The 144,179-nt window shown below is 40.9% G+C and overlaps 3 protein-coding genes across 3 annotated transcripts; all 3 read right to left on the reverse strand.

Moving 5' to 3' along the window:
- Positions 1 to 6,496: 6,496 nt before the first annotated feature.
- Positions 6,497 to 66,736, reverse strand: LOC141361644 (protein NLRC3-like). The gene is made up of 10 exons (XM_073863227.1): positions 66,634 to 66,736; positions 66,482 to 66,508; positions 66,328 to 66,392; positions 66,042 to 66,155; positions 63,193 to 63,288; positions 61,220 to 63,031; positions 47,736 to 47,909; positions 34,631 to 34,804; positions 17,111 to 17,284; positions 6,497 to 8,753 (listed from the first exon to the last, which is right to left on the reverse strand). Exons 3-10 carry the CDS (start codon positions 66,369 to 66,371, stop codon positions 8,633 to 8,635), a joined length of 2,709 nt encoding a protein of 902 aa, XP_073719328.1. The 5' UTR covers positions 66,372 to 66,392; positions 66,482 to 66,508; positions 66,634 to 66,736; the 3' UTR covers positions 6,497 to 8,632.
- On the reverse strand, positions 25,574 to 30,361 carry LOC141361413 (uncharacterized). Its single transcript, XM_073862559.1, has 3 exons — positions 29,894 to 30,361; positions 28,808 to 29,621; positions 25,574 to 25,887 (listed from the first exon to the last, which is right to left on the reverse strand). The coding sequence occupies exons 1-3, from the start codon at positions 30,359 to 30,361 to the stop codon at positions 25,625 to 25,627; spliced, it is 1,545 nt and encodes a 514-aa protein (XP_073718660.1). The 3' UTR covers positions 25,574 to 25,624.
- A 1,811-nt stretch (positions 66,737 to 68,547) lies between the features above and the next one.
- On the reverse strand, positions 68,548 to 111,563 carry LOC141361568 (NLR family CARD domain-containing protein 3-like). Its single transcript, XM_073863067.1, has 6 exons — positions 111,547 to 111,563; positions 109,586 to 111,391; positions 101,796 to 101,969; positions 95,267 to 95,440; positions 93,525 to 93,698; positions 68,548 to 69,658 (listed from the first exon to the last, which is right to left on the reverse strand). Exons 1-6 carry the CDS (start codon positions 111,561 to 111,563, stop codon positions 69,538 to 69,540), a joined length of 2,466 nt encoding a protein of 821 aa, XP_073719168.1. The 3' UTR covers positions 68,548 to 69,537.
- Between the last annotated feature and the right edge of the window lie 32,616 nt (positions 111,564 to 144,179).

The raw sequence follows: 144,179 nt of genomic DNA on the forward strand, positions 1-144,179 counted from the left end.
AGATTGTTCTAAAAATATGTTTTTAAGAAAAATAAATAATTTAATTAAGACATAATTAAAAGTGTATTCCTTGATTTTAGTTTTATTTATGGCAAACAAATCATTAACACAAACTCCCCTTTTAATTATGCTTTTTGTTATTAAATCTACAACCCCAAATCAGAAAAAGTTGGGACACTTTAATAATTTTGAGTAAAAAAGTAATGGAATAATTTACTAATCTCATAAACTTTTGTTTTACTCACAGTAGAATATAGATAACAAATCAAATGTTGAAAGTGGGATATTTTGAAATGTTATGCCAAAAATTGGCTCATTTTGGATTTTTTGAGAGCTACACATTCCAAAAAAAGTTGGTACAGGTAGCAATAAGAGGACGGAAAATTTAAATGTACATATAAGGAACAGTTTAAGGACTGATTTGCAACTTATTAGGTCAATTGGCAACATGATTGGCTATAAAAAAAGCCTTTCAGAGTGGCAGTGTCTGTCAGAAGTCAAGATGGGCAGACAATCACCAATTCCCCCAATGCTGCAGCGAAAAATAGTTTTCTGAATTTCTCAGAGAAAAATTGCAAAGAGTTTGAAGTTATTATCACCATGTCATTCGCCGTTGCCAGCTAAAACTCTATGGGGCGGTTTCCCGGACCAGGATTAGCTTAATCCATGTCTAGGCCTTAGTTTAATTAGGAAATATAACTAGTTTTAACAAACATGCCTAACTAAAAACATTACCTGTGTGCATTTTGAGGTAAAACCAGGGGCACTGATGTATTTTAAGATATGTAAGTGCAAGTTGTTTTCAGTTTGGATAGATCTTTAGTCTAATCCCTGTCCGGGAAACCGCCCCAAAAGGTCAAAAAGGAAGCCATATCTAAACATGATCCAGAAGCACAGGCGTTTTCCCTGGGCAAGGCTCATTTAAAATGGACTTTGGCAAAGTGAAAAACTGTTCTGTGGTCCAAAGAATAAAAATGTGAAGTTCTTTTTTGGAAAACTGGGACACCATTTCATGCGGACTAAATAGGACAATGACAACCCAAGTTGTTATTAGCGATCAGTTCAGAAGCCTGCATCTCTGATGGTATGAGGTTGCATGAGTGCGTGTGGCATGGGCAGCTTACACATCTGGAAAGGCACCATCAATGCTGAAAGGTTTATCCAAGTTCTAGATACATATGATCCCATTCAGACGTCGTCTCTTTCAGGGAAGACCTTGCATTTTCCAACATGACAATGCCAGACCACATACTGTACTGCATCAATTACAACATCATGGCTGCGTAGAAGAAGGATCTGAGTTCTGAAATGGCCAGCCTGCAGTCCAGATCTTTCACCCATAGAAAACATTTGGTGCATCATAAAGAGGAAGATGCGACAAAGACGACCTAAGACAGTTGAGCAACTAGAAGTCTGTATTAGAAAAGAATAGGACAACATTCCTATTCCTAAACATTGGTCCTCCTCCAGCTGTTCCTTATATGTACATTTTACTTTTCTGGCCTCTTATTGCTACCTGTCCCAACTTTTTTTGGAATGTGTAGCTCTCATGAAATCCAAAATGAGCCGATATTTGTTATTACATTTCAAAATGTATCACTTTCAACATTTGATTTGTTATCTATATTCTATTTTGAATAAAATATAAGTTTATGAGATTTGTAAATTATTCTGTTACTTTTTTACTCACAATTTCTACAGTGTCCCAACTTTTTCTGATTTGGGGTTGTATCAATCTCTAAAGTCTATAAACAAAAAGTAGACTGTCATGGTCCTGTCAGACATCCGTGCTAGATGTAGGTCTGAGTGCATCTGACAGGACCGTGGCAGTATCATGTTCTGTGTGGGGACATGTGGGATCACATTCTGTGTGTGGCTGCCACATGTCCCCGGTGTCTTGTGGCTGTCGTGATCTTGCCAGACCTTAGTGTAGATCAGGTCTATGTTCTGTGGGCAAGGTCAGGGCAGCAGTGTGTGTACGTGGGAACACGTGTGTTCACATCATATCTGTGTGACACGTGTTCCCAGTGTTTTGTGGCTGTCATGGTCTTGCCTGACCTTGGTTATTATCCAGAGGGCAGGACCAGGGCAGCATTGTTTTATGTGGGAATACGTGTTGTTTCACATCATGTATGTGTAACACGTGTTCCCAGTGTCTTGTCACTTTTACCCTACTCCCTTATGTAATCATGTCTTAAGTGATTAATTATGTTCACCTGTTCCCCATTGATGTGCTGTCTATTTAATGCCCTTGTGTTCTCTGTGTGGTGTGCGTGCGTTGTTTGATGTTTGTGAAAACTCAGTGTTCATGTGCTTCGTGTGTTTTGATTCCTGTTCTTGTACTCCCGTGTTCCTGTTTGTGTTTCATCACAGTTTTCAGTTTATCCTCTGTTTTACCCCCACGTGGGTGTTTCTGTTCTGTTGTTAATAAATACATAGTTATATTTTTGTACATCCTTGCGTTTGGGTTCGTCTTTTAGTTTTCCAGTATTCGGTGTAATTCCACCGTGACATAACGCACGCACCCAACAGAACCCAGCGAGATGTTTGCTGGCAGCCGCCTGGCGATACGGGGAAGGAGATCCCGCCCCGCATACGAGTCGGGGTACGAGTGTTATGACCCACTCGTATGCGGGCCCGAAGGTAATGCCAGGCGGCGCCCAACCGGACCTGCTGGATCCCGTCAGACACAGGCCAGCTTGAGGGCCATTAGGACCGGGGCTATCCGGCTGGAGGGATCGACTCCTGTCTCCTCGGTGTTGGAGACTACTTCCGGGGCCAGTCTCGGACCTGCTCTCCCTGCGTCGAGGGGGAGGAGGAGAAGGGCGAAGAGGGCCTCGGAACCGGTGCAGCCGGAGACCCGTCATCCGCCGGTGCAGCCGGAGACCCGTCATCCGCCGATGCAGCCGGAGAACCGTCATCCGCCGGTGCAGCCGGAGACACGTCGTCCGCCGGTGCAGCCGGAGACCCGTCGTCCGCCGGTGCAGCCGGAGACACGTCGTCCGCCGGTGCAGCCGGAGACACGTCGTCCGCCGGTGCAGCCGGAGACACGTCGTCCGCCGGTGCAGCCGGAGACACGTCGTCCGCCGGTGCAGCCGGAGACACGTCGTCCGCCGGTGCAGCCGGAGACACGTCGTCCGCCGGTGCAGCCGGAGACACGTCATCCGCCGGTGCAGCCGGAGACACGTCATCCGCCGGTGCAGCCGGAGACACGTCATCCGCCGGTGCAGCCGGAGACACGTCATCCGCCGGTGCAGCCGGAGACACGTCATCCGCCGGTGCAGCCGGAGACACGTCATCCGCCGGTGCAGCCGGGGACACGTCACCAGCCGGCGCAGCCGGGGACACGTCACCCGCCGGCGCAGCCGGGGACACGTCACGCGCCGGCGCAGCCAGAGACACGTCACCAGGCGGCTTCTCAGCCGCAGGACTTTAAGACTTTTGTTCCCCATGGACATTTTGTTTCCCCTGTTTTTGCCCCACCACCCCTTCATCATATATTGTTTTTGTTACATCACCCCAACCCGTTGGTCACGTATGTTTGTTTACCTCTGTTGTTCGTTGTAATGTTGTCGTGGTTGTCTTCTGTTGTGCAGTCTTTCGTTCCTCGTGTTTAATGTTTTTGTTTGTTTTTGTTTGTGACGTCTTGTATCCGTCTTTTAAGTGGGGGGTACTGTCATGGTCCTGTCAGACATCCGTGCTAGATGTAGGTCTGAGTGCATCTGACAGGACCGTGGCAGTATCATGTTCTGTGTGGGGACATGTGGGATCACATTCTGTGTGTGGCTGCCACATGTCCCCGGTGTCTTGTGGCTGTCGTGATCTTGCCAGACCTTAGTGTAGATCAGGTCTATGTTCTGTGGGCAAGGTCAGGGCAGCAGTGTGTGTACGTGGGAACACGTGTGTTCACATCATATCTGTGTGACACGTGTTCCCAGTGTTTTGTGGCTGTCATGGTCTTGCCTGACCTTGGTTATTATCCAGAGGGCAGGACCAGGGCAGCATTGTTTTATGTGGGAATGCGTGTTGTTTCACATCATGTATGTGTAACACGTGTTCCCAGTGTCTTGTCACTTTTACCCTACTCCCTTATGTAATCATGTCTTAAGTGATTAATTATGTTCACCTGTTCCCCATTGATGTGCTGTCTATTTAATGCCCTTGTGTTCTCTGTGTGGTGTGCGTGCGTTGTTTGATGTTTGTGAAAACTCAGTGTTCATGTGCTTCGTGTGTTTTGATTCCTGTTCTTGTACTCCCGTGTTCCTGTTTGTGTTTCATCACAGTTTTCAGTTTATCCTCTGTTTTACCCCCACGTGGGTGTTTCTGTTCTGTTGTTAATAAATACATAGTTATATTTTTGTACATCCTTGCGTTTGGGTTCGTCTTTTAGTTTTCCAGTATTCGGTGTAATTCCACCGTGACATAACGCACGCACCCAACAGAACCCAGCGAGATGTTTGCTGGCAGCCGCCTGGCGATACGGGGAAGGAGATCCCGCCCCGCATACGAGTCGGGGTACGAGTGTTATGACCCACTCGTATGCGGGCCCGAAGGTAATGCCAGGCGGCGCCCAACCGGACCTGCTGGATCCCGTCAGACACAGGCCAGCTTGAGGGCCATTAGGACCGGGGCTATCCGGCTGGAGGGATCGACTCCTGTCTCCTCAGTGTTGGAGACTACTTCCGGGGCCAGTCTCGGACCTGCTCTCCCTGCGTCGAGGGGGAGGAGGAGAAGGGCGAAGAGGGCCTCGGAACCGGCGCAGCCGGAGACCCGTCATCCGCCGGTGCAGCCGGAGACCCGTCATCCGCCGATGCAGCCGGAGAACCGTCGTCCGCCGGTGCAGCCGGAGACCCGTCGTCCGCCGGTGCAGCCGGAGACCCGTCGTCCGCCGGTGCAGCCGGAGACACGTCGTCCGCCGGTGCAGCCGGAGACACGTCGTCCGCCGGTGCAGCCGGAGACACGTCGTCCGCCGGTGCAGCCGGAGACACGTCGTCCGCCGGTGCAGCCGGAGACACGTCGTCCGCCGGTGCAGCCGGAGACACGTCATCCGCCGGTGCAGCCGGAGACACGTCATCCGCCGGTGCAGCCGGAGACACGTCATCCGCCGGTGCAGCCGGAGACACGTCATCCGCCGGTGCAGCCGGAGACACGTCATCCGCCGGTGCAGCCGGAGACACGTCATCCGCCGGTGCAGCCGGAGACACGTCATCCGCCGGTGCAGCCGGAGACACGTCATCCGCCGGTGCAGCCGGGGACACGTCACCAGCCGGCGCAGCCGGGGACACGTCACCCGCCGGCGCAGCCGGGGACACGTCACGCGCCGGCGCAGCCAGAGACACGTCACCAGGCGGCTTCTCAGCCGCAGGACTTTAAGACTTTTGTTCCCCATGGACATTTTGTTTCCCCTGTTTTTGCCCCACCACCCCTTCATCATATATTGTTTTTGTTACATCACCCCAACCCGTTGGTCACGTATGTTTGTTTACCTCTGTTGTTCGTTGTAATGTTGTCGTGGTTGTCTTCTGTTGTGCAGTCTTTCGTTCCTCGTGTTTAATGTTTTTGTTTGTTTTTGTTTGTGACGTCTTGTATCCGTCTTTTAAGTGGGGGGTACTGTCATGGTCCTGTCAGACATCCGTGCTAGATGTAGGTCTGAGTGCATCTGACAGGACCGTGGCAGTATCATGTTCTGTGTGGGGACATGTGGGATCACATTCTGTGTGTGGCTGCCACATGTCCCCGGTGTCTTGTGGCTGTCGTGATCTTGCCAGACCTTAGTGTAGATCAGGTCTATGTTCTGTGGGCAAGGTCAGGGCAGCAGTGTGTGTACGTGGGAACACGTGTGTTCACATCATATCTGTGTGACACGTGTTCCCAGTGTTTTGTGGCTGTCATGGTCTTGCCTGACCTTGGTTATTATCCAGAGGGCAGGACCAGGGCAGCATTGTTTTATGTGGGAATACGTGTTGTTTCACATCATGTATGTGTAACACGTGTTCCCAGTGTCTTGTCACTTTTACCCTACTCCCTTATGTAATCATGTCTTAAGTGATTAATTATGTTCACCTGTTCCCCATTGATGTGCTGTCTATTTAATGCCCTTGTGTTCTCTGTGTGGTGTGCGTGCGTTGTTTGATGTTTGTGAAAACTCAGTGTTCATGTGCTTCGTGTGTTTTGATTCCTGTTCTTGTACTCCCGTGTTCCTGTTTGTGTTTCATCACAGTTTTCAGTTTATCCTCTGTTTTACCCCCACGTGGGTGTTTCTGTTCTGTTGTTAATAAATACATAGTTATATTTTTGTACATCCTTGCGTTTGGGTTCGTCTTTTAGTTTTCCAGTATTCGGTGTAATTCCACCGTGACATAGACAGAATGGTAGTGTTATTAGTCAGAAGGATGAACGTTTTATGAACTTTTATAAGAAAACTGACCCGAGTGATCAACACCCCCCCCCCCTCCCCAGTTGTGAATCGTATTAGGCTTGTTCGACCAGTTTGAAACAAGCTCCAAACCAATGATTCAAACAAAAGAAGTAAATGTTTCGAAGCCTCATGAAGCGTGCCCATCACTAGAATAAACAGCAAGAGTTAATTATTGTAATATTTTAAGTAGAACAATGGTAATGCAAATGGAAATCAATTTGCCAACAAAATAAAGGGTAAAGACAGACCTAGTGTTACAGTCCATGTGTGAGGACTGACGAGGACAAAGGAAGCTTTCTTTAAAATAGACTTTAATATAAATACTCACAGGAAAACCCACAAAGTATCACACGGACATTAACAAGAACGGACCAGGAACAGAACCAAAGGCAGGGTCCAAACAAGGAGCAAATGGGATAATTAATAGAACACATGTGGAAACTAACTACAAAAAGGAAAACTAGGAGACAGAGGGCAAAACTCAAAGCATGATAAACATACAGACAGATGTGACAACTAAATATACTTATTAAAAAACAAATTGTGCCAGTTCTGTACAATTAACAAACATATTTTGCTGTGGTGATGTGAAAAAATACAAGATAAAGGATAGCAAAGATTAAACAAATATAGCTGAAATATATCATAACTAGATTATGACTTATAAAAGATCCCTAAATTAATGTTACAAAGCTTTTAATTATTATTATTTTACCTGTCCCCCAAGTCAAAAATACTGTAAATCTCATTTCATGGAGCTAAAGTTGGCAACCCTGTGTGACCCATAGTGCAAGTCTCTACTGTATATTAGGGGCTAATTTTTTTACTATACATTTGCTCTGGCCATCAGTATTTTGCATTATTAGTTATAACATCTCTGTTTTAACATAGAATGTAGGTGACTATAAACAATACCTTTTTATAAAAATCTGACAGATAAGCTAGATTGAAATTCACGTAAATGTAAGTAAATGCAGAACACATAAATGAATGTAGAAATAAAGACAGTCAAAACATTTTCATGACCAGTCTATAACGTTCATTTGTGGTGCAACATTATAAAATGCATAGTGGGGAGATCAGGGTGAAAATAAAATTTTCAGAAAAACTTAATTTTAAAAGATAATGTTTTAGAAAGAGATTGCTGTAGTCAATAACTCACAAGTGTGGTCTATAATACCATGTGGAATTTTGAACAAATGTAAAACAACTTCATTATAATTTCAGCTGGGACAAAAGTAACACACATTTGGGTCAACGGTAAAATAACAAATCAAACAAGATTTTTGTGTAACACTTGTTTTTAGTAACTATACATGACTATGACCTTGTTAATGTAACTGCAAACATATTTTGTAATTTATTATTTTTATTTCAGTTTTATCAAATGTTTTAAAAGCAACCAACAGTACAAACTTAAATTGTTGAGAATAATTTTTTTCAACAGTTTGAACACTGAAAATTAAATCAAATTAGAATAATATACATTTTCAACATACACAATAGTATTAGCAGTGGGACAAAAGTAACACACATGTGGGTCATCAGCAACATAACAAAACAAGATTTTTGTGTAACACTTGTTTTTAGTAACTATACATGACTATGACCTTATTAATATGCAGTGCAAACATATTTTGTAATTTTTTATTTCAGTTTTATCAAATGTTTTAAAAGCAACCAACAGTACAAACTTAAATTGTTGAGAATAAATAATTTTTTTCAACAGTTTGAACACTATGAAAATTAAATCAAATTAGAATAATACCAATTTTCAACATAAACAATAGTATTAGCTGCGGGACAAAAGTAACAAGCGTTAATTTTGTTCCAACAGGATCTACGCGCATTTAAACCTGATTAACTTTAACTTTGAAAAACTCTGAGAAGTCAAACTACAGGATGTGTTAGGGCACTAAATAACCTGTGGATTGATTAGAACTGTAACACAGAAAACGAGAAACACAACGCATTATAAGGAAAAATGAGAGCTTTAGGAATTTGCTTATCATGGTCGAAAACACCTTTCTGGATCCACACATGGAAAACAATATTTTGTTAGTATGTTTTTTCTTTAGATTTTTAAAAAAATATTTATATAAATGTTATGATTTAATTTTCAATTTATTCATTTTTATCAACTCACGAACCCCCCTGCAATTCCCCATGAACCACCAGGAATTTGTAAAATTCTAAAAATCAGAGATATATAGCTTAAGTTCTCAATTCAGTATTATTTCCTCTGAGGTCCAGTTGTGTCTGGTGTAATGGGTTTGATTTCAGAGCTGATTCCAAAACAGCGCAACCTTCATCTGTGATATTACAATTAGCAAATCTGTAGAGAAAAAACAAAATTCTTCAGTTCAGACACACAGCATCATTAATCAATCAGCACCCAGGATCCAGACTGTTTCTATAACTTATGACGATTATGACCAGTGTTGGGCATGTTACTTAAAAAAGTAATTAGTAACAGTTACTAGTGACTGCTCGCAATTAGTAACTTGAGTTAGTAACTGAATTAGATCATTATAAAAGTAATTACCAGGAAAAGTAACTTTGTGTATATATAAAATTTGAACTTTGATTCCCCCAGTATTAAATATGCTGCCACAAAATTAGTGGTTTATTTTTAGTGTCTATTTCATTCATTTAACATGTGATGATATGAGGTGCTTCATTAGATAAAAATGACTTGGCATTACTTTACTTTCTGGGCATAAGTTGACCGTTAAATAAACATTTTTGCCTTTCACCTCAACAAGGGAGAACTAGTGCTTATTAAACTTTTTGAGCTTGTTGTACTTGCCATCACTCTGTCATTGCACTAGTGCTTAGGGGGACGGCTACGCAAGGAACGGGCTGCCTGTGAGTGCTTTGGGACGGGGCCCACAGCAGCAGCACCCACTGCTTGTTGAGAAGAGAGAATGATACGTGCTTTCACGTCAGTCTTCAATAATGGCAGAAAAAGTCATTCGATTTGAAGAGTTTGGTTCCAAAACGCAATAAATGCCATTTTTGAAAAAAATTGAGTTAATGCCAAAATCGGTATTATATCAGGTCAGTATTTAAAAGTAAATTCTTAATTTTACACAAAATACAATATCCGCCATGTTATTCTGTCATCTTTTCTCCCTTTCTTCCCAAAACACAATAAACGGGGGCAGATAAATATAAGAATATTATTCTTCCATCTGCTCCTTTCTGATCATGGAAATGTAAAGGAAAATTCAAATGAATTGTATGTGCCTTGTATGTGCCATGCATTTTCATGAAAAGAATAAAAGAGAAAAAAAATAACGAACGCCACTCCTCCTTTTTTACAGAATGCAATAAATCCGCTCCACAAATTACAGCGCACATTCCACACAATGTAAACAAACAATGGTGGCGCCTTGACTACACAGAGTCCTAGTTTTCCTCATCTACTTTGTACTTTGTGGTCAACAAACAAACAAAAACGAAATAATACTTTAATAGCATTGATAAACCGTGATGGTTTTTTGTAACGGGAAAGAAACGTAAGCTATCAACATCTAATAATTTACGCGAGAGGCATTTGGGAGACGATCGCTTGTTTTGACGACAACATCTAGCTTCTCTCGTGCTAACACATTGACCCCAGGGGATCTTATGATAAACTTTCCATAATTTTACTCAAAGTCAACGAGAATCACAGCTGATCGCTGTGACAAATGTTAAGCAACGACGTTAAGTATATCCGCGCAGCAATGACAGTGACAAAGTAAGTGTTATGATTAATGCCATTAATGTTTATTTTTTTAATCAGTGTGTACAACTGTTCAACTAAATGAATATAAAATGGCAAAAATGAATGCACATTTATACATTGATTGAATAGATTTATAGAATTTTGAATAAAAACTTGGATTTATTGCATTTTGTGGAAAAAAGAATTAGTTTTTATAATAAATCTTTGAATCAAGTTATGATTTGATTTTTTTTTGTTTTTATAACCTAAAGAAGCTATGTGAAAGTTTGTAACAGAAAATAGTGGTTTTCATCTTGTCACTTTCTTGGTACAGAAAACACGTCTTTACCGAAATTTGTCAAAATGGATTTATTGCGTTTTTGAACCAAACTCTTTATTTGTCCTAGTCACTTTTTTAAATAAAGTCCCTAAAGGTGTCTGGAAAGCTGCTAAAGCAAGTTGGCAACACTGCTCGGACTGTGCATGTGCTTGTGTGTAAACAAACACAAGCACCACTCTGCCTCTGGTTGTCTAATAATGGAAATTAAGCCATAATCATTATCAGTTATGTGTCTCACCCCAACACACACCAGAGAAAAACTTTTTCAGGTCCTACTGTCTGAGAGACAGCCTACTTAGATGAAAATGGCTTCATTGAGACAATGAGGGAAACAGTGATTCGTTTGATTACGCGTTACTGAAAAAAGCAACAGCGTTAGTAACAGCATTAGGAGACCCCTTTAATACTCAGAAAAATGATTTCAGAGAGGCTGCCAGTAATACTGTATTTTAACAGATTTTTTTATAGTGTAACCTTTTTGGCCCCCAAAACATGATTTAATTTTATAATGATAGTTGCTCTGAGCACAACAAATATCAGAGGAAGTGGTATCCACTTTTAAGATAAGACAGAGCCAATGATAGCTTCGCGGGACCAATCAACTTCAAGAAAGTTGTAAAATGCCAATGAACTTGTATTTGCATCTGCTGGCGCTGCCCCACCACGCAAGTATAAAAGCAGACTGAGGCCATCTCCTACGTGCCGTGTCAGAAGCCAGCTGCTGGTGTACCCTTGAAACAGGGCTCCAGGCAGGCTGTAGCATGCATAGATGCCTCAACCCTGGATGGGGGGGTCATGTACAACGGGCGTCTCAGGAGTATGGAGGACACCCCAGCTATACTGGCACATCAACTGCCTCGAGTTGTGGGCTGTATATCTTGCACTTAATTGCTGACTTCAAGTCTGTTTAGCGGATTTGGAGACATTTCGGATGAGGTGCTGATCAACCAGACTCATTGGTGCCTGTTCTAGTCATTTATTCACGGATATAAGTAACAAAATTTAACAATGTATATATATGTCAGGATTTGCTGGTAAAGAACCCAAGCGCAGGCAGCTCTCAACAAAAATGAGTTTTAATATATAACAGAAAGCCCTCGAGGGAACAAACAAGACAAAACTTAACATGACCAACCATAACCAAAATACCAAACACACTGAAGACAATGAACGAGCACAAGACTGAAAACACCAGGACATTAAATAGGGAAACTAATCAAGGTAAACAGGTAAGAGGAGTAACTAATAATGAATCATTAATTAGATAACAAGGGGGCAGGGCCACACTCAAAACTGGGAAACACATAGCACACAATATTGAGGTCAACATAGCTCCCCCACAAGACATCATAATAGAAAGGTAGCTATGCCACGATCCTGTCACAATAAACAAGACACAAAAATACTTGAAAGCTGCCAGGATCGTGATACGTCATCCACCTGAACTGTGAAGTCCGCGGCTGTAACCAACAACCGCACATCTCTTCTACTCGCACAGACACTGTGCAAAGTCAGGGAGGACGAGGAGCACAGTTTACGAGGAGCACAAAACGACCTAAGAAAATAAGTGTCGTTTTTAGACCAAAAATAAAATTTTCAACATGGTTGAATTCTAAAACTAGTTGTTCAGATAGAAAGAGCTTGAAAAAAAAACTTTAAAATGACACCAAGACCATGGCTGGGTTTCCCGATAATGATTGAACTAAGCACTTAAGAGCGCTTTCTACGAGCTACTTAACGAACATTCGTTGTTCATTAACGTGCGATTCCCAAAGATGCACGTGAAACGATCGCTCGCAGCAGGGTTTTAAGTGCTACTTACGAGTCACTATCCGTTTGTCAAGTGCTGAAATGTCACCAATAGAATGACTCGAATTTGTAGTAAAAGCTTGTTTAGGCTAATGATCTTCAGCCGATGTGCACTAATATTTTTATAATATTTTTTATTATTGTTCAATGGCTTTTAAAATGTTTTAAAATTGTTCATAATGAAATATTATTTTCCATATTTAGTTAGGACTCGTCCCACTGCAAAATGCCGTCTGCATTTTATATTATAGTTTAGATTATTATTATTATTTATTATCTATGTTTATTTATTATTATGGATTATTGCATTGTACCATAAATATTTATTTGGTTTCTTTAATCAGATGCCATAACCTTCAAAACATTTTTTTTTACTGTAGCCTAGATGAATTATAGCAGCAATTCGTAGGAACCAATTATCAGAATGCAAGTACCAACTTTTAACAAAATAGAACCAAATACGTTATCCTTCTTTATTAATTTATGTTTCATTTAAATTTGATTTCTCATTTGAATTATAAATAAATTATATTATAGTAATTTAAACAAATAAACAAAGAAAACCACAATATATAAATATAGCCTACATGTAACACATTTCATTATCGTTATTGCAGGAGTGCAATTTGCTGGTTGTCCTGCAGGTGACCTTGTAACTCTGTTGTCTTACGATGCACTTATGAATGAACGATTACTTCAGGGCACTCTTAGATCTACGATTACTTTCAAGTGCTACTTAAGTTACGAAGCTTTTGGGAAACGACCCGTAATTTTAAGATGATTCATACGATCGTTTTTACGATCAACTTAGCCTTACTTTGCTTTTGGGAAACCCGGCCCATGTCTATGGGTTCAAGAATAACAAAATACTGGAACTTTGAAACTCAAAAGTCATCACTTTATTTTGTCCCATTGTTTTCCATTTTGTGCGTGGTAAAACTCCCGTGCGCATGGTTTAAATTCATTGAAATTTCGTTCACTTGTAGTTTAGCAATTAAACTAAATGTATAGTACAATTTCAAGAATGTTTTTACTCTGCACATCGCCTGAGGAAATCCGACGTTGCGTCGAGGGGAACCAAACTGACAGCCGCGAGGTGGAGATTGTCACTATAAAAGGGTATTGGAAAAAGCTTGTCTCTGACCTGCAGCTATTATTCTGGCTTGGTGGGATGTCAGCCAGCGAGTCCTCTGATTCTGACCTTGTTCTTTTACTACTCAGAGTCTAAAACCAGGAGGGCATATTAAGTCGGGATGCACGATCTTGATTTTTCATGGCCGGTTTTTATACCGGTTTTCTTAACAAGGAAATTGGCCGATTCCGATGCGGTTTCCGATTTTTTTTTTTATCAAGCAACAAACAAGAAAGAAAGAAAGTATACATAAACAATATATTTGGCATTTAACAGGCTAAACTTGGTTTGGCTATTGAAAACAATAACTGCAACCATCTTAAATTAACAGCAGTAACTGTGCAGTAGGCTACATTAAATACAAACATAAGTGGTTAAATGAGACCATGACATGGATGGTTAAGTGAGGGTTGAAGGTCTTGCCTGTTTTGCATTATCAACAGACTTTTTATACTTATTGTGTTCAATCAGGTGATGAACTTAAATGTCTGACCAAGTTTGTTGTGGTGAATGCAGGGCTCTCGGGTTTTATTTAAAAGTTTGGAGTGAGATAACATCTGTTAGTGGAGAGGCCCCTCTGCCCCACCAATTTCTCAAGTTTTTGCTAGCAGTTCATAGTTACCTATTATTCATAACTGACCAGCACAAATATAAATTATAACAATTGGTAAGTCTGATAAAAGACAAACAAATGTATCCAAATTAAATAAATTGCTCTACATATTAAAAAATACAAATGTATCAAAATTAAAATGAAATCTGTATTATATACAGTAGGATCGCAGCACTTGCCATCAGCGTGTATTTTAAGCTGTGTTTAAAGGGATACTTCACCGATTTAGCTTTCAGCTTTGTATCTGTAGAAACCCGGCAGTATTACTGAATGACCATGTTTCCCTCCATCATTTCCCCCTGAGAGGAGAGATATCAGCATTTTGGTTCTGCAAAAAAGTCCTCAGATGATGCAAAAATCGTCATATTACATCATCGGAGGACTTTTTTGCAGAACCAAAATGCAGATATCTCTCCTCTCAGGGGGAAATGATGGAGGGAAACATGGTCATTCAGTAATACTGCCGGGTTTCTACAGATACAAAGCTGAATGCTAAATCGGTGAAGTATCCCTTTAAGAGAGAGATAAGGTTACATGTTCAGTACTACATGGCAATAATAATGAAATACATCTCTGGTCCTTTCATTCATTTCATGAAGCCTCCACGTTATTTCAGGTAAGATAAAGCTTCTGATTGCAAAGCATTTGGAGGGTATAAATAAATCAATATTTTTAATAAATCAAGCATAATTTAACACGTTTTTGGTTATATTCAAGAAACCTGCGTTATTTACAGCATTTTTCGGATCTTGCTCTTCTAACTTTCACTCTGTGCGTGCACGTGCCACGCATCACGTGATTGACATCAGAGGAGCGCGAGAAAAACTCGAGACAGCTAAACTCGACAGATAACTTCCCTGCGCCTCGTCCGTTAATTGTATATAGCAGGAAAAGTTATCAGTCTCTTAGAAATACAAGGTGTGAGTGTTTAAACTGACTGAAATGCGTGTATCTCACAGTGAATGTGTGAGACTTGAGAGCCCTGTGAATGTACTGTTGTTTCTCCGCGATTAACTTGTCCTTTTAGACATTGCAGCTTGCAATCTTAATGTCCTGCGCACAGATTTCGAAATGCTTTTACACAAAACACATGTTTGCAAATGATAAAAATGTAGTCTGTGCACGCGGGTGCACTTCCGGAAAAATCGGCCGAAAAAATACAAAAACGGCTGGTTGCCTATCTGGTGGCCGGTCAACCTGTGCATCCCTAATATTAAGTGTTCATTGTATTTTCATTTTAACTGAGCAGCTATGGTTGCGCGGTTTACACACAAACACACACCTGAGTTGTTGACACTGACAGCAGAAAAAGCGATGCATGAGCTTTTAACTTGTAAAACTCATGGGTGTATGGGAAATGTAGTCTCTGCTCTCGGTGAGACGAATTAGGAAGCGTGCATTGTGAAAAGCGGCAGCACAGTCAAAAGATTAAATTAAACCTCTGATTTAAACAGATGTGCAAATGAGCATTCTGGTACGCTAAAATCACGTTCTGGGCACACAGAGAAGTGGTGGTATGCTCAACAGCTATATTTGGAAGTGGCAGTACTGAGTACCGGCGCGTACCGGCCCACTTAAAGAACTGCATGTATGGTCTCTGAATGTTCTAATTGGTTTAAACCAAGGTGTAGCTAACACCATCGCTTCAACCCAGGTGCAGTCCACGAGACACGATTATAATCTGAAATGTAACCTGTTTGTTGAGTATTGTTCCTCTCAGTGAGAGAACCCCTGAGAATGCTCGAGTAATGTTGCGCTTTCCTTCCCTCAGCATCGGTTGGAGAGGAGGCTGTCCCCCTCCACCATTAAAGTACACATTGCTGCTATCTTTGCTCATCATGCCTTGATAAACGGCAGGTCAGTAGGACAACACAACCTGTTCATTAGATTTCTGAGGGGAGTGCAGAGACTAGATCCACCGCGGCCTCCCTCTATCCCTCCATGAGACATGTCCATGGTGCTGAAAGCTCTCCAGGGCACTCCCTTTAAGCCTTTGCAGTATTAAGTTTCAATTAAGTATTAAGTTTCTTTTAAATGAAAACTCTGATCCTGGTTTCTGCCTCCGTAAAGAGGGTAGGGGACCTCCATGCATTTTTGGTCGACAAATCATGCCTTCAGTTTGTACCTGCTGTCTGTTACGGTGAACAGCAGAAAGGGAAAGCTGTCTCCAAGCAGAAGATGTCTCACTGGATAGTAGACACTTGCTTATCAAATGCAGGGCACACCATGCCCATTTAATTTGAGAGTGCACTCCACGAGAATTTTGCCATAAAGTGTTTAGTGCCATAAATCCTTTTACGAAAAATTTGGTACTCCTCCACCAACCTTCACTACAAAAATAACTTTCTTACTCATTTTTGCAGACTGCTTGTCATCAAGGAGTTTTTCTGAGCTAGGATGATACCTAGTTAAAAAAAGCCCTTTTAAGTGTTTTGGCAATAAACTTGAGGCAGAAGGTGGGTCTGTAACTGTCGCTGAAAGAAGAGTTCAAAGTGGATTTTTTGAGCAGAGGAGTGACACAGCTAAGTGTCACTGGGGTTGTTGTATTTCTTCACACATTTTAAAAAATATTTATTGAAAGCTACTTTTTAACAATATTATTTGCATAGTATTTATCATAATAGGCTGTATATTAATATATTGGGAGAAAGCTGTTATATGTGAAATCAGATAATGTGCACCCTTATACAGCCAAAACTGAATGATCCTTATTTCATAGAACATCTGCAACGATTCGACTGTGAGATTGGTAGTCGAATCAGGCTTCTCCTATCGAAGCATCAAATCTTCGACTATTCGGGGTCACCTCTAGACATCACAACATTTTTCTTATGCTTTTATTTCTGATTATTTTGTTTTACTTAGATGTTCCTTATAATTATTTAATTTTATGTTCTTTTTTACTTTCAGTAACAGCTGAAGTGTCTCTTAATTTTTTTTTGTGAAGAAAATATATCAAATGATATCAAATAAATTACTGAGATTAAATTAAAATACTATAAATCCATTACAGATGTTATGATCTCTATATAGTCTGGCTATTGTCTATATGTGATTTCTGTCTGAGCATCAGATCACAATCTTACTTCAGTATCTTCAGTTTACAGTCAGGATTCTTCAGTACATCAGAGATCAGCTTCACTCCTGCATCTCCAAGATTATTCATAGACAGATTCAGATGTGTCAGGTGTGAAGTGTTTGATCTCAGAGCTGTAGTCAAAGCAACACAACCTTCAGCTGTGATATAACAACTCCGCAACCTGTAGAGAACAGACACACACGTTTTTGTACACTCTTAGAACGGATGTGTTAAAAACGTTGATTCTGGGACAACACACTAAATGCGTTGTCCCAGAATCCACACATCTCTGTGTTATTATTGAAACAACACATTTCGTATTACTTTTACTGTAACACAACTTGTATTTTTCAAAATCAACACGAAATGACACAATGTGTTAAAATTACACATAATGGGCCCTATTTTAACGATCTGAAACGCAAGTGCGAAGCGCAAAGCGCAAGTGACTTTGTGGGCGGATCTTGGGCGCTGTTGCTATTTTCCCGGCGGGAGAAATAAGTCTTGCGCCAGGCGCAAATCAATAAGGGGATGGTCTGAAGTAGCTTCATTATTCATAGGTGTGGTTTGGGCATAACTTCAAATAAACCAATCAGAACGCTATCCAACATTCCCTTTAAACGCAAGGGCCCAAGTTCCATGGCGGGTTGCTATTATTATGACGGATTTACCAGGCGCACGCCAGGAGCGGTTCACAGCCGAGGAGACCGACGTTCTTGTAAGAGCAGTCAAAGACAGAGAAGTTGTTTTGTATGGGGATAGGAGAAACCCGCCCAAATCAGTGTAGGTTAAACAGACGTGAGAGGAAATAGCCATAATTGTCTCATCAGGTGGCATCCGCTACAATGATATCAGGAGACGGGGGAATCCCAAGCTTGCCAGCATACATCGGGCACGCCGTGTAACGGGAGGTGGATCTGCCTCTACACATGACCTGACGCCAGCAGAAGACATCGCTGCGTCCACCCTCACCGCTGAAAGGGTTTGGGGCTTTGAAATCGGACCCAAGAAACGCAAGCAAGGTCCAACCCCAAAGTACACAAATCAAGTTCATATACATTAAGGTTCCCTTTCAGTCGGTCACGACGACGTCACGTCGTGACCGACGAATTGGGAACCGCTTCGCGGTTGACCTATCTGCTTCGAGAAACCTTTAAAACGCCAATGAACTTGGCATGCAGATAATTGCATCTGCCGGCGCCGCCCCGCCGCACAGGTATTTAATGAGCGGCAGGTGCAGTTATCAAATCAGCTTTTTAGCTTTGAAAGCTGGCAGACTGACTGCTCACGAGAAGCTACTCTCTGCTCTTTGGAGAACTCTGCGTGTTTGATTTGGTTGGGCAAAGGCATTTCAGCGGAGGCTCGCGGGTGTTCCACCTCTCTTTTTAATTTTTTGACTTTTTTCTCACTCTTAGTTGAGTGTGTGCGTAGCCGTTCCCCTGTGTGCTTCATCAACATCAGCACATTAAAAGAGTGTTTCCTCTAAAAGAGTATTGCGGTGTAGTAAACTCCGGAAATCTTATCTCCATATAAACGGTGCTGAATCGGTTAGCTGGTTCGTCCAGTGACTCTCAGCACCCCCATCCACAGCCAGGGGTGCCGTAAGAGACGGGTGGCGCGTGTTCTACGCGCGCTCGTCCTCTTTCAGTCCTCACGAGGATTCTATGTCCCACGGGTTTGTGAGAGGCGGCCTCTGCCATGGCGTGATGCAGGTCCGCCAGGCTAAGACACTGAAGGATTTGCACAGGTGAGGTCACGGTCCGGCAACTAAAGAATCCTGTGTGGCTCTGACCTGGCGCTACGAGCGACTGGGTTCACCCCACAGGCCGCCGGACATGCTATGCCCACCCCCTGGTGGTCCAGGAACGCCATCTCTGGTTGTGTCTTGCGAGCATTAAGTAGGTCGTTAATAATCGTCCTAATGTTCCATTTTAGACCAGCCATTTCGGCGACGCGGCTGAGAGTATCCAACAATGATCGGCCGCTTTAGAGCAGACTGAGGCATCATGCCACGTCGGAGCCTAGCTGCCCCCTTTGTTACGTCAGTATATTGGTCTGCTTTTCGCCGAGGGCGTCCTGCTACGGCTTTTTTTGTTCCTTCATCCCGGCAGCTCTGAGGAACCTGTCGTAAGCAGTACACCCGCCCACTCAGCCCGCTACAGAGGTGGAAAATGAAACTTTGCGGCTCTGAGTCGGGCGATCTGAAGATGGAGAGGATCGCACTTCAGGAGATGGTGAAAGCATCATTGTCCCCCCCACCCCGGAGGAGGGCCGGGTGGGGAATCCTTAATTTCGTTTTGTGTTCCGCCGACTTCAATCGGCACCCACTAACCTCAAAGAGCGAATTCCTCTTCTTTCTCCAGATCACCGGAGGCATATAGGAGTTTCGAACGGGCTCAAAACCCTAAGTTCTCCTCTTCCTCATTCGCCAGCTGATGTATCGAGCGGGACATCTACAAAGGAGCCTTTGCTCAGCATCCATCAGCGGTTTCGGGTGAGTGTTTCATTACACATAACATCTCACAATGCGGCCAAAGAGCACGCGTCGTTGAGTTCCCCGTCTATGCTCGCCACGGGTACACATCGTGCCGTTAATTTCCTCTCGCTTGGTATCTGGGGGCCTGGGAAGAGCTTCCCAGCCTGTCGTGTTGGCTTTTACGCACGATCCGTCTCGGTTATACATTCAATTTGCCCGGCTACCTCCCAAATATTCAGGCTTCACCACGGTGAAGGCTGCCGATGCGCACGTACTGCGTGTGGAAGATTGCTGTCCTATTGCCGAAGGACGCGATCGAGCCACTCCCTCCAGCCGAGATAAAGTCGGGGCTTTACAGCCCTTACTTCATTGTACCCAAGAAGAGTGGCGGGTTGCGTCCGATCCTAGATCTGCGTACTGAATTGAGAATTCACAGAATTCACATTCACAGAATGCTGTTCAAAATGTTTACGCAGAGGAGCATATTTTAATGCATCCGCCCATAGGATTGGTTTGCAGCCTTCAACCTGAAGGACGCGTACTTTCATGTATCCATACTTCCCCGACACAGGCCGTTTCTCTGCTTTGTGTTTGAGGGGAGGGCATATCAGTACAAAGTCTCACCCTTCGGGCTTTCTCTCTCTCTCCCTGTGTCTTCACGAAAGTTGCGGAGGGCGCACTGCAGCCCCTGAGAGAAAGAGAGCGGTGTTTGCGTTTTGCCGTATTGGCTCATAATAGCTCAGTTTCGTCAGATGCTGTGCACACACATAGATTGTGTACTTAAACACCTCGCTCGTCTTGGTCTTCAGGTCAACTGGGGAAAAAGTAAACTTTGCCCCGTGCAGAGAATCTCTTTTCTCGGAATGTAACGGGATTTGGTCGATTTAACAACACGTCTCATAGAAGCGCGTGTTCAGTCAATTCTGACTTGCCTAAACATTTAAAGGCAGGGTTGCGGTTCCACTGAAATAATTTTAGAAACTTCTGGGGCATATGGCAGTAGCTGAGGCTGTGACACCGCTCGGGCTGCTCCATATGAGACCGCTTCAGTGTTGGCTTTATGACCGAGTCCCGAGGAGAGCGTGGCTCACCGGCTTTCACAATATTATAATTACATCGAGATTACACTTTCACCCCGTGGTCAGACCCAGCGTTTCTCAGGGTGCGGATGCCACTGAGATAGGTCTCCAGGCATGCTATTGTTGGCAAAGATGCCTCTACAATCGGGTGGGGAGCCACGTACGGCGGGCTCGTCGCTTCGGGGTCTGGTCGACATTCCAGCGACATTGGCATAAATTGCCTCAAGCTGTGCACTGTATATCTTGCGCTCGTCCGTTTCATCAACGTGATTTGATGCTTAAGATGTAGTGCGCACCGACAACACTGCGGCTGTAGCGTATATCTATCACCAAGGCGGTCTGCGCTCTCGTCACCTGTCACATCTCGCCCGTCATCTCCTCCTCTGGAGTAGAAGTATCTGAGGTCTCTTCATGCCATTCACATGCCGGGGTCGCTGAACACAGCGGCAGTCGCGCTCTCACGAGCAGCGCGCTCCGGCGAGTGGCGACTCCTCCCCCGGTCGGTTCAGCTGAATTGGAAATGTTTCGGCAGAGCGCAGTTAGATCTGTTTGCTTCTTCAGAGACAACCCATTGTTGCCTGTTTTATTCATTATCCGAAGGAACACTCGGCGTGGATGCACTGGCACACAGCTGGCCGCGGGGTTTCCCCCAGTAAGCTTTATTGCGCAGACACTGTGCAAAGTCAGGGAGGACAAGGAGCGCATTCTATTAGTTGCGCCGTACCGGACAACTAGGAATTGGTTTTACAGAGTTCACTCTCCTCGCGACAGTCCCTCCCTGGCTGACTCCCTGGCACATTATGGCACCCTCGCCGATCTGTGGAACCCCCATGTGTGGTCTTTGGACGGGGCGCGGAGGTTTTAGGTGGTTTACCCCAGGCGGTAGCTAACACCCTCGCTGCAGCACGAGCGCCGTCTATGAGACAGGCGTATACGCTGAAATGGAACCTGTTTGTTATTTGGTGTATCTCTCAGCGAGAGGACCCCTGAGAATGCTCGATCAGTATTGTGCTTTCATATCTCCAGCACCGCTTGGAGAAGAGGCTGTCACCATCTACTATTAAAGTAGATATCGCGGCAATATCACACACCCATAGACGGTAGATCTGTGGGTCAGCACGATCTGGTCATTAGGTTTTTAAGAGGGGCACGGAGGCTGAATCCTTCGCGCCTCCCTCTATTCCTCCGTGGGACTTGTCCATGGTGCTGAAAGCCCTTCAGCACTGCCCTTTCGAGCCTCTGCTGACGGTGAGCGTCAAGTTTCTCACTATGAAAACTTTGAGGCTCCTCGCATTGGCTTCTATTAAAAGGATAGGGGATCTTCATGCATTTTCGGTCAACGATTCGTGCCTTCAGTTCGGGCCGGCTGAATCCAGCGTTAAACTGAGACCCCGGCCGGGCTGCGTGACTAAAGTTCCCACCACTCCCTTGAGAGATCAGGTGGTGAACTTACAAGCGCTGCCTTCGGAAGCAGACCCAGCTATGGCTTTGTTATGTCCTGTACGTGCACTACATGTGTATGTGGATCGCACTCAAAGCTTTCGGACCTCAGAACAGCTCTTTGTCTGTTACGGTGGTCAGCAGAAAGGGAAAGCTGTCACTAAACAGAAGATGTCTCATTGGATTGTAGACACAATCGCCCTGGCTTATGAGAAACAGGGCATTCCTTGCCCTTTTGGTTTGAGAGCCCATTCAACCAGAAGCGTGGCTTCATCTTGGGCTTTGGCTCGTGGTTCCTCGCTTTCAGATATTTGTAGAGCTGCTGGCTGGGCGACACCTAATACGTTCACTAGATTCTACAGTGTTCGTGTTGAGCCGGTATCCTCTCGAGTTCTCTCGTCAGATCAGTGAGAACATCGAGGAACGCCTCCTGTGTCGGCTTGGAGCCTTTCTTTTTGGCTGCGCAAAAACCGCACCATTATGGAAGGCCATCGGGGCAAAAACGTTAAAAAAACAGTTTTTTGTCTTCTCCACCGCTTGGTGGCCGATGTTGCGGAGCATCGGCTGCCACCCTCTCACTAGATGTATCCTTGACTATCTGGGTGAGGCTAGCGCCCACATTGCGCCCCCTAGTGGTTTCTTTGTGAGTATTTCCACGGAAAGTTTCTGATTTACCATGTTTCCCTTAGCAGAGTTCGTTCCGTGCCTCTCTAGTGTTGCTAAGACAGTGGCGCTTTGGTAGGGATTCCCAATTCGTCGGTCACGACGTGACGTCGTAGTGACCGACTGAAAGGGAACGTCTCGGTTACATATGTAACCCTCGTTCCCTGAAGGAAGGGAACGGAGACGTCACGTCCCGTCGCCACAGTTTGCTGTTCCACTGCTGATATCGGCCGGACCCTTTCCTTCTGTCCAGCTTTCTCAGCAAAAAATAGCTGATTTGATAACTGCACCTGCCGCTCATTAAATACCTATGCGGCGGGGCGGCGCCGGCAGATGCAATTATCTGCATGCCAAGTTCATTGGCGTTTTAAAGGTTTCTCGAAGCATATAGGTCACCCGCGAAGCGGTTCCCAATTCGTCGGTCACGACGTGACGTCTCCGTTCCCTTCCTTCAGGGAACGAGGGCTACATATGTAACCGAGACGTTTCTTATGAAAACATTTTCATTATTATTTACATAAAATAAACGTAATACAGCCACACAACAAACTTATGAAAATATTTTAATCGTTATTTGCATGAGAATTTTTTAAACGCAGCGACACAATAAATAAAAACTATCACCACAATGCTCACCACTATGATTTCCCTTATCTCATGTGTTAATATTTTTTATTGTAACAATTTATGATTTGCAAAAATAACTATTGCATCTGTGTAGATTAGATAAGCAAAGTGTGTGCGCGTTGTGCACGCTATACATTATGGTCAAGCATGCGCCCTTAAAATAGCATAATGAACCACGCGCAACGCGCCACTGACTTTAGACTAGGTTTTTTTTGGTCAGTGGCGCAATTGTTTTTTGAAACTGCAAAATTGCATCAGAGATGGTTTGCGCCAGAACATGCCTCCTTTTTTGCGCTGAAGCGCCCAGGGAGCGCAAGTTCATTCCCTAGTTTGCCGACGTGCGTCTGTGGAGGGAAAAACCCGCTGTGCGTCGGTGCAAAATACGAATGATACATGCGTCACTGACAAAGTCAATTGCGCTGGGTGCAAGATAGGGCCCAATGTGTTAAAAGCTTTACACAAAAAGATGTGTAAAAATTAAACACATCTTTTCTAATAGTGTATTGTTTTGCAACATGATCTCACAAAGTTCCGTGGGATAGTCACGGAATTTTGTGCTCATTTTTCCGTGGCATTCTCACGGATCTCCGCATTTTTCCGTGGCCCTGCTACGGACTGTCTTTTTCCGTGGCATTCTCACGGATTGGTTACAATTTATACACCTTCTACAATACTCTTTATTACATCCTAAAAAAGACAAGATGTTTAAAAAGTAAGACATACAAAAATTCCTGAAAGACTATCACCAGTGAAATTGTTATGAAACATATTGTGATTTTTTTTATTTGCAAATTATTTAAGGTAAGTGGTGGTATGCAATTAAATTATTTAAATTTAGATACAGGCATTACGTTGAACTTACTCTATTTTTAGCTACCTTAGCACAATTAAAATGAGTTGATCTGGGTAAAAAATACTTAAATTTGTGGCATTAAAATGAATATGTGTTAATGCATTATTTTTGACAGCCTTAGTTTTTATAATACAGCAACAGCACACATTAGCAAGCTACTATAACCATAATTAACACTCAACTGAAACTGTAGCTGATTATGTCATAAACATTTCCAATATAAATGTTTTCAAATCAAGGCATTACAGTGTATAAAACTGATAAAAACAACACTTACTGATACATGTCAATGGGACAGTTCTCATCCTAAGCAAATGCTCTGCTCATCTGCACAATGGTAACCATTTAAAAACCCAACAACAAAACAGAAACTTTTTCAAATACATAAATAACAACATAATAAACATTAGTAAGTCCTCCTCTTTTCTTATCTTATAATAAAAAATGCATAAATAACCCGTTATTTTGATATTTACTCTTATTATTCGGTATCATGCAAAGCATGATGGGAACTGGAAATATCTGCCCGGTTTAAGCAATACTGCTGTAATAAAACACAAAATATTATATTACTGTCTCTGTACTCTCAGTACATGGATGATGCTGGCTGTGTTATTAATGTTTAGTAGTTTTTTATCTGGGAATAACAAACCTCTAATTGTTCCTGAAAGCTGTGTTATTAATCAATATAATCAAAACTATGTTAACCCCCTGGGGTCCAAAAACGCGGCGCCACGTTTTGACGTGTTTTTTCCTTATCATGGCAGAACCAACTTAAAATACTCCATCACTAATAATCATACACTTACGTGTTTGACGTCATTTGAAACGGTAAAGGATCTTCTTTAATATGTGTTCATTCACAATAACAACAGATCTTTGTGTTTTTGTCAAATAAAGAAAATAAACAGGGTGTGCATCCAGACATTTCTGTCTCCGCCAGCTGTCTCTCAAAACACGTTACAAAAATCAATTGAAACTCCACGAATACTCGTCACACAAGCATGATACACATATCCAAAGAAAGCCTGAAATGTCTACTTTTAAACAAGCTAAATAGAATCGAAAACAAATAATGCCTGTTTATGTAATCTGCATTGAAGTAAAGAGAGTACAGTTTTTCCTGGCTGACTTCATTATCTTTAATTTGGTCACGCCCACAGCTGTTGACATGGTAATGAAGACACGAGCTGTTCAACCATAACAAGCAAAGCGTAAAGTTTATCAGATTTAAAGACTTTTTACCGCATGTTTGGATTATAAACTTTATTCACACACGTGAGGAATATCTTCATTTATGTCTGGACATTGAGGAAGAGAAGCATTTTGTAATGACTTGTAAGAGACGGAAGCAAGCGCAGGTGTAAAATAGAACAATGTTTATTAAATATAAACAAAGAGAGAGTATTCAATGTCAATGCGGAAGTAATCCAGTCCGGTGTTGTTGATGGCAATGGTGACGATGACTACGGTGGAAGTTGGTGCTTTGAGTGCGACGTTGGTGGAGTGGTGAGCAGTGGTGAAATCCAGACTGACACGGAACATCCACACGAAGACGACGACGACAATACACATCCAAACTGAAACACGTAATCCAAAGCACAGGGAACAACCAAGCAACACGGAGACTGAGCAAACAATAGAATCTGGCAGGGAACAGAAAGTCAGGTGAGTATTTATGGAGATGATGTAATGATGAACAGCTGGAGCGAGACAATCAACACACAGGTGAAAGGGATCGCTCTAACGAGCACATGGCAGGGTCAGTAAACAACACACACACACAAACATGACACGGAGGAAAACAATGGATTTTCCTACCGTGACAGTACCCCCTCCCCTAGGAACGCCCCTCGGCGTTCCCAGCCTGCTTTACCTGTTGATTGAACTCATCAATAAGGCGGTGATCCAGTATGTCCCGAGCAGGAACCCACCTTCTCTCCTCCGGACCGTAACCTTCCCAATCCACCAAGTACTGAAATCCGCGTCCCCTCCGTCTGGAGTCCAGAATACGGTTAACCGAATATGTGGTCTCCCCATTAACGATACGAGGCGGAGGGGGAACCGGGGCAGGCGGATTAAGACGGGAAGAAATCACCGGTTTAATTTTGGAGACATGAAAGACGGGGTGAACCCTCCTGTACGCAGGAGGAAGGCTAAGACGCACTGTTACCGGATTAATGATTTTGGTAACAGAAAACGGGCCAATAAATTTGGGAGCAAGTTTATTCGAGACGGAACGCATCGGAATATTCTGGGTTGAAAGCCACACTCTTTGACCGACGACGTATCGGGGAGGCTTTGACCGGTGGCGATCGGCCTTGGCCTTGGTACGTGACCTTGCCTGGAGCAGAGCTCTGCGAGCTCTGGTCCAGGTGCGGTGGCACCTCTGGACTAGTGCGTTTGCGGAGGGAACCGACACCTCGGATTCAGTACTGACAAAATTAGATGGTTGGTACCCTAAACTACACTTAAATGGAGACATGCCCGTAGATGACACCGGCAGAGAATTGTGTGCGTACTCCACAATTGAGAGGTGCTGACACCAGGACGAAGGATTCTTGGAAACCAGACATCGCAACACCCTTTCGACGTCCTGATTGGCTCGCTCGGTTTGACCGTTGCTCTGGGGATGAAACCCGGACGAAAGACTAACAGTCGCCCCTAGCAATTTGCAGAACTCTCGCCAAAATTTGGACACAAACTGGGGACCCCTGTCAGAGACCACGTCTGTCGGGAGGCCATGTATTCGGAAGACGTGGTCAATGACAGCTACCGCTGTTTCCTTGGCTGATGGTAATTTGGGCAAGGGAATGAAATGGGTCGCCTTCGAGAACCGGTCCACTACGGTCAAAATCACCGTATTACCCTTAGAGGGTGGGAGGGCGGTAATAAAATCTAGCGATATGTGGGACCAGGGTCTCGAAGGGACAGACAGCGGTAAAAGTAACCCATCTGGAGGACGATTGGAAGTCTTACCAACGGCACAAACCGAACAAGCCAAGACGAAGTCGTGGACGTCACGAGCCATACCAGGCCACCAAAATCGTTGCTTGACTAGAAACCTAGTTCTACTAACCCCTGGGTGACAAGCAACACTGGAACCATGACCCCACTGGAGGACGTCTGACCGTAACCCTTCCGGCACAAATAAACGGTTCGGTGGGCAGCGAGCCGGGGGCGTTACCCCTTCTAAGGCTGTCAAAACCTTCGATTCGACCTCCCATCTGAGCGCAGAGATAATGATTTTCTCTGGTAAAATGGGCTCGGGAGTAGCAGTACGATCGGAACGCTCAAAAAGACGGGATAAAGCATCGGGTTTGATGTTTTTGGAACCCGGCCGGTAAGAAAGTGTAAAATCGAAACGACCGAAAAACAATGCCCACCGAGCCTGCCTGGACTTAAGTCTTTTGGCAGTTCTAATGTATTCGAGATTCTTATGGTCCGTCCATACAATGAAAGGTACACCCGACCCCTCAAGCCAGTGACGCCATTCTTCCAGTGCTAGCTTGACCGCCAACAACTCTCGATTGCCAATGTCATAATTAACTTCCGCAGGAGATAAACGATGGGAATAATACGCGCAAGGATGAACCCTTCCGTCTGAGGATGCGCGCTGGGACAACACTGCTCCTACCCCCACCTCTGACGCGTCGACCTCCACTATGAATTGACGTGAACGATCAGGGGTAACGAGAATGGGAGCTGAAACAAAGCAGCTTTTCAGTTTGGCAAACGCAGCCTCAGCTGCGTCTGACCACCTGAACTTCAAACCAGGGGAAGTCAAAGCGGTCAGAGGTGCGGCTAGTTGGCTGAAATTGCGAATGAAACGCCGGTAAAAATTGGCGAACCCCAGAAATCTCTGCAGGGCCTTGCGAGACTCTGGGGATGGCCAATCTACCACAGCCTTAACTTTCTCAGGATCCATGCGAACACCCTCAGTCGAAATGATGTGTCCTAAAAAAGAAACAGACTGTGCATGAAAAACGCATTTTTCCGCCTTGACAAAAAGCCCATTCTCTAACAACCGCAGAAGCACTCGTCGTACGTGTTGCAAATGTTCCTGGAGAGACGAAGAAAAAATCAATATGTCATCCAGGTAAACATATATGAACTGGTCTACCATGTCTCGCAACACGTCATTAACGAGTGCTTGGAAGACTGCCGGCGAGTTCGTGAGACCGAAAGGCATCACGCAGTACTCAAAATGGCCACGAGGGGTGTTAAACGCAGTCTTCCATTCATCCCTCTTCCTGATGCGAACCAAATGATATGCATTACGTAAGTCCAATTTAGTGAAAACGGACGCTCCCTGCAACCTCTCGAAAGCTGAAGACATCAACGGCAAAGGATAAGTATTCTTTACCGTGATGTTGTTCAACCCTCGGTAGTCAATACAAGGTCGCAAGGATCCGTCCTTCTTCCCCACAAAAAAGAACCCCGCCCCCGCTGGAGATGAGGAAGGGCGAATGAACCCCGTTGCCAGAGAATCAGAAATATATTTCTCCATGGCCTCCATCTCCAGAACGGACAGAGAGTATAACTTGCCCTTAGGCGGAAACGTACCTGGCAATAAGTCTATCGCACAGTCATAGGGACGATGAGGAGGAAGAGAATCAGCCCGCGACTTACTGAACACCTCCTTCAGGTCGTGGTACTCCGCGGGCACGGTAGACAAATCCACTGCTTTCCCCTGAAACACAGACTCAGACACAGAAACACAAGCAGAGACAAGACAGGACTTATGACACTCCTCGCTCCAGCTGGTAACAGAGCCCAGTTTCCAGTCAATTCTTGGGTTATGGGAATGAAGCCACGGATGACCAAGAACTATGGGGGAGAGAGCAGTGTCAGTAATAAAAAATGAAATAGTCTCTGTGTGGTTTCCGGAAGTGATGAGTGTGATAGGTGCTGTGGTGTACTTGATAGTGGGTAACTGATGTCCATTGAGGGCGAAGGGCGCAATCTGGTGGGTGAGTGCAGTGAAAGGTAACTTGAGCTTACGTGCTAGTGAGCTGTCGATGAAGTTGCCCTCCGCCCCCGAATCCAGAAGTGCGTGCCCTGAGTGTGACATAGTGGACCACCGTAGTCTCACCGGAAGGAGAGTGGATGTTGTAGAGGTCTTCTGTGCGGAGATCCTGCCCGATAGTAGCCTCTGTCTTACTATCGGGCTTGGTCTTTTACCGGGCACCTCTGGCATTGGTGACCCGACTCGCCACAGTACATACAAAGACCCCGGGATCTCCGCCGCTTCCTCTCCTCCCGGGGTAACCGAGCTCGACCCACCTGCATGGGTTCCGGATCTGAGAGACCACCGGCGGAAACTTCGATGAGTGGATCCGTGGACTCCGCTTGACGTAGGAACGGACCTTGAATCTTCCTTTTGGCAGCGGTGGAAAGGCGTGCGTCAACCCGGATCGCCAAGTCCACCAAACCGTTGAGCGACTTCGGTAATTCCGCCGTGATGATCTCTCGATGGATCCGATCCGCCAACCCATGCAGGAAATGATCCCACTGCGCTTCCTCGTTCCACCTGCACTCCGCCGCCAGGGTACGGAACTCGATGGCATAGTCCGAGACCGACCGCTCCCCCTGCTGGAGATCCGTGAGGAGCCGGGCGGCCTCCCTCCCGGCGACGGAGCGGTCGAAAACCCTCTTCATCTCCTCTGCGAGCGAGGCGAACGAGGAACAACAGCTGTCCTTGTTTTCCCATACCGCCGTCCCCCAGAGGGCAGCCTTGCCTTTGAGGAGCGAGAGCGTGAACGCTACCTTGGTCTCCTCGAGGAAGAATGTCCGGGGCTGTTGGGCGAAGTGTAAAGAACAATGAGAGAGAAAAGTACGGCAATAGTTTGGCTCACCGGCGTATTTCTCCGGGATCGGAAGTCTCGGTTCCTGGATGAAACTACCCCCTGGAGGTGAAGATGGTGTGGGTGGCATGGGTGGCGCAGTGGGAGGCATGATGTCCGGAGATCGCTGAGAGAGCTCGGAAACCTTCGCCACCATTGCCTGGACGGCCTTCCGCATGTCTTCGATGGTTTGATCCTGATGATCCATACGAGCCAGAGATCGCTGGAGAAACTCCTCCAACGCGGAGATCGGCTGACCACCTGCTGCTTCCATGTTGGCCAGATTCTTCTGTAATGACTTGTAAGAGACGGAAGCAAACGCAGGTGTAAAATAGAACAATGTTTATTAAATATAAACAAAGAGAGAGTATTCAATGTCAATGCGGAAGTAATCCAGTCCGGTGTTGTTGATGGCAATGGTGACGATGACTACGGTGGAAGTTGGTGTCTTGAGTGCGACGTTGGTGGAGTGGTGAGCAGTGGTGAAATCCAGACTGACACGGAACATCCACACGAAGACGACGACGACAATACACATCCAAACTGAAACACGTAATCCAAAGCACAGGGAACAACCAAGCAACACGGAGACTGAGCAAACAATAGAATCTGGCAGGGAACAGAAAGTCAGGTGAGTATTTATGGAGATGATGTAATGATGAACAGCTGGAGCGAGACAATCAACACACAGGTGAAAGGGATCGCTCTAACGAGCACATGGCAGGGTAAGTGAACAACACACACACAAACATGACACGGAGGAAAACAATGGATTTTCCTACCGTGACACATTTATCTTATACGTTACCTTAGAAGAACAATGGAGGACGCACTGCTGGATTAGAAGTAAGTAACGTCAACAGTTAATTTATACCATTTATATTTGCTATCATGTAACTTAATATGCTCATGGCTTGTGCAGTTCAGCCTACATAAGCAACCTCATCAGACTGCACGTTTTGGATTGAAAAACTTTCGCATTGTTTACAAACTGACGCGATCTCACGAAATGGCAGATTTCACTGTTGCATGCTGTAACAGTGTTAAACACAGTTATTCACTTATATCCTTCTTATATATATATATCCACTATAACTTTCAGTAAGCCTGAACTGCTGTATCTTTTAAGTGTGTGCTGTAATATGATTCCATGTTTACATGCTTATTTACAAACAAATCCGCGTGACCTCCCGTAATGGCGGATATCTTTTACATGTTTTACAGCGTTAGACACAGTTATTCACTTTCGTATCCTTCATGGCAACTTTGAGTAATGCTGCACTGCGGGATTTGCTGTAAAATTCCATATTGTTTACATGCAAGGCAATTCCATACATTGCGCTTTACACGCGACACCGTTTTTATGAGCGCCGCGTTACAAGGAGACGCGAGCTTGCGCACATGGACGCGCCATATGCAATGTGTTTTTAAAGTTCATACGCGCTTACAGAAACACGTTTAACACAGAAGCTAGACGATAAGTGGATGGGCATCTGAAAACAGTCATCTGAAAACAGCTTTTTATATAACTAATCGCTGCAGATGTTTATCTGAGATTTAGTTTATGTACAAGATAGTTTATATGAATGTAGTATCAGTGACATCAGTTATATATGTAAGGGTATTTCTGTGGACAACTTATGCTAACAGCTGTTTATAACTCTCTTAGAGGTCTGCATCTCTCTCATCAGTACAAAACTATGAAGTGGAAAAACACTTTTTGGACATAAAGTTATATGGTAACATGAGCCACATGAAGTTTACAGCTTTGTTGTGTATCAGTTTCTTAGTTTATACAAAGTTTTTGAATAGGGTATGTTTCCAAATAAACTGAAAATGTCCTACTGACCATCATTTCTATTTTGATTATATTGTTAATTTAATAAACCTCAAACAAACATGTATACATTTGTCCTCACATTCTTTACTGTAGTTCACTCTCAGATTCCTGCCTAAAGGCTCATTATGAAGCTCATTATGCAAGCCTTTGTTTGCTAGCTGTCAATCAATCCTTCTCGTCTAAACAAAAAGTGTCTTACAATTTTTAAATCAATACATTGTTTTATGTGAATAAGTAGGCATGGTGATTGTCATCATTTTAAAGAAAAAAATCTAGACTACTAGATTCTGTTTTAGGAAAGTCTTGTTAAAACATGTTTAGTATGGGTTTTGTGGACTTATATCAGTGACTTAAAAATGTTGCTTTTTTAAAAACCATGCATAAACCGTTTTCTCTCAAAAATACAAACATTTACATACATGTAGCTCATATAATATTTTAGCCCAGTTTGTACTGAACGCGGTGGTATGAGACACTTGCCATTATTATGTTTTAAAGCAACTGAAAAAAGACCAAAATGTAAGAACATGTCAGAATCTCTGACAGTGTCCCAAAATGGTCGGACCCCAGAGGGTTAATCTCTGTCCACCTGTTTTCCACCATTTCCACCTCAGGATGAGCAACTAGAAAACCCCAGCTCTTGTGAGACCTGAATGACTAACCCAGCCTCATTCTGCTAACCCAGCTTTAGACCGATCTAATATCCTACTTTGTATTTGATCTTGCTTTGTTAGGTTCTCTACAATACAGTTTGAATCCTATGTTCTGTAACAGCAGTATGAGGTATAGCTGCAATCAATTACACTGCATATCTATACCCATACCTGTTTTAAACATTTATCAACTGCTTATCATCTGCCACAAAACCAGACAAAACAGTTTTAATCTATTACAAAACTATACATTTGTTTCACAGTGGTAGCATTGCTTTAGCAGTGCAAAAGATCATGGGACGAACACCAGAACAAGAAATATTGTTAAAAATGTATGTATACCTTGTAATGCACTTGTAAGTCACTTTGAATAAAACTATCTGTCAAATGCATGAATGCAAATGCTTTTGTTGTAAATTTCATATATGTGATGGATCTTATAGTGAATGACCAAAAAACGTCATAATGCCAGTCTTTCTGTCATAGATGCAGTGTTGTTGTCTTATACTGTGACACACTATACCAGATAAAAGGGTTGAGTCTTGTGTCATGGTATATGAGTCACAATGACCAGGGCCGCATTAAGAGCTCACTGGGCCCCGGGGCTATGAGTTACTGCAGCCCCCCCCCACCCCACACACACACCACTTTAGGTCACCAACTACAAAGCGAACACATTTTTCTAAAACACTGCTGAAGTTGTTTTACATAAATATAATCCAGAATAATTCAGAATAACAGTTGCACGAAAAAAGTTGTTAGATTAACACTAACCTGTAAACATGGCTTGCTAATAGCGAATATAGGGGTGGGCGATGAGCTAAATGTTATATCATTATACGAGTCATTTTATCTAACAATAATGATATACTTCACAGTCAAGTTATATTGCTTTTAATAAGAATTTTATCATATGGAAAATTAATGCCACTAAAATTTCAGAATTCTTTTGACCAATTTCCATATCACAAAAAAATAATAGTCACTTAAGAAAAGAATCACAAGCTTACTGATGACAAGAGTAACAAAATAACAATAGAACAAAGACACATAAGAAATCGACCTACTTGAAAAACTTGAATAATATTGTGTAAAGTAATCAAATATACAGTACATATCTTTCACTATAAATTCAACATTCATTCTTACTTATTTTACAAAAGTGATTCAGTCAAGGGCAGTAAATTACTTTCGTAATTTTACGTTTGATTAACATTATTGACACAAATGGCGACAGCAGCTTTATTAGCAGCTTCTGTAAATTTAAGGGGCTAATCACGTCAAATGCGCTTTAAACGCTTGGAAGCGCAAGGTGTGACGCACTGCCTTTTAAAAAAAGAGCAGTGCGACGCGGCTTTTCATATTGCTAAGCGCAACCACCGAGTCAGCTGTCTTGTCAGTCAAATATTGACGCATGAGCGCTCTTTTGCTGTTAACTGTCATATTAGCAGAAACTTTAAAAAGAGGGCGCTTAATTGCTCTGACCTTGTTTGAGGGTGAGAGGTGCACAAACACGCAGGAGAGAGTGAGCGAGTGGAGTCCGGTTCTTCAAAGCAACTGTAAACTTCCCTCACCACAACGTAAGGCCCGCCTCTCCTCTCATTTGATTGGACAATGGAAAGACACGAATGACGTCGGGCACTTCTCCGCTCTCAGCGCTTCTTCAAAAGCGCGTGCTGCGGCTGGCGGCAAAAACCTAATTTGTAGGGGCCGTGGTAAGGCTTTGGCATCAGATGGCTAGTAGTAGTCAATCTGCTTCACACTGCCAATCACGGGCCCCCTCCTTGTTCAGCCCCCGGGGCTTTAGCCCCGCCTAGCCCTATTGTTAATGCGGCCCTGACAATGACACTCCACAGCAAACAGATCATGCCACAACTGGGCTAAAATTATGTAGTGTGAACCAGATATAAACATTCTTTCACCACCATCAACTTTTGTCACCTCTGATCAGGGTGTGAGGAGACCATATGCCCTTTTCAGTTTGCACAAAATCATGTGGAAGCATTATAGTGGAAGCAGGATCAAAGAAAATTTATTATTCAAATCTTACTTCAGTTTTTCCAGTTTACAGTCAGGATTCTTCAGTACATCAGAGATCAGCTTCACTCCTGAATCTCCAATATTATTATAAGACAGATCCAGATGTGTCAGGTGTGAAGGGTTTAATCTCAGAGCTGAAGTCAGAACAAGACAACCTTCAGCTGTGATATTACAGAAACTCAACCTGTAGAGAACAGACACACATTTCAGTCTAGAACACATACTGTAGATCAGCTCAATAAAAACTAATTTAGATAACTTTTCAAAAACCACATTTACAACACTTTGATACCAGAAAAATTGTCCAAAAAAATTGGAAGAGAGCCATTTGTGTGAAAACAAACACATTCCATAAATGTTCTGTAAAGAGGACCTAGAAACATTGCTGTAACATTTAAGGAAAGGCAAAAAACTATGCCGTCAGCTGCAAACCTGTCAAGTATCCCGTTTTGGCCGGGAAAGTCCTGTATTTTACCCTTCTTTCCCGCCGTCCTCCCGTATTAGTATTTTCCCTTAAATCTCCCGTATTTTATCCTTCGTAATTTCGCACGCAAAGGTTGTGATCTATAAAAAGATCCTAAAGATCCACTGATTCCGCTAATCCACTTCGTGTTTTCCCGCCCGCTCCGCAGCATCTCTGTGTGCACTCTCTGCCTGGGCGACAGTTTCTGAAGTTCGTTGCATTAACAGGTAGATTTATTACATTATATCAGTTGTTAAACCGCAGAATTACTCATTTGGAAGTTTGTTTATGTATTTGTAAAATGTAAAAGTGCTAACAACTTAGCAAGCAAACAACAACAAAATATCCACATTCTTACTATTATCGCTTAATGGATTTAATGTTCCTGATCAGATCTAAGTTAATATAAACACTAAATTTGCTGTTGTTGGCACACTTTGTATGCAAAAAATACAAAAAACACAAATGCCTTCACAAAATAAAGACAGAGAATGGAAAGCGAGGTTGCTTCTAAAGGCAGTTCAACATTTTTTGTCACACTTTAATTCTTGTTATTATATTTCCCATTATAATCACTTGTCTAAGTTGATGCTAGTAATATAACACATCATATTTATAATACTTTATTAAAACCATACTAATAGTACCACCCCCCTTAGTGCCCTTTTTGGTTTGGGACACTGCCCAATCTAGCATTTTCATTTTCTAAATGACTGTTCTCATTACAAAGAAAAGTGAATGGTTTATAAATAAATTTGGCATTAAGGTATAACGCAAAAGAAGTTAAATTAAGGCTTTTCAACCGAAGGCCAGTGGGTTTTGTACAGATGTAAATTTGTGTGCATAGTATGTACAGTATGAGTGTGACTTATGAAAAGTAGTTTTCACAGAGCTGTGTGTTTCACTAGTTTTCTTGCTATTAAATTAGTTTGTCTAGTTAATTTTAACACAATTTCAGCACACTAAGGTTTAAAAAATAATATCCGGCCCTCACATTGTGGTGTTATTTACCATCCGGCCCTCAGCCGAAAATGAGTTTGACACACCTGATATACAGTGGGGCAAAAAAGTATTTAGTCGGCTACCAATTGTTCAAGTTCTCACACTTGAAGAGATGGGAGAGGCCTGTGGTTTTTGTCGGGGGTGCACGTCAACTGTGAGAGACGGGATGAGAGAGGGATCCAGAAAATCACATTGTCTGATTTTTTGGGAATTTGTTTGTAGATTATGGTGAAAAATAAGTATTTGGTCAATAACAAAAGTTTATGTCAATACTTTGTTATATACCCTTTGTTGGCAATGACAGAGATCAAACGTTTTCTGTAAGTCTCCACAAGGTTTTTACACACTGTTGCTGGTAGTTTGGCCCATTCCTCCATGCAGATCTCCTCTAGAGCAGTGATGTTTTAGGGCTGTCGCTGGGCAACTCAGATTTTCAACTCCCTCCAAAGATTTTTGAGATCTGGAGACTGGCTAGGCCACTCCAGGACCTTGAAATTATTCTTACGAAACCACTCCTTCTTTGCCCGGGCGGTATGTTTGGGATCACTGCCATACTGAAAGACCCAGCCACGTTTCATCTTCAATGCCCTTGCTGACGAAAGGAGGTTTTGTGTCAAAATCTCACGATACATGGACCCATTCATTCTTTCCTTAACTCGGATCAGTCGTCCTGGTCCCTTTGCAGAAAAACAGCCCCAAAGCATGAGGTTTCCACCCCCATGCTTCACAGTAGGTATGGTGTCCTTTGGATGCAACTCAGCATCTTTCTCCTCCAAACACAAGAAGTTGAGTTTCTACCAAAAAGTTATGTTTTGGTTTCATCTGACCATATGACATTCTCCCACTCTTCTTCTGGATCATCCAAATGCTCTCTAGCAAACTTCAGACGGGTCCGGACATGTACTGGCTTAAGCAGGTGGACACATCTGGCACTGCAGGAATTGAGTCCCTGGCTGCATAGTGTGTTACTGATGGTAGCCTTTGTTACTTTGGTCCCAGCTCTCTGCAGGTCATTCACTAGGTCCCCCCGTGTGGTTCTAGGATTTTTGCTCACTATTCTTGTGATCATTTTGACCCCACAGGGTGAGATCTTGCGTGGAGCCTCAGATCGAGGGAGATTATCAGTGGTCTTGTATGTCTTCCATTTTCTAATAATTGCTCTCACAATTGATTTCTTCACACCAAGCTGCTTACCTATTGCAGATTCAGTCTTCCCAGCCTGGTGCAGATCTACAATTTTGTTTCTGGTGTCCTTTGACAGCTCTTTGGTCTTGGCCATAGTTGAGTTTGCATTCTGACTGTTTTAGGTTGTGGACAGGTGTCTTTTATACTGCTAACAAGTTCAAACAGGTGCCATTAATACAGGTAACAAGTGGAGGACAAAGGATCCTCTTAAAGAAAAAGTTACAGGTCTGTGAGAGAAAGAAATCTTGCTTTTTTGTTATTGACCAAATACTTATTTTCCACCATAAATTGCAAATAAATTCTTAAAAAATCCAACAATGTGATTTTCTGGATTTTTTCCCTCATTTTGTCTCTCATAGTTGAAGTGTACCTATGATGAAAATTACAGGCCTCTCTCATCTTTTTAAGTGGGAGAACTTGCACAATTGGTGGTTGACTAAATACTTTTTTGCCCCACTGTATACCATTTTTTGTTATTATTTAGGCTATAGCACCAGTCTTAAAATGTAAGGGATACTGAAGCTTGTTTGGGTTGGTAGGACTGCTCGCGGTGGGAGCTGGAAAATTTCCCTTATTTTCAAATCTAAAACTTGACAGGTATGGTCAGCTGCCTGCCGTAGTCAGGACTTGTGCGTGCCATCACAAGTTTTTATGGTTCAGCTCTTTGTATTTTCTATGTATTGTGACATCATGAGAGGGCGTGTTCTAGAGGGCAGATACATTGCCCTCAGATGGCTGAAGCAAGATGGCCGTCTGTTAAAGACTACTGCTGGGTCCCAATTTGCCTACTTATACTACGACCTAAAAGTATGTACTGTTTTTGTGAGGAAAATGTACGTACTTTTGAGTGTGTAGCAAAAGAGTATGCACGTTCTGGGACGTACTTCGATGACGTCATGCAAAGTGAACGACAACGTGGTTGCCTAGTTACGCACACCAAACGCAGGTCGTTTGTGAGGCGGCTGGTTATGATGTTCATGTGCAACAATGTGTGTAATGAAAGCTACTTATTTTAAAGTCAAAATAGTTAAAGTTTATAGTATAACTATTGTTTAACGTATTTTATGCTTATTTTATACTTATGTTTGCAAATCAGAAATACCGCGATGAAAATGAACCATGCTTTTACTATAGTAAAAGTTTAGTAACCATATTTCTTAATAAAGTTAACATTTGTACAGCCACAGTATTACTACAAATAAGTCAGTGTGGTCAAACTATGATTAGTGTAGTAAAAGGTGTTTTTTTCATAAGGGTTTATAGTAAGGTATAAATCTAAGACAGAAACATAAAAAGAAATACATAAAAAAGACACATGCATGACACAGTACTACAGCCATGGTACTTTATTTTCACAACATCAACCGAATATTACGAGACAATGAAAGATAACTTTAATTAGGGTTAAACATTTTAATTCTTACACTTAAAAGCTGATGGCGCATCTCCGCTGCTGCGTCTGGCTGCCATATTTACATCACCACAAAGCTCCTCCCTCCCGCACGCAATGGGTTGTGGGCAATATTAGCCGTTAGAGTGTGGATCGATCTGCACTTCGAAATCTAACCGGAAATAGTAGACCATCCGGGTATCTTTGGGATACTCATTTCAACATACTACGTTTTGGGACGTACTAATTCTAGTTTCGAATACTATTTAGGACGGATAGTATGCGAATTGGGACTCAGCATACAACTCCCAGACTGCCTGAGAGTACAGCTGCAGCTAATGAGGCCAGCAGCAGTCCCTAATAGGGGGTATGAGAAACTGTTGAGTGTGTGTTTGGCTTGGAGAAGGACATGTACCTTTTTGAATTAAGGAAGACTAAGTTACTTTATAGCTGAAGAGATTTAAGTTGTAAACCCTTTTTGTTAATTATTAAACACACCTGCATATTGAAGAGACCGTTGAAGTGGTGTTTTCTTGGAACTGACACAAGCTAAAAGATCCTTAACCTCTCATGCTGTCACATATGGTGGAGAATGCGGGCACTTGGATGACTGCAGATGTTCCAGAGTGATGTGGAGGACCTAACAAGCCTGTTTTCTAAGCTAAGTACACAGTCAATTGATTGTAAAATGGAAGAGTTACTGAAATCAATGATAGAGAGTAATAAAGTGCAGCAGCAAATTCAAGCTGGCTTGCTGGAGGATCAAAGGCGGGCCAATAACCTTAAAATTAAAGAACTGGAAATGAAGCAAGCCCAAGATGTTAGCAGAATACGGGCTAGTGACTTTATTCCTAAAATGGGAGAGTGTGATGATGTCGAAGCGTACTTGCATGCTTTTGAGACAACTGCCTTTAGAGAAAAATGGCCAAAAGATCAATGGGCAAAAATATTGGCACCGTTTTTGTCTGGAGAATCACAGAAGGCCTTCCTAGATCTAGACCCAACTTGGGCCAATAATTATGACTCCTTGAAGAAAGAAATGTTAAGTCGCAGTGGTCTTACCGAATTTGGGAGGGCCCAGAGGTACCATGCATGGTGCTTCAAGAAAGAACAGCCACCGCGTACACAGATGCATGAATTAATGCGTTTGGCTAAGAAATGGTTAGAGCCTGGTAGGCACTCGGCAACAGAAGTGGTCGATTCCTTGGTGATGGACAGATTTTTAAGAGCCCTACCCATTGTAGCTAAACGATTTGTTTGTCTGAATAACCCAAGTTCACCTCAAGAATTGATAGAAGAAGTTGAACGATACCAAGCCAGTGCAGAAATGCTGAACTCACGGTCTCCAACCAGTGCACAGCCCCAACAAAAGTTTTTCCAGAGAACCTCTACTCCCAGATGGCCTAGCCCACAGGGGAAAAGGTCCAGCCAACAAGATTTGCCAGTCGAAAGCCCATTGTATAAACCAAGAACCTGTTACAAGTGTGGGGAAGTAGGACACATTTCATGGCAATGCAACCAGACAGATGAGCCTATGCCGACGGCTGAGTCTTCAAGTGGCTTGAAAAATAACCTTTTTGCTGCCTTGTTGGGCAACTCTGTGTTCCAAGCAATGGCATGCCCTGTATCAGTAAATAGTCAAGACGTAGAGGCATTACTGGACTCTGGAAGCATGATTACACTGGTGCACCAGTCCTTGGTCAATCCAAAGCAAGTCTCATTAGAAAACCCAATTCCAGTTTCGTGTGTGCATGGTGACACTTGTACATATCCCACATCTGCAGTAACATTAGTCACGACTAGAGGGAAGTATGAAATTCGAGCTGGGGTGGTGGGATCCCTGCCGGTACAGGTATTAATTGGACGAGATTGTCCTGTGTTTCACATGTTGTGGCAAGATGTACAAGCAAGGAGAACAAGAGAAACACAGCGACCCAGGGGTAAAAACAGACAAAATATGTTAGATTATGCAAGTCAAAATGTCCAAACTCTAACACACCATTGCCTTCCAGTGCAGACACGGATGAATAGAGGAAACAACCTGGAAGAGACTGAGTCAGCCTCAGAACAAGCAGATGAGCCACCACCACAGCCCATCACTCAAAGCAGGGTACAGTTACAAACAGAACCCGAGGAGCTGGGGGCATCCCAAGAAAGTAAAAGTGGTCCAGAAGCGCCAGGGCACCAAATGTTAACAGGCCAGTATGGAACAGCACAACTGAATGACTGTACACTTGTTAATGCTTTGAAAAATGTGAAAGTTATTGATGGAATAGTTCAGAGTGATCTTCCAGTAGTGTACCCACATTTTGCGATTAAGAATGGGTTGCTCTACCAAATAAAAAAAGAAGGGGAGGAGACTATAGAGCAGTTGCTTGTGCCTCAAACCCATAGGGCCACAGTACTGCAACTAGCCCACACTCATCTGCTTGGGGCACATTTAGGGGTGGACAAAACCAAAGAAAGAGTGCTACAACGGTTCTTTTGGCCTGGTGTGCATAAGGAAGTAGAGAACTACTGTCGTAGTTGCCCAGAGTGTCAGCAGTCAGCTCCAAAACCTAATTTTCGTAGTCCCTTGATTCCTTTACCTATCATCGAAACCCCCTTTGAGAGGATTGGGATGGACATTGTGGGGCCTCTTCCGAGGAGCGGCAGGGGTCACCAATATATTTTGGTGATGGTAGACTATGCAACCCGTTACCCTGAAGCGGTGCCGTTAAGGAAAGCTACGTCAAAGCAAATTGCCAAAGAGTTATTCCTGATTAGTACTAGAGTGGGTATCCCAAAAGAAATTCTTACAGACCAGGGAACCCCATTCATGTCTCGTGTAATGAAAGAACTCTGCGCCCTCCTAAAGATAAAGCAAATAAGAACCTCTGTGTACCACCCACAGACAGACGGCCTTGTGGAACGTTTTAATAAGACCCTCAAGCAAATGCTTCGTAAAACCATTGACACAGATGGCAAAAACTGGGATCAACTCTTACCCTATCTGTTGTTCTCAATTAGAGAAGTACCACAAGCCTCTACAGGGTTCGCCCCTTTTGAACTTTTGTACCCATACAAGCCAAGAGGACTGCTGGATATAGCAAAAGAAGCATGGGAGGAACAGCCTTGCCCCCACAGGTCGTTCATTGAACATGTTGGGCAAATGAGAGACAGAATGGCAGCCATTTACCCTATTGTAAGAGAGCATATGGAGAAAGCGCAACGAGAACAACAAGCGATATATAACCGCCCAGCTCAGCCTAGAGAATTTCAGCCTGGAGACCGAGTGTTAGTGCTGGTGCCCACAGTAGAGTGTAAATTCCTAGCCACCTGGCAGGGCCCCTTTGAGGTCATAGAGAGGGTAGGGGAGGTCAATTACAGGGTTAAGCAAACAGGCAAAAGAAAGCCTGACCAAATATACCATGTCAACCTCTTGAAACGTTGGCACCCTAGAGAAGTGATGATGTGTTCTCTTTCCCCAAGCAAACCCAGTGACCCACCACGAGAAGAAGTCCGGGTGAGCCCAGATCTGAACCCACAACAAAAACAGGAAGTGTTGGAGCTAGTGGATCGTAACAAAGATGTCTTTTCCCCAGTTCCAGGCCATACTCAAATGATCCAGCATGAGATCCAGACTGTCCCGGGGAAAATTGTACAGCAGCGGCCTTACAGAATCCCAGAAGCCAGACGAGAAGCCATTAAGGAAGAAGTGAGGGAAATGCTTAGGTTAGGGGTCATTGAGGAGTCACAGAGTGCATGGTCGAGCCCTATTGTGATGGTCCCCAAGCCCGATGGCACAATAAGATTCTGTAACGATTTTAGGAAGTTAAATGAGATCTCAAAGTTTGATGCATACCCTATGCCCCACATTGATGAATTGATTGACAGGCTAGGGAAAGCACGCTTCATCTCAACACTAGATCTAACAAAAGGCTACTGGCAAGTTCCCTTGTCTTCAGATTCCAAAGAGAAGACTGCTTTTGCAACACCAGACGGACTATACCATTATACTCATTTACCCTTTGGTCTTCATGGGGCTCCAGCCACTTTCCAAAGGCTCATGAACCGTGTCCTTCAACCCCACCAGCAGTATGCAGCTGCTTATTTAGATGATGTGGTAATCCACAGCTCAGACTGGGAAAGCCATCTTGGAATGGTGCAGAAGGTACTGGATTCTCTCAGAGAGGCGGGCTTGACTGCAAACCCCAAAAAATGTAAAATTGCCTATGGTGAAACTGAATATCTGGGCTATACAATAGGCAGGGGTGTAGTACAACCTCAAGAAGCCAAAGTTGGAGCCATTCAGAACTGGCCTAGGCCACAAACCAAAAGACAGGTAAAGTCCTTCCTTGGCCTAGCTAATTATTATAGGAGATTTGTGCCTAACTTTTCAAGTCTGGTTGCACCCATTACAGAGCTAACCACTAACAGACACTCCAGAATGGTAAAGTGGAGCAAAGAGGCAGAGGAGGCTTTCTCGCAGTTAAAGAGGATGTTGTGCTCCAGACCGATTTTGAAATCCCCAGACTTCACAAAAGAATTCCTGGTGCAGACTGATGCCTCTGAGGTGGGTCTAGGAGCAGTCCTTTCTCAAACCCATGAAGGCGAGGAACATCCTGTGCTCTACATCAGTAGGAAACTGGCAAAGCATGAGAAAAATTATGCCACAATTGAGAAAGAGTGCTTAGCTATTAAATGGGCATTAGAGGCACTCAAGTACTATCTATTGGGGAGGAAATTTGTATTAATGACTGACCATGCACCATTACAATGGATGGCCCGGAATAAGGAGAGCAATGGCAGAATAACTAGATGGTTTTTAAGTCTGCAAGCCTTTAACTTCTCTGTTGTCCACAGGCCTGGACGATGCCATGGAAATGCTGATGCCCTCTCTCGCAAGGATGCCCTCTTCACAGTGGCCTGCCAACCAGGAGCCTCAGAGCAGTGGAGGGGGTATGTGACATCATGAGAGGGCGTGTTCTAGAGGGCAGATACATTGCCCTCAGATGGCTGAAGCAAGATGGCCGTCTGTTAAAGACTACAACTCCCAGACTGCCTGAGAGTACAGCTGCAGCTAATGAGGCCAGCAGCAGTCCCTAATAGGGGGTATGAGAAACTGTTGAGTGTGTGTTTGGCTTGGAGAAGGACATGTACCTTTGTGAATTAAGGAAGACTAAGTTACTTTATAGCTGAAGAGATTTAAGTTGTAAACCCTTTTTGTTAATTATTAAACACACCTGCATATTGAAGAGACCGTTGAAGTGGTGTTTTCTTGGAACTGACACAAGCTAAAAGATCCTTAACCTCTCATGCTGTCACAGTATTTTCTAAAATCTCTGTGTGAAAATGGCTAAACATCACTGCAATCAGTAAAAACAAGGCAAAGCAGCCAAAACTTGTAAAGAAGAAAGAACTTTGTCTATAGTAACCATTTTTTCAGTGAATGCCCTACTGAAAAATCCAGCTAAAACCAACATAAGCTGGAAGCTGGTTTTAGCTGGTTTTAGCTGGTTTAAGGTGGTTTACGCTGGTCCTCCCAGCCTGACAAAGCTGGTCATGCTGGTGGGCCAGCTGGTATTCCAGCATGACCAGCTAAGTCCAGCTTAAAATGTTACCAAAACACAGCTAGACCAGCTTGCTACACCAGCAAAACCAGCTTCCTACACCAGCAAAACCAGCTAAAACCAAGCTGGGGACCAGCTAAAACCAGCTCACCAGCTTATGCTGGTCTTAGCTGGATTTTTCAGTAGGGCGGTAACCCATACTTGAAATGTGACCTCTGCATTTAACCCATACAGTGAGTAGTGAACACACAAACACCCGGAGCAGTGAAACTATCACTGCAGCATACAGGGCACTGCAAAAAATGACTCTCTTACTTTACGTTGTCTTGTTTTTAATAGAAATATCTAAAAAAAATTAAATTAAGAGGCTTTTTTTATAAGCAAAATGACCCAAGAAAATAAGTCTAGTTTTTGGAAAACAAATACAATTTAAGTGAATTTGTGCTTAAAACAAGAAAAATATCTGCCAATGGGGTGAGAAAAATCAAGTTTTTATCTTAAACACTTAATGCAAGCAAAAATTTCTCACCCCATTGGCAGATATTTTTGCTTGTTTTAAGCACAACTTTAATTAAATTGTAAACAATTAAGCTACACCTGCCCCCGAGTGAGCAGTGAGGAAACTTGCTCTCAGATCTTCAGTCAGATCTTCTCAAGAGGAACATCAGTGACCACCAGACCCCCTCAACACCCCCCACCTGAACATAACCTATATAGTCCCTGAACTTCAAGAAGACCCATAAGCCCTTTTCACACAGATATTCCGTAAGATACATGCGACAGGCATCCTGGAATTTTCTGGGACCGTTTGATATTTTATTCATTCACACTAGCCGTGTTTGCACTATCGGGCTTCAAGCGGGCGTGCCAGTGCCTGCCGAGGCCTGTGGCGTTTGCATTGTCATTTCCGGGGCATGATCGTGCTTCACTGGTGCTTCGTTGGGGCTTAAGGCAATACAAATAACGATTGCAGAAGTGTCTTACATGGGTGTTTATTGTGTTTTTGTGTTATATTGTCATCTCTGTTGAATTTTTTAGTCAGCCCTTAGAAAAAGTAACCATGGTTTTATTATATTAGTCATAGCCATGTTTTCTGGTATTTTGGAGATTAATTTAACTTTTATATGAATGTAGCAAACTTTATATGTCGGTATACTTTTTTTTTTCTGTTTTACAGAAAAAATGCCAACGTAAAGCTTTCAATTTGTCATCCAGGAGTTTTTATTTTGTATATGAGAGATGACACAGCAACAGATGTAAGAGCAGGAGATGAAACGAAGATGATGATGATGAGATGACAGGAGCCATGGATGTTGAAATCCGTCCGGAGGAGATGTCTTTAAATACACCTGTCTGTGCACTGATATAAACTTCATATGTAAATAAAGTACCGCGCTATTATTACTACGACTGCTTGTCAGTTTATTGAAAATGATTGCTTAATAAGGATCACATCTGAAACACAGAAATGGTAAGATGCAACAAAATGGTAAATATAACCATCATTAACTTAACCACTGTAACATAGCTTTTTAAATACTTGTGTATATTCAGAGTTGATTCTTAACGAGTACATTTTCGAATGATTTCTCAAACGTTTTGATTTTTGAAATGCAAGTAAAGTGATTTTCAGTCCTATTCAGCTATTCGAGGCAGTTCTTTATAGACAAAAGTATTTATTGATTGACACATTATTGAAATAGCTATTAGACAGTTACCTTGTGTTTCATCTGATGCTTAACTATTAGCGTTTTCATGATTAAAGATATCACACCTCTTATAATGTGTAAGTATGTTTACATTGACATAGAACTATAATTACAAACTTAACTTTACATATTTAGACACACGTGCATATTTTAAAATAAGATTATTTTACATAAATGTAAAACTAGGACTCGTTATATTCTTTAAAATATTGTGTATATAGTATAATGGCACATTAGGTAGATGAATGCTTTATTTGTAATTATCCTACTTCATAAAGCTTATTGATCTGATATTGTCCCATCCCGAGATCGCTCGTGTGCAGCCAACATAAACTTCAAGAGTAACACCGCGGATGAAGCAAACATCTCTATCTTCTCATCTTGGCTTTCACCGTGCAAACAGCCGCCTCAGTTATGTTCTTTATGTTTGTTGTATGATGATGCGATCTCACTCCCTTCTCCTGTCAGATTGAAGTGACTTCCTCACAGTAAAACAGGCGGAGTTGTGTGACGTTACATCCAGGCAGGCGTATTAAGGGCGGGGTTTTCTGAAGCACTGCGGCGCTATTGGCTTGACAATGCAAACGCGTCGTGATTTTGGCTACACAGCTGGAGGTCTGAGGCTATTGGCTCTGTGAGGCCCGTTTGAAGCCCTGGCTCGCACAGGCCCAATAGTGCAAAAGCAGCTACTGACATGATCCCGGTCCCAGAAAGAAACGTGACCTGTTGAAAGTCCCGCCCTCTCTTCTATGCAGCGTCTGAAGTTTGCATATTATTTCTTATTTCTCTCTCCAGAAACCACTCGCGTGCATTTTTGTTTATAATAAGACTACAAAGGACCGCGTGAATGCACAGTTCTATTCTGGTGAATGATCTCAGCTTCAGAGTGGATATTTGACGAGCTCCCTGATCTCTGCTTTAATAAAGTTTTCAGACATTTCTCATCGTGATTGGTTGTATACATTTAAAACCCGCATTTTGAGGAGCTGAACGATATATCTTGTTGGGATGACGCGCGGGTATTTTCGTTTATTAAAGCTCAAATGAGCATGTGACGCGATATTCTTTTATGCTGCTGAATGATCTCCGTTTCAACGCAGTAAGTAACGAGCTAATTTACCTGATATCTGCTTCAGTCCAGTTTGCTGACATTTCTCGAAGTGAATGTTGTAAATCCCTCATTTTAAAGAGTTGAACCAACTTCATGTTGCCGAGTGCCGACACGCGCGTCCTCACTAAGTGCGTCATTGTTTATTCGTCTCATTTATCATTTCCTGATAACTGCTTCAATCTAGTTTGCAACATTTCTCGTGGTGAATGTTTATATGCATGTTATCTCTCATTGTAAGGAGCTGAACCATAACTTGTGTTTTGATGATGCGCGCGTCCTCACTTCGACACGCCCATTACGGCATTCTTGCGGCTTCTTGTTCACACAGAGGGTTACCCACGTATCTTATTAGGTCCTCTTTCCGGCAACGATCCCAGAAGATTAACGGAACGAGTTTTTGTTCACACAGACGCTTGTCTGGCAATTTTACGGGTATTTTCTGGGACCAAAGGTCTGTGTGAATGAGGTTATAAAGGCCCATCATATCCTCTTATTATTTACACACTTTCCACTGGACTTTTCTGTTTAAGTAATTGTTTTTCTATATAAATTGTCCTCATGTTCTAATGACTGACACCTATAACAATAATATAATTAGAAATAGGATATTAACAAGATATTTATCTGTCATTTTTATTTGCTGTTTTACTGATTCACTATTCATAGTGGGAGGATGGTCAATGATGAGTTTACACAATCTGACCTGAGTGACATCAGTTTACAGTTAGCATTCTCCAATCCATCAGAGATCAGTTTCACTCCCGAATCTCTCAGATTAATCTTAGACAGATTCAGATGTCTCAAGTGTGATGGGTTTGATCTCAAAGCTGACGACAGAGCAGCACAACCTTCATGTCTGATAGAACACTCACACAACCTATAGTAAGGTAAACAAAACATGGTTGCTTAACATAAAATTAAAATAAACAAATTACTGTTTTCATTGTTTTTTAATCATATAAACATATCAGTATAATAACGGCAATGTTGTAATTTCTGTTGTTAAACACAGACCCAGAACCTCAGACTGAACATCACTGAAGAGTTTTAAGTTATTGTTCATGACATCACATTGACTCCATCACAACAAAACCTTTTTAAACACAACAATAGATCAACAACCCCAAAAAATGTGATCTGAAATATTTTTATATATCGGATTATATTTGAACACATCAAAAACTGCTTAAAACTCTATCTGCTAAATAAAAAAGCTGGGCCCGTATTTACAAAACATTTTTTACCACTAAGGCTCCTAAACAACAAAAATTCTTCCTCTGTAAACCTTTTCACAAAACTGCTAAGAGCAACTTTTACTATGGAATAGGTAGAGGCCCCGGGGCTAAGAGGTTTTGTAGGCCCCCCTTCCCCTCGATTTATAGTCTCTTTTTTTAAGTGTATATCTAGGTAATCTACATCACAAAATGCATTAGTTTCTTTCGAGACATACAACAGTGAGTTTTCCCTCTTTGAGCCAGAAAACACCATAATATCATTATTAACATATCACTGAGCCTACTTGAGCATAAACACAAGACACTTTATTTAACAACCACACACAGCAACTTGTGATGATAATAAAACCAAAATGTGTGAAAGTTTATATGTTTATAAGCTTTATGTTTATATAGTTTTTGGAATATAATTTGCAGAAAATTGCCACTCACTAACTAAATGCTCACCACAGTTTTAAAAATATAATAAGTTAAAGTTAGTTTTAAAGTGAAAATGCATTAATGATAACAAAAGATAAGTCTTTATAGACAGAATCTTGTTAAATGCATTAATGATAACAAAAGATAAGTCTTTATAGACAGAATCTTGTTTTTTAATCAGTTGTTTATTTTGTAGGCTACTGAAGATATAGTATGCATTGTATTTAGTATTTATGCATACATAAGCATGTAAAAACGAGCAAGTATGAATATGCACAAGACAGACAGGGAACATGCCTGTATATAAGATCTTTAGATAATGAGATTATAATGGTGCTATCAGGGGATGATCATTTGAGATGGTTTTGTCGCTCTTTACTTTCTTAGACTTGCACCTTTACCGTTGCGTATCTTTCTCGTCTTTCTACCAACAGATGTGTGTACTGTGAGCTGACGTCACGTCAAACTACATCGCTCCAGCTGCGCACGCGTCACTGATATAAACTCGAGTAAACTTAAACTTTAAAACAACTAAGAGCATTATGTGCGGGAACTCCTTTCTTAATTTAGCGGTACAGTTTCTTGTGCACGGTGGGAGAGACTTCTGCATGCCAGAGACTCAGCTGAACGAGCACAGAGAGCGAACGAGCGAGCGCGCGCACGAAAGAGAGAGAGACCTGCACCTCACTAGTGCTTATTATGAAATTTCAGAAATTACTCTTTCATTTGTTGGTGGATTATTTCCCGTTTCTCTGTCACACTCAGTCTAACGTGCAGGAATGTCAAGTTGACAACGCGCACTTAATTACATTACGCGGAATAAAAAATATGTTACGTCTGACATTTTATTTCACGTTAAATTACAACGGACCAATCAGGCGCCATGTAACGTGCAATTAGAGTGATTGACAGAAAACCCGACAAGTTACAAAACAATATGACATTTTCAGCTCGTCATGAACGCGAACTTGGGAGGCCCCTGGGCTTCAGCCCAGGTAAGCCCGTGCATTAAGGTGGCCTTGGAGACAGGGCAGGGTTGACCTCTTTTCTATGTATGATGTTATCAAGATTACTATGACCTCAGTGATTGGCTGATAGGGGATGGTCTCTGTAAGTGATTTTGATTAAATCATAGAAATGAAGTAACATACAAATAAAGATTGTAAATTGTGGGCTAAGTATTCTAGCCTGGCTCCGCCCTCCTACGTTCTTCCGCTTAATTTTCATTTCGCTTTAGAACAACGTTTGGGACTGCTGTGTAGAGTTTCGTTTTCTCCGGCAAAAATCTGCAGGTCCAATCAGCGAACAGCGGGGAGTGGCTAAGAACGCAGACGTTGAGGTCGTGCGCCACTGAGTGACATACGTCACGACTAAACATTAGCGATTGGTTATGACAGATTCAGAGTGACTCTGCGCAGATCCAATAGTTTTAAACTTCAACAGAGGACCCTCCTTAACGGAAGTAATGCTTTGCAATGGAGCGTGGCCAGACTCTCTGTACAAATGAAATGAACGTACGAGAGTCTGGTTGCACCAGGCTATAAGTATTCATGATTAAAAGTAAATGTTCATCTTATTTGCATTTCATAAACAAGTCAGTAATGCCTACATGCTTAAAAATCAGGCAGCAAGTGCGATCAGCTTGGAGTGGACTCAACCACCACCACCGCAGCTTCAGCCCTGCATGCCATGGCATTGCTGCATGTCCACCAGGCCCAGTCTCTGAGTGATCTGCACGAGGGAGGTCACGATTTGGCGGCCTTTACTGAACTTCGTGCAGCTACCAACTTGGCGCTTCGTGCGACCAAGGTCAACGTACGTGCCGTCAGTCGTGCTATGTCCACCTTGGTCAGTCTCAGTCTGCCCCTTGCCGAGGGCGCCCTGCAGCGGTTTTCTCTGTTTCTCCCCAGGGCTTTTCTTCAAAGAAGTGAGGAACTGGTCGCCAGCAGCCCGCCCCACCCGCTTCCAAGGGTGGAAAACGTAAATTCGAAGCGGCCCTGAAACAGGTGACCTGGAGATGGAGGGGATCACTCTTCGGGAGATGGTGAAGGCATCCTTGGTTTCATTTTGTTTCTCCACCCACTCTGTCACTAATTCCTCCTTCACCCCCAGGTCTTCAGGAGAGTTCAGAAGATTCAAGCAGGCTCATAACCTTTCCTCATCCTCCGGCTCTTCAAAGGAGTGCACTATAGTGATGCTGAAGCTGATTCAATCTCCACAGCGCGTGTGTGATACACTGGGCGGGTCTTGACGCTGAGGATGACTGGGTAAGAATTCGCTCTATTAATCTTGGTTTATTTCTAATATAACAACATTGTTTTGCTTTAGAATAACCTCAAGGGGCTTTTTCCTAAGCGGTAACAAAAATATCTTCACATTTGACTAAAGGAAACTGAAAATACTCAACAAAACCGAATCCACAGACGCGGTGCATCAACACAACTAAACCGGCTGATGTCATTTACCTGTTTAACTCCTCTTTTTTGTCTTATTTTCTTCTACGATCACACGTTTGTTAAAAGTCTTGCATTGATAATTCTCACGACAGGTTTTCTAAACACCTCGATGGAGTTTTTCTAAGACATGCACTCCTAAATCGCATTTTAAGTGGAGTTATAACAGTGCTTTGTCAAGGCTCTGATGTTTGTTTGTTTTTTGTTGTGACATCGCTGCATGCATCATCAAAACAAAACGCAGCATGGGGGTGAAAGCAGCATGTAGGTGACAAAGCAATTGTTTAACATTAAATAACATATTTGTCCCAAAACGTTAATGATGAACATAGGCTGCTAACACATTTTGGATCTTGAAATTGACTCTGATTAAGCTCACGCTATTTAACATGCAGTGTAAAAGCACCCGGCTACCTTGAAACACCCTGCTAGCCTTTCAAGGTATGTGCAAGCAAATACAAAAATTTAAAGACAGTTATTGCTAATGTAAACCCTGGTTGGATAAGGATTTAAAGTTTGAAGATGAAATCTGATGCATTTAGCTTCGTAAACTGATAAAATAATTGCTGTCTGTTTTTCTATATGGGCTATAGTGGCATTTTTTTTAAATAATATGGGAAAAAAAGGACTATGAATTAGTTAATTTTGGAACTGTGAACTAGTTCAAAATTTTGAAGTATGAACTATGAACTGAACTAGTTCATTTTAAAATTTGTGAACTGAACTTTGAAACAAGTTCATGTAGAAAAAAGGGAACTTGATGGTCGATCCCTTATTAGGTAGGGACTAACTAGTCTTGCGTTTTCTGTGAGGCACTTGGAGGCTGAGGCCTGCGAGTCATTTAGGATCCCTGCTTGGGATCTGTCTGGGGGGCTTATCAGGACCACCATTTGAGCCATTGAAACCATTTCAGAAAGTGTCTTACTCTGAAAACTCAATTTCTCCTAGCTATAACCTCCCTTAAGAGGGTAGGAGATTTAGTTGCTCTCTCGGTTTCACTCACCTGCCTGCCGGGTTACGTGTCTAAGGTTCGGAATTATATTCTACGCCCCATAATATTGCAGGCTTTCACCCCTCCACCTTTCAAGAATTTTATCCAGAGCGTGCTTTAATTGTTATGCCCAGTACATGCACTAGACATGGATGTATGCTTGGGTTTGGCCCGGAATGGGTTCCCAGCCACCAAGCAGACTTTAAGCAGATGTATAGTTGAGGCTATCCCATGTGCTTATGAAACCTCTTGACAGCCATCTCCTTTACCTGTCAGAGCGCATTTATCTTGAGTGATGGCAGCATCTAGGACCCTGTGGGCAGGGGCCTTGATCCAGGATGTCTGTGATGTGGCAGGCAGGTCCTCACCGCTCACATTTGTACACTCTTGAGTTGGATCTTAACTCTACTCCTGGGATCAGGTGCTTAGGTCTTAGTTGTGCCTTCTACACACAGACAGGCACTTGTAGTCTGGCGGATTGGGTGTAGTGTTCCCCATATCGTCAGCTCTCTGATGAAGCAGGAAGTTCCCTCAAAAGGGAATGTCTCGGGTTACGTATGTAACCCTGGTTCCCTTTCAGTCGGTCACTACGACGTCACGTCGTGACCAACGAATTGGGAACTCGCTTAGAGAGACCAATCTGCTTCGAATACTACTAAAACGCCAATGAACTTGGCATTGAGATATTTGCATAATGCTGGCTCCGCCCCGCCAGGTGCGTATATAAGGAGCACTTGCAAATAAGGAAATCAGCTTTTTATCGCTTCGAAAGCCGGCAGTATCTGCTACTGAGAAGCTACATTACTCTGTTGGGATCGATTGCGGAAGTTGGTTGGACTGGCAGTACCACAGCGGACGCTTCGCAGTATTCCACAGGCTCTACATCTTTTTTGTTTTGAGTTTAGTGTGTGCGTTGCCTTTCCCTGTGCGCATCATCAACTGATCATCTGAGTGAATTTCCCTAAAAGAGTGATACGAGAGAGCTTTGTGCCTTGTTAAAGGCAGCCACTCTCTCGTATATCCGGAGATTAGCGTCCTTTTCAGGATGGCTTTTCGTCCGTGCGATCTTGGATGCGGGAAGTATATGGGTCCGAAGGACGGTCACGAGCGTTGTCTCTTGTGCTTGGGCATCGAGCACGCGGAGGCAGCGTTTGCTGGGGGTAAGTGTTCTCACTGTGAGAACATGTCCCTTGTGGATTTGCGGAGACGGTTGTCTTTCCTCCGGGAAAAACGCAATCCGCGTCCGGCGAGTTCTGAACGCCGCCACGGAGCGGCCGTGAGGCTCTCAAAAGACGATCTCCGCATCACTGTGCTGAGCCGGTCCTCCGGCTCTCAGCCTCCTCATCCACAGCCGGTTGATGTGCCGATGGAGACTTCAGAGTCGTGTTCTACGATGTCTGTAGGATCTGTCGTGCCTCCCTCCGGGTCCACGGAGACCGTTAGGGTTAGGGTTAGACCGCAGCATCCGAGGGTGGGCCCTCTCCCTCTGAAGACCCTGACGTCCTTCCCCCCTCCTGACGGGTCGCGACGCCGGAGTTTGATCCAGAGATGGTGGCCGTGCTCGCTCGAGCGGCGGAGACCGTAGGGTTAGAGTGGGTTCACCCCCCTCAGCCCAAACCATCCCGCCTGGATGATTGGTTCTTTGGAGCTGCCCGGGTTTCACAACCCTCTCCACCGGTGCCTTTCTTCCCCCGAGGTGCACGAGGAGCTGACTAGAACCTGGAAGTCACCGTTTTCTACCAGATTACGGCCGTTTCAGCCCTCCCCCCTCACCTCCCTCACCGATGGAGCCGCTAAGGGTTATACGGGGATCCCCCCGTGGAGCGTGCGGTCGCGATGCAATTGTGTCCGGCCACCGCTCCCTCCTGGAAGGACCGCCCAACCCTCCCCTCCCGTGCTTGCAGACAGTCTTCCGGTTTAACGGGGGCTGCCCACCAGGCATGCGGAGAGGCGGCTTCAGCCCTGCACGCAATGGCGTTGCTGCAGGTTCATCAGGCTAAGGCTTTGAGAGATCTGCACGAGGGAGGACACGACTCGCCTGTCCTTTCGGAGCTCCGGGCCGCTACGGATCTGGCTCTCCGCGCTACTAAAGTCACAGCGCAGGCGATTGGTCGTGCGATGTCCACGATGGTGGTCCAGGAACGCCATCTATGGCTATGTCTGGCGGACATGTCGGATGCGGAGAAGTACAAGTTCTTGGACGCTCCCGTGTCCCAGGCTGGCCTCTTCGGTGAGTCGGTGGAGTCGTTTGCCCAGCAGTTCTCCGCCGCCCAGAAGCAGACGGAGGCGATCGCTCAGATCATGCCCCGGAGCAAGCGACCTGCATCTCGCCCTCCAGCGCCGGCAGCCCCGCCTGCTTCTCGCCAAGGGCGCCCTCCGGCGGCTGCCTCCGCCCCCCCCGCTAGAACATCTTCCAGGCCACGGAGGGGGAACAGCCGTCGGCAGCCCGCCCCGCCCGCTTCCCGTGGTAAACGGAAATCGAAGCGGCCCTGAGACGGGCGACCTGGATTTGGATGGGATCACTCAGCGGGAGACGGTGATGGCACCGCTCCTTCCACCGGTAGAGGGCCGGGTGGAAAATCTTTGGTTTCGTTTTGTTTCTGTTCCGCTGGCTTCTCAGCCGGCACCCACAAAACCACAAAAAGAGTGCATTCCTATTCCTTCTCCAGGTCTCCAGAGGATCGAGAGAGATGTGAGCGGGCAGTCAGATGCTCTTCCTCCCTCTCCTCTATCGCCAGCGGGTGTTCTGAGGAGTTCGAGTTCTCCACTGCGGAGACCGGACCACCAGCAACCCCTTCGGAGTCTGCGTCCTCCGCTGAGGAGACCAGACGACCGTCTCCCTCAGCGGGCTCAGGTCAGTGTCACACACAAACATACTGTAGATGCTTATGCTGTCACAGCAGACGCACCGGCAGTCCCACCTGTCTCACTTTGCTGCCCCACCGCGGGTACACCGGTAGTGCCGTTAATTCCTCTCGTACGGTCTCTGGGGGCTTGGCTTCAGCTTCCCAGCCCGTCTTGTTGGGTTTTACGCACGATCCGCCTCGGTTACAAAATTCAATTCAACCGGCACACACCCAAATTCTCGGGCATACGTTTCACCATGGTGAAAGCGTCCGATGCACATGTACTGCGTGCAGAGGTCGCAGTCCTATTGGCGAAGGATGCGATTCAGCCGGTCCCTCTTACCGAGATGAGATCGGGTTTTTACAGCCCGTATTTCATAGTACCCAAGAAAAGCGGCGGGTTACGACCAATTTTGGATTTGCGCATCCTGAACAAATCTCTTCAGAAGAGGTCTTTCAGGATGATTACACCGAAGCAAATATTCAGTTCAATACGCCCCCAAGATTGGTTTGCAGCAATAGACCTGAAAGACGTGTACTTTCATGTGTCCATTCTCCCTCGTCACAGACCGTTTCTCCGGTTTGCGTTCGAAGGACGGGCATATCAGTACAAAGTTTTACCGTTCGGGCTGTCTCTCTCTCCCCGTGTGTTCACAAAAGTAGTGGAGGCGGCGTTAAAGCCCCTAAGAGAGAGCGGTGTTCGCATATTGGCTTACCTCGACGATTGGCTTATAATAGCGGATTCTCAGCGGACGCTGTGCGAGCACAGAGATCTAACGCTTCGGCATCTCGCCCGTTTGGGTCTTCAGGTCAACTGGGAAAAGAGCAAACTCTGCCCCACGCAGAGGATCTCTTTTCTCGGTATGGAACTGGACTCGATCAATTTATCGGCGCGTTTGACAGAAGAGCGTGTCCAATCAATTCTGACTTGCCTCGATTCATTCCGAGGGAAGAATGTGGTCCCTCTGAAACAATTTCAGAGACTCCTGGGGTGTATGGCAGCAGCAGCGGCCGTGACACCGCTCGGACTGCTCCATATGAGACCGCTTCAGCGTTGGCTTCACGATCGAGTCCCGAGGAGAGCGTGGCGTGCCGGCATCCATCGTGTAACTATAACACCTGCGTGTCGCCTAACATTCCCCCCATGGTCAGACCCCGCGTTTCTCAGAGCCGGTGTCTCCATGAGACAGGTCTCCCGGCATGCTGTTGTACACACAGATGCCTCCGACATGGGCTGGGAGCCACGTACGACGAGCTCACGGCTTCGGGGGTGTGGACAGCACCCCAGTTGCATTGGCATATCAATTGCCGCGAGTTATGGGCAGTATATCTGGGACTCGTACGCTTCGCTAAGGAGCTGCGAGGGAAGGATGTACTAATACGCTCAGACAACACTGCGACTGTAGCATATATCAACCGTCAAGGCGGTTTGCACTCCCGTCACCTGTCGCATCTCGCTCGTCATCTCCTCCTTTGGAGTCAGAAGCATCTGAGGTCCCTTCGTCCCATGTACATCCCGGGCTCGCTCAACACAGCGGCAGACGCGCTTTCACGAGCTGCGCGCCCCGGCGAATGGCGACTCCACCCCCAGACGGTCCAGCTGATTTGGAGGAAGTTCGGTTGTGCGCAGATAGACCTATTTGCGTCGCCGGACGATACCCACTGTCGCCTATTTATTCACTAACCGAGGGCAGCCTCGGCGTGGATGCGTTGGCACACAGCTGGCCACGGGGCATGCGCAAAGACGCGTTCCCCCCAGTGAGCCTAATAGCACAGACCCTGTGCAAAGTCAGGCAGGACGAGGAGAGCCTTTTAATGATCGCCCCATATTGGACGACCAGGAATTGGTTTCCGGAACTAATGCTCCTCGCGACAGCCCCTCCCTGGCGGATTCCCCTGAGGAAGGTCCTTCTTTCTCAAGGAGGGGGCACATTATGGCACCCGCGCCCCGACCTGTGGAATCTCCACGTCTGGTTGTTGAGCGCGCACAAGGTTTAAGTGATTTACCCCAGGCGGTATCTAACACAATCGACGCGGCACGAGCTCCGTCTACGAGACGGGCTTACGCGTTTAAATGGAACCTTTTCGTCACTTGGTGCTCTTCGCAACGCGAGGACCCCAGAGAATGCCCTATTAACATCATGCTTTTATATCTTCAACATAGGTTAGACGGTAGGCTGTCACCCTCCACTATTAAAGTTGATATCGCCGCTATATCTGCTCATCACTCACTTATTAACGGCAGATCAGTTGGCCAGCATGATTTGGTTATTAGATTCCTGAGAGGTGCTCGTAGGCTAAACCCCTCGCGCCCTCCTTCTATTCCTCCCTGGGACTTGTCCATGGTGCTGAAAGCACTCCAAGGACCCCATTCGAGCCTTTGCAGTCTGCGAGTCTGAAGCTTTTATCAATGAAAGCTCTGACCCTGCTAGCATTGGCCTCAGTGAAAAGAGTAGGGGATTTACATGCATTCTCTGTTGACGATTCGTGCCTTCAGTTTGGTCCTGCTGTCTTGAGCGTGACATTGAGACCCACACCAGGCTACGTGCCCAAAGATCCCACCACTCCCTTCAGAGATCAGGTGGTGAGCTTGCAAGCGCTGCCCTTGGAGGACGCAGACCCAACCATGGCTTTGTTGTGCCCCGTACGCGCACTGCGATTCTACGTGGACCGCACGCAAAGCCTCAGGACCTCAGACCAGCTCTTTGTTTGTTATGGTGGCCAGCAGAAAGGGAAAGCTGTCACTAAGCAGAGGATGTCTCATTGGATAGTTGATACTATCGCCCTGGGGCCGTATTCACAAAGAATTTTATCTTACCACTAAGAGTACTCCTAAATCGCACTAAAAGATTTTAGCTAGGAGTTTTCTCTTAAAAGTTATTCACAACGCCTTTCAGACCTACTTTTAGTAAGGAAAAATGATAACTCCTAAACTAAGAGTGAGTCTCCGTTGCTACGGATGACGTCAATTCTCATGCACGAGCTGCCTCGCAATGACCACGGTGATTGGTTGTTAGATGACAGGCTGTCATGCGGAACATAACACAGATTATGAACTCGCCAAAAGCCCAATAGACGCTGGATCATACATATATATGATATATACCCGACCCGCTCCCTGGCCCGCATTTTTTTTTAAAGTAGTAATTTAAAATAGTTTACTGGCAGTTTTATTTCAAAGACCCGACCGACCGCGACCCGAATATCATAAAAAATATTTTTGGGTGACTCGTAACCGCAGGCACACGCTCATTTCGGATCAACCCGCGCATGGGGAGAGGATTTGTTTGCAGATCAATGCAGCATTCCCGCTTATGTCGCGGACTCGGACGTCTGCGAGAGGCGGTGGTAGGCTATGCATTACAATTGCAGTCAAGGGTTGAGATTGCAGCCTTTAAACGGGCAAGCATGGCGTTTGGTGTACAATATTAAATATATAATATCATAATATCATTATTGTTTCATGTAATTCTAAAAACTTCCTGCTTGTCATGAATGTAATGAATTGTAAAAACAAATGTCATAAACAATATGCTTACATTAAAGTGTGCTTTTAAGTCTAGGCAAAGCTTTTGAGTTGGTGAAACTGTCCATGTTAAGGAGGATCAGACAGCACCTAAGCCTTTAGGATTCTTTGTGAATAGGTCTTAGTGAGTTAGGAGTCCTCTCGACTTCTTTTAAGCTGTCCCAGACTTAGGTGCTACTTTTAGGGCTAAAATGCTTTGTGAATTACTTTTAGTAAAAAAAATTAGGAGTCCTAAAGTTAGGAGTGACACGCCCATTATTTTTAGGAGTTGCTCCTAAATTTGCCAGTTAGGAGCTACTTTTAGCCTTAAAATTCTTTGTGAATACGGCCCCTGGCTTATAATCTTCAGGGTATTCCTTGCCCCTTTAATTTGAGAGCGCACTCCACACGGAGTGTTGCCTCATCTTGGGCTCTCGCTCGTGGTTCCTCGCTAACACACATCTGTAGAGCTGCTGGTTGGGCGAAACCTAATACGTTCATTAGATTTTACAGTGTTCGTATCGAGCCTGTATCCTCTTGTGTCCTTTCCTCTCCAGGGAGGGCACGGAGAGCAGACTCGCAGGTCGGCTTGTAGCCTCCGACTGAGGCTCCAAATTGAGTTTCAGTATGGAAGGTCATCAGAGCAAAAATGCGTAATGGTTTGAATTGCTCTTCCTCCACTGCCTTGGTAGCCTTTGCTGCGGAGCATTGGCTGTCAGCCTTTCACTAGCTGTATTCTTAGGAACCTACGTGATTGGCCAGGGCCCCACATTGTGTCCCATCGGGTTCCTTTGTGAGTATTATTCCGTGGGGTTAATCCTACCAGCCCACGTTTCCCTTAGCAGAGCACTGCTTTGCTTACACAGCCACGGCTGTCATTTTACCTCAACTACGGTTGACTTTCACCCACCATTAGCCCTTAAGAGGGGCGGTGGCTTCTGCAGCGTTCCTATCCTGCTCTGGTAGGGCACTTCCCAGTCGCTGGCACTACTGTGGGGTTAAAGGAACATCTAGTGCCCGGCCTTTCTGCCTTATCCTATTTCTCCATTCCCTTAAGGGGATTTGGAGGGCTTTTTGCAGACACTGGAAGAGGTCAGCCCCTAGTGGCGTTTTGGTAGGGATTCCCAATTCGTCGGTCACGACGCGACGTCGTAGTGACCGACTGAAAGGGAACGTCTCGGTTACGGATGTAACCCTCGTTCCCTGAAGGAGGGAACGGAGACGTCACGTCCCGTCGCCACAGGTGCTGCCACCTGCTGTTACGGCCGGTCACCTTTCCGGCTTTCTCAGCGAACAGAAGCTGATTTCCCTATTTGCACGTGCTCCTTATATACGCACCTGGCGGGGCGGCGCCAGCATTATGCAAATATCTCAATGCCAAGTTCATTGGCGTTTTAGTAGTATTCGAAGCAGATTGGTCTCTCTAAGCGAGTTCCCAATTCGTCGGTCATGACGTGACGTCTCCGTTCCCCCCTTCAGGGAACGAGGGTTACATCCGTAACCGAGACGTTTCCCTGAGAAGGGAACGAGATGCTGCATCTCCCTTGTCATACTTCCGACATGCCTGTACACCCACTTTGGCATAAGCCAGATATTGGGTGCATTCCACTACAGTTTTAGACACCACTCGTGAACGAGGGACGTTTATAAGGACAGACCCTCACTCCCTCAATTTGACAAAGGGAGCGAGTCTGCTTCATATGTACACTTCAGGCAACATCATAAACCACAATGCAACACAATTGTGACTTCACTTCAGCAGCTCGCGCTTTGCACAGTTTAAATGATGGAGGGGGCGATCTCCATTTTCCAAGTGATTAAGGGCTTAGGGCTTTTCATTTGAACCCACTTCAATGCGGATGGAATCCAAATGCGCGGAAACATGTTCCTTTTGTGTAATATTGGATGAGCAAACAGGGTTCGTCAAAGCCCGGAACACAGCAGACAAAATAGGTACAAAATAAATACTTAGCGCGTTAGTAATAAATGCAACTATAAATGAGACGACAACGCACATATGCTTATCACACACAGGGATGTGCAGCACATAAACGTTTTAAAATAAGAAAATGGTTAAAATGTAAAAGATTATGTTTTAGTCTTTTTGACATGAATGAGGACAGATTATGAGACGTTAGAAGGCGTAAAGAGCTGCTTCACATGTAGCCTGGTAAGAAATTTTATTTTTAAACAAAATGGACATATTGCATCTATTTTGAAAAGTTTTTTTAAAATGCTACCCCATGAATTCATTGTATATGATAACTTTGTATATCTGGATATGGTGGGATGAGAACTGTTTTTATGTATAAGCCAACACTCGTCTCTAACTAAGACATCTGCCCCATTCTGCACTGGTTTTCCTGGTTTTCGCTATCCCTCCTGTTATTTCACTTCTGGTTTGAGTTTTTCAGATGTGGAAGTAAAATTCTAGAAGCCTTAGTAGTGTATTTATAAGTATATTTTAAAGTGTAGTAAAAGTCTAGTCTAGTAAAAATCTAGTCCCTACATTACTTTTCTATACATTGACTCAGTAGGTGCTCTAATATGCACTTTAATATATTTTGTGAATACAGGCCCAGATTTTAAGGACACAATGCAACATCAAAAGATAATTATACCCTTGAGACTCTTAGTAAGAATGATTCTCCTAAAATAAGAATTTAAAAATAAAATAATAAAATAAAGTAAATGTTTTAATATATTGCCTGTCAGCAGACTTCTTAGTTTTACTTACTGTAGTCTTTTGGTTTCTTTAATCACAGGCTGCAGTTTCACAATGGCTTCATCTGCTATTTTTGGAGCTCCAATAAATGTATTAAGATCAAGTTCATCCAAATTCTGCTGAGATGTCAGCAACACAAAAACTAAAGCTGCCCACTGTGAAGAGGAGAGTTTCAAGTGTCCTAATGATGCAGATTTCACATAACATTGAATCTCCTGCAGCAGTGAATCAGCACTCAGTTCACTCAGACAGTGAATCAGATTGATGGATTTCTCTTGAGACAAATTGTCATTCATCTTCTGTTTAATGTACTCAACAGTTTTCTCTTTCTTGTAGGAGCATCTTCTCATCTGTGTCAGTAGATCATGTAAGAGAATCTGATTGGACTCCAGTGAAAGACCCAGAAGAAAACGCAGGAAAAGATCCAGATGTCCATTCTTACTCAGTAAAGCTTCATATACAGCTCGCTGATGTAGCTCAGATAATGAATCCTGTTCTGATAATTTATGTTTCATTGTGTTCAAAATATTTGACAACTGAGCAGTACTTTGATCAAACACATGTCTGGTGTAGTTTGTAAAGGAGATGTGAGCATAAAGAGCTGCTAGATGTTCTTGGATGCTCAGATGAACAAAGCAGTAAACTTTCCCCTGATACAAACCATACTCCTCTCTGAAGATCTGAGTACACAATCCTGAGTACACTGATGCTTCTGCTACATCAATGCCACACTCTCTCAAGTCTTCCTCATAGAATATCAGATTGCCTTTCACAAGCTGCTCAAAAGCCAGTTTACCAAGTTTAAAGATCATGTCTTCATCCTTCACTTTATTATCATAGTCCTTCTGATGTTTGATGTTTGTCTGAATGATCAGGAAGTGTGTGTACATTTGAGTGAGAGTCTTGGGGATCTCTCTTCTCTCTGCTTCACTCAACATTCTCTCTAGAACAGTGACTGAAATCCAGCAGAAAACTGGGATGTGACACATGATGTAGAGACTCCTGGATGACTTCAGGTGTGAGATGATTATCCTGGCCAGCCTCTCATTACTGATTCTCTTCCTGAAGTATTCCTCCTTCTGTGGATCACTGAAGCCTCGTACTTCTGTGACTCGATCAACACACTCAGAGGGGATGAGATCAGCTGATGCTGGTCTGGAGGTGATCCAGATGAGAGCAGAGGGAAACAGATTCCCCTTGATGAGGTTTGTCAGCATCACGTCCACTGAGGTTGATTCACTTACATCACACAACCTCACACTGCTGTGAAAATCCAGAGACAGACGACACTCATCCAAACCATCAAAGATGAACAACACTTTATATTTATCACTGAAGATTTCCATTTCTTTTGTCTCTGGGAAGAAAAGATGAAGAAGATCTAAAAGACTGAGTGTTTTGTCCTTCATCAAATTGATCTCTCTGAAAGGAAGTGGAAATATGAGGTGGACGTCCTGATTCTCTTTCTCTTCAGCCCAGTCCAGAATGAACTTCTGTACAGAGACTGTTTTTCCAATGCCAGCGACTCCCTTTGTCAGCACACTTCTGATGTGTTTGTCTTGTTCAGGTAAAGGTTTAAAGATGTCATTACATTTGATTGGTGTCTCCTCTGTTGTTGTTCTTCTGGATTGTGTCTCAATCTGTCTCACCTCATGTTCATTACTGATCTCTCCACTTTCACTCTCTGTGGTGTAGAGCTCTATGTAGATCTCATTCAGTAGTGTTGGGTTTCTCTCATTTGATGTTACCTCATACAAACACTCAAACTTCTTTCTCAGATTTGATCTGAATGTGTTCAGAACTTCAGCTAGGACAGACTTGTGGCTGTAAATTATAAATACCAGATTATTCCACAAACATAAAAAAATGCATGGTGCAAAATAACTTTTGATTTTTGTACCATTTAACACAGGACATATAATCGAGCTTATAAAATGTTTAATTTATGTATAAAACAAACTAAACAATAATATCCAATGATTCACCTGAAACGAGGACTCATGTTTTCCTCTAATCCTTGTGGTTGATTCTCATATTGTTCAATCAACTTCTCCTTACAGTTGGGTTCAGTTACATCTGGTCTGGGCATCAGAATTTAATCAAGACTCAGACACATTATTATTATCAGTGTTTCTCATTTGTCATACTTCTCATTACTTCAAAATGTTTGCAACGTTGTGAATGTAATGTAATAACTGTCATAGTTCTGCCATCTTGTCCTTTGTTTAATCTAATCTTGTGGCAGAATCATGACATACCCATGTTTTGTGTGGGATCATGTGGGCTCACTATAGACCCCTTCAAGGTTTGTAAACATTGAATGACTATCGGGTGCGCACGCAGCACGGGGTCGAACTGTTCATACCATTTAGGCTTTATAATTTAATCTAACAGTGCTGAAAAATGATGACTTACCTCAAATGAAGTGAGCACTACAAACACAAGCCTCTTTGATATTTGCATTGTCCCAGTTTGCACGTTAATTGCTTGCAGACGCATATGTTGTATTTTTTTGTTTTTGAGATTCTGCATGACTCGCGAAAACTTAACGGAAGACCTGGTGCGATTTTCACAGCCCACGACGTAAGCATGCATTTTTGACGATACCGAATAATACGCAACTGAATCTGCTGTAATGACTTTTCTGACCCCGACATGCGCAGTGGGAACAGCCTGTGACGTGAACCGTGAAGGGGTCTATTGGTTTTACTAAACCACATGTTCCCGGTGTCTTGTCACTTTTACCCCGCTCCCTTGTCATCCTCCTCTTTATTGTTTAACCCATGTCACCGGTTGTCCTCATTAGTTCTCCCCTATTTAAGGTCCTTGTGTTTGTTGTCCTGTGCTTGTGCATTGTCCCTACATGCTGTAAGTACTCTGTCCAAAGTCTAGTCTAGTCTAGTGTAGTCTAGTGTAGTCAAGTGTAAGATATATTTAGTGTTTTGTCAAGTTCATTGTTTAGTGTTATCTTGTTTAGTGTAGTTTAGGTCTTGTCCTGTTTAGTGTTCTCACCCTCTGTTTTAGGCCTAGTCCACACGGACACGGGTATTTTTATAACTGTGAGTTTTTTCACGCGGTTCAGCCGTTCGTCCACACGACACCGCATTATCAGGGCACTGAAACCGAGCATATTTGAAAACCCTGGCCAAGGTGAGCTTTTTAAGAAACCCCGGTTACAGTGGTATCGTGTAGAGAGTAAAACCGGGGGTTTTGCCTTGCGACGTCAGAGTGTGCGCCGTTATCCACTATGTTTGACGTCAAGATTGTGCGCCGCTGACTGCTTTGTTGATGATTCTGTGCAATGGCGGACGTATCTTGCTAATAATAACTGTGCCAACAGGGCTTCTAACATGTATACAGATAGATGCTCAGTTATCTCACTATATTGCAGAACACGATTTGGATTATATCCCCGCCTGCTGGTGTGGCATGCTCTTGACAGCGCTTGATAGCGTGCTTTTGCCTTATCGTGTGGATGAATATTTAATTTAAACCGAGCACGTGTGGACGGGATTTTTTTTTAGAGAAAACTCCGGTTATAAATATACCCGTGTCCGTGTGGACTTGGCCTTAGTATCCTGTTTGTAGTGATGCAAAGTCCGATTCATTTCCGCGAACCGGCTCTTTTCGGACAGTTCGGCTCATTGAACCGTTCAAAAAGCCGATTCAACGGTTCCTGACGTCATCAAGAAATGACATTGCTACGCATTTATTTTCTAATTACTTGTATCAATGAAACATTCAAATAAAGTAGTTTGTGTCAACACATTAAAAAAATTCAAATAAAAAGTTGTTTTTGTGAAGGCATAGCTGATTTATTGCCTTTCATTCACAAGATATTATAATGTTTGTGGTCACAGTTTCAATCACGGATTGTAAATGCCAGATACCAGTTTTGACTAGCCTACAACTTGAATAAGATTCCTAAAAGACACTGGTGCACAATTGCGGATGTGTAAGTATAAAGAATAAATAAACTTGTCTTTTAAACTCATTGGTCTTCCTTAAACAACTACAATATGATTTGCATGCACAATAAATCGTACTAAAACTAAAGATTTTTAATAAAACAAGCATATCAAGAAACTAATAAAACAAGAAACTTCGCGTATCAGGCTCGTTCAAATCCTCTGTGATTCACATGCAGAATCATCGGCAATTCTCGCCTCGGCAATCATCGACAAACTTCGTTCGGTTATTTTTTAGTTCGACGTGCTATTTCGGCTGTGTGTCCTGCGTCATCAACCCGGAACCTATGCCCAAAACTAAAGTTCGATTTGTGAACCGGCTCGACCGGTTTCTTCCTGAGACCGGCTCAACAGAACGATTCGTTCAAGAACCTAACATCACTACCTGTTTGTTGTTTTGCCCCCTCATGGGTATTATTTTCTGTTTTGTAACAGATACTGCTTTTGTTGAGATACTGCTGTCTGCTTTGGGTTCGTCATACACATCATAACAATAACAGAGCTTACTCATCTTTCTTTAACACTGTGGTAATATAAAGACTGTTAGTTGAACTAAGTGCTTGCACAGATGTGGTTGTATGTGAACAGTTTATGTTTCTCATATCTCTGAATGAATTGATTTCATCTACCTCTTGACCAGTGTTGGGGACTAAAAAAAGTAACTAATTGCATTACTTAGTTACTTTTCATGGAAAGTAATGCTTACGTTACTTTTAGTTACTTTTGCGTTACTTTTTCTTGGCTAAAGCTTGATCTCTTTCAGGCCTTGCAGGTGTTTTTCTTACTTCTCAAACCTTTAACAAAATATATAATTGTATAAAAGTGTCAAACTATAATCACATGTTTCAGAGGTTTTTTTTATATACCTGCTCTCAGGTCTTGTATCTTCACTCTTAAAGTTATTTGGCTGCTCCATAGACCAGCCACTCTTCATAGACACACAGCTGTACTCTGGATATGATTTCTTATGATGAACTGAACTATAATACACAGATCAGATTTAATACTTTTATTTACATTAATATCCTTTATAATAAAAACATTTAAATATTTTAAAACTACAAAAAACGTACAAGGAAATTTTCAGAAGCATTTAAGGATTTAGATTTTAATTAAAAAAAGATACTGCTATATTTTCCTGTGATAATGTACCTTAATCCTGGAGAAAAATCTTCATCTGTTGATGTTTGATCCATGTTTTATCTCCACAACTGACACTTAAAACAACATTCAGACACAAAACAAACTCAAAATCAAAGTGAATAAACATAATTCAGATGATGTTATTTGCAAATAAGTTACTCACATGGTCACAGAAATAACACACATGCTTCTTTGAAGAATCACAGACAACACAAAACAAACAAGAAATAACATTTAGTATATTTAAAATATACTATATAAATTCGGTGATTCGTTTTTTAGAGAAATGAGGAAGTGAAACGCGTCTTGTCTCACCTGAACACACCTGAATACAATCTGAAACAGTCATCACAATCTGACTGCATTCACATTCTCAAATCCTCCAGCGTTTACATCACACAACGTATCTGCAATTGCTTTTATATATAACATTTGATTATCACAATTAAAAACAATCCACTGTACCTGCATAAAATGGCCGATTGTAAACGCTGGTTTACTTTCACTTTCATGTGTGACGTCAGCGATCAGACAGCGTAGATGAGTGTGATTTGGTACTGTAAATGAAATTACCTCCCTAGGACGTAACGTTGTGCCAGCACGAAGGGTCGGACACTTTCGCCTAAAGCCGAAAGTATACTAGGGACGTCCACTCCACTATAAACAATTATACAAAGGAAATAGACAGCATTTGCACACACACTACTTTTTCCAAGAACAGAAAGCTGTGGAGCATGTTTGTTTGATTCCTGACTTTGTTGTCTTGTTGTTTGTTCTAAACTGTGTTTGCAATGATCAGTTACTTTTCTTCACCTATCTTAATGTTTTAAAGTACTGTAAATGTATCCAAATCAGTGCTGCCCTGACAGCCTGTTAGACTAATAATTTGAATAAGAAATCATTTGTATTGCGTATAGTGTCGAACGCGGCCATCCGCGTGTAGCCGCGGGGACTATACTCGGAAAGCTGCGCGGCCGCGTGCGCGCGCGAGCCGGACGCGGACGCGGAAAAAAAGTATACCCGGGCCTTAAGTGATGGGAGAAACTAAACTTTTCGAAGCGTTCGAAACACCATAAACGCTGGCAACACCTGCTGGTAAAAATAGTGTAAAAGCACCAAGATCTGTCAAAACGTTTTACACTTTTTACAAAATAATAGCAAGATTGTTCTAAAAATATGTTTTTAAGAAAAATAAATTAATTAAATTAAGACATAATTAAAAGTGTATTCTGTGGTTTTAGTTTTATTTATGGCAAACAAATTTACACGAACTCCCCTTTTAATTATGCTTTTTGTTATTAAATCTATAAATCTCTGAAGTCTATAAACAAAAAGTAGACAAAATGGTAGTGTTATTAGTCAGAAGGATGAATGTTTTATGAACTTCAAGAAAACTGACCCGAGTGATCAACCCCCCCCCCCCCCCAGTTGTGAATCGTATTAGGCTCGTTCGACCAGTTTGAAACAAGCTCCAAACCAATGATTCGAACAAAAGATTCGTAAATGTTTCGAAGCCTCATGAAGCGTGCTTCGAAATCGCCCATCACTAAGCAGCAAGAGTTAATTATTGTAATATTTTTAGTAGAACAATGGTCATGCAAATGGCAATCAATTTGCCAACAAAAATAAAGGTTAAAGACTGTAGGCTACATGTGTGAGGACTAATGAGGACCAAGGAAGCTTTCTTTAAAATAGACTTTAATATAAATACTCACAATAGACGGAGGAAAACCCACAAAGTATCACACAGACATTAACAAGAATCGACCAGGAACAGAACAAATGCAGGGTCCAAACAAGGAGCAAATGGGATAATTAATAGAACACATGTGGAAACTAACTACAGAGGAGGAGACAGAGGGCAAAACTCAAAGCATGATAAACATACAGACAGATATGTAACAACTAAATATACACAAATTGTGCCAGTTCTGTACAATTAACAAACACATTTTGCTGTGGTGTTGTAAAGAAATACAAGATAAAGGAGAGCAAACACAAGATCAAGCAAGGAGATTAAACAAATATTGCTGAAAGATATAATAACCAGATCATGACTTATGTAAAAGATCCCTAAATTAATGTTACAAAGCTTTTAATTATTATTATTTTACCTGTCCCCCAAGTCAAAAATACCGTAAATCTCATTTCATGGAGCTAAAGTTGGCAACCCTGTGTGACTGTGTACTGTATATATTAGGGGCTAATCTTTTCACTATACATCTGCTCTGGCTATCAGTATTTTGCGTTATAACATCTCTGTTTTAAAATATAATGTAGGTGACTATAAACAATACCTTTTTATAAAAATCTTACTGATAAACTAGATTGAAATTTACATGTATAAATGTAAGTAAATGCAGAACACATAAATTAATGTAGAAATAAAGAGAGTCAAAACATGTTCATGACCAGTCTATAACGTTCATTTGTAAATGGTACAACATTATAAAATGCATAGTAGGGGAGAGCGGGGTGAAAGTAAAATTTTTCAGAAAAACTTAATTTTAAAAGATAATGTTTTAGACAGAGATATATTTTTGCTGTTGTCATTAACTCACAAGTGTGGTTTATAATACCATGTGGAATGTAACAAATGTAAAACAACTTCATTATAATTTCAGCTGGGACAAAAGTAACACACATGTGGGTCAACAGTAACATAACAAAACAAGATTTTTGTGTTACACTTGTTTTTAGTAACTATACATGACTATGACCTTATTAATATGTAACTGCAAACATATTTTGTAATTTATTATTTTTATTTCAGTTTTATCAAATGTTTTAAAAGCAACCAACAGTACAGTACAAACTAAGCGTTACTTTTGTTCCAACAGGATCTACGCGCATTTAAACCTGATTAACTTTAACTTTGAAAAACTCTGAGAAGTCAAACTTCAGGATGTGTTAGGGCACTAAATAACCTGTAGATTGATCAGTATTGTAACACATGAAATGAGAAACACAATGCATTATAAGGAAAAAAATGAGAGCTTTAGGAATTTACTTATCATGGTCGAAAACACCTTTCTGGATCCACACATGGAAAACAATATTTTGTTAGTATGGTTTTTCTTTAGATTCTTTTTTTAAATCATTTATATAAATGTTATGATTTAATTGCAATTTATTCATTTTTATCAACTCACGAAACCCCTACAATTCCCTGTGAACCACCAGGAATTTGTAAAATTCAAAAAATCAGAGATATATAGCTTAAGTTCTCAATTCAGTATTATTTCCTCTGAGGTCCAGTTGTGTCTGGTGTAATGGGTTTGATTTCAGAGCTGATTTCAGAACAGCGCAACCTTCATCTGTGATATTACAATTAGCACATCTGTAGAGAAAAAACAAAATTCTTCAGTTCAGACACACAGCATCATTAATCAATCAGCACCCACAATCCCGACTGTATAACTCATGATGATTATGACCAGTGTTGGGCATGTTACTTAAAAAAGTAATTAGTAATAGTTATTAGTTACTGCTCACAAATAATAACTAAGTTAGTAACTGCATTAGCTCATTATAAAAGTAATTACCAGGGAAAGTGACTTTGTGTATATATAAAATTTTAAATATTTATTTATTTATTTATTTCCTTTTTTTAGCCAGGAAAATCACATTGAGATATTTCTATCTCTTCTTCCAGTGAGACCTGGTCAAGACGACGGCACATTGAGTTTCATACAAAAAGAATACAATTGAAAACAACACAATTTACAACAATCACATAATGAAAGATCTAAAACAAGAACGCAAATACAACAAATCAGATAAAACAATTGCAAGTATCCATTAAAACCTTTTGTAAAAGACGTTTAAAAATGCTTAGAGTTGGAAGTGCATTTAAATTAAGAGTATTTTGCAATTCATTCCAAGCCCGAGGAGCATAGGAAGAGAAAGCACATTTGCCGAATTCTGACAATACCCTTGGGACTTTTAAGCGAATATAAGAACCAGGGGCCGGATTCACGAAAACGTTCTTAAGACAAAAAATAAGAAAGTTCTTAAGATAAATTATAAGAAGTTCGTAAGAATGTTCCTAACTGCAATTCTCGAACATTTCTTAAGAAGTTCTCACATTTTTTCTTAAGAATATCTTAAATGTGTGTCTTAAGAATAAAATGACAAGCTTTGCAGAGGTGTAAAGAGTAGCTGAAAGCCATACTTGAGTAAAAGTACAAATTCCTTACTGTAAAAATTACTCCACTACAAGTTACAAGTCACCAATTTAAATACGACTTGAGTAAAAGTATTAAAGTAACCCAATTTAAAAGTACTCAAGTATTTTTACTCGTACTGAATGTTGGCTCAAAGATGCACTAGTCCTCAACACAAAGTGAAAACTAAGAAAGTTTATTTATGAGGTTTTATTTCCTAATATAGAAAAGAAATCAAACTCCTCAAAATTTTGACCTGGCAGAACAAACACAGATTAAACATAGTCATAGTCTTTTGACAAAAACTGAATTAAGTTTTAGTCATATTTTTGTCATCTGAATTGATTTAGTTTTAGTCTAATTTTATTCAACTAAATGCCATGAGATTTTAGTCTAGAAATCTACATTCAATTTAATTTAAACCCATTTAATTTTAGTCTAGTGTCATTGTGTACTTGAATGTGCCATGCTGAAAAATATATAGCTTAAAGGTAGGGTAACACATTTTGAAAAATGCTAACGGTAGCCGCCTAGCAATGAAATCCCGATCCCACCCTCAAGTCAAATCGCCATCCAAAGTCACGCCTCTTTCAAAACACATGAACACGCACAGATCAGACGGTCACATGACATCTCATGTCTCACTCTCATTCAGCAGTGAGAAAACTTTGCAGTACAAAGTCGAATAACACTTCCAAAATAACCAAACAACTGGTTTACATCAGAATTAGTTTAAGCACACGTTCGGTTGTGTAGATGTAGTAACTAACTTCGTTACGCTAATCCGTAAACGAACACAAATTTCATAAGCAACACAATGTTTCATCAAAGTAGAATATCTGAATCCATCTCAATACAAACATATCGCGTACCTACCTTACCAAAATAAACTGTGCAACGACTCTTTCAGACCCTATGCAGCTCCTGCAGCTGTTTCATCTCGTGCTTAAGCAGTAAAGTTACCGATGTTAATTTCGGTTTTTGCTCTTGCTGATCCAGGCAGTTTTTGCTGTTGTTGTTATAAAAGATGCCTTTAGTTTTGTGCCTCCTGTGTTGGTTGTCAATTTAGCAGAAAAGTTTGCTGCGTGGACTCGCTGCGCGGTTGGCATTCAAATTACGCTTACGCATGAGGGACAAAAATGGAAACGTCCGTTCGGACCGAAATCTATGATTTGTTGAACATTTTTTGGTCCTACGCATTTCACAGATAACATAAATTTCTACAAATACATTTAAACAACTTAACACAGTAATTGCTATCAGGATGTAAGGAGACTTTTAACCAGCATAACAAAAAATGTTTCAGGATCAAATCTGTTACCCTACCTTTAACTTTGTGATATAAATATATGGTAAAACTTTACAATAAGGTTCATTAGTTAACATTAGTTAGCTACATTACTCAACATGAACTAATAATGAACTGCACTTATACAGCATTTATTCATCTTTATTAATGTTAATTTCAACAATTACTAATACTTTATTAAAATCTTGTTAACATTACCAAATATTCTTATATAGGCCTATCCTAAAAAAGATATAATTTTAATATTTAAAAAATTCCTGTTAACTAAAATTACACTAACAGAAATATGATAATGCATATTAAAAGCGTGAAGTTGTTCATTTGAAAGATTAATTGTAAACACATGCAGGGGCGAAAATCTCATCTAAATGTTGGGGGGGACAATAAACATAACATTTTTCAAGAACAATTTTTGAATGGGACACCAATAATACAGGCAAAATTGTACTTGCAAGGAAATGGGTACAGATAGAAAACGTTTCTCTTTCTCTATGAACAGACGCAAATTTAATTTTAATACATATGAATGCAGAGGTGAAAAGAGTAGGCTAATAAAATGTTCTACTTAAGTAATAGTAAAGTTACTTTATAATATTTTACTTAAGTAAAAGTAAAGTTACTTTAATAATATTTTACTTAAGTAAAAGTAAAGTTACTGGTCTAAAAATCTACTCAAGTAAAAAGTCATTTTAATTTTAAGAGTTACTTTTTTACAGGGAGAGGTTTCTAGTATAGTTCACAAAGGAAGGATATATACATCTCAAACTATGTTTTTAATTGTAAACATCTCTCTACAATTAAAGTGCAATAACAAATGTTAATAAAATAAAAAGCTTTTTTATAACTAAGAAACATTTACTGTATGGAATTATTTAATGATTTTTACAGGTGAGTTATGCACTTTTGAAGCAAAAATAATATGAGGTCAGCAGCTAGTAAATACAATCATTATATGAAGGTTGTAATTGAGGTATTGCTGGTAACATACATTGTTATTAAACTATATACATAAATGAGCATATAATGAGATGAGTGCCATGGCTATACATCCTTTACACGTTTATTAGCCCCCAGACGTGTGTACCTGATGTCTTTCAATCTATCTCTCTCGCGCTCTCGCTCTCTCTCTGTGATATAGGGTTGAATGATCTGCGCATTCTAGAGGACGTTCTTAAGTTGTTTGACTTGACGCGAAGCTGCTAGACCTCGAAAGATAATGTGCATGTATTAAAAACGCGTCGTGCAAATTAGCGGTTAAAACCCGGTCGGCAATTCACAAACTCCGTACTCAAGAGCACGAACCCTACCTGAATGAAACAATCGCTTTGCGTCAAAGGCCAGGGGTTTCTTTCATAAGAATTGAATTGAGGGTCTGCATTAGCCCGCGCCTGTCTCGTCCCTCTCCATGGTTCTTTTTGCGTGTTCCCCCGCCCATCAATCAATCATCCGACCATGGCGCATCTTTATCACCTTACTTTTTTATTTATTTTTACTCAGTAACGGATATGATTTAACATGTAGCGAAGTAACCTACAATACTTTAAACATACTTAAGTAAAAGTAAAGTATAGATTTTAAAAACTACTCAAAGTAAAAGTACACAAAAAACTCAGTTACAGCAAGGTGAGTAAATGTAATTTGTTACTTTCAGCTCTGCCTCACCTCTGCATGAATGCATAAAAATGTTTTCTTGATCGTTTATCTGCTTCTGTTCTCAGAAAACAAAATATGTTCATGTTTAGATGTCAAAATAGTCCAGTTTTAAAACATATGAGGATAAACTGATAAGTGATGGGAAACGTTGTATAGCTGATTAACGCGTCGGCTCCGTACACTTCTCTACCACCGGAATGTGTGGTGGTGAGGTAAAAGCGGCGCGGGCAGTGGACCAAACCACTGTGAGGCAAGGGAGGGGGAATCAAAATGTTTAAAACGTTTTTTTGTTGTTGCTCCGTTTGAATTTGTATTGTTTCACTTCTTACACAACTATTTTAAGTATTATAAATCATTAAATTATTTTCAATACACATATTCTAATGATATTTTAGGGGGGACAACCCTCAGATAGGGGGGGTCCTGTCCCCCCCCGACCCCCCCCGGATTTCCGCCCATGAACACATGTAGTACGTAACACCACTATCTCACATTAAGTGCACTACATTTCTTCCGTCATGCATCCCTCTTTACAGTAAATACATTACAGCATACTTGATTAAATGTGAGGACAGTGAAATTGTACACTTATTATCAATCTTATAATGTACTTAAGTTACTCGGGCAATCAGTACAGGACCTCGCTGGTTTATTTTGGCTTATATAGTAAGTTATATCAAGTTATGTAACCAGCTCAGGTTAGCTGATACAGTAGCGTCAGAGTATATAAACATTGGTGCTTGCCTTTGAGTTGCGGGATGACCCTCCTGCAATCGCGCATCACTTTTGTTTTGATTGTAGCATCACATGTTTAACAAAGGGTCCCTTGACAGAAGCAAATGTGATATGCATCCATATTTGCGCCTTATCTCTTCTCTCAGACCAGACGCGAACTTTTCTCTACAGTTTATGACATACGCAGCACGCAGATGTCCCGCTACGGTGGCTTAACGCAAGCCATTCAGCGTTTGACATCAAAGTACCGCAAGATCAGACTTCTCCATATGCATTTGATTCGCTCTCGCAGTACTTTGATTTCATACGTTTGCTCTGCGCAGCGCCAAATGAAGTCCCTCAGTTGTGTGTGTGCGTGTAACCTCGCGACCACAGATTCTATCCATCATCACCCTCTGACACTTTCGTCTCGTTTTTATTTGACAAATAAACAATGTAGCGAGTAACGTTAAGTGTCATTTCAAATGTAGTGGAGTAAAGAGTACAAATACCCAATCAAAAATGTAATTGAGTAGAGAGTAAAAGTTGCCTATATTTTTGATACTCAGTACAAGTACAAAGTAGCCCAAAAATACTTAAGTACAGTAACAAAGTACATTTACTCGAGTACTTTACACCTCTGAAGCTTTGGAATGAATGATACCCTGCTAATGATGTAATAAACTTATTAATCTTTTGACTAACGTTACCTTGCGATCATTAACGCGATACAAACGAGTGATACATTAAGACTGACTATAGATGATGTTATTCGGTGTTGTAACAGAGGCCAGCTAGTATTAAGGCGGTGCGGTGAGTAAATATCATTTCCTAACATCGCAATCGGTCCATCGTGCGGGTCGAGCGCCCTGGGCGTGCGTGCTTCACTCTCCGTGCTCACGGCTTCGTCTCCCGCGACCCGCGCTCACGCGTCAAGAGACGGACGCGGAGGGTGCAGCGAGCCCGGTTTCAGATCCCTCGACTCACATGACAAAGCGATTACCGGTTGGCCTCCCGCTTAGAGCGACTTTTAGCTGTTAAGTAATTTCACAATGAATGTATGTAGGCTATTGCTGAGGAAGTTAAATGTTTGCTAATATTATCACTAATACGTATTTGTGTTGCATGACATATTACTGAGTAAGCCATTAAACTTCATTATATGAGTGTGGAATTCCTCTTTAAACTAATCTATGTGAAGTAAACTGATTCAATTGCCATTTCAGACTACAAAATACAACTTGTCACATTTAAAACAATCACATTAACTCATAAAACATCTTACATTTTGAGATTTAAGACTACTGTAAGGTTATCCTAACTTTAAGATGTTATTTAAGACAGTTTATTTTTCGAGAATTGGAATTCTTCTTAAGTTTATTCTTAAGAACATACTTAAGGAAAAAAATAAGAACTTTCTTAAGAAGCTTTTTTGAGAATACAAAATATTCTTAACTTTTTTCTTAAGCTTGAATTTAAGATAAAAATGGCAGATAAGAAGATTTTTCTTCTTAAAGGAGCATTCCACCCGTGGAAACATTCATCTTTATTAAAAGTGGATCATATTTATAGTCGAAATGTAACATAAATTTAGAATTTGGTGCCTGTTTGACCGAGAAAAGGAGGGTTTGTAGTCTTACCCCCTCTGCAAAGATAGAGGACTTCCTTCTTTCAATGATGCAAAATGATGATTTTTACATCATTGAAAGAAGGAAGTGCAACACTGAAATCCATATTTCTCCCGTCACAGGGGAAACAGAGGGAATGATGCATGACCATTCAAAAACATGACTGGGTTTCTAACTATACAAAGCTTAATGCAAATGGGTGAAGTGTCCCTTTAAGAATGTTTTGTGAATTCGGCCCCAGATCTAGTACCATGAATATTTGTATAATAATTAAGAAGATTTGATATATAAGAGGGTAATTTGCCTAAAAGAGCTTTTGCGATGAATAAGTACATATGTAATCTTCTCCTTTGATGTAACGATGACCACGCTAGGGAAATGTATAAAATACAGTGATGCGTCCGTGGTTCTGCGCCGGAGACAAAGCGTAAAGCTGCGTGATACACAGAGTCTAGTTTTTTAAGTAGCGATGTAGTTGCGTGCATATAGAGAAGATCACCATAATCAATTATTGATAAAAAAGTACTCTCTACTATTTTCTTTCGAGCCTCAAAGGGGAAACAATTTTTTAAACGATAAAAGAAACCTAATTTTGGCCTGAGCTTCTTTAGCAACTTATCGATATGTACGTCAAATGCTAGTCTTTCGTCCAACCATATACCTAAATATTTATAGGAGCTTACTCTTTCTAATGGTTGACCATTTGAATTTGTAATTATTATATCCGATACGTTAGAGCGACCCCGGCTAAAAATAATATATTTTGTCTTTTTCGAGTTTAAAACCAATTTTAACTGTGACAATGTTTGTTGCAGTGTTTGAAAAGCGCTCTGTAATTGTTTCATTGCTTGGTTTAAGGAAGATGCAGTCGAATAAATAATTGTATCATCGGCATACAAGTGTAATTTGGCGGAATCTATTCCATAACCTAAATCATTAATATAAATAGAGAATAAAAGAGGAGCTAAAACAGATCCTTGAGGGACTCCAGTATTTACTTGAAGGAATGGTGAATTATAATTTTCCACGGACACACATTGAGTACTAGCCTGACTACGTCAGACTTCGTACTTCCGCTAAATTTCATTACGCTTCTGTACTCAGTCTGAGATACCTCCCATTCAAACCGTTTTCCACCGGTCTCAAAACGACCGTCCAATCAACGAACAGAGGGCGGGCTGAGAGCCGTGACGTAGACGCTAAACGCCGAATCACGGTTGTAGTCTGTTGTGGACATGAAGACACAAGGCTTGTTCGACTTCACGTGGCGCTGCGGGGGCCGGCGGCTGGATGGCGTCGGGGTGACGCGAGAGCGATTCGAGAAATCATACGAAGTGTAATTTCGTCTCGCTCTCGCGGCGCTTTGGCGTCGTCCGTCTGTCGGTTCTAGCGGCGCCGCATGGGGTCGAACAAGCCTACAGAAAGCTCTGTTGTGGAGAACCGGCACTTGCCAACTTAAACCCGAACATAGCCATGTTAACTCTGGTATTTCGCTCGATGGGTTTGTTTTCACATCATACGTGTATTTTACAGCAGAGATTCGATGCGGCTGATCCGGCGCATAAAGCACATCATATCCAAATGTTATGTGTGATTGGCTTACGTTTAGACCAATGATTTTAAACTTCAGACAAGCCCCTCCCACGAGAAGGAAAACGATTGTCAATTATGCCCAGCCAGACTCTGTCTATGAAGCGAAGCAAAATAGCAGAGGATGGTATTACCAGGCTAATTGAGTACGATCAGAAAAATAATTTTCAAACCAACTCAGAGCTGCTTCACTAAAGCCTATAGACCGAAGTTTCTGTATCAATAATTTATGGTCTACGGAATCGAATGCCTTTGAAATATCAACAAATAAGGCAGCACATGACTTTTTGCTGTCTAGTGATGTTATAATATCATTTGATACTAGCATGGCTGCAGTAATGCAGCTATGTCCGGTTCTAAATCCTGACTGATAATCATGGAGAATATTATTAGCCGTCAGATATTGTTTTAATTGATCATTTATTAATGATTCAAAAACCTTTGCTAGAGCTGGCAATCTAGATATTGGAAGATAATTATTTGGATCTTCAGGATCTCCGCCCTTAAATAAAGGAATTACCATTGCTGATTTCCACATTTTAGGTATAGTATTGGAGACAAGGCTTAAATTAAATATTGACGCTATAGGTTCCGCTACAAAATCGGCTGCCAATTTTAGGAGATAAGGCTCAATTTTATCTACTCTTGCCTTTTTCTTTGTATCTAATTTCATTAGAGCCTTATGAACCTGGACAGTAGTGATTGGCACAAAATTAAATAATTGTGAAGAGCAGTATTGGATAGATTTAGCAGTTTCTTTGCAAGTTTTGACATCCGAATTAGACTCCGGAGATGAGCCGACTGAAATAAAATGGGTATTAAAAATATCTGCAATAACTTTTCTGTCCTTAACCACAGTTTGATTAATTTTAAGATGATCTGGAAATTTAGATGACAAATTTGACACCGAAGTAGACTTAACTAATTTCCAGAACTTTGTGGGATTATTTAGGTTTTCATTTATCGCAGACAAATAATAGTCCCGTTTTGCACTTTTAATTAATTTTGTGCATTTATTTCGTAGTGCTCTATATGAAATCCAGTCTAGAGAATTGTTTGAATTCTTTGCCTTAGCCCAGGCAGCGTTCCTCTGTTTTATATTAATGGAGACAGTATCATTGAACCAAGGGTTGTCTTTACCACTTATCCTGAATCTTTTAATTGGAATGTGTTTATCACATATGGATGCAAATATTGAATTAAAATAATCCCAAGCCAGGGTAACATCTGGTATGCATGAAATAACACCCAGATTACTGTTATAAAGATCGCATAGGAAAGCTTGTTCATTAAAATGCTTAAAAAATCTTTTATAGACATAACGCGGTAATGTTTTAGTAATTTTACAACTTCTCACACAAACAACTGCACAGTGATCACTAATATCATTACAAAAAACACCTGATGCTGAATACCTATGGGAAACATTAGTCAAAATTAAATCTAATAAAGAGGATCTGTCTATATCCTTTTGATTCATTCTGGTTGTTGAATTTATCAACTGTACCAAACCGAGAGAGTCACAAGTCTCTTTGAATAGATCAGAAGATGACGACAGCCAGTCCCAGTTAAGATCACCAAGTATAATCAATTCATATTTGTTCCAGTCGTGTAAAAAGTCTGCAAGTAAAGTACATACCTCACTTGAAGATGATGATGGTGGACGATAACACCCAACCACAACAATATCCGAGCCAGGAATAATTAATTTAAGCGCTAAGAGTTCCAATCCGTTCGGTTTACCGATTGACTGTATACCAGAACAGTTTAGATTGGATTTCACGTATATTGCAACTCGCCCTCCTTTTTTACACGATCCAATCTGAAGACATTATATGGATCGATATTAATCATATCATTTGTGATTGATGATTTTAACCATGTTTCAGTTATGACTATTATATCTGCACCAGTCGTATCAGCCCACACTCTTAATTAATCCATTTTATTAGTAAGGCTGCGCACATTCAAATGAAAGAAGCGTAATCCCTTTGAGGCTTTGAATTCATCGGGCGTTTGTAGTTGGGCTAGTGTTGGACCCGGGTTGGGATGAACGTTTCCTGACAGTAGGAGCATAATAAGGATTAACCACGGTCTCCGTCCTGTGCGTTCTATCGTCGGATTTTTTCCACAGGTAGGTGTTGCATTAGCTGTGAGTCTCCGAGTCCCGTTCGACCACAAGCAGCGTAATCCACTGGGTACATCTCCGGTAGAGAATAGTGATTCGCAAGAAATATCTCATCATCGGGCCATGATCGTTAAACAATCCTGATGCGGTCCCAGCGTACAGATCATGCCGTTGAGGCTTCTGATAGAGCGCAATTAAATCATAGGCACTATCGCTGCTTTCGGTATCCTCAAAACAATGAGGTAGGCCTATACCAATCTCAGGGATCCATGGAATCAAGCAACAACACAAGTAAAAAAATAAAAACAGCATTTTGCAATTTTAGTTTTTAAGAACGTTGTTTGGACGCACACATGAGTAAAGAATAACTGGTTATTGCTGGATATTGCACTGGATATTGCACTTTGATAAACAATTATGGACAGAACAATAGAACACGTCTACAAACAAGCCGCCATCTTGAAACATTGAACGTAAATATATCAAATAACTTTGATTCCCCCAGTATTAAATATGCTGCCACAAAATAAGTGGTTTATTTTTAGTGTCCATTTCATTCATTTAACATGTGATGATATGAGGTGCTTCATTAGATAAAAATGACTTGGCATTACTTTACTTTACTTTACTTTATTACGTTCCTGTTTTAATATCAAACAGATTTTCTCCACTCAGCAATACACCGGCTGAGACATCTGTTAAAGGTGCCCTGGTTATTGGAGATTCTATACTCAGGAACGTTGGCATTGAGGCACCAGCCACCATAGTCGATTGTATACCTGGAGCCAGAGCGTCTGACATTAGATCCAAAACTTAAAGTGCTGGCTAATGCTAACCGTAAGTTTTCTAAGATTGTTATTCACGCCGGCACGAATGACACCAGACTCCGCCAGTCGGAGATCACCAAAGATACTATTAAAGAGGTGTGTGAAATTGCAAAAACAATGTCAGACAATGTAATTTGCTCTGGTCCCCTCCCCGCCTACCGGGGGGATGAAACTTACAGTAGATTAGGGTTTATAGACAATTGGAAGCATTTCCGGGGAAGACCTGACCTGCTAAAGAGAGATGGCCTCCATCCGTCTCCGGAAGGAAGTGCTATACTCTCTAGAAATCTGACTAATAGTCTTACTTTTGATATTGTCTGACTATCCAGGGCCCAGGTCAGGAAACAGACAGATCGGCTTACCCATCAGTCTGTTAGCTGCCTTGACATGTCAAGATCACATATATCCCAGCACATAGAGCCTTTTTTAACAGAGTACCAACACATCTCGACTGTGTCTGTTCCTCGAACAAATAAATACAGAGCACCGCTTACCTCGTCTCGTACAAATCTTATTAACATAAAACTAGAACATAATACATTAACAGATGAAACTCAAATGTTAAAATTCGGCCTTCTTAACATTAGATCACTTATCAACAAAGAACCAATTATCAATGAAATAATTACTGACCAAAACTTAGATGCACTCTGTTTAACAGAAACCTGCTGGATATTGCACTTTGATAAACAATTATGGACAGAACAATAGAACACGTCTACAAACAAGCCGCCATCTTGAAACATTGAACGTAAATATATCAAATAACTTTGATTCCCCCAGTATTAAATATGCTGCCACAAAATTAGTGGTTTATTTTTAGTGTCTATTTCATTCATTTAACATGTGATGATATGAGGTGCTTCATTAGATAAAAATGACTTGGCATTACTTTACTTTACTTTACTTTATTACGTTCCTGTTTTAATATCAAACAGATTTTCTCCACTCAGCAATACACCGGCTGAGACATCTGTTAAAGGTGCCCTGGTTATTGGAGATTCTATACTCAGGAACGTTGGCATTGAGGCACCAGCCACCATAGTCGATTGTATACCGGGAGCCAGAGCGTCTGACATTAGATCCAAAACTTAAAGTGCTGGCTAATGCTAACCGTAAGTTTTCTAAGATTGTTATTCACGCCGGCACGAATGACACCAGACTCCGCCAGTCGGAGATCACCAAAGATACTATTAAAGAGGTGTGTGAAATTGCAAAAACAATGTCAGACAATGTAATTTGCTCTGGTCCCCTCCCCGCCTACCGGGGGGATGAAACTTACAGTAGATTAGGGTTTATAGACAATTGGAAGCATTTCCGGGGAAGACCTGACCTGCTAAAGAGAGATGGCCTCCATCCGTCTCCGGAAGGAAGTGCTATACTCTCTAGAAATCTGACTAATAGTCTTACTTTTGATATTGTCTGACTATCCAGGGCCCAGGTCAGGAAACAGACAGATCGGCTTACCCATCAGTCTGTTAGCTGCCTTGACATGTCAAGATCACATATATCCCAGCACATAGAGCCTTTTTTAACAGAGTACCAACACATCTCGACTGTGTCTGTTCCTCGAACAAATAAATACAGAGCACCGCTTACCTCGTCTCGTACAAATCTTATTAACATAAAACTAGAACATAATACATTAACAGATGAAACTCAAATGTTAAAATTCGGCCTTCTTAACATTAGATCACTTATCAACAAAGAACCAATTATCAATGAAATAATTACTGACCAAAACTTAGATGCACTCTGTTTAACAGAAACCTGGCTTAAAGCAGACGATTACACCAGTTTAAATGAATCCACCCCACAAGACTATTATTATAAACATGTTCCTCGTCTAATAGGGAGAGGGGGTGGTGTAGCTACAATATACAATAAAATATTCAAAGTAAACCATATATCCAACCTAAAATTTAATTCGTTTGAAATAATACTGTTAAATATGGAAATAACTGATCGCAACAACAAACGACTTTCGTTCATTTTAGCTACCATATATAGGCCTCCAGGCCACCACACAGATTTTCTTAAAGAAATAGCAGACTTCCTATCTGAGCTTACAGTCACTGTAGATAAAGCTCTTATCGTTGGTGATTTTAATATCCATGTGGATAATCCAAAAGATGCATTAGGACGTGCGTTTATGGATGTTCTAAATTCTCTCGGCATTAAACAAAACGTGTCAGGGCCCACGCATACTCGTAATCACACACTAGACTTAATTCTGTCACTCGGACTCAATATTAATGACATCAAAATATCACCCCAGAGCGATGCCGTTTCAGACCATTGCCTTGTGTCATGCACAATACTTCTAGATAGGGCCGCTCAGCCTACAACATGCTACAGATTAGCCAGAACAATAATTTCCACCACTAAAGATAGCTTTATTAGCACTCTTCCAGACCTGTCTCAAATGAAACATGTAGCAGATAATCGTGAAGATCTAGATATTATAATAGAAAACCTGAACAACGTCTGCTCTAGCACGTTGGATGCCGTTGCTCCCATTCGAAAAAAGAGAATCAAAGAAAAACCGCCAGCTCCATGGTATGATCATCATACTGCAGCCCTTAAAAAAGTAGCTAGAAAAATGGAAAGAAACTACCGAAGCACAAAGTTAGAGGTATGGCGTTCAGCATGGAAAGAGAGTGTTCAACACTACAGACAGGCTATTAAAACTGCCAGATCTACCTATCTCAGTACGCTTATTAAAGAAAATCATAACAACCCTCGTTTTCTATTTAGCACAGTTGCGAAACTGACTAGAAACAAAGAACAAACAGAAACCAATAGTAAACTCCAACACAATAGTGATGACTTCATGAACTTCTTTACTAACAAAATTATGTTTATTAGGGAAAACATAGAAACTACGCAAGCAGCCATCACTCTACCCAATAGTACATTTTCCACTAGATTACCAAACGAACATCTTGAGTCATTTAATCCTACTACAATAGAAGAGCTCTCTAAACTAGTAACGTCATCCAAATCATCGTCCTGTATACTAGACCCCGTTCCCACAAAATTACTAAAAGAGGTATTTCATGTAGTGTCAGACACGGTACTTAATATCTTTAACTCATCTCTAGAATTAGGATACGTTCCAACAGCTTTCAAACTAGCAGTTATTAGACCGCTCATTAAAAAGCAAAACCTTGACCAGGGAGATCTTAATAACTTTAGACCAATCTCAAATCTACCTTTTCTTTCTAAAATATTAGAAAAAGTAGTGGCAAGCCAGCTACGCACATTCGTAGAAAATAATAATACATATGAAAAGTTCCAATCAGGATTCAGGCCCCACCATAGCACAGAGACAGCGCTGCTTAGAGTTACAAATGACCTCCTATTAACATCCGATCGTGGTGAAATCTCAATCCTTATATTACTAGACCTTAGTGCAGCCTTTGACACAATAGATCGCACAATCTTACTCAATAGACTAGAAAACTATGTTGGCATCAGTGGTCAGGCGTTAGCCTGGTTCAGATCGTATCTAACCAATCGATATCACTTTGTTTATGTAAATGAGGAAGAGTCATATCACTCCCCCGTTAAATACGGCATACCTCAGGGATCAGTTCTAGGCCCTATCCTATTCTCGTTATATATGTTACCTCTAGGAGACATTATCAGGAAACATAACATAAGTTTTCACTGCTATGCGGATGATACCCAGCTTTACATCTCGTCGCATCCTAGCGAAACCCACCAGTTTTCTAAGCTAACAGACTGCATTAGTGATATTAGGGACTGGATGGCACAAAACTTTCTTATGCTAAACTCCAATAAAACAGAGATACTTATTATTGAACCGAATCGCTACAAACATAATATGTCAGATTACAAGTTGCCCATAGATGGCTGCACGGTGGTGCCATCTTCCACGGTTAAGAATTTAGGCGTAATGTTCGACAGCAATCTATCTTTTGATAGTCATATCGCCAACATCTGCCGCACAGCATTCTTCCATCTTAGAAATATCTCAAAAATACGCCATATGCTGTCTGCATCAGACGCAGAAAAGCTTATACATGCTTTTATGACCTCTAGAATAGACTATTGTAACTCGTTACTCGGGGGATGCCATGCAAATCAGGTAAACAAGCTACAGCTGGTTCAAAACGCCGCTGCAAGAGTGCTTACTCGATCTAAAAAGTATGACCACATCAGTCCAATTCTGGCATCTTTACACTGGCTACCAGTTAAATATCGTATACAATTTAAAATATTACTAATCACCTACAAAGCCTTAAATGGCCTAGCGCCTTCGTATATTAAAGAACTACTATCAGAATACAATCCATCACGTAAACTGCGCTCACAAAATTCTGGTCACTTAATTATCCCTAGAATATCAAAAGTGTCTAAAGGTGGTAAGATCCTTTTCCTACTTAGCCCCTAAGCTCTGGAATGATTTACCAAATAATGTTCGAGTATCAGACACAGTCGATCAATTTAAATCTAAACTTAAGACATTCTTCTTTAACAAAGCATTCACATAAAATGTCCAGTAAATGTACATTTCCCGCAGTAGTTAGTTTGTCTAGAACAAAGCACTCACATACCTCATATGGGTAATATACTATTGCCGCAATAGTTAGCCTGTCTGGAACCGAGCCGACTTGAACCACTATAATGTTTGACACTTGCATTGCATGTGAACGGCCCCTACGCTAATAGAATTCTGTTTTTCTCTCCCTGTCTCGTCCTCAACCACGAGGACCATGAGACAAACAGACCCAGTTCCGGTTGCTGTGAAGATCATTGCATCACTGATCCACTGGCTGTCCTTCAACGTGATGACCAGCCGATGCCCGACCAACGACCACCGGCTAAACCAGTTTAATTCGCTTACCCGCCTCCTATCCCTACCGTTTCTATATATATATAAATATATATTAATTCCTCCCAAGGGTTTTTGTCCTTCTAGGACTTTTTCCCATTGGGTTTTTTTCCTAGAGGGTTTTTAATCCCAGGGAGAGTCAGCCAACTTTGGCTTAACTTAGCACTTTACAGTATACGTTACATTATTAATATGCTCGCTTGTACGGTTTAACCGCTTTCTCTACTTCTTATATTATCTATTGATTTTCTGTGTTCTCCTCTACACCTTCTCATGTAAAGCTGCTTTGCAACAATTAACACTTGTGAACAGCGCTATATAAATAAAATTGAATTGAATTGAATACTTTCTGGGCATAAGTTGACCGTTAAATAAACATTTTTGCCTTTCACCTCAACAAGGGAGAACTAGTGCTACTTCCAGTGTTTGCGAACGCTACCTTTGAGCTTGTTGTACTTGCCATCACTCTGTCATTGCACTAGTGCTTAGGGGGATGGCTACGCAAGGAACGGGCTGCCTGTGAGTGCTTTGGGACGGGGCCCACTGCAGCAGCACACTGCTTGTTAAGAAGAGCGAACGATACGTGCTTTCACGTCAGTCTCCAATAATGCCAGAAAAAGTCAATAGTTTTGTCCTAGACCCTAAAGGTCTCTGGAAAGCTGATAAAGCAATTTGCCAACACGGCTCGGAGTGTGCATGTGCTTGTGTGTGAGCACAAGCACCACTCTGCCTCTGGTTGTCTAATAATGGAAATTATTAAAAAACTCGCCCCCCAAATTTGCTCTATGGAGTTGAGGTCCAGACTTTGAGAGGGCCAGTAAGTAAAAATATTTACATCTCCTTATGAAGTTCACCACTGTATCTACAAAGTCATATGCTCAGTAAACCATTAAATAGAGCCATCATAAGAAGATTAAGGTAATTTTCCTTCCTTTAGATCTGTGGGGTGTCCTAATAATTTTGTCCTTCACTGTAAATGCGCTTCGGTGATAACCATTAAAATATTTAAAATATACATTACTAATTTCCTGCAAGACATATCAGATCATAGGTGGGTAATATTACAACAAGGGCTTATACCAAGTTACAAGTTTTTGCAATAATGAGACAATACCCGTTGGGAGAGGGAGAGAGTTGGGTTTTATTTTTATTTTTTTTAGATTGAGTAGCAGTATTCCTGATAAAGAAGTTTTAGTTGTTTTTAGAACGTTATAAGAAAAGTGGCTGACTGGACAGCATTTGGGAGATCCACCAACAAGGAGTATTTGGGAAGAATGAGCGGGAAGGTGATTTAGTCCCTTTCTGGGAATGCATCACGAGACACTGCTCATTCGCAAAGCGTAAGGTTTGTAAATGTGCGTAGGGAGGTGTGAAAGGATACAGGCGCAGAGCCAATGATAGCTTCGCGGGATCGAACAATATGGCGTTTAATCAGACCCAAAAGTTGCGCGCACAAAAACCACGCTCGAGCGCGAGATACGAGCGCGCAGAACACTATCCGCGCGCGGAAAAGTGTCCCCGTGAGCGCGCAGAATACAATTCGCGTTAAAACAAGACTGTTTTAACATAAATAACCTACTCCGACATAATTTTATTTATTTTATTTAGTATGTTTATTTATCAGGGACAATGTACAAAGAACATTAATCTTTCGAACAGATGTTTTGTACCAGAGTTAGCAAAAGCTATTTTCCATCTGCAGTCCCCAATGGTCATATTAAAACATGTCTTCTCTACCTAGATTGACTGGATACGGATAGTGGAACAAGAGAGCATGCGTGTCACTAATCAAATCAAACAACCAATCACAGAAGCGGAGACATCAGTCAATGTCCTGCCCCCAAAGTCCCAAAAGTCATCTTGATCGAGCGAGCGCATGTGGTGCAGCTGTGAGAGCATAGAGAGAGTCGAGCGAGAGCTCATCCAAGCCTTTGCTCGCGTGACTGCATTTGTGCGCGCTGAGTGGAGGTGCGCTCTCGCGGGGACGCTTTTCCGCGCGTGGATACTGTTCTGCACGCTCGCGAGGACTTTTGGGTCTGATTAAACGCCCTTCAAGAAAGTTGTAAAATGCCAATGAACTTGGCATGCAGATATTTGCATCTGCTGGCGCTGCCCCGCAACGCAAGTACAAAAGCAGACTGAGGCCATCTCCTACGTGCTGCATCAAAAGCCAGCTGCTAGGGTACCCTTGAAACAGGGCTCCACGCAGGCTGTAGTATGCATAGATGCCTCGACCTTGGGTGGGGGGATCATGTACAACTGGCATGCAGTCTCAGGAGTATGGAGGACACCCCAGCTATACTGGCACATCAACTGCCTAGAGTTGTGGGCTGTATATCTTGCACTCAATTGCTGACTTTCAGTTTGTTTAGCTGATTTGGAGACATTTCGGAGAGGCGCGGATCAACCTGTTTGCCTCCCCGGAGGCGACTCATTGTCGCCTGTTCTAGTCATTTATTCATTACGGATATAAGTAACACAATTTAACAATGTATATATATTTTTTAAATTTGATTGGTCCAACCGCCACCCGCCCAAATTTAATTAAAATATTATATTTCTTTAAGTCAAACGCCTGATCCGCGGTTTAACTGTGGAGTCCGCAGCTTTAACCAACAACCGCGCGTCTTTACTACTCGCACAGACACTGTGCAAAGTCAGGGAGGACGAGGAGCACATTTTACTGGTGGCTCCTTACTGGCCCACCAGGACTCCTCCTGGCAGATTCCCCTGAGAAAGGACCTTCTTTCTCAGGGAGGGGGCACAATTTGGCACCTGCGTCCCGATCTGTGGAACCTTCACATATGGTCTCTGAATGTTCTAACTAGTTTAACCCAATGGGTAGCTAACACCATTGCTTCAGCCCGAGCACAATCCACGAGACACGATTATACTATGAAATGGAACCTGTTTGTCGAGTGGTGTTCCTCTCAGTGAGAGAACCCCCGAGAATGCCCGATTAATGGTGTGCTTTAGCGCAGAGACTAAATCCACCACGCCCTCCCTCTATCCCTCCATGGGACCTGTCCATGGTGCTGAAAGCTCTCCAGGGTTCTCCCTTTAAGCCTTTGCAGTCAGTAAGTATTAAGTTTCATCCATTGGCCTCCATGATCCTGCTCGACCTCCATGCATTTTTGGTCGACAATTCATGCCTTCAGTTTGTACCTGCTGTCTGTTATGGTGGACAGCAGAAAGGAAAAGCTGTCTCCTAGCAGAGGATCTCTCACTGGATAGTAGACACAATCGCCCTTGCTTATCAAATGCAGGGCACACCATGCCCGTTTAATTTGAGAGTGCACTCTATCTAGTGCACTTATGTGTAGCATCATCTTGGGCATTAACTTGTGGTTCCTCACTTACGGACATCTTAGAGCTGGGGGTTAGGCGGCACTTAACACGTTTACTAGATTCTATAGTGTTCATGTCGAGTCGGCTTCCTCTCTCCTCAAACCGGTAAAAACACTTATAAACCGACTCGTGTGTCGGCTTGCAGTGCCATTATGGTGCTAATTTAGTGCCATAAATCCTTTTACGAAAAGTTTGGTACTCCTCCACCACCCTTCACTGCAAAAATGACTTTCTTACTTAGTATAAAATTAAAAACAAAAAATATAAAATTTAAGCAAATTTATCTTAAAACAAGCAAAAAAATTGAATTAAGTTGTAATGGTTTTGTTCTGTGTTTACTTGTGTTCTGTGTATTTTTGTATTTTGGACTTTTATTTTGACATCCTGTTCTGTTCTGGCTTTTATTTTGAAATACATCCTGCCATGTTTCACTTCATACTTCCTGTCTGTTTGTATAAAGCCACTTCCTGTACTCCAGTTCAAGGCTGATTATTACATCGCCAATACCTGTCTGTTTATCCTGTTACCTGTATCTGTTTCTGTTATATCTGTATTTGTATCTGCATCTGCCTGTGTTTTCTGACCTGTGCCTGTTATTTGGATTTTGCCTGTACTGCCGCCTGCCCTGACTCATTGCCTGTATTTTGGATTACGTTTGTTGGATTAACCCTGTTTGGATTTGGTTGCTGGCCCTTTATGGGATTTTACTTAATAAACACCTTTTGCATATGGATTCACACTTTCTCCGCTTTCATTAAAGCACCACGTTACAGAATATTCAGCCTAACCCGGAATCCAGCAAAGGTTTGTAACTTCCCACCAGCACCATGAAACCTGTTTATGCACTACTTGCACTCCGTCAGAACCACCGGCCCATTGAAGATTATGTAAGTGACTTTTTGGATTTATCTAATCGAGTACATTTTGGTGAGGACACTCTGAAACCCATTTTTTACAATGCGTTGGATGAATGGTTGCGTCTATGTATGCCTCATGATATGTCTGCCTGGTCTCTGGAAAATTATATTGACTTTGCGTTGTTGTTGTGTGGTTCTCCGTTCACTGTGGGTGTGGTGGATGATGAACCAGGGAATATTCACCACACACCTAGCCATGTTCTGCCCGTTCTGCCCAAACCTGTTAAAATCATGCCTGTTCCCAAAATGGCCGCCACCATGCTTGCTCCCAAAATGGCCGCCATCCTGCCTGTCCCTAAAATGGCCGCCACCCTGCCTGTTCCCAAAATGGCCGCCATCCTGCCTGTCTCTGCACCTGTACCTGTTTTTGAGAAAACCACCACCATTCCGGCACCTGAGCTTCAGAGAGCTATCATCACCACCACACCTGCACTCATGAGGGCTATTATTCACCCAGCACCTGACATCAAGATGGCCGCCCTGCCTGAATCGACTACTGCTGAGGTATGTCTCATTAACTCAGTACTACCGGAATTTGCCATAGCCCTGTGGTGCGTCTGGTCTGCCTTCTGCTCTGTTGTTCCCGAGGGTCCTCAAGACCCTGAATCTGATCTGCCCGACTCATCTGAGCTGCCCGACTCATCTGATCTGCCCGATTCATCTGATCTGCCCGTCTCATCTGATCTGCCCGTCTCATCTGATCTGCCCGACTCATCTGATCTGCCCGACTCATCTGATCTGCCCGACTCATCTGATCTGCCCGACTCATCTGATCTGCCCGACTCATCTGATCTGCCCGACTCATCTGATCTGCCCGACTCATCTGATCTGCCCGACTCATCTGATCTGCCCGACTCACCTGATCTGCCCGACTCACCTGATCTGCCCGACTCACCTGATCTGCCCGACTCACCTGATCTGCCCGACTCACCTGATCTGCCCGACTCACCTGATCTGCCCGATCTGCCTGATTCGCCCGATCTGCCTGATTCGCCCGATCTGCCTGATTCACCTGATCTGCCCGATTCACCTGATCTGCCCGATTCACCTGATCCGCCCGACTCCTCTGATTCTTCTGATTCATCTAATCCATCTGATTCATCTGATTCGTCTGTCCTGCCCGACTCATCTGATTCGTCTGTCCTGCCCGACTCATCTGATTCGTCTGTCCTGCCCGATTCACCTGTCTTGTCTGATTCACCTGGCTCAACTGACTATTCGGATTCATCTGGTCCACCACCTGGGACATCGCCACCCTGGGCTTTGGGAGCTTTCCCAAGTTTTTTTTTGGGGGGGGTAGTACCCGGACACAGGGAGGAGGCAGAGGACACCAAGGCGGAGGCCGAAGTGTGCTCGGACCCTTCCTTTCCCTGTGTTCCAGGTCTATTCCTGCCCCATGATATAGCTCCAAGCCTGCCCCATGACCCAGGTCCAAGCCTGCCCCATGACCCAGGTCCAAGCCTGCCCCATGACCCAGGTCCAAGCCTGCCCCATGACCCAGGTCCAAGCCTGCCCCATGACCCAGGTCCAAGCCTGCCCCATGACCCAGGTCCTAGCCTGCCCCATGACCCAGGTCCTAGCCTGCCCCATGACCCAGGTCCTAGCCTGCCCCATGACCCAGGTCCTAGCCTGCCCCATGACCCAGGTCCTAGCCTGCCCCAGGACCCAGGTCCTAGCCTGCCCCATGACCCAGGTCCTAGCCTGCCCCATGACCCAGGTCCTAGCCTGCCCCATGACCCAGGTCCTAGCCTGCCCCATGACCCAGGCCCGCATCTGCCCCATGACCCAGGCCCGCATCTGCCTCATGTTCCTGGACCATACTGGCCATATGACCCAGGACCTCTCCTGAACTGCCCTGCCTTCACCAAGAGGTCCTGGCCCGCCCGCCCACCCTCTATTGGACTGTATGTTTTGTTTGTTGGGCTCCGGGAGTCGCCCTTTAGAGGGGGGGTTCTGTAATGGTTTTGTTCTGTGTTTACTTGTGTTCTGTGTATTTTTGTATTTTGGACTTTTATTTTGACATCCTGTTCTGTTCTGGCTTTTATTTTGAAATACATTCTGCCATGTTTCACTTCACACTTCCTGTCTGTTTGTTTAAAGCCACTTCCTGTACTCCAGTTCAAGGCTGAATATTACATCGCCAATACCCGTCTGTTTATCCTGTTACCTGTATCTGTTTCTGTTATATCTGTATTTGTATCTGCATCTGCCTGTGTTTTCTGACCTGTGCCTGTTATTTGGATTTTGCCTGTACTGCCGCCTGCCCTGACTCATTGCCTGTATTTTGGATTACGTTTGATGGATTAACCCTGTTTGGATTTGGTTGCTGGCCCTTTATGGGATTTTACTTAATAAACACCTTTTGCATATGGATTCACACTTTCTCCGCTTTCATTAAAGCACCACGTTACATAAGTGTTCATGAAAAAAGTACAATTATTTCATGAAAATCTTTCTTATTCCATTGGCAGATTTTTTTTTTGCTTGTTTTAAGCACTAATTTACTTCATATTTTTACTTTTGGTCTAAAAACTAGACTTATTTTCCTAGGTCATTTTGCTCATCAAGAAAATACATCTTAATTTAAGAATTGTATGATATTTTTACTGAAAACAAGACAAAAATACTAATAAGAAAGTCATTTTCGCAGACTGCTTGTCATCCAGGAGTTTTTCTGAGCTAGGATGATACCTAGTTAAAAAAAGCCCTTTTAAGTGTTTTGACAATAAACTTGAAGCAGGAGGTTGGTCTGTAACTGTCGCTGAAAGAAGAGTTCAAAGTTGATTTTTTGAGCAGTGGAGTGACACAACGGAATGTCATGGGGGTTGTTGTATTTCTTCACACATTTTAAAAAAATATTTATTGAAAGCTACTTTTTCACATATTATTTGCATAAGATTATTATAATAGGTTGTATATTCATATATTGGGAGAAAGATGTGAAAGATGTGAAATCAGATAATGTGCACCCTTATACAGACAAAACTGAATGATCCTCATTTCATAGAACATCTGCAACGATTCGACTGTGAGATTGGTAGTCGAATCAGGCTTCTCCTATCGAAGCATCAAATCTTCGACTATTCAGGGTCACCTCTAGACATCAGGGGCCGGTTGCACCAGTTGTGCGTAAGTTACAACGTAGCTTAGTTATGACGTAAATGAGCACTAAGTCACAACTTACGCACTACTAAATGTTTTTGCGTTGCACCATTAAACTTAGTTTAAACGTAACAATACGTTGTAACTAAATATTTACGGAAGCCTCTGGCCATGAATAATGATTGGAATAAAATGTGAGCCAGATTATAATACATCAATGAGCTCGTATAAATTATAAAGAGCCGCAAGTTCGTCAACAAGTTTTCAAGAAATGATTAATTTTCTGTGTAACCATCAATTAAAATAAGATTTAAAATTTCTTCCTGTTTATTTTCTCCTCCATGTGTGGGATAGAGATTTCAATTTAAAGTGTAATGTTTTGAGTTCGATAACATTTGCTTTAACGTCTTTTTTAACTTTCAGTTTAGGCGAGTCAAGAATGAGTTTGAAATTACGTACTGTTCAGACTATTTCCTGTTTACCCATTATAAGGCTTGTGATTGGGTTAAGAATAATAGACGTCATTCTATGCGACAACGCATTACTTTATGGAGAGCTTACGACCTACTAGCTACGTTCTGCCTTAAGAACAAATGGTGCAACCGAATAAAGTAGTTATAAACTAGCTAGTAGTTCTAAGCCTCTAGTTTGGACTTTACGTCCCAGTTTAAGTAAGAACTTACGAACGACTGGTGCAACCCTACCCAGAACATTTTTCTTATGCTTTTATTTTGTTTTACTTAGATGTTCCTTATAATTATTTAATATTATGTTCCTTTTTACTTTCAGTAACAGCTGAAGTGTCTCTTACATTTTTGGTTAAGAAAATATTTCAAATGATATCAAATAAATTACTGAGATTACATTAAAATACTATAAATCCATTACAGATGTTATGATCTCTATATAGTCTGGCTATTGTCTATATGTGATTTCTGTCTGAGCATCAGATCACAATCTTACTTCAGTATCTTCAATTTACAGTCAGGATTCTTCAGTACATCAGAGATCAGCTTCACTCCTGCATCTCCAAGATTATTTATAGACAGATTCAGATGTGTCAGGTGTGAAGGGTTTGATCTCAGAGCTGTAGTCAAAGCAACACAACCTTCAGCTGTGATATTACAACTCCGCAACCTGTAGAGAACAGAGACACACACGTTTTTGGTACACTCTTAGAACGGATGTGTTAAAAACAACACATTAGTGTTGATTTTGGGACAACACACTAAATGCGTTTTATTGAAACAACACATTTTGTGTTACTTTTAACACAACTCGTGTTTTATTTTAACACAAAATCAACACAAAATGACACATGATGTGTTAAAAGCTTAACACAAAAAGATGTTTAAAAATTAAACACATCAAGGCATTACAGTGTAATGCTTCTGATCATAACAACACTACCTGATACATTTCAATGAGACGGTTCTCATCCTAAGCAAATGCTCTACTCGTCTGCACAATGGTAACCATTTAAAAACCCAACAACAAAACAGAAACTTTTTCAAATACATATATAACAACATAATAAACATTAGTAAGTCCTCCTCTTTTCTTATCTTATAATAAAAAATGCATAAATAACCCGTTATTTTGATATTTACTCTCATTATTCGGTCTCATGCAAAGCATGATGGGAACTGGAAATATCTGCCCGGTTTAAGCAATACTGCTGTAATAAAACACAAAATATTATAGGCTACAACTGTCTCTGTCAAGAAAACTCTCAGTACATGGATGATGCTTGCTGTGTTATTAATGTTTAGGTGTTTTTTATCTGGGAATAACAAACATCTGAATGTTCCTGAAAGCTGTGTTATTAATCAAAATAATCAAAGCCATGTTAATCTCCGTCCACCCGTTTTCCACCATTTCCACCTCAGGATGAGCAACTAGAAAACACCAGCTCTTGTGAGACCTGAATGACTAACCAAGCCTCATTCTGCTAACCCAGCTTCAGACCGATGATCTAAAATCTACTTTCTATTTGATCTTACTTTGTTAGGTTCTCTATAATACAGTTTCAATCATATGTTCTGTAACAGCAGTATGAGGTATAGCTGCAATAAATAACATTGCATATCTATACGCATACCTGTTTTAAACATTTATCAACTGCTTATCATCTGCCACAAAACCAGACATAACAGTTTTAATCTATTACAAAACTATACATTTGTTTCACAGTGGTAGCATTGCTTTAGCAGCAAAAGATCATGGGGACGAACACCATAAAAAGAAATATTGTTAAAAATGTATGTATACCTTGTAATGCACTTGGAAGTCATTTTGAATAAAACTATTTGTCAAATGCATGAATGCAAATTCTTTTGTTGTAAATTTAATATTTGTGATGGATCTTATAGTGAATGACCAAAAAACTTCATCATGCCAGTCTTTCTGTCATAGATGCAGTGTTTTTGTCTTATACTGTGACACACTATACCAGATAAAACGGTTGAGTCTTGTGTCATCGGAATATGAGTCACAATGACACTCCACAGCAAACGGATCATGCCACAACTGGGCTAAAATTATGTAGTGTGAACCAGATACAAAAGCTCTTTCACCACCACCATCAACTTCTGTCACCTCTGATCAGTGTGAGGAGACCATATGCCCTTTTCAGTTTGCACAAAATCATGTGGAAGCATTATAGTGGAAGCAGGATCAAAGAAAATGTATTATTCAAATCTTACTTCAGTTTTTCCAGTTTACAGTCAGGATTCTTCAGTACATCAGAGATCTGCTTCACTCCTGAATCTCCAAATTTATTATAAGACAGATTCAGATGTGTCAGGTGTGATGGGTTTAATCTCAGAGCTGAAGTCAGAACAAGACAACCTTCAGCTGTGATATTACATAAACTCAACCTGTAGAGAACAGACACACATTTCAGTCTAGAACACATACTGTAGATCAGCTCAATAAAAACTAATTTAGATAACTTTTCAAAAAACACATTTACAACACTTTGATACAGGAAAAAGTGCCCAAAAAAATGGAAGAGAGCCTTTTGTGTGAACACAAACACATTCCCTAAATGTTCTGTAAAGAGGACCTAGAAACATTGCCATAACATTTACGGAAAGACAAAAAACAATGCCGTCAGGAGCCTGCCGTAGTCAGGACTTGCGTGCCATCACAAGAAGTTATGGTTCAGCTCTTTGACACAGGGATTTTAATGCAGATTAACATTTACAGAGAGAAATTTCTGCAAACTGGACTGAAGCAGAGACCAGGGAGCTTGTCACTATACATGCTGAAGCTAAAACGATTTATATTAGCATAACAAAACAGCATGTCACGCGCACCTTTATAATCTTGACATAAACAAAATCCACGTGTGTGGTTTCTTTAAAGAATAATCATGTATAATTAGCAAACTTCAGACGCTGTGGAAAAAACTACCAAGTGCAGGACTTTAAATACGTTACATGTCTTTATGTTATCTTTACATGATGTGTGTCAATGCACGCACTGATCACGGAAAATTATTGGCAGTGTGAATGAACCAAAATTAAAGGATCCCTGGACAAATCCCGGATGTATTTTCTATGTATTTTCTAAAATCTCTGTGTGAAAATGGCTAAACATCACTGCATCAGCAAAAACAAGGCAAAGCAGTCAAAACTTGTAAAGAAGAAAGAACTTTGTCTATAGTGACCATTTTTTCAGTGAATGGTAACCCACAGTTGAAATGTGACCTCTGCATTTAACCCATACAGTGAGTAGTGAACACTAGACCTGTTCGATTTGTGACTCACTCGGATCTTTCACCCAGATCTTTAAATTAACTCATGAGTCGTGAGTCTCTAGTATCATTAACCCGGATCAGTTGAGTCCTACTACAATTCAATGTAAAACCATAAACAGCGCCACCACACACACAAACCTCTTTCAACATTATTGATGAGACTCCACTCGCTCTTCATATCCACTCTTAACCGGCTGATCTGCGCGAGAACTGACCCGAGATTCTCACTCAGAGCCGGAAACAATGAAAACTCGAGAGACATGTGAATCTGATTTGACTCGAGAATCTCTCAACTTGTAACCGGCTGATCCGCGCGAACTGTCTCTCGAATCAGAGCCGGAAACACTGCAGATTCGCAGATCTGCCGGAAACATTGCAGACTCGAGACTCTCCGGCCCCTGGGGGGGGGGGGGGGGGGCGGGGGGGTTACATAATCAGGACACAGTTTTTTCTATATTTTCTCTATATTGTTATGCTATTATTATTAGGCCTATTTTTTAAATGGTCGACCATACACACCCAACCTAAAACCTATAAGCATGTTATTTTATAAGTGAAAGGCTTTTGTTGTGGATTTGCTTTTGAGGAGACTTCAGTCGCTCTGTAGATCCACTACCCGGCTGATTCGCGCGGATCAGCCGGAGCCAGAGCCGGTTAGTGGATCTGTAGAGCGAGTGAAGTCTCATGAGTCTCATGAGTCCCATGGTCTGCGAGTCTGCAATGTTTACGGCTCTGAGAATCTCGAGTCGCGTGGATCAGCCGGTTACAAGTGGGTCTGTACTGAGTTTTCTTGGCGATTTAGCAATACTGACTCAAATGACTCACACAACCCGGATCACTTTACTGAGTGACTCACAATAACCCGGATCCTTAAAAGGAATCGAGTTTGCCAGGGCCTAGTGAACACACAAACACCCAGAGCAGTGAAGCTATCACTGCAGCATACGGGGCACTGCAAAAAAAATATTTATTGTCCTTGTGTTTGCTGTTCTGTGCATGTTCGTCTATGGTGAATATCCTGTTGGTTTACCTGTGAGTATTTAGTGAAATTTTAGTTGTAGCCTGTTTTATGTTTTGAAAAGTTTATTGTTAGTTTTGTTAAGTTTAATGGCAGTGTCGTGTTTTCCTTGTCTTGTTTTGCCCCCTCGTGGGTTTTGTTTTCCCTGTTTTACACTGTTATGTTTAATAAATTCCTTTTGTCATCAACGTCTGCATTTGGGTTCGTGTCTTGTGTATAAATCCTGACAGAACGAACGTGCCAGAACTGAACCCAGCGGACTATGGCAGAAGACCCAGAGTGGTGGAATGACCTCATCGCTGATTCGCGTTCTGGAATTGGGATGTTTCCTCCCCAGAGGGGGCGTAGTCTGCAGGACTATGCCCAGAGTGTTTTGGACAGAAGGGCTTTCTTCTCTGACCGTATGGTCAACAGGTACCTCCTGGCCGGTCTCGATAACCCTCCTCCTCCTATCTCTGAACGAGCTGGTCTCATCTCCTTGCCGTTTTGGGAACTGGTGGACCATCTCGGCCGACAGCAAGGGCCCCGGGATGAAAGTTTGACGGTTGGTCCACAGTCATCCGCTCCAAGGGGTCTCATCATGGGATCGATAAGGTTGGGGAGTTCGGTTCCCGCCTCTCCAACTCCGAGGGGCTCTCTCACACCTGTTTCACCCACACCTACTCCTGTTCGTCCTTCCACACTTCCCCTACCCAAGAACCGGAAGAAGAAGAATAGGAGGGAAGAAGTGGTGGCGTCTCCGCCACAACCTCTATCTGTGCAGCCGCCAGCCCATCCAGAGCCGCCGACGCAGCCACCAGCGCGTCCAGAGCCGCCGACGCAGCCGCCAGTGCGTCCAGAGCCGCCGACGGAGCAGCCAGCGCGTTCAGAGCCGCCGACCCAACCCCAGCCGTGTGCGCGCCCAGAGCCGCCGACCCAACCCCAGCCGTGTGCTCGTGCAGAGCCGCCGACCCAACCCCAGCCGTGTGCGCAGCCAGCGCGGGTTTTGCCCATCTCAGGACTTATACTAAGTTCACCCGGACTCCTTCTCCACCCTCCCACCCTGGAACACACCCTATGAACTCTTGTGTTCTCCCACCCCCCCTCCCCTGTTTGTTATTTTTATTGTCCCACCCCAATCCTATTATTGTTATTGCCTGTTTGCCCCTGTTAGTGTTTGTTATGTTCTCATGGTTCCTGTCTTGTATGCAGTCTGTTATGTAACGTGTTTAGTGTTTCCCCTTGAGGGCGTCTAGTAGCCGGCTTTTGAGGGGGGCATACTGTCAGAATCCTGCCAGATCCTTGTTTGTATTTAGATCTAGTTTAGCATGGCAGGGTTCTGACAGTACATATGTTCTATGTGGGAGATGCGTGGTTTTAGTCAGTGTTGGGGTAGTTACTCAAAAAATGTAATTAGTTACTAGTTACTAGTTACTTCTTTAAATTGTAATGAGATTACTTTACTAGTTACTGCATTTGAAAAGTAACTTCACTACTTATTACTTTACTTTCCTTTTTCTTAATTTACCACATAGATACATGGACATGGTTTAGGCGGGGTCGGCTGATGATGAGTGACTACTTTAAATGACCGGCCAGGGCTCTAGACTAACTTTTTGCACTGGTGCGCCTAACATCTTAGGTGCACCAGCACAAGGTGCACCCTAATTTTTGACCCCATCGGATTTATAGTTCGCCCAAAAATTAAAATTCTGTATAATTTACTCCCTCTCATGTTGTTGCAAACCTGTATAGATGTCTTTGTTCTGGTGAACATGAATGAAAATATTTTGGGGAATGTTTGTGGCCAAACCATTCATGAGCCCCATTCACTTCCATAGTATTATTTTTTCCTACTATAGAAGTGAATGGGGCTCATGCTTGGTTTGGTTGTTAACATTTCTCGAGATATGTTGCTTCGTGTTGATCAGAACAAGGAAATTTGTGCAGGTTTGTAACAAAATGAGGGTTAATGATGAAAGATTTTTTTATTTTTGGGTGAACTGTCCCTTTAACACCGCAAGTTTAGCGCCCATGGTGGTTTAATACAGAATATAAACATATAGGCTATTTTATAAGTTTCATGTTGTCATTCCATTTTCCTTATACGAGTCATGCACAGTCCTGTTTGATAACCCGCATCCGCGCGATTAAAATAACAGTTGACCCGTTATCCGACATCAGCATCAATTTATTTCATACCCGTTTTACATAAAGACTGCGACCGGGCCGCACCGCAAATCGTGATGTAAGTAGAAACCTTTAAAGATGCAGAACATTTACAGAAATAAGCACAGGACCATGACTGTTCAAATATATTATCATTTAATGTTAAAACTTTGTGATGGTCGGCAGATTGACAGCTGAGCGGACAGCAGTGTTTGTTGCATAAGCGCTGCGCTTATATTTATTATTACCTTATAAATTGATGATATGATTGCAGTGATTCCAAAGGGATGTCCAAAAAAACTCAAGTAGAATTTTAAATGTTTTAAAGTTTAATGTCTCTTTCTCGCTGCCCTGTGTAAACCCACGCGGGTGATGGCATGAAACGCGTGAGGAGCTTACATTTTTGCATTACCTTAAATTACCTTAAATTATGGTCATACAAATAAAAGTAAAACAACATTCAAAACTGTAATGTGTACATTTATTTATGTAAAGTTACACTCGCAATAATAACAAAACATTGTGCTTTTTTAAATAGGTAAAAAGTGTTTTGTGCTGCATCGGTTTGGGAGCACGTCACACAAAAAATAAACTCATATAGGCTATAGGCTACTTTTGAATTCGTTTTGTTAATTGGCTAATTATTTAAGTGAAACACATTTCATATAGGCTTATTTTATTTTATTATTTTTTCACCAAAGAAAGACGTAATCATCACGTTCTATTCATTTTAATGCTTTTTGCGCATAAACTAAACCCTTGGGGGAATTATTTATAAATGAATCAACAACGCAAATCAAGGAATTAACTTATTTCTCTATTTAAGACAGTCTGGCAGGGCGGGGGTAACAGCGATACAGCAAACACCGAAAAGTTTATAGGATTAGATTTGGAAGTAAATTATGAAGAAAACAGCGGTCCTGACTCATGGCTTTTTTTCTATAAATTGGGCGCACGCGGACATTGCTGTTCGGGTTACGTTCAAATAATTTTCTTCAAAAGAATTATGCTCTGGCTCTGACTCGATTGAGGTTCATTCCCTAATTCCGTCTTCGGGTTCGGACCTCTCGAGCCCTGACCGGTAAGTTAAGCAGGATCTTTCGCCACAAGTGTTGTATTGCCATGATGGGCTTACAAATGCTCAGACAGGTTGCTCATCGCGTTGTCAGCAGTTGAAAGACACTTGTCGTGTGGGCATAGTGTGCATTTCACACGAATATTTTTGTACTTTCAAGCAATACGCTGAAAGTAATGTGAATATCGCCCCCAGTGGCTGAAACCCTCCGTCTTCATTTCCCGCTCCCCTTTGCACCAGCAGCTACGTCAAATCAATCTCTATGGCAACGGCACACGTACAGGGACACGCATGCACGCACCACTTAAACAGACAGAACTTTACACCCAGGCAAACACTGCTTGGGTAACGCAGGAAGCGCGTTCCTATAGTCTAGTAAAGTAGTGTAGTTACCAATATTATTAGTGTAATGCGTTACTTTACTTCGTTACCCAAAAAAGTAATATAGTTACTGTAATCCGTTACTTTGTAACTCGTTACCCCAACACTGGTTTTAGTATTGGTTTATTCTGACCACGCATTTCCCGGGTCTCGTCACTTTATCCCGATCCCTTACTTGTAATGATTTCCAGGTGTATGTAATTTACTTTGTCCCTATTTATTGTCCTTGTGTTTGCTGTTCTGTGCACGTTCCTCTTGTCGCATATCCTGTTGGTTTACCTGTGAGTATTAAGTGAAATCTTAGTTGTAGCCTGTTTTGAAAAGTTTGTTAGTTTTGTTAAGTTTAATGTCAGTTTAGTGTCTTGTTTTCCTTGTCTTGTTTTGCCTCCTCGTGGGTTTTGTTTTTCCTGTTTTACCCTGTTATGTTTAATAAATTCCTTTTGTCATCAACGTCTGCATTTGGGTTCGTGTCTTTTTGTATAAATCCTGACAGCAGTGAGGAAACAGAGGATAAAGAAGCACCAGATCTTCTCAAGAGGAACATCAGTGACCACCAGGCCCCCTCAACACCCCCCACCTGAACATAACCTATATAGTCCCTGAACTTCAAGAATACCCATAAAGGCCCATCATATCCTCTTATTTACAGACTTTCCACTGGACTTTTCTGTTTAAGTAATTGTTTTTCTATATTAATTGTCCTCATGTTCTAATGACTGACACATATAATAGTAATATAATTCGAAATAGGATATTAACAAGATATTTATCTGTCATTTTTATTTGCTGTTTTACTGATTCACTATTCATAGTGGGAGGATGATCAATGATGAGTTTACACAATCTGACCTGAGTGACATCAGTTTACAGTTAGCATTCTCCAATCCATCAGAGATCAGTTTCACTCCTGAATCTCTCAGATTAATCTTAGACAGATTCAGATGTCTCAGGTGTGATGGGTTTGATCTCAAAGCTGAAGACAGAGCAGCACAACCTTCATGTCTGATAGAACACTCACACAACCTGTAGTGAGGTAAACAAAACATGGTTGCTTAACATAAAATTAAAATAAACAAATTACTTTCTTCAATGTTTTTTACTCATATAAACATATCAGTATAATAACTGCAATGTTGTAATTTCTGTTGTTAAACACAGACCCAGAACCTCAGTCTGAACATCACTGAAGAGTTTTAAGTTATTGTTCATGACATCACATTGACTCTTAGAAAAACTCCAACAAGTCTTTTAAACAAAACAAAACATTTTTTACCACTAAGGCTCCTAAACAACAAAAATTCTTCCTCTGTAAACCTTTTCACAAAACTGCTAAGAGCAACTTTTACTATGGAATAGGTAGAAATTTTAGAGACAGGGCAGGGTTGACCTCTTTTCTATGTATGATGTTATCAAGATTACTATGACCTCAGTGATTGGCTGATAGGGGATGGTCTCTGTAAGTGATTTTGATTAAATCATAGATGTATTAAAAATGAAGTAACATTCAAATAAAGATTGTAAATTGTGGGCTAAGTATTCATGATTAAAAGTAAATGTTAATCTTATTTGCATTTCATAAACAAGTCAGTAATGCCTACATGCTTAAAAATCAGGCAGCAGGGGCGATCAGCTTGGAGTGGACTCAACCACCATCACCGCAGCTTCAGCCCTGCATGCCATGGCATTGCTGCAGGTCCACCAGGCCAAGGCTCTGAGGGATCTGCACGAGGGAGGTCACGATTCGGCGGCCTTTACTGAACTTCGTGCAGCTACCGACTTGGTGCTTCGTGCAACCAAGGTCAACGCACGTGCCGTCAGTCGTGCTATGTCCACCTTGGTCAGTCTCAGTCTGCCCCTTGCTGAGGGCACCCTGCAGCGGCTTTCTCCGTTTCTCCCCAGGGCTTTTCTTCAAAGAAGTGAGGAACCGGTCGGCAGCAGCCCGCCCCGCCCGCTTCCAAGGGTGGAAAATGTAAATTCGAAGCGGAGATGGAGGGGATCAGTCTTCGGGAGATGGTGAAGGCATCCTTGGTTTCATTTTGTTTCTCCACCCACTCTGTCACAAATTCCTCCTTCACCCCCAGGTCTTCAGTAGAGTTCCGAAGATTCGAGCAGGCTCATAACCTTTCCTCATCCTCCGGCTCTTCGAAGGGGTGCACTATAGTGATGCTGAAGCTGATTCAATCTCCACAGCGCGTGTGTGATACACTGGGTGGGTCTTGACGCTGAGGATGACTGGGAAAGAATCCGCTCTATTAATCTTGGTTTATTTCTAATATACTAACATTGTTTTGCTTTAGAATAACCTCAAGGCACTTTTTCGTAAGCAGTAACAAAAATATCTTCACACTTGACTAAAGGAAACTGGAAATACTCAACAAAACCGAATCCACAGACGCGGTGCATCAACACAACTAAACCGGCTGATGTCATTTAACCGTTTAACTCCTCTTTTTTTGTCTTATTTTGTTCTACGATCACACGTTTGTTAAAAGTCTTGCATTGATAATTCTCACGACAGGTTTTGTAAACACCTCGATGGAGTTTTTCTAAGACATGCACTCCTAAATCGCATTTTAAGTGGAGTAATAACGGTGCTTTGTCAAGGCTCTGATGTTTGTTTGTTTTTTGTTGTGACATCGCTGCATGCATCATCAAAACAAAAGCATGGGGGTGAAAGCAGCATGTAGGTGACAAAGCAGTTGTTTAACATTAAATAACATCATATTTGTCCCAAAACGTTAACGATTAACATAGGCTGCTAACACATTTTGGATCTTGAAATTGACTCTGATTAAGCTCACGCTATTTAACATGCAGTGTAAAAGCACCCAGCTACCTTGAAGCACCCGGCTAGCCTTTCAAGGTATGTGCAAGCAAATACAAAAATTTAAAGACAGTTAATGCTATTGTAAACCCTAGTTGGATAAGGATTTAGTTGGATATGAAGATGAAATCTGACGCATTTAGCTTCGTAAACTGATAAAATAATTGCTGTCTGTTGTTCTATATGGGCTATAATGGCAATACTTTTTAAATAATATGGGCAAAAAGAACTATGAATTAGTTAATTTTTGGAACTGTGAACTAGTTCAATATTTTGAAGTATGAACTATGAACTGAACTAGTTCATTTTAAAATTTGTGAACTGAACTTTGAAACTAGTTCATGTAGAAAGTGAACTTGATGGTCGATCCCTTATTAGGTAGGGACTAACTAGTCTTGTGTTTTCTGTGAGGCACTTTGATGAGGCCTGCGAGTCATTTAGGATCCCTGATTGGGATCTGTCTGGGGGGCTTATCAGGACCACCATTTGAGCCATTGAAACCATTTCAGAAAGTGTCTTACTCTGAAAACTCAATTTATCCTAGCTATTACCTCCCTTAAGAGGGTAGGAGATTTAGTTGCTCTCTCTGTTTCACTCACCTGCCTGCCGGGCTACGTGCCTAAGGTTCGGAATTATATTCCACGCCCCATAATATTGCAGGCTTTCACCCCTCCACCTTTCAAGAATTTTATCCAGAGCGTGCTTTAATTGTTATGCCCAGTACATGCACTGGACATATATGTATGTTTGGGTTTGGCATGGAATGGGTTCCCAGCCACCAAGCAGACTTTAAGCAGATGTATAGTTGAGGCTATCCCATGTGTTTATGAAACCTCTTGACAGCCATCTCCTTTACCTGTCAGAGTGCATTTAACTCGAGTGATGGCAGGATCTAGGACCCTGTGGGTAGGGGCCTCAATCCAGGATGTCTGTGATGTGGCAGGCAGGTCCTCACCACTCACATTTGTACACTCTTGAGTTGGATCTCAACTCTACTCCTGGGATCAGGTGCTTAGGTCTTAGGCTATGTTTACATTGATGCGTTTATGCTTTAAAACGCGTTACTTTTGCTACGTTTACGCCTTTCATCTACACTACATCACCGTTTTCGACCCTCATAAACGGATTCGTTCGCAAACGCTGAAGACCCTGTTTTAGTTTGAGAACTCAGACGTTGCTCTGAGTGTAAATGAACGTAGACGGAGTCTTATGTAAACGAACAGCTGATGTTAACGTGACAGCGCATCATTTTCAAAGTAAAAATTATTTTATTCATGTAAATATTGGTTTGCAACGGAGGTTTTGCTAAAAATAGTAAACATCTACCAACCAGCTATTATAAACGCTATATCGGATTGTTTTAACATGTATCCTTTTAGATGTCTGTTTTATATTAATGTTTGAGTATTGTTGGGTTTAATGTGTTTATGTTTTGTTTAAATTTAGTTAGCTTACGAAAGATAGACTGTAATTTAAGCGCCATATAGTCGTTGCAAAGGCCAATATGAAGGGAGAATTGTAATGGGTCAGACATTATTTTCCAGTTTAATGTAAGTTTTGTTTGCTACTTTAAAATGCATTTCGTTTCAGTTAATTTGTCTCTTAATTTTAATCGATGTTTTGTTGATACGTTTTGTGAATATAAATTAATAAAAACAATAAACTCAACGTCATTAATATAATGCTCGTTTAGGCGCTTGGCTTTTAGCTATTTGTGTGTTGCTAGCGGAGGACGTGCACGGACCTCGCACACTTTTAAAAATTAATGCAATAAGCATTTCTGGTAGGCTAAAGCAATACTTCACTTCTTACTATGTTTGATTGAAGTTTGCATTTGCGTACATTAATTTTTGCTTCAAGTTCGCTACTGTTTGCTGTTCATTTGAATGCTTTCTTTTTAAATCATAAAGACCTTTCTGTTTAGTTATAAAATTAAAATTAACCTATTAATCATATTAATATGTTGTAGGGGGAGCTAGAACAATATAAGTGTTTATGTTTTGTTTAAATTTAGTTAGCTTACGAAAGATAGACTGTAATTTTAAATGCCATATAGGCGTTGCAAAGGCCAATATGAAGGGAGAATTGTAATGGGTCAGACATTATTTTCCAGCTTAATGTAAGTTTTGTTTCCTACTTTAAAATTAATTTCGTTTCAGTTAATTTGTCTCTTAATTTAAATCGATGTTTTGTTGATAAGTTTTGTGAATATAAATTAATAAAAACAATAAACTCAACGTCAATATTATAATGCTCGTTTAGGCGCTTGGCTTTTAGCTATTTGTGTGTTGCTAGCGGAGGACGTGCACGGACCTCGCACACTTTTAAAAATTAATGCAATAAGCATTTCTGGTAGGCTAAAGCAATACTTCACTTCTTACTATGTTTGATTGAAGTTTGCATTTGCGTACATTTATTTTTGCTTCAAGTTCGCTACTGTTTAGTACTGTTCACTTGAATGCTTTCTTTTTAAATAATAAAGACCTTTTAATCAAAATTAACCTATTAATCATATTAATATGTTGTAGGGGGGAAATAGAACAGTATTAGACTTTCCCAAACACATTTTTATAGGTTCAAAAATAGTGTCTGTTATAGTTGCCAGCAAAGGACCCATGTATGAATTTTTGTCAATATCGCACACCCCTAGGCTGCGTAAACGTGCAAAGGTAAGCTATTATTAGTGTAATACGTTATTTTACACTTTTATGCGCATGCCCAGTTACGTGATTGGTCATGTTTCATGCGTTTATGGTGGTGTATAGTGTGGATGAAGATTCTTTTTAAAATGCCAGTATAAACGAGGATCGTTTTCATTTTAAAATGCCGTTTTAAAACGCAAATGCTCTAATGTAAACATGGCCTTAGTTGTGCCTTCTACACACAGACAGGCACTTGTAGTCTAGCGGATTGGGTGTAGCGTTCCCTATAGCGTCAGCTCTCTGATGAAGCAGGAAGTTCCCTCAAAAGGGAACATCTCGGGTTACGTATGTAACCCTGGTTTTCCTGAAAAGGGAACGAGATGCTGCATCTCCCTTGTCATACTTCCAACGTGCCTGTACACCCACTTTGGCATATGCCAGATATTGGCTGCATTCCACTACAGTTTTAGACATCACTCGCGAATGAGGGACGTTTATTAGGACATACCATCGCTTTTTTGCTTCATATGTACACTTCAGGCAACATCATAAACCACAATGCAACACAATTGTGACATCACTTCAGCAGCTCACGCTTTGCACAGTTCAAATAATGGAGGGGGCGGTCTCCATTTTCCATGTGATCAAGGGCTTAGGGCTTTTCATCTGAACCCACTTCAAGTGTTCCGCCAGTAGTGGGCACTCGTACAATGTAAGCAATGACGTACATCCGAGTGAACGAGACTGAGGGAAGTTAGCGAGGGAATAGTGCTGGGCGACAATTCGATAATGATAATTTTACCGCTATAAAATTTTCCAATAAAACGATGACGACAGTTCGATAAGTGATCGATAATGTTTACTCACGCTGCATAATGTTGCACAAGCACTTCCGCATGCGGCACATGCTCTTGGTTTACAATCACAGTGTCCGTTAAACTTGAAGGAGTGGCGTAAGATGAAAGTTATATTAGTAAGAGGCGAGTTATTAATTTATTAGTAGAGCCCTATGATTTTCGCGATGCGGATAACGCGGACGGAATACATGTTCCTTTTGTGTAATATTGGACGTGCAAACAGGGTTCGTCAAAGCCCGGAACACAGCAGACATAATAGGTACAGTTTACTCAGCGTCCACCTTGCGCGCACACATCCGCAAAGCTTTAAAAGTATATTTACAGGACATTCACAAATTCAGGAAACTGAGGAAAAACAGCAGATCCACCACTGCAGTAAATAAACTGTATGAGTGTGCACTCCCACAGCAATGTGATGCTCTTGACATCCATTTATCAGCGTGTATAGCTCGTATATGTATAACACACATGTGATCACTGAACTAAGTTCTTGTTTAAATGAACATAAACAGCTGGATATTACTCAGTATATTGAAACTTAAAGCAGTCTGTCTTGGGTCTTAAAGTGACAGTGGCTTGCTGCTTTCATAACAAATATATTCACATTTAATACAGATGCCTGAACATTAAAACAAGATTTTAGTATTTGTATTTGTCATGTTCTGAATAAAAAGTAGTTTAAAACCATTATTAACTGTCTGGTTTTTACAATTTTTATTCTGGAGGGAAATCTTACTTTAAATTGGACAGGAATAAAGATTTGTTATTGAACATGATAATTATCGATATCAAGTGATATAAAAAACATTTTCTTGATAATTTTTGTGGCCATATCGCCCAGCCCTACAAGGGAAGGTCATAAAAAACGAAATGGACTGCAGGGAAAGTAGCTGTTCCTTTCTGCTTATTTATGCTCTCTGGCTTCCGCCTATGACGTCACGCCCAACCATTGGTCGAATTGGATATACATACTTAAACATATCATGCTGTAAACGTTCCTTGCTGCGTGACGATTAAGCTTGGCCAGCTACACAATGCTCACTCCTATTATTTCAGGGAACCAAGGTTACGTGAGTAACCTTATCGCTCCCTTTTAATATAGTTTACTTCGCATCTGTACCTGCATTTATAACTGTTGTTTGACTTTAGGGACGTACTCCGCTCTCGGCCTAAGAACTGCTTTGCTGTATAATGTAAAATACATTTAGAATTTGGTGCCTATTTGATCAAGAAAATGGGTGTTTGTAGTCTCACGCCCTCAACAAAGATATTGATTTTTACATTAAAAGAAGAAAGTGAAACACTGAAATCTGTATTTCTCCTGTCTCAGCGGAATCTGAGGACATTATGCACAACCATTCAAAAACATGACTGGGGTTCTAACTATACAAAGCTTAATGCAAATGGGTGAAGTGTCCCTTTAAAGAGTAACTAAACCCTAATACAACTTTTTTTAGTTACTGATCTGTAAGAATGATGGTTTATTAGTGCTGTTCATTGATTTTAGTAAGTTTTTTGACATTTGGATATAAAGTGTTTCAATACTACAATATATGGTGTAAAAACCTCTGAGTGCTGCCCTCTTCAGGTTGAACGGTGGCTACTGCAGTTTAATTTTTCTATTAGATGTTGGGTCCAAAAAATGACTTGTGAAGTAAGCAGGTTCAAGCTCACCACGCCCTTGTTACGATCTCACCACACACTTGGTACGAGCTTAGTTCGTCCCCTCTATCTCTGTTGGGATCTGCCCACTTTTCTTGCATTTTTCAAATATTGCCAGTGGGTGGAGTCAGGCTCTGAACAGGGGTTTAGTTACGCTTTAAATGCTACTCCATGAATTTATTGTATATGATGACTTTGTATCTCTGGATATGGTGGGATTAGAACCATTTTTATGTATAAGCCAACACTCGTCTAACTAAGACATCTGCCCCATTCTGCACTGGTTTTCCTGACCGCTATCCTCCCGTTATGTCACTTCTGATTGAGTTTTTCAGATGTGGAAGTCAAATTCTAGAAGCCTTAGTAGTGTATTTATAAGCATATTTTAAAGTGTAGTAAAAGTCTAGTCTAGTAAAAATCTAGTCCATACATTACTTTTCTATACATTGACTCAGTAGGTGCTCTAATATGCACTTTAAGATGTTTTGTGAATACAGGCCCAGATTTTAATGACACAATGCAACATCCAAAGATAATAACACCCTTGAGACTCTTAGTAAGAATGATTATCCTAAAATAAGAATAAAAAAAAAAATAAAATAAAGTCAATGTTTTAATATATTGCCTGTCAGCAGACTTCTTAGTTTTACTTACTGTAGTTTTTTGGTTTCTTTAATCACAGGCTGCAGTTTCACAATGGCTTCATCTGCTATGTTTGTAGCTCCAATAAATCGATTTAGATCAAGTTTGTCCAAATTCTGCTGGGATGTCAACAACACAAAAGCTAAAGCTGCCCACTGTAAGGAGGAGAGTTTACGTTTTCCTAACGATTTAGATTTCACATAATCTTGAATCTCCTGCACCAGTAAATTATGACTCAGTTCATTCAGACAGTGAATCAGATTGATGGATTTCTCTGGAGACAGATTCTCATTCATCTTCTCTTTAATGTAATTAACAGTTTTCTCTTTTTTGTAGGAGCATCTTCTCATCTGTGTTAGTAGATCCTGATTGGACTCCAGTGAAAGACCCAGAAGAAAACGCAGGAAAAGATCCAGATGTCCATTCTTACTCAGTAAAGCTTCATATACAGCTCGCTGATGTAGCTCAGATAATGAATCCTGTTCTGATAATTTATGTTTCATTGTGTTCAAAAATTTTGCAAACCAAGAAGGTTCAGGTATTTGATCAAACACATATCTGTTGTAGTTTGTAAAGGAGAGGTGAGCATAAACAGCTGCTAGATGTTCCTGGATGCTCAGATGAACAAAGCAGTAAACTTTCCCCTGATACAAACCAAACTCCTCTCTGAAGATCTGAGTACACAATCCTGAGTACACTGATGCTTCTGCTACATCAATGCCACAATCTCTCAAGTCTTCATCATAGAAGATCAGATTGCCTTTCACAAGCTGCTCAAAAGCCAGTTTCCCCAGTTTAAAGATCATCTCTTCATCCTTCACTTTCTTCTCATAGTCCTTCTGATGTTTGATGTTTGTCTGAATGATCAGGAAGTGTGTGTACATTTGAGTGAGAGTCTTGGGGATCTCTCTTCTCTCTGCTTCACTCAATATTCTCTCTAGAACAGTGACTGAAATCCAGCAGAAGACTGGGATGTGACACATGATGTAGAGACTCCTGGATGACTTCAGGTGTGAGATGATTTTCTTGGCCAAACTCTTATGTCTGATTCTCTTCCTGAAGTATTCCTCCTTCTGTGGATCACTGAAGCCTCGTACCTCTGTGACTCGATCAACACACTCAGAGGGGATGAGATCAGCTGCTGCTGGTCTGGAGGTGATCCAGATGAGAGCAGAGGGAAACAGATTCCCCTTGATGAGGTTTGTCAGGATCACGTCCACTGAGGTTGATTCACTTACATCACACAACCTCACACTGCTGTGAAAATCCAGAGACAGACGACACTCATCCAAACCATCAAAGATGAACAACACTTTATATTCATCACTGAAGATTTCCAATTCTTTTGTTTGTGGGAAGAAAAGATGAAGAAGATCTAAAAGACTGAGTGTTTTGTCCTTCATCAAATTGATCTCTCTGAAAGGAAGTGGAAAAATGAGGTGGATGTCCTGATTCTCTTTCTCTTCAGCCCAGTCCAGAATGAACTTCTGTACAGAGACTGTTTTTCCAATGCCAGCGACTCCCTTTGTCAGCACACTTCTGATGTGTTTGTGTTGTTCAGGTAAAGGTTTAAAGATGTCATTACATTTGATTGGTGTCTCCTCTGTTGTTGTTCTTCTGGATTGTGTCTCAATCTGTCTCACCTCATGTTCATTACTGATCTCTCCACTTTCACTCTCTGTGATGTAGAGCTCTGTGTAGATCTCATTCAGTAGTGTTGGGTTTCTTTTATTTGATGTTACCTCATACAAACACTCAAACTTCTTTCTCAGATTTGATCTGAATATGTTCAGAACTTCAGCAAGATCAGACTTGTGGCTGTAAAATATAAATACCAGATTATTACACAAATATAAAAAAATGCATGGTGCAAAATAACTTTTGTACCATATAACACAGGACATATAATCAGGGCTTATAAAATGTTTCATTTATTTATAAAACAAACTAAACAATAATACCCAACGATTCACCTGAAACAAGGACTCATATTTTCATTGAATTCTTGTGGTTGATTCTCATATTGTTCAATTATTATAAATGGTAAATGGACTGCATTTATCCACCTTATTCTTGACGTAAATGTGGGCCCCGCCAAATTTGAGCTTGTATGGGTAAAACTTCCGGAGAGCCACTACAGCTAATGGTAATCCTATTGCGAGGGATACGAGTCTGCCGTTTTGACTGGCATTTTAATTCTTATAATGAAAATCCAGGAAGACTGGCATAACTTGTGCAGTTAGGGGTTGCTATAATAGCTGAGTAATAGATTTGCTTATTTTTTAAATAAGCAAATAATTTCATAAGCTCATGTCTTATCAACATCATAATATTTCTAAAAAACGAAAACAATACTGAATACATGTAATAGTAGTTTAATATGTTTATTATGGTTTGTTTAAATAACTTACAATGTGTTGAATGAGAAGCATAAGTTACTGCTGCTGTCAGATCATGTGAAGCTTGATGCGTCGCCATAAAAACTCAAACAAGTCGATTAAAAATTGCCGTTTAAAAAAAAATCACACCAGAGGGACACTTGTGACATTTTAAACCATCACCTGAAAAGGTTAAAAACAAGAAGTCTCTGTATATTCCATGTTAAACACTCGACTGACTGTCCCACTGTAGAGATACGGCATGTCTCTGTGCTTTTATATTTGCGCATTGAAGACCCGTCACCCCAGAGGAACAACATAAAAACAATTAAATATAGCTACATGTGATGTATTAAGACACTTCTTAATGTCATCCTCACACTGGCTCATACATGAAATTATGACCGTAATCATCATGGAAAACGGCGGCTCTGGTTCAGTGACAGTACACGCTGGAAGTCGCGCCCATAATTCGTGCAAAGCGTCATGGGGCGTAGGAATAGCGTGTATATATAGCTCTTTCATAGACCCATGGCCATCCAAAGCGCTTTACAATTTGCCTCACATTCACCCATTCACTCACTCATTTATACACTGACAGTGTTGTCAGCCATCATGCAAGGCGCCATCCAACTCATCAGGAGTGACTGGGGTTAGGTGTCTTGCTCAAGGACACCTCGACACTTGGTCAGGTGGACCCATGGATTGAACCACCAACCTTCCAGTTTGCAGACAACTTACATGAACCACTGAGCCACTTTTATTATTTTTAAAACAAACTAAACAATAATATTCAATGATTCACCTGAAATGAGGAATCATGTTTTCATTGAATTCTTGTGGTTGATTCTCATATTGCTCAATCGTCCTTTCCTTAAAGTCGGGTTCAGTTACATCTGGTCTGGGCAGCAGAATTGAATAAAGAAACAGACACATTATTGTTATTAGTGTTTCTCATTTGCCAAATTCCATTTCTCATTACTTTAAAATGTTTGCAATGTTGCGAATGTAATGTAATAACAAAGCTTAATCATGATCTTTTCATTGTAAATATAAAGACTGCTAGCAGAGTTCAGACTACATGATTTTCAAACTAGTCGTGTCACAGATAATTTCACACTGCGTGGTAGCATCTGGGGTAGCGTTCAGTCGCTGCTGATTCAGACTGCATGATGGATTGACGACAAGGGTTTTCATACTGCATGACTTTACCGTAGGAAGAATCACCGACAACTTTGTCCCGGTCCACAAACACCGTCTCACAACCAAACGCACGCGAGAAGTGACGCGAAGGAAACGCGTAGGAAACAACGCGAAGGAAACAACGCGAGGTCACGCGTGCAAGACCGGAGTTCTCACTTGAGACTGGGATTACTATTAAAAATGGTAGCCCGCAGGAAGCTTACCATACAAATTGCATGTGCATTCATTTGCAGCAGAAAGAAAAATAAATAAAGATTATGAAGGAGGAAATGGTTGGGGAGACTCATCCCAAACTTCCAGTTGTCCTGTATTTTGCTCTCTCATTGGCTGTAGGTCATTGGCGATGTTATTTTCAGTCAAAACACATTTCACACGGCATGATTTTGAATCGCCGACAGGTCCAAATATTTAGCATACTCATCGGCGATACTCTCAAATCACGTCTTTGATAATTCACACTGTGTGATTGTCATTCGCATGCACCAGCATTGATTTGCCTGTGATTTCGGGCATTTGTCGGCGATTTCTTAAAACCTGTCGGTGAGTTAAAATCAGGGCTAAAGTTGTGCAGTCTTAACCCGGCAAGTTTAATTAAGTGCTTGCACAGACGTGGTTGTGTGTCAACAGTTTATGTTTCACAGATCTTAACGTGAATCAATTATATTTCATCTACCTCTTAACAAATGTTTTCTACAATCATTTAAAGAATTCTCAAACCTTTAACAAAATATTTAATTTTATAAAAATGTCAAACTATAATTTTTATACCTGCTATCAGGTCTTGTATCTTCACTCTTAAAGTGATATGGCTGCTCCATAGACCGGTCACTCTTTATAGACACACTGCTGAACTCTGGATCTGATCTCTTTTGATGATCTGAACTATATCACACAACAAATCACAGTTAAACCTCTGAACTACTGTACAAAACAAGTAAGTCTAAATGAGTTTATCTGTAGTATAGATACACATCTTTATAAAAATCCTATGTCTTGCACAGATGTGTCTCTCTGTGTGAAAAACTGTATAATAATGAAGACATCATTTCCAACCCATAAACACAAGAATAACAGAAAATAATCTATTTTCCAAAACAAATCACATTTTAAAAGATATCATCACATGTTTCAGAGTTTTTTATATACCTGCTATCAGGTCTTGTATCTTCACTCTTAAAGTGATATGGCTGCTCCATAGACCGGCCACTCTTCAAAGACACACAGCTGAACTCTGGATCTGATTTCTTATGATGAACTGAACTATAACACACAGATCAGATTTAATACTTTTATTTACATTAATATCCTTTATAATAAAAACATATTTAAAAAAATATTTTAAAAGTACAAAAAAACAGTACAAGGAAATTTTCAGAAGTATTTTTTAAGGATTTAGATTTTAATTAAAAAAAGATACTGCTACATTTTCCTGTGATATAAAGGTTGTATAAAGTACCTTAATCCTGGAGAAAAATCTTTATCTGTTGATGTTTGATCCATGTTTGATCTCCACAACTGACAATAAATAAAAATTACATTCAGACACAAAACAAACTCAAAATCAAAGTGAATAAACATTATAATTCAAATAAATTATGTTAACTTATCTGCAATATTACTCACATGGTCACAAAAATAACACAGATGCTTCTTTGAAGAATCACAGACAACACAAAACAAACAAGAAATAACATTTAATTTATTTAAAATAAAAATCATTCGGTGGTTCGTTTTTATAGAGAAACTATCAGGGGCGTCAGTTTGTGTTGAAAAGTGGTGAGGACAAAAGATCAGATGAAAAAACATTACAGCATGATGGGAAAAATATTGAATAACAGCGCAGCAATGGGCATAGCTTAGGCCGGTGTAGCAGCCGATCCTGTTCATTGGAATGTCTGTTCCCCTTCTCGCTTTTTGTACACCCAGCTGTTTGTTTCTTAATATTTATTTTATAGTTTAGATTGTTGTGAGCTGTATTAGTTTGTTCAAACTCTGTACATATGCTATACCATACTAATACATAAAATAAATTAAAAAACACACAGATATGCTTAGGGACCTGTGCATGCGCTGTCCGCAGAAACGCTTTTTCGACTGGAAGGGGAACAGACATTCCGAGAGGAACCAAATCGGCTGCTACACCGGTCATCAAAACAAAAATACTCAGCATAAAACCCTCAACAATGTCGACTGCACATGTAACAGTCCCTGCAACACCAGCTCAACAGAACAGTGCCAAATCACCATACTATAGAAAACAGCAGCGCAGTCAATGATTATGAAATTCATTACATATGTAAAAGAGAATACACCATAAGCATAATAAGTCGCATAGGCATTACTTGATTTTTCAGAACATTTTAACTAAATGCTTTTAAAAAGTGGTGGGGAGAAAATCAGTCATTTCAAAAAGTGCTGGGGACATGTCCCCAGCGTCCCCATTGTTATTTATCTGTATGGCAACTATAAATGAGGAAGTGAAAAGCGTCTCGTCTCACCTGAACACACCTGAATACAATCTGAAACAGTTATCACAATCTGACTGCATTCACATTCTCAAATCCTCCAGTGTTTACATCACACAAAATATCTGCAATTGCTTTTATACGCGTTTCTATATAACATTTGCTTATCACTACAAACAATCCACTGTACCTGCATAAAATGGCGGATTGTAAATGGTTTACTTTCACTATCACTTTCAAGTGTGACGTCATCAAGACAGCTCAGGTGAGTGGAAACTGTTAGAGTGTGAAAAAAAAAAAAAAAAAAAACTGTTAGAGTGTGGTGTTTGCATATAAAACAGGAGTCTTGTTTGCCCCCTAGTGGCAAGTATGATCTGAACAAGCATTATAACAATTTTCATATTGTTACATCCTTTCTCTTTTAGAGTTTTCTTTCCCTGTAACACATTTGTAAACATTAACTGCAAATAGGAATGAACATTCACCTTTTTTCTCTTTTAGAGTTTTTTTCCCCCCATAACACATTTGCAAACATTAACTGCAAATAGGAATGATCATTCACCTTTTTTCTCTTTTTGAGTTTTTTTTTTCCCACAACACATTTGCAAACTACGGGGCCCTTCTGGTCACCCCCTGGAAAAAAGAAAACAATCCGTGATCACGGTTTTGTAATTCGTCCCCTCAGTTTATAAACCGTACTCACGGATTATTAAACTGTTCCCTCAGTTTTACAAACCGTGCGCTCGGATAAATAAACCGTACGCACGAGTTAACAATCCGTGCTCTTAGATTTGTAAACCGTACCATCAGTTTTTGCAATCCGTACCCACGAATTTATAAACCGTGCGCACGCTTTTGCAATCTGTTCTCACAGTTTTGCTAACTGGATTTGTAGCCCCCTCCCTCATTTTAGAAATCGCTATTCATTCTTATTCATTCTTTCCAAGTTTCCTATTAATGTTTGATATTTTCGGAAATTAATAAAGTTTAAACCGTGTTAAGCTGTTTTATACGTTCCTAACTGGAAACGTGCTTTAATATTTACGAAATATTTTAATCGAATGCTACAGTAAACAGATATCTTTGTGTAAAATTAACATATGTTATTTAGATTTATTCATCAAATAAAATAAATATTTAACTAACAAATGATTTCTACATATCCTTAATATTTTAATCAATATATTTGAGAATGCCACACTTAGGCTTGCTATATATTTTCGTTTTTAATTGCTCATTTCAAATTCATATTTTATGTATTTAACATCAGCTTATTAGGTAAGATTAAAAGATTATTAAGAGCTGCACAATAATATACATATAAGTTTTATATACATATAATTCTTAATTATTGTAAATCAATATTATTATATCTGATTATCAATATATTTGAGAATTTCACACTTAAATATTTACACGTTTTAAAACTTATAATAATAATTGCTCATTTAAAATTAATATTTTATGTATTTAACATCAACATAACATCGACAATCAAACATTTTTACATTGTAGCCTATTATTTGAGTAAATATAGGCAAACAAAGTAGATCACGTGTTAATTTAAAAATCAACAAAGCAAACGGGTTTTATTCAGCAGCAGATGAAATTGCGTCTTTTGCAGAAAAAAAACATCTCCGAATCTCCTCAAAAATCCTGGTAAGTGTGGAGTATGAGTAATTACATTTACAATATAGGTGCAGGATTCTGCTGATCCACCTGTCTGGAATGAAGAAGTGATTCTGCAACCTCTCAGAGTTTATTCAGCTCATTGTATTTGTAACATGTACTGTTTGGCATTTTTGGAGTTTCATGATGACTGTAGAGTTATGTCATGTGTAAATAAATGTTCAATAAAATAATTGTGTACAATTGCTTTGTTCATCGTTCATAAAGGATGGTATGAAATAAATTCACTTTACATTAAGTAAATTCAACTCATTTTTTATTTAAATAAAATTCATAAAAAACAGCTACATCTACTTAACATTTGCAATTACTTATTTTTACTCAATTTTATTTTTAATAGGAAATCAATTTAATTATTGTTAATACCAGATTTAAAGCTTTCAAATTTACTCAGTATTTGTAAGTATAAAATGTTTTACCAAAAATTGAATAAATCATAGTAAATGTTTTACAGAGTGTGGCTCATATACCCGCTCATTGTGCATTAAAAATATGACCAGAAATTGATTCTTTTACACACATTTCAAAGAGCACAGCTATTTTAACACTTTGGTGACCTAAATAAATACGTACAATACAAATAGTCACGATTATTCTAGCAGTATTTGCACAGAAAGCTGTTACCCAGTTAATATAACAGTATAACTTCAAGTATTCAGATAAAAAAACTTTACGCAAGGACAAAGACAATATTTAATTAACAAAGTACAAATTTTAAGTTTAAATATTAATAAACTCCAAACTTATCTGGATTTTTTAAAGAGTTTCTCAGATGTTTGTCATCCCAGAAGTTTCCTTTGATGATTATTTTCTCATTGATCCTTAAATTAACATGTGATCTACTTAATTTCTAACTACTTTTTTGCTTACATTAGCTCAGATAATAAACATAATGTAAAAATGTTTCACCAAAAAATTAAGTAAATCATAATAAAAGTTTGGCATGAAGTTGATGTTAAATGCAAATAATATTGATTTACAATAATTGGGAGTTGTAGGTATGTAAGGCTTGTATGTTTATAATTGTGCAGCTCTTGGTAATCTTTTAATCTTACCTAATAAGTTGATGTTAAATACATAAAATATGAATTTGAAATGAGCAATTAAAAACGAAAATATATAGCAAGCCTATTGATTAAAATATATAGGATATGTAGAAATCATTTGTTAGTTAAATACTTATTTTATTTGATGAATAAATCTAAATAACATGTTAATTTTACACAAAGATATCTGTTTACTGTAGCATCCGATTAAAATATTTCGTAAATATTAAAGCACGTTTCCAGTTAGGAACGTATAAAACAGCTTAACACGGTTTAAACTTTATTAATTTCCGAAAATATCAAACATTAATAGGAAACTTGGAAAGAATGATTAAGAATGAATAGCGATTTCTAAAATGAGGGAGGGGGCTACAAATCCAGTTAGCAAAACTGTGAGAACAGATTGCAAAAGCGTGCGCACGGTTTATAAATTCGTGGGTACAGATTGCAAAAACTGATGGTACGGTTTACAAATCTAAGAGCACGGATTGTTAACTCGTGCGTATGGTTTATTAATCCGAGCGCACGGTTTGTAAAACTGAGGGAACAGATTAATAATCCGTGAGTACGGTTTATAAACTGAGGGGACGAATTACAAAACCGTGATCACGGATTGTTTTCTTTTTTCCAGGGGGTGACCAGAAGGGCTCCGTAGCAAACATTAACTGCAAATAGGAATGAACATTCTTTTTTTCTCTTTTAGAGTTATGAACATTCACATTTTTTCTCTTTTAGAGTTTTCTTTTCCCCATAACATATTTGCAAACATTAACTGCAAATGGGAGTTGGCAAAAAAGTATATTTCCCAAAAATTGGAATAGTAGTAGACTAATACATGGTAGTTTTTGTTATCAAAGTAAAACAGGTCAACACCTACCTTGACCCATGGCCTGCTTGGCACATTGTGTGGGTTGAGTGTTTCTCTGTGCTGTTTGCCGTCCACTGACCTGCAGATGTCACAGCGAGCTATGTGTGTCTTTATGTGGTCGTTCATGCCAATCCAGTAAACACATGCTCTGGCCTTTCGAAGACATTGTTCTGCCCAGAGATGTGAGGAGTGGAGGCGACGGATGATGAAATGGGTAAGTGTTGTACCATATTAACTGACTTGATCTCAGCTTCTACAGAGCTCGATGGGCACTCAGGGAGATATGCTCTGCTTAAGGTGTCTGCCAGTAACATACACTACAGTCAGGTTGTGTTTCTGAATATGTAGTATCATACTTTGCAGTCTCTTGGGTGCACTTAAAAGAGGTTTCCTAATTATTGTCTCTAACGGCTTATGGTCAGATTGGACAGTAACTTTGCGACCATACATGTACTGATGAAACTTCTCTACACTGAACACCATAGCTAAGAACTCTTTCTCAATCTGGGCATACCCCCGCTCCGTCTGTGTGAGTGCTCTGCCTGCATAGGCGATGGGCTTACCCTTTTGCATGAGTGTAGCTCCCAAACCTGTGTCCGATGCATCCCATTGCACTACGAGGTCCTCCTCTGGACAGTAGTACTTCAGAATAGGGGGATCCACAATAGTCTTTTTTAGTTTCACAAACGCCTTCTCATGCTGCTCTGACCAATACCAGTCTGTGTGTTTGTGTGTCAACTGCCGCAACGCTTTACACTGGTCCGAAAGGTGTGGTCAAAACTTAGCCAAACTTAGCCAAGCCTTGTCCGGATCCACTTTCAGTCCGTCTGCTGTCAGGTGCCCAATGTATGTACACTCCTTCCTCAGCTTGAACTTGTCTGGGTTCAGCTTAATGTTTTTTTGTCCGCACCGCTCCAGGAACAGTTTCAGCTTCACATCATGGTCTCCTTCTGCCGCTTCCTGTGTCTCTCCCTGGCCTGTAATGAGCACATCATTTGCGATAATGTATAGGCCAGGTAACCCGTCCAGTGCTTGGTTCAGTTTTTGCTGGAAAACATCCAGTGCCAGACTTATTCCCATGGGCATCTGAAACGGCCAAATGGTGTGGAGAATGTAGTCAGATAGCTGGATTTATCTTCGAGCTTGACGTGCCAAAAGCCGCTTTTGACATCACACACTCTGAACACTTTAGCTCTGGACATATTTGGGAGTACGTCCTCAATGGTTTGTAGTGGGAAGTGACTACGTTTGAGTGCCTTGTTGAGGGGCTTTGGATCAATGTATACTCTAGGTTTGTCGTTTTGCTTTTGCACCCCCCCCATGCTACTGATTCAGTCTGTGCTACTGTCAGGGCTGGACTGGTAATCTGGCATACCGGGCAAATGCCCGGTGGGCCGACGTCCTTGGGGGCCGGTGAATATAATATGATATATATTTTTTTAATTGGCCAACGACCGGCCTCATAAAGCATGCACAGCGGCCCATTGGTTCATTTTCCATACTGACACTGGTCTGGCCCAATCATCTCTTAACAAGCTCCACCCCTCCCCTTCTGTTTCTTGTGTCAGATGGAAACAGAGAGCGATGATCTGACACACACAAGAAACAGAGCGCGAGTATCATACAGACGTATCATACATCTCGCACTATTTTTGTCTGACCAGCCCCATAACACTCGTTCATCGCGCAACGCAGCCCGTTGCTTTCTTTCTTTGTTTTAATGCAGTGCTTTAAGTGGGCCGGAACGCGCCGGTACTCAGTACCGCCACTTCTAAAAATAGCTCTTGAGCGTACCACCACCTCTCCCTGAGCCCAGAACGTGCTTTTAGCGTACCGGAACGCTCATTTGCACATCTGTTTAACGGCGCATTCACACGGGGCGTCAGTGTTAACGCTTAACGGAAGGCTTGTCTGAAGTGTGGCCAACAGCCAATCACAGTGGCCGCTACACATGCTCCATTCTTCCATAAACGCGTTGCCGCTTGAAAAGTTGAGAAATGTTCAACTTCTGCCGCGAGCAACGGCACTGACGCGGCGCCGACGGATCCACAATTCAGTTCGGCAACGCATGACGTCACCCATTAAAAGTGAATGGGAAGCGTTAACGTTGACGCCCTGTGTGAATGCGCCGTAAAACAGAGGTTTTAATCCGTTGGCTGCGCTGCCGCTTTTACACTTCCTAATTCGTCCCACCGAGAGCAGAGACTACATTACCCATACACCCTTGAGTTTACAAGTTAAAAGCGCATGCGTCGCCTGTCAGTCAGCCTCAACGTGGTGTAGAGAGGTCTGCACCATACCCGTCAAGTATCCCGTATTTTACCCTTCTTTCCCGCCGTCCTCCCGTATTAGTATTTTCCCTTAAATCTCCCGTATTTTATCCTCCGTAATTTCGCACGCAAAGGTTGTGATCCATAAAAAGATCCTAAAGATCGCTAAAGATCCACTGATTCCGCTAATCCACTTCGTGTTTTCCTGCCCGCTCCGCAGCAACTCTGTGTGCACTCTCTGCCTGGACGACAGTTTCTGAAGTTCGTTGCATTAACAGGTAGATTTATTACATTATATCAGCTGTTAAATCGCAGAATTACTCATTTGGAAGTTTGTTTATGTATTTGTAAAATGTAAAAGTGCTAACAACTTAGCAGACAAACAAAAACAAAATATCCACATTCTTACTATTATCGCTTGTCTAATGGATTTAATGTTCCCGATCAGATCTAAGTTAATATAAACACTAAATTTGCTGTTGTTGGCACACTTTGTAGGCAAAAAATACAAAAAACACAAATGCCTTCACAAAATAAAGACAGAGAACGGAAAGGGAGGCTGCTTCTAAAGGCAGTTCAACATTGCAAACATGGATTCAAAGATCCATCAAGCCAGCAGGTAAATCATATTGAATATTTTTTGTCACACTTTAATTCTTGTTATTATATTTCCCATTATAATCACTTGTCTAAGTTGATGCTAGTAATATAACACATCATATTTATAGTACTTTATTAAAACCATACTAATAGTACCATCCCCCTTAGTGCCCTTTTTGGTTTGGGACACTGCCCAACGAAATTTCAATGAATTTGAACAACGCGCACAGTAGTTTTACCACCCGCAAAATGGAAAACAATGGGAAAAAATAAAGTGACGACTTTCTAGTTTTAAATTGCCAGTATTTTGTTATTCTTGAACCCATAGACATGGTCTTGGTGTCATTTTAAAGTTTTTGTTTTAAGCTCTTTCTATCTGAACAACTAGTTTTAGCATTTGACCATGCTGAAAATTTTACTTATATAACTACCTTTTGCACATTTTATGTATGTTCAATAGCTATATCTAGCTCAAGCAAATCCACAAACTTATATAAGGATTTATTATTTTTTACAAGGTCGTCTGTTGACTGCTGAATATAAAACCCCTTCAATATAGAAGTCCAGTCAACAAAAAAAAAAAGAAAAATAGAGTACCGGCACTTCTTTTGGGCCACTTAAAGCACTGTTTTAATGTAATTCATTAATGGCGCTAAAAGGCGCGGTGGCAATGTACTGCATTTTCCAAAAAAGTTAGCATTAGATGTTTTTTTTTCAGGAGACACCTAATCAGCAGCCCATTGGTTCTTTTTGATTTGACATTTGGCTAGCCCAATAACAACTTTTAGGGCATTTTATGAAGCGTGCAGCGTCAGTGTGCGTCTGTCAAAATAAGAGATGACTGAGAACCGGGTTGACAAGCGGTAAGCAGAACTGCTTTTAAAACACTGTTGTTAGATATCCTCTTAATACAACACAGTCAAAAACACAAATGATAGATCAATGGCTGTTTGCAAGATGACAGTGATTACACTGCAATAAAATACAGTGTGGGCAGAATTATTATTACATCAAACTTTTGATCAAAGTTTTTATCAAACATATTTTACTAATTCCAAACCAAATACATTTTAATAACTACCATTAATTTTGTAAATAAAGCATTTATAAGTAATACATTATTGTTAATGATGGCTGACTGGAGAAAAAAGCACCTTATATTCAAGTGTGCAGAATTATTAGTCACATTTTCTTTTACATTTAAAATGGGCCAAAAATGTTTAACACACACTGGACATTCATTATTTATGTCCATAAGATAGATGCCATGCATGGAAATTGCAAAATTGAGGTATGACCATTATACAATAAATCCTGATTCGGGCAGCAAGGGCATAAAATAGGATGAAAGGAAAATATATATACAAAATTAATGTTGGTTATTAAAATTACTTTGGTTTGAAATTGGTAAAAGGTGTTCAGAAAAAAAGTGATCAAAATTTTCTGCACACACTGTAATGGGGCTTGTGGCTTGTAACATTTATCTTGTCTCAGTGTTATCATAAGGTACACAACATTGTGCACTCACTGGCTTATATTATTATTTTTAAAACCTGCAAAGCCTTTTACAGCGCTTACATTTTTGTAATGTCACGTGTCAGCTCTTATACTTTTCTACTTAATCATTATATGGAGTTATAGTCAAGGTTGCACAAAGATTTGTGATCCTATGTAGTGGGCCGGTCTGGGCGAAAATGCCAGGGCCAATTTTTTGTCCCAGTCCAGCCCTGGCTACTGTAAACAGTGTGATAATACCTCTGTGTTCCAAGTCCTGAAGCTCCTCTTTCACAGTTTCATCATGGCGACTGGAACACGTCCCTTTGGGAGTTGCACAGGTTTCACACTCTCATCCACTTCCATTTTGTATTCTCCTTCCAGACAGCTGTCTCCTGTAAACACATCTGCAAAGTCTGACTTTATTTGTTCCATTATCCATTGTCTCTTTGTGTAACAGTCTTTGTCCACAACTTGAAACTCTAGCTGGTACAGTTTTTTGGGTTTCTTAATTTCACTTTACATCTACCCAGTGGCTTAACTTTGCTTCCATTGTACATCCTTAACCCTCTGGGGTCTAAGGGGTTTGTAGGGCCCTGAGGAAGTTTTGACATTCACTGACATTTGTGCTTTTTCAGTTGCTTAAAAACATATAAATGGCAAAATTCTCATAACACTGCGTTCAGCACAAACTGGGCTACAATATTATATAATCAACATGTATGTACATGTTTATATTTTGGAGAGAAAAATGTTTATGTGTGGTTTTAAAAAAGCTACATTTTTAAGTCACTGATACAAGTTCACAAAACTCATTCTAAACATGTTTTCCCAAGACTTTTCAAAACAGGATCTAGTAGTCTAGAGTTTTTTCTTCAAAATGATGTGAAAATCACTCAGCCTACTCATTCACATCAAGCAATATATTGATTTACAATTTCTAAGACACTTTTTCCTGGGAAAGGCTGTATGCGTGGAGGTGGGATAGCTTCTGAATAATCAGTGATTGACAGCTGAGGAACAAAAGAGTTGCATAATGAGCCACATAATGAGCCTTGTGGGGATGTTCAACAGGAATGTAACTTTCTCTGTAGTAAAACCATGATAAGGTTTACTTGGGAATTTATAACAAAAAAATATATATAATGTTTGTATATATAAAAATATTTTCTATTAATTTCACAAGTATACATTTAAAAACCATAGTAATCATACCCTTACGAAAATTAACCATGGTTTTATTGTGGTAAAAGTGTAGTAACCATGGTTTTTTGGTGTATTGATTACTATCAGCAAAACCATGGTTTTACTACAGTAACCATGGCTTTTTGGTATTAACTGTAGTAAAACCATGGTTAATTTTCATAAGGGATAGTAAAGGTACTGTTTTGGCCATCGTAAAAATGAACACTGGGTAGTGTTTGGTTGGCCAGTGAGAGTTTTACTTTTGTGCAGTAAACAGGTCAAAATAAGAACTGCCTATCGTTGTCTGGATTCTTATTTGTGTTTTTGTAATCATTATAGTAGAAACACAACAAGGGACAAGTGTGTAAAAACTTATCAATGTTTGTTTACAGCCGCCGCCATTACCTCACGTGTTGATCATGAAAGCAGTATGTGTGCACACGCGAGTGATCCTGTGATTAAATAAACTTGCTGTGCGGAGATATGCGCTTAGACGCAACTAAATAAGGATTGTATTGTTTGCAATTGCGTATTTTATAAGAATACCAAAAACCGCATCGAGTTTCCTGACTCGTGTGTTTGTTTATGTGTGTTCCTCTCGTGTGAAATTTTTGACGGAAGAACAAAGAAAACACTTGCGTCTGGAGATACTGACACACATACGCAAGTAAATAAGGATTTAGATGTCATGTTTTGGTGCATTCGGATGAAACAACAAGGAATGGAGAGACTGGATTGTGAATTGCGTATCCATTGACTGCAGGAGGCACGAGTTATGTATATGGATGTTTCTGCTCGTTCAATTCAATGGCGCGGGGGTGTGGCAATCTCATCTCATTAAAGATAATCAGGTAACAAGAGAGAGACGGTACTTGTCCTCCTTCTCATACAGTTTACACCGAATGACAATATATGTTTTCGATCTCACTTACATCATTTAAAAGCTGACATTCCAAACATTATGTAGACATTTATCTTTTGTTTCTGTGACATGTATTCGTTAAGTTACAGTTTATTTTTCTGACACGTTTGAGAAAGGACTTTGTTGTATATTCACGAGGCAGACAACCAAATGCTATCAAACATGCTTTACTTATGTTCAGGTCACAAGCAGACTACATCACATCACCTGACTTAAATACCCTCTCCCAGGCATCTGAACCAATGGACACACATTATGCATAATTACACATTATCCCAATACACCACATTACCTCCCCCATTAAAGTCAATACATCACATTTTCAGTTCAAACACACCACATTAGTTCAAATTCTCAATCTCTAAAACGCTGTGGTAATTTAATAGTCCGTTTAGAGCGACGTAGACCCACTGGACTGGGAACCAAAGGTTCCGTTTGTTCAGAAGGTACCTCAGAGTCAAATATACCTGCTGAAGTTCCAGCAAATCCAGAATGTTGATCATCGAGTTCAGCATATTGAGCAGTCTCATTTTCATTGTGTGGCATTGGAGTCTCTGAGGAAGAAGTGTGTGGTCTCAGTTGATCACCATGCCGTCTATACACAGTATCCGATATCGGATCACGTACCTTATATGAAACAGGCCCTGTATGATGTGTAATCACTCCAGATAGCCACTTCAGATCTCCTCCCACTGTACTTCGAAGAAAAACAGAATCATCCACAGCAAAGGATCTCTCTCGTGCCCGATAGTCATGTTGATTTACTGCAAATATTGTTTTCTGCTAACAGTTTCATGAATGTTTGGTTTTAGAAAATCCAACCTGGTGCGAATGTGTCTCTTTAAAAATAAATCAGATTGTGATTGGCCTGTGGTACAATTAGGAGTGATGCGATATCGCAATAAAAATAAAGATAGTTTGTCATCAATGCACATTTCTTCATTAGTCAATTTTTTCATACCCATCTTAAATGTCTGGACATATCTTTCTGCCAATCCATTTGTTGCTGGATGTTTTGGTGCACTCCTGGTATGCATAATACCATTCTGCTTCACAAATCTTTGGAATTCGTCAGAAGTAAAAGTAGTTGCATTGTCCGTCACTACTTGTTCAGGTAATCCATATGCAGAAAACAATCTCTTCAATCTGGTAATTGTAGCTTGAGAAGTAATCTGTGACATACAAAAAACTTCTAACCACTTAGAATGAGCATCAACAATGATCATAAACATGTTGTTCAGCAAAGGACCAGCAAAATCAACATGCAACCTCTTCCAACACAACCGGGAATTCCCATGGATGAAGAGGGACGTGACTTGGCATTCTTTGTTCTTGTTGACAGATTTGACACTCCTTGCAAACTCTTTCTATATCTGCATCAATTTTTGGCCACCACACATATTTACGAGTCAGAGCTTTCATTTTAACAATGCCAGGGTGTCCTGAGTGAATTTCGTGTAACACTGATTTTCTCAATTTTAATGGTACAATCACTCGTGTGCCCCATAGCAGACATCCCTGTTCCACTGATAGTTCATCTCTTTTTGTATAGAACACTTTCAAATCATCTGACACTTCAACTGGCCAACCTTCCATGACATAACGGAAAACTTTAGAAAGTACTTGATCTGGTCTTGTCATTCTGGCAATCTGTGCTGCATTTAGAGGAGCTTCTTGAAGATGGTTTGTCAAAAGAGTGTTATTTGCTGAAATAGCTTCTGTTCCTACATCCGTAATTTCAGGTAATGGAATTTGTGACAAGCCATCTGCATTTCCATGATTTTCTGCCTTGCGATACATGATATGATAATCACATGCCGACAAAATTATAGCCCACCGCTGAATGCGAGCGGCAGACATCATTGGGAAGTGTTTATGTTCACCAAATAGAGTCACCAGTGGTCTATGATCAGTTATCAAATTAAAAGATCTTCCCCAAAGATATTGATGGAATTTTTAAACTCCATAAGTCACCCTCAAAGCTTCCTTCTCAATCGGTGAATATTTCTTTTCAGCAGGGGCCAGCCTTAGCACCCACAAAGAAGAAACAATCGACTCAGGTTGGAGAACATCTCCCCCAGACCGTGAACAGCCTCTGAACGATCCCACTCGGTTGTCCAATGTTCTCTCTTGTAACCCTGCTCCGCAGCGCCAATAATGTCGTGGATTTTTTCAGGAGAATCAGAGACGGTTGAGATGTAAAATTCTCTTCAAAGTATTTTATTAAAAAATTGTGTCAGACAGCTTGAAACACAATACTGGTCATAGGGTGTATACACCTGCATTGATAAAATGATGATGACAATGACTATGACAATGACCCCGTTCTGAGTTTTTCAGTGATTTAAATAGTGCCCCAGTTTTAGTAGCCCTCCCATTAGAACAATCTGTTTGTACTGGGCCTGTATCTTTGCGACCTTTAAGCTGCTACACAAAAAGACAGCCATTGCTGGTAAAACACAATGCCTTTGTTTTCTAATGCGTCATAAAGCTATCTTGCTACTCTTACCAAGGTCACACGTCCCGCATCCAGGCCTAGCTGTGGAAAAACACTGTCATGGCAAGCAACAGAGAGACAACTCAATTCATTTAGGCCTCAACCATAAAACACATTAAAAGTATACTTTATATAAAACATTTATACTAAGCTTAAGATAAAACACTCAAAATTTCTCTACCATACTCTTTATAGGTTTTCCCCTCTCCAATCAACTTTTTAATCAAAGTACGCTGTTCTTCTGAACAATGTCTTGAACGACCCATTTTCCTCAGCTTTCAAATGCATGTTCAACAAGTGTTGGCTTCATCCTTAAATAGGTTTCACACCTGTTTCTTCACAAAATTGATGACCTCAGTGATTGAATGCCACACTGCTATTTTTTTGAACATACCCCTTTCAACTAATTCAACTAATTGCCCAATTGCACAGCCTTAAGAGCGTGCATATCATGAATGCTGGGTCTTGTTTGTTTTCTGAGAATCTACTGAACCTACTGGTAACTTCTTTGCCACGTAGCAATAAAAAAATATACTAAAAACCTTGATTATTCTGGTTAGTCACATTGTACTGCTATTATTTTGAACAATACTGTATATGGTAGCTAAAATGAACGAAAGCTGTTTGTTGTTACGATCAGTTATTTTCATATTTAACAGTATTATTTCAAACGAATTAAATTTTAGTTCGGATTTATGGTTTACTTTAAATATTTAGTTGTATATTGTAGCTAGACCACCCCCTCTCCCCTTTAAACGAGGAACGTGTTTATAATAATAGTCTTGTGGGGTTGATTCGTTTAAACTGTTGTAATTGTCTGCTTTAAGCCAGGTCTCTGTTAAACAGAGTGCATCTAAGTTTTGGTCAGTAATTATTTATTTGATAATAGGTTCTTTATTGGTAAGCGATCTAATGTTAAGAAGGCCGAATTTTAACATTTGAGTTTCATCTGTTAATGTATTGTGTTCTAATTTTATGTTAATAAGATTTGTACGAGACGAGGTAAGCGGTGCTCTGTATTTATTTGTTCGAGGAACAGACAGAGTCGAGATGTGTTGGTACTCTGGTAAAAAAGGCGCTATGTGCTGGGATATATATAAAATCATACGATATCTTATCCAAGTCTTTTATCACAATAGGAGGCACATCAAATGATAACGAAGTGTATACAGATCTGGAAATACCTTCTGCGTTTGACAATAATTAACTCTCCAAAAAATGTATATCCCTCATTAACCACAAATTACATTTCTTTTTGGTTTTTTCAATAATTGTTTCAAAATTTAACCGGCTTCTTTGTTTTTCATTTTAAGACCAGAAACAGCAGTGAATGCCTCAATAACCGAGCTATTACATCCGCTAATGTTTTCACTGCTTTCAAAAACAAGTCACCAAAACCCAACACCTTTATAACTTTAAAAATAAAATCATGATTTAATGTATCAAAAGCTTTATAGAAGTCAATAAATAAAATTGGCATAATGTATAAGGTGATTATAGTCAATCATATCCAAGACTAGTCTAATTTTATTCCTAATATAATGGCCTTGCATAAAACCAGACAGTTCTTTATCTATGAGCTTGTTTAAACCTTGTTTTAATCTTCTGGCAATTGGCAATTTACTGTCATTATTGAGCAAACTGATTGGCCTCCAATTATCTATCATAAGTTATTTATTGCTTCTATAAAAACTAATAAGTTAAAAGTTCATTCGAAAAGTCTTGTAAAATTCCCCTGTTAGCCCGTCGTTGCCTGGTGATTTGTTGTTTTTAAGCAGGTTAAAGGTGCAATTTGTAAGATATTTGCAGTAAAATCTCCAAAACCCACTAGGCCAGTGTTATATATTTTGTCCAGCTGATTACTATCAATATCTGTAATGTTTTCAACTACTTGTAAATCGTGAGAAAATTTCCATTCAAAACATTGACACGGGGCAGTGCAGTCTCCTGTCAATGACGTTAATATCCATGTGACCCTTTGTCACCGCCTTTACTGACGTAACCCACATGAGAAAACTGGTCGAGCTCGAAAAAATAAAATGGCGGCCAAGGAAGCGGCTGGAGCACAAATTTAGTGAAAATAAACGTATATTTTCACTTTTTAAGCATTTTAATTTCATTTCTAGCGAGAAATTAGTATTGTAGTTTTCAAATATGTGATTAGTTATCACAAAGGCGCTCTCTGTTTATATTTCAAACACGCTGCCTTTGAAGTGCGTCGGAAAGCCTTTCTCTGAGCGGCCTTCAGGCCTCCGAGTCCGAAGTCATGTCCTCATGAGGCAGCGAGGCCACAAGTCCTCACAGTCCTCACTGCCTTGAGTTTTCGGACGCAGCCAGTGTTGTGGACAAATGCGGAACTATGCGCTTGCTTATGGACTTATGGATATCTCTGTACCGTCTGCCGCTGGTTGTGTCAGCTCCTGTAAGCGTACGGGCCAACCAAACGACCCAAGAAGAGTTTGGAACAAAACGAGGGAGGATCAATTTGGTGTTGCACAGTGATGGGAATAACGGCGTTATAAGTAATTGGCGTTAGTAACTGCGTTATTTTTTTCAGTAACGAGTAATCAAATAAATTACTGTTTCCCCCGTTATAACGCCGTTATCGTTACTGACATTAAAATGGTTACTAAAATTGATCTCACTGAAGTGATTTTCAGCCGCGTATGCTCACTCTCTCAGCCAAACACTGTTGTTCTCTTGTGTGTTTGTAGGGAGAAACATATCTAATGATGATTGGTGTGTCTGTGTGTTAGAGGGGGTGGGAGAACCACATAGCTGATGGTGATTGGCTTAGTCTCCAACGTTAGCCAACCAGAGGCAGAGTTCACAAACAGGCACGCCCACTCGCACAGTCCGACTCCGAGTCTGAGCGAGCGAGCAGTGTAAAAAGTCTGAGCAAGTTTGTCACGTTGTCGCTAGATTTAGCAACTTTCTATCACTTTAGCGACTTTATAGGACAAATCTAGCTATCTTTTCTGGCGTGGTTGGATACTTTTGTAGACTGACATGAAAATACGCGTCGTTTTCTCTTCTCAACGAGCAGCGCTTCTGCTGCTGACTGCGCCCCATCTCAAAGCACTGACATGCAGCCCGGTCATCGCGCATCAATCACTCCGAAAACACCGGCGACAGGGTGATGGCAAGTACAACAAGCTCAAAGGTAGCGATTGCAAACACGAAGTATAAAGCACTACTTTTCCATTGTTGAGGTGAAAGGCAATAATGTTTGTGTAATGTGCAACTTATGCCCATGAAGAAAAAGTCTCTCCACGTCTGTGGCAAGTAATTCTGATCTAATAAAGCACCTCAAATCGTCACATGCTGCCACAAAATTAGTGATTTCTCTTTAGTATTCATTTTAGTCATTTAACATATTTAATATGTAAGGGGTATTCAAGTTATTTGAAATATTAGATTTTTTTAAGTAACGCAGTAATTACTTTTCCTGGTAATTAATTACTTTTATAATAATGTAACGCAGTTACTAACTCAGTTACTATTTTTGAGAAGTAATTAGTAACTATAACTAATTACTTTTTTAAAGTAACGTTCCCAACACTGGTGTTGCATTATCTGGATAGAGAGAGCTTCACGACAACATTTAACTAGACCGAGATTCTGATCCTGCTTGTGTTTTACGCGATGGGTGAGTTGTTTTGATTCGTAACCCTTCAAAAAACGTAAAACAGTAAACAACATCATTGTTTTTGTTTGATCTGGCGCCATCTTTCGGCGCATAAATACAAATTGTATCTTTAATACACTCTCTCAACTCCTCAATATTAATTTCTTTATCACACAAGTACAAAAAATCCTGATCTATTTTTTTGATGTCACTCTTTTTTGATGTTTTAAAAAAAACTATCAATACTGAAAGTAGTCAAGGTGAAGGAATACAAATTACTATTAAACTGGGCAACATAATTTGAAATAACTAAATGACTATTATACTATTTCATTGTTGATCATTAATTTTGAGACAAAGGCAAATTCATTGTTTCTCTTCTCGAGGCCAATTTTTTCCCTTTTTCTTACCATTTAAGTCTAAATTGCACAAATGCTCCTCTTGCTTTATCATCTATGTTATCCAGTTCAGTTTGTAATACATTTAATTTCTCAATCTCTGTAACACTCAAGGCTTCCTTTTTTATTTTACTCAAATTTAAAATTTCCTCAATAACGCATTTCTCTTTTACATTTTGCTACAAGTTTTTCTTTGCCCAGCTGCAGTATAATGTCAAACTTCAATAATTCCCAGTATATTCCATAGAAGTTTTCTGTATGCAAGCCTTTATTTTCTAGCAATTTACAATTTAATTTCCAATTATTATTATTTCTTTTATCTGATTTACCTTGCACCAAACCTACTTCAATAAATATTCCTTTATGATCTGTCATTATACATGGTTCAATCAGGACTGGGGTCACATTATTAATTATATTTTGTTAGACACTAACCCAGGGGTCTTAAACTCAAACTGGCTTGGGGCCATTTCTGAGATTGATATTTCATCGGAGGGCCGCATAGCTATTTTTGGTTAAAAAAGTACAATATTTTTGTAAATGTACTGTTTAAATTTGATTATTTGATGTATAATAATACTTGAAAAGCGTGTTATTGTGACGGCTGGTGACTTCTTTTTTTGAAGCTCACGATGCAAAGTTCGTCACAACATGTATGTAGCTTGTCATGTGTGTGGGTCGTCATTTCAAAATATGTGTTCCAGAGGTGGAAAGTAACGAATTACATTTACTCACGTTACTGTAATTGAGTAGTTTTTTTGTGTATTTTTACTTTTTTGAGTAGTTTTTAAAATCTGTACTTTTACTTTTACTTAAGTATGTTTATTTAAAGTATTGTACTTCGCTACATTTTAAATCATATCCGTTACTGAGTAAAAAATATTTTAAAAACCAAGGTGAGATAAAGACGCGCAACGGATGTAAATGGGCGGGGCCCGGGGGAACGCGCAAAAAGAACCATGGAGACGGACGAGACAGGCCCGCGCTAATGCAGACCCGCCTCAGTTCAAATCTTATGAAAGAAACCCCTGGTCATATTTAAGCGACCACTTTCCACTGACGCGAAACGAGTGTTTCATTTCTATGAAAGGTTCATGCTTTTAAGTACGAAATTGCACAACGCGTTTTTAATACCATGCGCATTATCTTCCGAGGTCTAGCAGCTTCGCGTCAAGTCAAACACAACTTCAAAACGTCCTCGAATGCGCAGGTCATTAGACATTGCAGAGAGAGAGAGAGACAGAGAGAGAGAGAGAGAGAGAGAATAAAGGTCATCAGGTACCCAGGTCGTCAGGGAAGTAAGAAGATAACAAACGTGTCAAATGTATATAGACATGGCACATATCTCATTATATGCTCATTTAAACTAGATATATAGTTTAATAAAATAATGTATATTACCAGCAATACATTAATTACAACCTTCCGATCGTGATTGTATTTACGAGCTGCTGACCACCTTCAAAAGTGCATACCTCACATGTAAAATCATTAACGAATTCCATAAAGGTTTCTTCCTTTAAAAAAGCTTTTTATTTTATTAACTTTTTGTTATTGCACTTTAATTGTAAAGATGTTCCTACAATTAAAAACAACTAGTTTGAGATGTATATTCCCTTGTCGTTTTTGAACTATACTAGAATCCTCCACCTCTTCCCGCTGTAAAAAAAGTAACTTTTACTCTGAGTAAAGTTAAAATGACTTACTTTTTACTTTTACTTGAGTAGATTTTTAGAAAAGTAACTTTACTTTTACTTGAGTACAAAATTTTATTACTTTTTCCACCTCTGATGTGTTCTGCGCTTTGAGAGACCGTGTGTGCATCACATGTCATGCCAAAATAAGTGCCTGCTGCCTTGAACTTGAACTTGAAAGGAGACGCTCGCGTGTGCCAGATATTCGCGTGTGTCAGATATATCTCATGCAAAATCAGAGTTTACTGTTAAGTGAGTGTCTTGCGTGTATTTAGGGAACGCGAGCGTCTCTTTTATTATAAACGGTTTTGACACGTCTCCAGCAGGCACTTATTTTGACAAAACACGTGATGCACACAGGATCTCTCCACACCCATGACAGATATTTTGGAAAAGGGAACCACACACGTGACAATCCGAACATTTATTATGAATTAGCGCATCCTCAGGAAGTGCAGTCACGAGCCGCCACTGTTGAAAATATATAAGCAGTGTTTTTATCTCTTTAATATACATTCTTTTATAAAAGCAAATAAATTATTTCTTAACTTTATCTTTAATAACTAAGGCCTATTACAGTTTTTCTCAAATGCCAAAACACATTTCATAAACGTTTCCTCCATGTTCCCCAATGTCTAACAATGCTCAATTTGTGAGAAGGTTCTTTGTTTCATAACTGCCAATGCATATTTTTAAAAACTTTACCGTAATGGATGTTTTTAGATCTCTGCAGAGGATTAGGCCTTTAGATTTGTGAGTTTCATATGAAGAGTATAAATCTATAGTAAATTGAATGTACACTACTCTAACACAACTCAAGGCAAAAACATAATCTATTGCACACAACAATACTCTTGAAAACATGATCAGGGTGGTGTTGTTGGCGGTCCAGGAGGATGTCTTTTAGCTCCTCTAGGAAGGTGAGGAGACGTTGGGTGTTGTAAGACCCAAGGACAGCATGCCGGTGGACAAGCCCCTCCAAACCCATGGTCGCACAAAGAGTAATATTACCAGGAACCTCAGTGATGCCTCTTTGCCTTTGTTTCTGCAGGTTGAAGACAGCCTGATCCAGGAAGAGGTACTCATGAGGTCTGGCCATCGCGTCCAACTGTAATATCCTCTGAAAATGTGAAAGTGCACAGGTGTTCAGAACAACAGTCAATCAGGTAGCACAGTATTGTGCAGAAGTAATAATACATTGACATTATCGGCAATGACTTTGTCTCTGATCTCCCGGAGTTTGCGGTTGTTCTCACGAACCATATCCACAATGACGGTTTCTTGTGCCGCTGTAAATATGGCAACCCTCCCAGTACATTTACCACTGTTGCTCGCATCTCATCCATAATGATGGTGCAAGGTTGTCTTGCTCTCCCTCCTAGACCTTCTCCTCTCCCTTGTTGGCCTCCTCCTCTCACTTGTTGGCCTCCTCCTCTCACTTGTTGGCCTCCTCCTCTCCCTTGTTGGCCTCCTCCTCATCTTCCTACTCTGATTTGAACTCCTCTTCCTCATTGGCCTGCTCCTCTTCTTCCATGGCCAGCTCTTCTCCCTCCTCTGACTCGAATTCCTCTTTCCCTGACTCTGCCTTCATCCATTGTGTTTGTTTGGAATCTTCAGCAAACTGTGCACTCTGAACTTGCTTTTATACTTGCTCTTACATGTGGTCACAGCATTAGCAACAAGTGTCTTCAATTTTGAGTCGTTGAGTGTAATGAATGATGCCAGGTGAGTTCATTGTGTTCAAATATTGCAGACTGTGGCAAGCATTTTGCATCACATGAGCTTTCATTTGAGAAAATGAGCAGAGTTCTTTTGCAACTTGTGTTTTTGTAAAGAAAAACGTGTTAAGATTTATGAGAACGGGGGATTGTGTTTTGTGAATTGTGTCTTCATGTGAAATATGTTTATGATATTGGAAAATGATGGCTAGATTTAGTAAATGTGTTTAGACAACTGTTCATTTGGTTTAGAGGATTGGCTTTTGTGTTTTAGCACTTGAGAAAAACTGTAAAACCTTGCACTAAACGAACAAATTAAATTTCTAATTTTTCCCCAGCTTAGAGGTAAACTGAGACAGACCAGAAAAATCAAGGGGGTAAAGTGAACCAGCTGGGGGTAAACTGATCCACTTACTTTTTCCACTACCATAACAGCACATATTGTAACAGATAGAATCCTGACAGCTAGCTTGACAACCACACATTACAGAACAAATGTTGGACTAGTAACAGAATCAAGGGGATTTGTCAATTAAGAACATAATTTTTCGAAACACTTGAAAGTACAGTTCTGAACCAAAGTCAAATACAACATAATATAATTCAAGTTATATTTTTATGGCCAGTTTTTGCCTTTATTTAACAGTGAGTTTTGGAGAGGACAGGAAAGGACAGGGAGAAGAGAAAGGTATTGGATCGGCAAATGACCACGAGCCGGGAATCGCACTCGGGTCGCAGAAAGTGTGAAAGCACCACATGTCGGAGCGCTGCCCACTATACACCATTGGCTCCGACAATTCAAAATGTTTTAATTAACATTCAAATGACAGATAGAACCAGTTAGATTAGAATGCAGTCTGAGAGTCAGAACAAAGGACCCTTAGAGCCAGCTAGTGTCTGGGGGTCAGCGCAAAAGACAATCAGAACCATCTGTCAATATTTCTATCCCTTGCAGCTGCTCTTACTGTGGGTTCACACCAGACGTGAGTTCAACGATTTGTGCAGGTAGATTACATTCAAAGTTAATGCAAAGACACAATCAGACGCGTCCTCGCCTGGGGCGATGCGAATGACGCCATATGAGCGGAGCATTTGCCGCGAAAACACGCACTATTCAACTAAAACATGTCTTCGCCCAAGTTGAGAATATTTAACTAGAGCGAAAAATTTGCAAGACACAATGTTAAATCCCGTGAGTAATCTAGAGTGAGTAATGCTACGTACACACCAAATGCGGGGCATCGCGTTACTCGCTCTAGATTACTCGCAGGATTTAACATTGTGTCATGGGAATTTTTTGCTCGAGTTGAATATTTTCAAATTGGGCGAAGACGTGTTTGAGGCGAATAGCGCGTGTTTTTGTGGCAAACGCGCCACCCGTATCACGTCATTCGCATCGCCACACACGAGGACCTGTCTGATTGCGTCTTTGCATTGACTTTGTATGTAATCTACTTGCGCAAATTGTTGAACTTTTGTCTGGTGTGAACCCACAGTACCATGATACCTCGCGTTTGGTGTGTACGTAGCATTAGAGACTTCCTTTCTTCCTTGACCTAAGCGGCTGCACTCTCCATCTCCTCAAGGGGTGTTTTTCCCCAGGCTGTCTTCCTGGTGTATTGACTAGGCATAATGGTTTTTCTGCAATGTTTATAACATTAAAAATAAAACATATGTAATGTAATATTACATTAAAATATGTTTTAAACTAAACTGAACTTGTGCCTCATGTCTCACTTTACCCCACACCACATTTTAGAAAAAAACTATCTCTCTTGGAAATTCAGGCTAATCTTCAGCTAGCATCATCACAAGGTTTTATATGTTGGTAGTTCATAAACATGTGTGATATAAGTTTTTCTACCTGAATCAATTTGCTTTGGCACAACAGTTCATTAAGTTGACAGCAAGAAAATGTACTTTTACAAGCAAAAAATATATTTTTGTGAAAAAAACATGCTAACCACAGCAGCATGAGGTCCTGTCCTTCATGTTATATTGTTGAAAGGTGCCGCGGGCCTGGAGGGCGGGCCGCAAATTGGGCCGGGAGTTTGAGACCACTGCACTAACCAATAATCAATACGCGAGTACAGTGATAAATCCTTATTACTCCATGTATATTCCTCCCTGTTTGGATTTTTATATTGCCATACATCTATAATACCCAATCTATAAAATAAATTGACAAATTCACTTCAAGGGCCATAATTTCTCTTAGGAGGCCAAACTTTAATATCTGCCTATCTTGAACAATAGCGACCCCTGCCGATTGATTACTACCAAATGACAACCAAATCGACAGATATACTGTACATAGCTCAGGCATCGGTATCTGAACTGAAAAAGTCGGATTGGTGCAACCCTACATAAAATAGCACCTCAGTGCTCCCTCTATTGTAAAATAATACTTTGTTGATAAAGCTACGGTCATTCAATTTACACCTGTCATTATGGTTACAGGCATCCTGTATTAATTGTACACTAGTTTGACTCGAGTTGCTCGTGCAGGGTTTATATTTATACATACTGCATTAGATCTGTGACTGTAAGCTGTGTCTGTGTGAACAGAACAGACCCTGGATTATTCGTTTATGTGTACTGAATAATATGATATACAAATTTCTGAAATACTTTTCAAAAAGGTTGTATTTGTTTACATTTAGTAGAGTATATAAGCATTTATTAATTCTTGTTTATGTCATTACAGTAATTGATGTTAGTTCATGGTGCATTAACTAATGCTAAGAGTTTCAACTAAATGTATTAGTTAATGCTAAAATTAATGAGATTTACAATTAAAAAAAAGATTCATTAATTGTGGTGATATTCATATTTTCACTTTATATAGTTGTAGAGTTATTTAGCTGTTTCGCCTTAATCTGTAATTCACATAGACAGTAAAAAAAATGGACATAATGTCTGTGACGTCACCCATATGTTTCTGAAGATCGTTTTTGAAGGTTAAAGGATTAGTCCATTTTCTTATTAAAAAAATCAGATAATTTACTCACCACCATGTCATTCAAAATGTTGATGTCTTTCTTTGTTCAGTCAAGATAAATTATGTTTTTTGAGGAAAACATTCCAGGATTTTTCTCATTTTAAAAGGACTTTAATGGACCCCAAAGCTTAACAGTTAACACAGTTTTTTCATAGAGTTTCAAAGGACTCTAAACGATCCCAAACGAGGCATAAGTGTCTTATCTAGCAAAACGATTGTCATTTTTGACAAGAAAAATAAAAAATATGCACTTTTAAAGCACAATGTCTCATCTAACTCCGGTCCTGTGATAAGCCAAGCACGACCTCACGTAATTGCGTAGTGACGTAGAAAGGTCACGTGTTACATATATGAAATGCACATTTGCCGACCATTTTAAATAATAAACTGACACAAAGACATTAATTATTATCATTCGACATATAACAACATCGGAACGGTCCTCTTTCTCCACACTTGTAAACACTGGGGCGTAATTTCGCATTCGTCATCCATGACCTCTTGATGACATATTGCGTGAGGTCACGCTGACGCATCACAGGACCGAAGATAGATGAGAAGTTTTGGTTTAAAAGTGCATCTTTTTTATTTTTCTTGTCAAAATTGACAATCGTTTTGCTTGATAAGACCCTTATGCCTTGTTGAGATCGTTTAGAGTCCTTTGAAACTGATGAAAAAAACTATTGAGTTAAGTGTTAAGCTTTGGGGTCCATTAAAATTCATTAAAATGAGAAAAATCCTGGAATGTTTTCCTCAAAAAACAATTTCTTCTCGACTGAACAAAGAAAGACATCAACATTTTGGATGACGTGGTGAGTAAATTATCTGGATTTTTTTAAGAAAATTGACTAATCCTTCAAAGTAGACGGTGCCTGCCGTCACCATCTTGGCCGCGCGTCACTCGCAGATATCTGAATGGGTAAAGAGATGGGACGTGGGTGAAGCTGAGGTGACTGGTTTCTGAAACCACGCCCGCCTAGCTCGACTCGACCCCAAAAGCATTTCCAACTTTGCTTGGACATTCTTGTGCATGATTCACAGCCTGTGCTTTAATTAATTTATTTGTTATTTAATGTTAACTCTGCAAACTACAGTTTTTTTTTAGTTGGTCACACGTAGATACACGCAACACAATACACTGTATATTCACACAAACCCATACTCGCACTGCTGCGGTATGCCCACTATTTATCCTGTATTTCATAGTGACAGTTGGCAACCCTATAGACAGTTTCAGCAGTAACAACATAAGCGGCTGTCGCGGTTCGCACGTAACTTCCGGTAAACTCCTCCGCAATAATAAATAACAACAAAGTACTTTAAACGTAGTTTATTTATATAACAAGCAAAAAAAAAAAAACACATAGATTACCTAGGAAACCAAAACATTTGTTATTTTCGATGAGGCATTTGTTCAAGAGATCAAAATTTAGCAACTAGTCAGACCATTAAAAAAACGAAACCGGAAGTAAAGTTCGGATCCAGACGTGTATCACGTGCGTCCGATGAAACCGTCTATATGTGTCACAGGAGACTTCAATATGGTATAGAGAAAGAGCGCAGTTGGGTGATTCTTAGACTACGGGCACTTTTATGTACTTGGGTCATATTTTTAAAAATACATATAATTTTTGACAAATTCCTCTTTCTTTGTCAAACTTACAATAAAACCACCTTTAAAAAAATTTAGGACCTTTCTATTATGATTTTTTCATTCTTTTTAAACTCCTAATAGGTGTCAAATTCACTGTTTTCTCCTTGTTGCACACCCATACTTTTACATTTTAACAATGAAAATACAGTTTGAAAATATGACTTATCTGGTAACTATTAATGTACCTGAATTAAGCACTAGTAAAATAATTAAAATTCATTATAATATTTAATGTGAGATCACTATTAATTAAACTTTTTATACAAAATATAGCTGTCGCACAGTATTGTTGTCATTTCCACCACAACACTGTAATGTGCCTTTAAAAAGTTTGTGTTAAAGATTGTTTAGTGGGTTTCCATGGAAATGTTCAGTGACATTAGAGAACATGCTGGACATGGAGGAAATTAAAATTTTCATCAACAACAAATAAAGAAAAAGTCAGGGTAAATATTGGTTGATCAGTAAAAACATTTATTATACGTCATTTCCAAACATGCTGTAACTTTAAGGGTGTTTTTATAAAGCTACAAATTTAAAATGAAATAAGAGTATTTTGCATACATGAAATGCTAAGTATTATTTCAAAGCTAATCAGTAACGCTATCTTTGATTTTTTCACAAAAAACTACATAGAAATGTCATTACCACCACCGTCATTTCCACCACACTGCCCTTTGTGGGGGAAAAGACAGCATGTGGTGGAAATGACATTGAATGCGTTTACATGTACAAAATAAGCGGATAACTATCAAAAATCGTCTTTTTATAGAAAACTGTTTCATGCGTTTGCATGCAAATCAATAAACTGGCTACGCAGAACATATTGCGGAACATAATGTTCTGGATGGGGTGTAGGAATGTAGGAAAGTATGTTGGTGCAGTAAAAGTTCTGTAAGGAAGCAGTAGTGACTTGAAGAACGGCGTTACATGAGCCCTTTTGGGTTTCTGGAAGATAAGCAGAGCTGCTGCATTCTGAACTAACTGGAGTGGTATGATTGACCGTCCAGGAAGGCCAGCAAAAAAGCATTGCAGTAGTCCTGCCTAGAGATTACCAGGGCCTGGATCAGAAGTTGTGCTGCATGCTCCGTAAGGAGTGGCCGTATCTTCCTAAAATTTGTATAACGCAAATCGGCCCGACGGCGCCAGTGGCGGAGCCAGAGAGGTGTCCAGGGTGGCACTGGACACCCTTGACACATCACTGGCCACCCCGTGTGCCACCCCAAATTTAATGCGCTACTTTCACTTAATCGCTATGTTTATTTTCGACGTGCGGCAGCGCAGCACATTGTTAAAAACAAACATTATGAATATTAACCCTCCCTGCGGTGGCGGCGCAAACTCTTTACTTTTCAATCACTGCGCAAAGAGACTTGGATTATTCTGCTGATTTTGGACATACAGATATGATTTATACATCATTTAAAACGTTAAAGTGTCATTTTTTGTGTGTCTATAAAAACTGAATGTTGTGCTTTTCACAAAATTAAGAAAATATACATAATGCGCGTTCTGTTATCTCTCCATCAGTGACGTCTTTTAAAAACCGCGTCAGAAAAATTAACTTAACAAATACTTTTCATACCATCAGAAGATAAATGTAATGTCTACATAATGCTTGGAATCTCTTTAAAATTATGTAAGTGAAGTCATACATTTTGCTAATACTACATGATTTCACCGTATATGCTGGAATTGTGGTAATTTTCTTATGGACTGAATAAAGTCTAAGATTGCCAATTCTTTTTACAACAAAACCCAGCACCATGTTTTCTTTCTTGACGTGATCTTTATAGGCTACTGTATGATTGTTAATTCGACTGGATTGCCACATTGAACTTGAAAGCGCGACGCGCATATCCGATAGTGCGCATGCACAGGCAAAGCTTAAACGACTTCATGATCGCGTCTTTTTGGCTTAAACGGACAAATGCATATATGTCAAAATAGCTGTCTTGGTGATTTTCATACCAAACATTTGGTTACTGTACGTCTTAAACAAATAAACATTTTATTGCATTCGGTCTAAGCCAAACCTGTTGAAGTCTCTCTGTCATTAAAGTTAATTAAACATCAAAAGAAAAAAGAAAACTTTTGCATCTTCTGTATCTTCGTAAATAAAGATTAATCGAAACATCCTTTGTGTTGAGCTCTGCTATTTGAAGTAAGTTTAAGGTTTATCATGGAATTTAGATTTCCTGAACTTATGCTTCATTAAAGGGATAGTTCACAAAATGAAAATTCTGTCATCATTTTTACATCCTTACGATGTTCTAAACCTGTACGAATTTCTTTTTTCTGATGAACACAAAAGAAGATATTTTGATAAATGATGGTATGCACACAGCTGTTAACCATTGACTTCCATAGTAGGAATAAAAACAACATGATGGAATTCAATCGATATAGGCTACCATTAATTGTGTGCTTACCATCATTTATCAAAATATCTTCTTTTGTGTTTATTAAAATAAAATACAGGTTTAGAACAACATAAGGGTGAGTAAATGATAGAATTTTCATTTTTGGGTAAATCCCTTTAACAGACAGTAAATCAGATGTAAGAAATACAGTAGAAAGATTTAAATTCACCCTTATTATGTTTACATCTAATGCGATCAAAAGATTCATTTATGCTTTCTTGATACATGGTTATACGTCATTTTCTTTAATGGACTATGGACCCCCTAAAGTAGCTTTGGCCACCCCCTGGCCACCCCATTAAAAAAATTCTAGTTCCGCCACTGGACGGCGCTCGTCTTTGCAATGTAATCAGTGAAGGACAGTTTGTCATCAAAGATGACACTGAGGTTTCTGGCAGTTTCGGAAGGATTAATGGTTGTGTTGCCAAGATGAATGGATAGGTCGTGCTATATCTTAAGTTGTGCCGAAAATAGAAGCAGCTCAGTCTTAGCTAGGTTCAGCTGGAGGTGGTGTTTCTTTATCCAAGCCGATATTTGTTCTAAGCAGGCTGTAATGCGTGCCGCTATGGTGGGATCATCTGGGTAAAATGAAAAGAAGATCATGGGCGTCAGATGGGTGTCATCATAGCAGTGGTAGGAGAAGCCATGTGCCTGTATGATAGGTCCTAAGGATGATGTGGAGAAAAGTAGTGGACCAAGCACTGATCCCTGAGGGACCTCAGTGACCATTTGGTGAGCTGTGGACAGCATGTCCCTCCATGGCACCCTAAAGGATCTTTCAGAGAGACACGATTTGAAACATTGGAGAGGAGTACCTGTGATCCCTAGTGACAATAGGGTGGCTAGTAGTATCTGATGATTGAATGTGTCAAAAGCTGCCGACAGGTCTAGCAGAATCAGAATCAAGGATTTAGATTCTGCCTTAGCTAGCCGTAATGCTTCTGTGACCAATAGCAGTTCTGTTTTGTGGAGTGGTTGCATTTGAAGCCCGACTGCTTGTTATTTAGTAGGTTGTTCAGTGACTAAAAGGAAGGTACTTGGTTGAAAACAGCAAAAGTGTTTTCGCAATGAACAGAATGAGTGAGACAGGTCTATAACTGTCCGTGAGGGGTTCAGTGGTTTTTTTTAAGCAATGGAGTGACCAACGCCTGCTTAAACGTGGATGAAAATGTGCCGGTGAGCAGTGAGGTGTTGATGATATGTGTGAGTCAAACGAACCAGGCTTTGAGGGTCAAACGCACATCAGGTGCACCCTTAGTAACTTCAGTGTCAGTCAGTGGAGAAAAATTGGTTGCTGATGGATTATGTTTTGTTGATGAAAAAGTTAGCAAATGTCATCAGCTGACAATTAGCAAGTGGGTAAAGCGGGAGAGGGACAGAGAAGACTCAAACTCTAAACTACAACCCCAAAACAGAAAAAGTTGGGACACTGTAGAAATTTTGAGTAAAAAAGGAATGGAATAATTTACAAAT

Source organism: Misgurnus anguillicaudatus, chromosome 24, assembly GCF_027580225.2.
Source record: "Misgurnus anguillicaudatus chromosome 24, ASM2758022v2, whole genome shotgun sequence".
NCBI classification, from domain to species: Eukaryota; Metazoa; Chordata; class Actinopteri; order Cypriniformes; family Cobitidae; genus Misgurnus; species Misgurnus anguillicaudatus.

What these genes read in the sequence shown, in the direction of transcription:
- LOC141361413 (XM_073862559.1), bottom strand. Translation starts at nt 30,361, where the DNA reads ATGGAAGCAGCAGGTGGTCAGCCGATCTCCGCGTTGGAGGAGTTTCTC. An exon ending in TCGCAGAGGAGATGAAGAGG is followed by an intron (nt 29,622 to 29,893) that starts GTTTTCGACCGC and finishes CGCTGCCAAAAG; the next exon opens with GAAGATTCAAGGTCCGTTCC. An exon ending in TGCGATAGACTTATTGCCAG is followed by an intron (nt 25,888 to 28,807) that starts GTACGTTTCCGC and finishes GTTCCCTGCCAG; the next exon opens with ATTCTATTGTTTGCTCAGTC.
- LOC141361644 (XM_073863227.1), bottom strand. Translation starts at nt 66,371, where the DNA reads ATGGATCAAACATCAACAGATGAAGATTTTTCTCCAGGATTAAG. An exon ending in TGTAAACTGATGTCACTCAG is followed by an intron (nt 34,805 to 47,735) that starts GTCAGATTGTGT and finishes TGTTCTCTACAG; the next exon opens with GTTGAGTTTCTGTAATATCA. An exon ending in TGTAAACTGGAAAAACTGAA is followed by an intron (nt 17,285 to 34,630) that starts GTAAGATTTGAA and finishes TGTTCTCTACAG; the next exon opens with GTTGCGGAGTTGTTATATCA.
- LOC141361568 (XM_073863067.1), bottom strand. An exon ending in TGTAAACTGATGTCACTCAG is followed by an intron (nt 95,441 to 101,795) that starts GTCAGATTGTGT and finishes TGTTCTCTACAG; the next exon opens with GTTGAGTTTATGTAATATCA. An exon ending in TGTAAATTGAAGATACTGAA is followed by an intron (nt 69,659 to 93,524) that starts GTAAGATTGTGA and finishes TTTTCTCTACAG; the next exon opens with ATGTGCTAATTGTAATATCA.